Source organism: Schistocerca americana, chromosome 3 (assembly GCF_021461395.2).
Source record: "Schistocerca americana isolate TAMUIC-IGC-003095 chromosome 3, iqSchAmer2.1, whole genome shotgun sequence".
Classification (NCBI taxonomy): domain Eukaryota; kingdom Metazoa; phylum Arthropoda; class Insecta; order Orthoptera; family Acrididae; genus Schistocerca; species Schistocerca americana.
The window spans coordinates 7,428,573-7,572,751 of NC_060121.1; the positions used below are offsets into that span (position 1 = coordinate 7,428,573).

Below are 144,179 nucleotides of genomic sequence, written 5' to 3' on the forward strand. Positions count from 1 at the left end.
CAGTGAAGACAATGCTTACTTCCTTCACCGCCTTTCTGCAGTTCCTGTTTTGCTACCACATGACTCCTTGCTGGTTACTATGGATGCAACATCATTTTACAACATCCCCCATGCCCATGGCCTCACTTTCCAAACATCCTCCTGATACCAAACCCACCACCTCTTTCCAAATCCCCTTCCCCAAACACATCCTGACTCACAATTATTTCACTTTCAAAGACCAAGTCACAGGGTGAAATGCCTAAAGCTCGCACCACAAGTATGAAGTGCTATTGATTTGCGGCTTTGACTGAATGGATTGGTAGACAGGGACTCATTACTGTTACCCAATCAACAGATTGTAAAAATCCTTTCTTGTGCAGATGTACACTTTTTAAATGAAACTGTGCTTACTGACATTAACAAACTAAAAATATGGTAAATCAGAATGTCAGTGGGGTTTGTTGCAGGATTCTAGTACAGGTTGTCAATGAGATACAGTATTTTTAAAAGTTTCCACACCAATACTAGTTTGTGCCACTCAATCTGGGTAGTTGCTAGGTATGATGTTGTTTGCTTACAGTGTGTTTGTGTGTGTGTGTGGGTAGTTGCTAGGTATGATGTTGTTTGCTTACAGTGTGTTTGTGTGTGTGGGTAGTTGCTAGGCAACCTCTTCAACCAGTTATGTGGAAGTCATAGCCTAACTCTTAGCAACATAACAGATGAAACAAGTAGTTGATCCACATGTTACCTATTGCACAATCGCATGTGGAAATGGCATTAATCGGGCAAGTGTCCTATGCATTCTCCATTGATATAGGTGTATCCCTTTCTATAAAGAGCTGCATGGAATTGATCAAGAGAATTGTGTTAACTTCCATACATGGGCATTAAGACAGGATACTCCAGATGTATCATGTATCTTGTTTAGCGGTGAAGGAAATTTTAACAATCGTGGCCTGGTAAAGTGCTGAAATAAGCACAATTGGTCTGTTAACAATTGTCTTTGGCTGTGGCAGGTGGAATCTCAGCATCCTTGGAGTGTAAACGTGTGGTGTGAGGCAGTGAACCATCAGCTCATAGGCCCGTTTTTCTTAGAAAGAACACTGAATGCGCACAAGTATCACAGCCTCCTAACAAATCATCTTCCACGGATGCTAGAAGAGATTCCTCTGCAGACTAGGAGCAACTTGTGGTACCAATACGATGGCTGTACAACTCACAGTGCACGAAGTACAACATGGCTTCACAAACTGTTTACAAATCATTAGATTGGATGCAGAGGACCTGTATCTCGGTTGATCCATTCGCCAAATTTCATGCCTGGAGACTTTTTTTCTATGGGGAAAGCTGAAAGACTGTCTACAAGGGCATACCAACTACATCTGATGATATGCAATGATGTATTACTGCAGCCTGTCAGATCGTCCCTGCTGAAATACTGGTATGTGTGCAGCAGTCTTTCCATACCAGAATGGGAGCATATACTGGTGCTGCCAGTGGTCATTTTGAACACAGCCTGTGATGGTCAATTGTCTCATTACTGGTCACAATCCACATAACTAGTGTATGGACTTGGACTGTTCTTTGGTGTGTGCTACCGCAGCTAATGTACAAGTGTTGGTGTGGGAACTTTACAGCTAATGTACAAGTGTTGGCGTGGGACCTTTTCAAAATATGATATCTCATGAATGGCTCACACTAGACTCCTGCAACAAACACCGCTGATAGACTAATTTACCCTACTTTTAGTTAATACCGATAGGCATAGTTTCATTTAAAAAAGTTTATGTTTGCACAAAAAATGCACTTTCTAATATCACTACAACCTGTTGGTTGGTTACTAGCATAAGCCCCCAACTACCAATCCTTTCTGTGAAAACCACACATCAATAGCACTTTCCATTTCTGCAATGTTTGTGGTGCAGGTTTTAAGTGATTATCCCTGTATAAACAAATCTGTAGTACTGCCATGGGTACTCGCATGGTGCCATCCTATACCAGCTTTTATATTGGCCATCAGGAGAAGTCCTTTCTATCCTGTCAACACCTAAAACCCATTGTCTGATTCAGAGTAATTGAGACATTTTCATGATCTGGACTCATGGTACAGACTGCTTCTTCCATAACCTAAAAACCTACTCCCAAATCATCTTAACCTGATTATTCTCAACTCAATGCGCCATATCACTAGACATCGATATTCATAAATACATGTCAAGTGGACCAACCACCAACAGTACCTGCCTCCACTTTGACAGCCGTCACCCATTCCATGTCAAAACGGCTCTTCCATGCAGCCTTGTCACACGTGGACTCACTATCCCCAGTGGAAAGCAGGAGTTGTCTAAATATGGCAATAGCACTACCAGAGCCACAGTATCCTATCCGTCTCATTCATAAATAGATCTCCCGTGCCATCTCCTCATTTCACACCTGTAACCCTGCTAACCAGACAATGGTCAGCACTCATCTAATCACCCAGGCCTTGAAAAGCTCAACCACATCCTTCACTGGGGCTTTGGCTATCTCAGATGGGGTATACTGTATTCAAGATACTACCCTATTCCTGCAAAGTAATGTTCCACTGCCCACACAATCTAGAGAACATCCTTGTCCGCCCCTAATCCTGTGAGTGACCCAGGTGCAAGACCTGTCCCACAGATCCACCCACCACCTCTTACAGCAGTCCAGTCGCAGGAATCTCCCACCATATAAAAGGCACGATCATGTGCAAAAGCAACCTGTTAAAAATCAGCTATGCTGCAATTACCATACAATTTTCCATGTAGGGATGACAGGTAACCAACTGTTCACTCGCAGTAATGTCCAGCACCAAACTGTGGCAAACCACAGACTTGACATTGCAGTTGCCAAGAGGCTGTACACCACTTCAACAACTGCTTCACTAGACATACCATTTGGATATTCCCTTCCAGTGCAAGTTTCTCTGACCTACGCAGGTGGAAATTGTCTCTCCAGCACATCTAGTGCCATCCACCTGACCTAAACCTCTGCTAATTTGTTTCCCACTGTATCACTTCACCTTTTCCCTTCTCTCTTCTGTACCCACCAATCTTTTCCCATTCAGACAATGTACTGTCTTCTCCAATCACTCTGCCCCCCCCCTCACCCCCCCCCCCCAACCCCCCCACCACACCCCGTGCAGCTACTGCGGGTGTGTACATTTGGGTGTTTGTGTGGTTTCCAAACTAAACCATGTGCATTTTAGATATGTTAGATCCATATACTTTACCTGAAACTAATTCTCTGAGGTACTGAGACTACTGCTTCCTGGCTCTATTTTCAGCTAACACAGAAGTATTGTCTACAAACAAAAGTGTATGGGACAGGATATTTACCAGTGAATCATTCACACGGGACACCAAAAAGACTGTTGTGTGGCATGTAGACAACCCCCGAGATGGTCCACCAAGGCAGTGTGACTGCAGGAGCATACAGCAAAAACTCTACACAAAAGATGGTCCAGCACTTCTCAGAGCTTACAGTCAAAAATTATCAGGCAAGGTGTCCATATTATGCAAATTAACGTAGGATTAACAAGTGACAAATGCAGTTACCAAAGCAAATTAGATGATGAGCATGCCATCAGTATTATAGCTCTATAGGAAATGCATTTAGGTGATAATTCAGAAGCTACATGCAAGATTACGCAATATAAAGCAATATCAATACTCCTCTCAATTGTTAGGTGCTACCACAATAAATGAAAAAAGAAACAGCTCTTGGATTATGCTGGCTTAAGCTGTCAGAAAATTAGTGATGTAGAAGTAATTAGAATAAAACTCAAAGGCCTGGTTATTACATCAGTCCACAAATCACCTAACGGAAAGTGTCTGACACTAGTCTTACACACAGCAACTAGACAGCACGTATATGTTTAAGATTTTAATTCCAAAACACAACCCGGAGATACATAAATAGAGATAAACATAGAGAACCATTGTTCGAATGGATCAACACACAAGAAATTATCTAAGTTTGATGCCAAGGAATTTAAAACGTTTTGGGCAGGCAGATGGAAACTGATACAAAACCTTACCCATCCATCTTTTCCACTGATGAGAACAAATTACCACTGAATCACTCAATAGTGGGTACTGAAACATTTTTCAAGGAGTGTACATTGGCTCACAAAAGTTATCATTGGTGCTGAAATATCAGTTACAAAATACATTGATAAACCCACATGGAAATTTGAAAAAGCTAACTCGATACAATACACCCAGGAAGTGGCGTCGAGTATGCAAGCAGTAGTAAATCGTGCCGTAGACAATCGTATTACATTTAGTTTAAAGTGCATAGTCTGCCAAAACAGTATTCATAGCGGTATTTGTTTGTGCTCTTTTTCACATATATGGATCCATCTATCGTGTATGAACAACAGAAAAGTGATAAATCCGAATTGTGTATGTGGCTTTGTTAAGTGCAGTGGTCGAAAAAGTGCAGTCAAGACGTATAATGCTGGTACTGAAGAACTCATCTCTGATGTGCTGAAAGAAGAACTCGCAATAGCTAAAAAATATATGAATGACATCGAATCGTTAATTAATTCTTTGAATGTCGATTTTAATCCTTTTGTGAAAAATGTACAAAGTGAAAACTACAACACTCTCAAAGAAACCGTTACTGAAATTCAAAGTGCTCCAATATCTGCTATAGTTACGAAAAACTCGTTTGCGCCCATTGCACAAGAGAAACACCGACAAATGAAATTATTGAGAGAAGACGAGACAAAACCAAAAGTTTATATCTTTGCAGACAGCCATGGACGAGATTTAGCCACTATTCTTACGAATATGCAATCTAAATTTTCCGTTACTGCCACAGTAAAACCCGGGGCTCCTTTCCAGCAAATAATTAAAGATTTAAGCCCTCAACCAAACGATGTTTGTGTAATTATTGCTGGAGCTAACGATGTTTATAAAAATGAGTCGAAAAATGCAATCACAGCATTGCGAAATGCACTGGAAAGAATCTCGCCAAGAAAAACAATCATCGTTAGCATCCCATATAGACATGACCTAATAAACAGTTCATGTGTAAATAATGAAATCAAATTCACAAACAGAATGTTTCAAAAGGTATGCAAAGCATTCAAGGACGTGAAGTTTTTGGACAGTAATTCCGAAGAGAGAAACCATTTTACTCGGCATGGAATGCACAGGAACTGGCTAGGAAAACGTGTACTCGCTAAAGCATTATTAGCAGAAACATTCAAACTATTTGAAAACACCACTCCTCCAATCATTCTAAAAGCACCTGTGCCCATTGAAACTGTACCATTGGAAGAAACACATACAGTGTCATCAAAATACTCCTTCAAACCTAATGGAACAGCTGAAGGGAAGACTTCATATGCAGCAGCACCTGTATGTGAATCAACACAAACAGGTCTTTTATACAAAAGCAAGACAGCACCAGCAGTTACAACTCAAGTGGGAAACGTTAGTCCACCGCCAACTTGTGAAGCAGCAGCATTTAAGGAGGAAGAACAGTCATCAATAGCAGAAACAGCAACACCAACCCCCACAGGATCAAGTGTACAAGCCGACAGTGTAGAAACCTCACCAACAGGAGATCCACCCTCTATGGCAAAAAGGAGCACAGTAGTGACTGCAGCTGCTCCACATAGGATGTGCCTGAGATCAAGAAAGTCCTCAGCTGCAAATGGGGATTTTTTATGGTACTGGGGCAGAAGGGGGAAGGTTCCAATCAGAATGTAAGTAATGTAGTTAATAACAACAAATGTGGGTGTTACCAGCACAACAGCTCCCTCTTCCCTGCAGAAAACTGTTCCTGTAATACTGGTATGTCAAAAGTAATAAAACTCAGTCCTAGCAATGGTAACACCACAACTAATCATGTAATTAAAAATGAGCTCAAAATTTTTCACCAAAATATTCAAAGCCTGCTCTGTAAGTTAGACCAATTTATTGTAAATATTGATGAACCAACAGGCGCAAATTGTGCTCATATTCTCTGTCTGACAGAACACCATATCACTTTTGGCATTGAAATGCTCAATATACCAAATTATGGTTTAGCTACCTCATTTTGTAGAAAGCATATGTGCAAAGGTGGGGCAGTTATTTATGTGAAAAACAGCCTGTCCTTTGATACAATAGATGTAGAGAAATATTGTGTAGAGAAAGACTTTGAGGCATGTGTCACAGAAATAGTAGAAGGTAACAAGAAACTGGTAATCGTAGCAGTATACAGGGCTCCATCTGGTAATTTTAAAGTATTCATGAAACAATTAGATTCTGTGCTATTGTATCTCACAAGAAAAAATAGGGACATTATAGTGACTGGAGATTTTAATATAGATTTCCTAGGAAGCTCATCTTCTAAGACAGAGTTTGCAAACTTAATGCATACCTACAACCTTGTCTCCACTGTCAGTTTTCCCACAAGAACCACTGCCACTTCCAGCACTCTAATAGACAATATCTTTGTAGATATGAGTAAAACTAATCGCATCAAAGTTGAAAAAGTCATAAATGGACTCTCTGATCATGATGGGCAAATACTCACAATTGACAACTTTAATACAAATCAGAACAAAGCTAGTGCACAGTGGAAAACCATTAGAAACATGAATGAGGAAAATATCCAAAAATTCAAATTATGCATTCGGGAGACTGACTGGAGGTATGTTTATCTTGCAAATGATGTTAATACAAAATATAATTTATTTACTGATGAATTATCAGATATATTTGAAAATGTCTTTCCAAAAAAGGTCTGTAGACTACAGAACAGGCAATCAAGCAAAAAACCATGGCTCACCAAGGGCATAAAAATATCATGCCAGAGAAAAAGGGAACTGTATATAATATCTAGACAATCCAATAATCCCCTGCAGATGAAATATTATAGGACATACTGCAAAATCTTAACTAAAGTCATTAAAAAATCTAAAAGTATGTGCATGCAATCTAAAATTAACTGTTCAAACAATAAAGTCAGAACGATTTGGAATGTAATAAAGAGGGAAACAGGTACTTCACCATCTGACAATGAAAAATCTGCTGTCCTAAAAATTAACGATTTGGAAATAACTGATAGTAAACAGATAGCAGACACATTTAACAACCACTTTCTAAGTGTCACCTCTCAAATAGGTTCAGTGGTGACCTAAGAGAAGCTTTAGATATTCTGAAACTTAACCTCCCACAATGTTTTAATGATATAAATGTAACACCCATAACTGTTAATGAAATAAAAAAAATAATTCACTCATTGAAAAGTAAAGGGTCTTCAGGTATAGATAACATCTCTAATAAACTGTTGAAAGCCTGCAGTAATGATGTAAGTGTAGTACTTGCTCACATTTGCAACATGTCTCTTTATGAGGGAGTTGTTCCAGAGAGAATGAAATATGCCACTGTGAGACCTCTTTTCAAGTCTGGCGATGCTACAGATGTAAAAAATTATCGTCCTGTCTCTCTCTTAACAACATTCTCAAAGGTTCTTGAAAAGGCAGTGTATAACAGGATTGTGGCACATCTTGATAAACTTAATATTATTAACCACAGACAGTCTGGTTTTCAAAAAGGGGTTTCCACAGAGTGTGCCATATATTCACTCACAAATGATGTCTTGGAGTCTATTAATAGTAAGAAGTCACCAGTTAGTGTCTTCTGTGATATTTCCATGGCCTTTGATTGTGTAAACCACAAGATACTCTTGGAGAAGGTCTATCATTACGGAATCAAAGGGCCTATAGGTAACTGGCTAAAATCATATCTTCAAGACAGGAAACAAAAGGTGGTTCTACATGGCTGCAACAAAGGATCTCCTAATCTAGTGGATTCTGAATGGGGCAAAATTCAGCATGGAGTTCCCCAGGGATCTGTCCTTGGACCCTTGCTGTTTTTAATATATGTTAATGATTTACCCCTGTCCATTAGTAAAAATTGTGAATTCACAATGTTTGCTGATGATACAAGCATTGTCGTTGATGGTCAGTCTACTGCTGATATGGAGACTGATGTTAATGATATACTCAGAGAAGTTACAGCTTGGTTTTCAATTAATTCTCTTTCAGTTAATATTAAAAAAACTAATTTTATACAGTTCCACACAAAAATAAAACTCTAGAAAGTATAGTAATTGCTCATGACAACCAGGAACTAGAACAGGTGCAATCCACTAAATTCCTGGGGGTTCACATTGACAGTAGGCTCAACTGGGAACAGCATGTGTCCCTTACTCTAAAAAGGCTTTCATCAGCAACTTTTGCTCTAAGAATAATTACTCATTTTGGGGACATCAACATTTTAAAATCATCTTACTTTGGGTACTTTCACTCATTAATGAGTTACGGAATAATATTCTGGGGTAATTCACCAGCCTCAAAAAAAATCTTAAATGCTCAGAAGAGAGCAGTCAGAATCATGTGCGGGGTTCCTCCACGAACCTCATGTAGAAAACTTTTTATACAGTTAGGTATTCTGACCACAACATGTCAGTACATATACTCTCTGATGAATGTAGTTAATAAAGACTATGCTCAGTATGAAACAAATTGTTCATACTATAACTACAATACTATAGGTAAAGATGATCTACATGTTGAACTAAAAAATTTAACACTTGTACAGAAGGGAGTAAAGTATGCGGTTATAAAGACTTTTAATCCATTGCCTAATTATATTAAATGTACAATAGAAAATGAAACGCTGTTCAAAGGTATGTTAAAAAAATACCTGCTCGACCATCCACTGTACTCGTTAGATGAATTCTTTTCCAGAAGTAATGCCCTCCCTTAATAATAGATGTATTTAGTCTCTTAGTTATTAGATGGATGATACAATATTATGTTAATGTTATAGTGTTAATGTTATAGTTATAATGTTATGTTGAGAATTGCTATACTAGTTTAATGACAGCTTGTAATATCTATATCATTGAATTATATTACTATTCTGTAGCATTAATTGTATTTGTACAATTGTATTGACACGTTCCACATCCAGGCGAATCACTCGCATGTACGGATCTATGGAATACGCATATCAAATAAAAAATAAAAACAACCCGCACTGGACACCTCAAAAGGCAGAACATTGGGAATTATTGTAGATGTAGCTAAATGGAATATCTGAAGGGAGGTAACAAAATAATGTGTACTAGGATGGGACAAACCTGCCCAAGTCCTCTACAAAGGATACCAAGGGTCTAAATAATGTTTTGATAACATTTTGTATTTAAAAATATTTGTGTGTATAAATTGTTCATGTTGATGTAAATTTGACAATTTAAGAAATGGTCATGCTTAGGAACAATGTAAGAAATAGGTGTTATGTAAAAGCCAGTGTGCTTTTGTTTGAAACGAAAATAGCTGTGGGGAGTGGAAAAGGTGCGAAAGGCGAATTGGCATGCTACCTTGAGCAAGTGTGGGAAGTAAGTCACACAGTCTGTAGGCAGCAGTGATTGAGGTAACTCCTTTGTGGAGCAGAAGCTTTGCCTGCAAATTTTCATAAAAATGCCTTGGTTGAAGACTGCAAACAGCTTACAGCATAGCTGCGAGTTGTTGAGCTACTGTATGTAAAACTGAATGAAGCCAAGAAGAGAAATTGAGCCCATACAGCAAGAAACTTGCAGGCCATAGTGTGGGTAGTGTAGCCGTCATAACTGTTCGCCAAACCCAAGCCTATAGCCACCAGATAAGATTTTTTTCTATTTTTACCTTTGTACAGCATGAACCATTAATTTAAACTGTGATTTAATAATCATTCTTGAAATTTACGGAAACTGGCTCACCCTGTCATTTCATCCTAATCATACATCTGTATAGGGTTCCTTCCTGGTGTTTGATTGATCCGAGTGTCCTGTTTTACAGACTTATGAAGTGCCAAGTTAATATAAAGAGGAACCATTTAAATTGCTTTAGTGTAAATAATACAAATATTTTCTTAACTATTGCAAAGTGTTATAGTTTGCTTACATAAAATTCAATCAGAGTGAAGTGCCAAGTTAATATAAAGAGGCACCATTTAAATTGCTTTAGTGTAAATAATAAAAATGTTTTCTTAACTATTGCAAAGTGTTATAGTTTGCTTACATAAAATTCAATCAGAGTGAAGCCAAGTTACTAGAACCTGTTAGATGGCTATACAGAATTAGTTCAAAGAATAATAGCTTTTGAAAGTAAATTCCACCAAGAAAGAGGTTTTCTTTAAGTGAAATGTTCAGTTAAAAAGTGTGTGCTTTAGTGTCTAAGTATTTAAGTTTCTTGATTATGGAAAGTGCTTTTCTAAAGGTTGTTCCCCCCATCCCCGGCTAATTTTTTTTACCTTCCTTGAAGTTATCTACTGGGCTTTTTCTTTTTTTAAATCATAATGTATAAAGATGTAGCCCAAAATTGTTTAAGTGGGGTAATTTATTCGAAGAGCCAAACTAAACAGTAGCAAGAAAGTAGGCAAAATTCACATTTCTGCTTCTCCAATACTTCACTATTTCATTGCCAGGATAGGTTGGTGACCATTAAGTACATGTTTTAAACCACTAAATGAACTTGGAAATGAGTTGTCCTAGCTTCAGTATATTATTATTCATACTGTGTTTCTATCTAGCCACTGGGTAAGATCTTAGGAAAAGAAGTGAATAGTCCAATTTACTTATCCATTAGACGCAACACACGGTAAATCCTGTAAGAAGGATAACTCTATTGATTATCTTTTCCTATAAACAGGACTATCCGTCAACAGTGTATTTTATTTGGAAACTAAACTAAATTTTAGTAAGAGGGTTATACGTGGCAACATAGGGACAGGGTTTCTGTTATTTACATAAAAGCATACTAATATCATAATGGTAGTGTTACAAGGTCCTATTAATGTGTGGTCATCACATTTGTTAAATGTCTCACCACATTCCTATTGAAACTATTTACTCTTCTTGTAAATAACACCTATGACAAATTTATACAAATGTCCACTAAGACTTTGCTCGTCAACTTTCATTTAGGTAACAGCGATCTTTTAGATGTATTTAAATCAGTACTGTTAAGAAATACTGACTAGCTTTATTTTCAAGAATCTCAAGTTTAAGTTATACATACTGTTATCCTCCAATAAGAATCATTGGCCGATTCTTCATCTTTGACAGGTTCAGCATGCCTGCAATGCAAAACATTACCTTTTGTATTAACACATGAAATCCAATTTTTAAATTTAATAAATGCTTATACAAACATAAAGTTTCTTCAAAAAATGTATTTCTGACAACTTCCTGTCACAGATAATTTTCACTGAATGTTTCAACCCAGTTATATTGCTGATGAGAAGCAAATGTTGATCTTTTCCCTCTCTTCCTTCACCATCTCCTGTTTTGTTCACCTTGACATATTTCTACCAAAAAGACTACCCCAATGGATCCACTGCTTATATTTAACACACAGTAAATTCAGTGCAAATATTTCCTTAACACAGGATGTGCATTAACGAGCTTGAATTAATCAGAAAAATATAAACAGATACTAACCATTCCACAGCTCTTACAAAATACTTGCATTAAGTAATCATCAAAGCTACTTTTTGTACAGCAAGAGGACTAACAGTCAAAATGGTGCTACATGCTACAGGCAGTGCAATACAATTTATTTTACTCATTGCTACAACAATAAATGTACTTATAAAAATATTCAGACTTAGACTATAATCAAATACAGAGAGAGAAAATATTCTAACTAAAGAGATATAGCAGCCATAGGCAGAAACAAATAAAAAAAGTGATACTAATCTTAGCTTTGAGGACCAAAAGTTTCTTCATCTGGAAAATGTAAAAAGAGAAATGAGACTGTTCAAGAAATAAGGATGAAAATTTAGGATCTTGAGTCATGGAAGATGGATGGTTAAATGAATGAAAAAACTAGACTGGACATGATGAAATTCAGATGCGAAAGAGCAGCAGATGATGTAATTTTAAATGCTGAGAAATAAGATCTCTTCAAGAGGAGCCACCAAAAGGTCAAATAAGTGAAGAACAAGCTGAAAATACTGGTAAATGGGCTAAAATGCCGGCAAATAGATAAACGAAACAGAAAGATAGTGCTGAAGAACAGGCAACCAAACAACAACAACAACAACAACAATAACAATAACAGCACATTGTAGCAATATATAATAGCAGTCCCACAACATCTGGAGGAAGATTTTCCACTAACAGAACAATAAATTCATGAAGCCATCAAATCATTCCAAAACTTCAAAGCAACAAATGAAGACTCCACTACAGCAAAATTATTGAAATAGTCAGAACACACAAATGATCTACAACTGCTGTTTGAGAACATTTGGAAAGCTGAAGAGATTATTGAAAGCATTAATCCACAGCTATGAAAAAAAGGGGACACACAAAATGTCAACAATTGCAGAGATGCCTGACTTCTGCCAGTGGTATACAAAATATTATCAAAAATTCTCTGGACAGAGTTGTAGAAACTTTAGACAAATAACTGGGAGAATCTCAAGGAGCTCTAGAAAGGGAAGACCCTGCACAGAACAGATGTTTATTAGAAAATTGGTAATTCTCCACAGACTGTTAATCACCAAACCAATAATAGTATCACGTATTGGTTTCAAGAAAACATTTGATTTGGTAGGCAGAGAAATTATGGGTAAAATCATCAAAGAATTTTGTGTTAAAGCAAACATAATCCTCAAAACACTAGCAAATAGGGTGACTGAAGCTAAATTTATGGGAGAAGTATCTCAACCATTTGAAATAAAAACTGGTGTTAGACAAGGGGACAGTTTATCACCTTTACTGTAACACTACATTCTAGAAAAAATAGAAAGTTATTGGAATTTGGAGAAAAAAAATCACAAAATTGAACCAATAGTTTTAGGACGAAAAACAAATGGAATTAAGGTAAACTGCCTGGCTTCTGCAGATGATTCTGATATACTTTCAAAAAATCTGACAGACAGTTATTAAAAGAAATCTTTTGGAAGAAATAGCAAAGAGAGCTGGTCCCAAAATTTCAGCCGAAAAAACAACATTGATGACAATTTCAAACAATGCATCAACATTCTTAGAAAAACAAAAATGTAAAATAGCATTAGTAAGTAAATTTAAATATATTGGACAAACTGTACAACAAAATGGACTAGAAGAATTAACAGTAGATGCAAGAGTCAGCAAACTGGAGAGAGCAAATCGTTTGACAAAGGATATTTACAACAAGAAATGTACAACTAAAAAAAACAAATTTAAACACTATCCCACAGTGGTATGACCAGGATGTTTACATGGATGAGGATGCCTAATGATGAACTATAAGCTGGACAGAACAGAGGTTCCACAAAGGAGCATTATTAGAAAATAATGGTTGCAATACAAGCTACAGATGGCTGGAAAATGAGAAGTAATGAGGAGATATACAAACATTTTGAGAAAATATCAGAAGTAATGGCTAAAAGAAGATTAATCTTTTTTTAGAGACCTCTACTGAATGAGTAGTTCTGGAAGAAGGAATCAATGATAGCATGGATTACAGAAATAAGAAAGAAACAACATCAAACAATCAGAAATAGTAGAAAGAAACCTTTTTACAGATAACATACTGAATGTAAAAGGATCATCACCTCTCCAAGATCAAAATTAATTTCATCCCTCTCAATAAGACTGTGAAAACCGGAAATAAATTTCATAAATATGATACTGCGAAGCTCAAAATCAATCAAAACGTAATGGAACAATGCCACCAGTAACTGACAGTTGAATCTCATAAATGGGCAGACATTGCCTCCATGATCCAACAAGCAACTAATACTACAATCCTGACAGCTAAAAAGAGGAATCATACATGGTGGAATGAGGTTTGTGGTGAGGTGGTGGCCCAAACAGCAAGTGCATGGAAATAGTGGAACTCTACCAGGAGACCTGATGATTTTGATGTATTCCATGAAGTTCAAAAATATGCAGCCAGAACTCTACTGCATGAGAAACAGCAGTTAGAACAGATCGATCAGCGTTTCCAGATAAACAATGTCAGAGACTTCTATCAGACGTTCAAATCGAATTTGAAAGGATACCAAGCCCCTAGTTTTTGTTTTAGAGACGAAAATGGAAAGCTCAGTGTTGTGTACATAGTTCCGCGTATTCAGCGCGTACACAAATTTCCCACTAGAGTGCGCCCCGCTAAGCACAACAGCGCAGGCGCAGCACTCGTCCATCTCCCCACTACGAGATGGCGCTGCCATAGAGACGGACCAAATTCTGCTTCCGCCGATCCGCGTATTAATATGTAACGCAGCCAATGAGATTGCTGCTAACATAGAACACTTTCTCCTCGCGCATCACACTCACGCAGTGATACATGAACGTGCGAGGTATTATAACGGGTGTAAAGACCTTCGATCAGTCAGTCTGCATTTGTGTGCACCAGTCTGCATTAGTCTGTACCAGTCTGCATTAGTCTGTACCAGTCTGTATGAGTTCTACAATTGTCTGTGCCAGTCCATAGTCAAGATCCAGTCTGCGCCTAATAAGATTACCATATTCCTGTACATAGCCATGAAGATAAATGTATAGACACTTTTGTCAAGTATCCGAGATATATGTAAGAATAAGATTAACGTACCAATACCAAAGGAACTTCAGATTGTCAATTGTAAATAGCATCCAGAACCAAGTTAAATAATTTTTATATTTGTTATTATTTTAATAAATGTGTGTGAAAATTAATCAAGTTCTATTTAAAGTTGGTCACCATCAATCTGCTACTCTAAGTGTGCAAGTGGCATTTCTATCGTCTGACCTAATGGCAGAAGATAAACATGCCATGATAAGACCACGAGACATATTGCTGACACTCGCTTACTTCGTTAGAGCAACAAGTCAAATAATCTGATGGTGTGTGTACTGAAGGTCTTACAGTACGCACACAACACTCGGCCTGACCAACAAAGAGAACTGCAATATAATGTCTCGTTACTTTGAAAACCTACTTAATTGTGATGAACCGAAAGAAAGATTCCCTGTATGTGCCCCAATCCACAAACTACCCCTCATCTCCATCTGGTAAAGAGGAGACCAAAGAGATCATCAACAACTTTAAGAATAATAAGGCAGCTGGAGAGGATTCAATAGTGGTGGAACTACTGAAGCTGGCAAATAATGAAACTCTAGATATACTAGTCCAACTTTTTGAGGAGATCTGGAGAGCTGGGATGATACCAACTGAATGGCAGTCAGCTTTAATCCATCGTATACACAAAAAAGGTGATAAATAGAATGTCAATAACTATAAGGGTACCTCATTAGTATCTGTTCCATATAAGATTCTCTCCAAAGTGATACAGAATAGAATAGAAGATCATTGTAACCAACTGATTGGGGACTATCAAGCTGGTTTCCGAAAGGGCGATTCTTGCGCAGAACAGATCTTTAACCTGAAGAGCATGATCAGGTACAAAAAAAATTGGAAAAATAACTATGTGGTCATATTTGTTGATTTTCAGAAAGTATATGACTCCATCGACTGACAGGCAGTAATGAATATTTTGGAAAAGAAAGCTGATCAAACAAACTCTTACTAACACAGTGTCAAAAATTAAATTTATGGGTGAGGTATCTGAACCTTTTCAATTGTGCCTTGGAAAAGGTCATTCAAGAGTGGAGAAAGTTATTAGCCCAAGGAGAAACAAATGAAGAGTGGTTCAGACTTGGTCCTAAGAACAAAGGGGTGTGCATTGGCTGCTTAGATTTTGCGGCTGACCTAGCCATTTTTGCTAACAACATAGAGTCAGCAGTCAACAAGATAAATAGGCTGTCAGAAATTGCTGAAAAAAGTTAGACTCCAGATCTCTATTCAAAAGACAAAACATATGACGAACATCTGTGATGGACCTGAATGGATGATAACCAACCTGGGAAAAAATTGGATGAGTTAAGAATTTCAGGTATCTCGGTGAAGTCATCCACCTGGAGAATGGATTAAAAGAAGAAGCAATTGTCGGGATGAAGAAGTTAGACCAAGCATACCAACTGACAAAGAATACTTATAACAAAAAGTCTATGAGTATATGGGCCAAGTTCCAACATTATAATACAGTTGTAAAACCTGAGGGCTTATAAGCATCCAAATCTTTGACCACGAATAGACAAGGTAAGCTGAGCGGCTGGAAAAGCGTGAGTGTAGGATATTAAGGAAAATCCTAAGGTAATAGATGGGTCGATGGACAATGGCGAATGAGAGCAAATGAGGACTCGTGCAGCAAGACAGAACCTATCACAGCATCCATTACGAAGAAATGATTGTTATTTTATGGTATCTCATGAAAATGGACGGTGATCAACTAACAAAAAGAATATGGAGTTTCATCCCATCTAAGAAAACGAGGCCGAGATGGTTCAAAGAATGTGAAAAAGATCTTAAGCAGATTGGTATCTCAGAGAGAAATTCCTGAAAGGAACAAATTTAGAAGATTGGTGACCAACTACCAAGGTTTTAACATGGCATCAACATCCGAAAGACAGTGAGGACCATTATCTGAAGAGCATAAAAAGGCACTTCTTGCAGGGGCTCAGAAGATACTGGCAGGAAGTCAAAGCTGGAGCAAGAACAAGACCTGGACACTAGAGTGAAGTCGGTTGTTACCACGCAGTCCGTAGAGACTCACCTCAATAAAAAAAATAAGTAAATAAAAATAAAAGGCTTTCAATGCAGAAGAAATAGGGGATTGAGAACAACACGAATAGAATAAAGGGGGAAAAACATGAGGAGGAGATGGACGAGTACTGGAAAAAAAGGAGACGACAAGGGAAGAAGAAGAAGTGAAGTTATTACATGATGAGAGATGGTGATTGGATTTGATTTGATTCAGTTTTCATTACATACACCGAAAAAATGAGATGATTCTCGAGGGTGTGGAACATGTCAGAATGTATAACACAAAACATTTTAATATAATGAATACTACCCTGATCATTTGTCATGAGATTGTCAAAATAGGTGAATACAATACAATAAACTGGAAAAGCTAATATTTACAGAATTAATACGCTGTCAGAATGAAACATTGTTATGCACTATTAATAAATTTATCATACACAAAATACCTAATTTTGACTGTTGCAACCAAGTGCTGTCGAAACTTATATCTAACATATTTTTACTTAAGCTGGCCTTTCAGTCTCTGTTAGGATATTCATCTATAGTGTAGAAGGCATTGCCTATCAAAAAGTCATTCAAACTCTGTTTAAACTGTGCTTTATCTGAAACCAAGTTTTTAATGGTTGCTGGTAATTTATTGAAAATGTGTGTTCCTGAATATTGGACCCCCTTTTGGACCAACATAAGTGATTTTAGGTCTTTATGTAGATTTTTCTTATTCCTAGTATTGATAATATGTATTGAGCTACTTGTTGGAAATATAGATATATAACTTGCAACAAATTTCATTAAGGAGTAAGTATACTGAGAAGCAATGGTTGGAATTCAAAGTTCCTCGAATAGGTTCTACACGATGTTCTTCAAAGACTGGTCCCAGATACTCCATTGCACCATTCACCGAACCTGATAACCCCGAGCCGTCAGTAACAAAAATTAAGTCTTGCTTAAGAGATTTACAACACTACATGCACTTGTTACCAAAGTCTCATTTACTTTTAGAGCTATCTGTTCCACTTCCTTTTTGGCCCCACTTCTCTCTGTCTTCACTATATCTGAAACAGTTCTTATTTTGTTGCCCGATACAATTATCATTTTCTCTTAATAAAGCTACTTCGATTTCTGGATTACTTGATTCAATATTTTGCAGTATTCTTTGTAATGCATTACAATTCTAATATCAGAAACGTTCCTAGATAGTAGATACAGTCTCCTTTTTGCCCCACATGATATCTTTATTCCTTGTATAATCCATGGTTTATCTTTTGACTTCTGTGTGATCTGAGTTACCTTTAGGGGAAAACAATTTTCAAAAGAGGAGGTAACTTTATTAATAAATGCTTTGCATTTTCCATTTGAGTCAGGTAAACATCTCTCCAGTTCATGTCTTTGAGCAATTTCCTGAATTCCTCAATTTCTGGCTTATTTATTATCCTCCTGTACTCAGATTTAATATTTTTTTATCCTGACAAGTTTCAACATTTAACACAAGATGCTGCACGTCGTGATCAGATAGTCCATTTACTATTGGTTTTGTGATATGACGTTTTTCCCCTAGATTTGTTCATAAAGATATTATCAATAGCAGTCTCAGAGCATTTACATATCCTAGCTGCAAAGTTCACAATAGGAACTAAATTGAATGATAGTGTTAAAAACACCAGCAACCACTATTTCCCCTTCTTTTGTTTTTTACACAAGCTATTCCTTTCGCTTTGTGAAATGAAGCACTGCCTAGTTCCAAAACACAGGACTACTATGACAAGGTGAAATGTTCTCAGAATGCTACATGTATGATAGTAAATGTAATCAGCACTATAGTTGTTTTCTGAGTAGTTATGCTGTGTGTGTTTCATTCAATCAGATGAAATGGAATAAAATCATCAATTTATTTATTTGGGCTCTTTATCACCAAGATACATTCAATGTTGGTTGAGGTTTATCTTTTGAATTCACTCCAGTGTAGATTGTCAAAATTTTATCAGTTGTCAATGTACTTGTAACACAGTTTCCGAATTTACTCCCATCCAGGAAAGTATCGCACTCAAATTATTCTCAGAGACTGAGAGATGGCTGAAACCGAGAGCAGAAAGCTCTGACATATTTAGTGATTAATGGAATATATATCAGAAAGGCAGGTTAGACACTGTAGGAGAGGGAGTGTCCATTGTCTCTATTGAGGTCAAAGCTGATTGTGACAGTGAAGTTATCTGGTTGCGTATAACAAGTCTAGGTGAAATCACGTTAATTAATGGATAATCAGCCACCCAGTTCTGCTATGACAGTTTTGGAGCCATTCACAGAAAGTCTACAGACAGTAGCACATAAATACCTAGATCATGCAATACTAGTTGGAGGTGAATTTAGCCTACTGAGTATAGATGGTAGCCTATGGCTTCATTGCAGGGGGTGCAGTCAATCTTGTGAAGCACTTTTGAATGTGGTTTTCGAAAATTGTCTTGAGCACCTAGTTTGCCATGCCACATGCAATGGAAATATCTTAGACCTTGTAGTTACAAACAGGCCAGATATCATCAATGACTTCAGCATAGAGATGGGGATTAATAATCATGATAACATAATAACAACTAAGGTTACAAAAATTAATAAATCAGTCAAGAAGGCTAGGAAAATGTTCATGCCAGAAAGAGCAGATAAGCAGATGTTAGCATCTTACTTAGACAGAACTGACATCACTTAGTTCCATTAAGATGGACGTAGAGAGATTATGGTCAAAGCTTAAACAGATCGTGAATTGCACTCTCAACAAGTCCGTACCTAGTAAACGAATTAAGGATGCAAAAGAGCCACTGCGGTTTAACAATGAAATTTGGAAAATACTGAGGAAGGAAAAGCTACTGCACTCTTGGTTCAAAAGAGAATGCCAAATGGCAACAAGGAAAGGTTACTACCACTGTCATACCTCAGCAAAAGATCTGGCTGAGAAGCAGGGGAATTTATTGTCCTATGTAAAATCACTAAGTGAGTCAAAGAATTCCACCAAGTCACTTGACCAGTCTGGTGTGGCAGTAGGAGATAAATGTTTTAAATTTTGCATTTAAGAAATCATTCATGCAAGAGAATCATATAAACATACCGTCATTTGACAATAGCACAAAGACACCTAACAACAATCACCACAAGAGGCCAGCACTAGCACAAGTTGTTCACATGATATTCGTTGGACTGTTGCCTGTAAACCCGTCCCATGTCAGTGCTCTTGGAAGAGAGCTGTGGCAGTGACACGGCTCTGTTGTTGTTCCTGTGCAGTGATCTGCAAAGACGCGACGGTACGGGACGGGGGGTCGGGTCGAGATTCAAGCAGTGATTAAATACTTCATAAAGAAAGGTATGAAAGTGAAGGACATTCATGCCGATTTCCAGAAAACACCAGGGGACTCTGCTCCTTTGTCTTCAACTGTTGCCAAGTGGATAAATGAATTTCAATTTGGTCAGGAGAGCTTAGATGATGACCATCCATGAATAGGTCAGCCAAAACGTGTCACTACTCTAGAAATCATTGCAAAAGTCCGCATAATGATCAAGGAGGATCACCAATTTAGAGTGCATGAAATTGCTCACGCTTGCCAGATGTCATCTGAAAGGTATTCACAAGATGGGTGCCGCGACTCTTGACGCTGTGTCAAAAACGCATGAGAATGGACATATCACAACAATGTTTGGCCTGTTTTAGGAGAAACAAACAAGATCTTTTGTGCTGGTTTGTGACCACGAGGAAACTTTGGTTTACTACTATACCCCAGAGACAAAGCAACAATCAAGGCAGTGGAAACATGCTGAATCTCCGCCGCCAAACTCCTTCAGCGGTGAAGGATATGGCGTCAGTGTTCTGGGATGCGCCACCAAATTCCTTCAGCGGGGAAGAGCATGGCATCAGTGTTCTGGGATGAGAAGGGGATTCTGTTTGTACATTATCTCCCCACTGGGCAAACAATTACTGGAGAATACTATGCTAACCTTCTGGACAAATTGCAACAAATGATATGCGAAAAAGGCCAGGTTTAATAAGGAAGAAAGTCGTCTAGCATCAAGCAAATGCACGCTCGCATGCATGTACCATCGCCATGGTAAAATTACACAAACTAAGGTATGAATTGTTGCCACACGTGCCTCTTCCCTAAACTTAAAATTTTTCTTTGTGGATGAAGATTCACTTAAATGAAGAATTGATAGCCTGAGTTGACAACTATTTTATAGGCCTGGAGGAAAATCATTGTCGAGATGGGATCGAGGTATTGGAACACTGTTGGACCAAGTGAATTAATCTACAAGCAGGGTACATTGAAAAACAAAAAAGTTTCAGTGACATAAGTACATTTTTTCTACTCTGTTTCAAGAACTTTTCAAACCACCCTCGTAAGCATCCCCGACGCCTGAAATAATTAAAAACAAATAAGTCGCCAGTTGCAGATGGAATCTCAATTTGGTTTTACAAAGAGTGCTATATGGCACTGGACCCTCACTTAGCTTGTATTTATTGTGAATCTCTCACCCAGCAGAAAGACCTAGCAACTGGGGAAAAAAATACAGAGGCGTCTCCTGTATATACGAAGGGCGAAAGAACAGACCCGCGAAATTACAGACCAATACCCGTAACATCAGTTTGCTGCAGAATTATTGAACATATTCTGGGTTTGAATCTAATCAGTTTCATAGAGACCAATAAGTTTATGTCCACAAATCAGTACAAAGCATCGCTCATGGGCAACTCAGCATGCCCTTTTGTCATACGACGTCTGTTCAAAAAATTCCAAAACTTTGTCCACAAAATTTTCTATGCTTATCTTTTAATTACTATGGATTGTCTCCTTCGAAATACTCTCCTCCACAATTGATACACTGCTCCCAATATCATTTCCACTTCCAGGAGCAGTCTTGACACACCTCTTGCTGGGTCGCATAAAGTGCCGTCTGCGAATTTTCTTTTATCTCATCTACCATTGCAAAACTTCATCCTTTTCAACTTTGGAAATAAAAAGAAGTCTGCAGGGGTCATACTATTCTCGCAAGGAACATCTCATTCTCATTTGTGAGATCCAAAAGTTTTTTTGGTCTTGACTCATGAGCCGTGGAATGAACTTGGCGGCAACACAATGCATTCCAAGATGCTGTGTCATTTCATAACATGATCCAATTGAAATGTTACATTCTTCTACAATCTCTCAGACAGTGTATCTTCGACTGCCACACACAATTTCTTTGACGTTCCTGACACAAGCGTCATCAGGGGACATCTAAGAGCGTCCTGAACAAGGATTATTTTTGACTTTTGTAAAGCCATTTTAAAACGTGTGAATAATACATAACACCAAGTATGGCTTAAGCACTCATCGCTATAGGCTCCCTGCATCATTTGGTGTGTCTGTGTAAAGGTTTTCTTGAGTTTCACGCAAAATTTAATGCAGATGCATTGCTCCTCTAACTTTGCCATCACAAAATTCACAAACCCAGATTCCATATTTCTTGATTTCCGAGAAGCATTTGACATAGTGCCTCACTGCAGACTTTTAACAAAGGTACAAGCACATGGAATAGGTTCCCAGACATGTGAGTGGCTCAAAGACTTCTGAAGTAATAGAACCCACTACATTATCCCGACGGTGAGTGTCCATCAGTGACTAGGGTATCATTAGGATCATTCCAGGGATGTGTGATAGGAGCGCTATTACTCATATTTTCTATGTGCATAACTGATCTGATGGACAAAGTGGACAGTAATCTGTGGTTGTTTGCTGATGATGTTGTGGTGTATGGAAGGTGTCATCGTTGAGTGATTTAGGAGGATAAAAGATGACTTGGGCAAAGTTCCCAGTTGGTGTGATAAATGACAGCTAACCCTAAATGTAGAAAAATATAAGTTACTGCAGATGAGTTGGAAAAACTAATCCATAATGCCAGAATCCAGCATTAGTAGTGTCATGAATGAAGTCACATTGTTTCAATATCTGGACATAACGTTGCAATGTGATATGAAATGGAACAAACTTGTGAGGGTCATGGTAGGGAGGGCGAATAATCATCTTTCGTTTGTTGGGTGGATTTTACTACAGTGTGGCTCAGCTGTGATGGACATCACATATAGGATGCTAGTGTCTGGGATCCACAAGGGGTCGAATTAAAGCAGACATTGGGGTAATTCAGAGGCAGGATACTAGATTTGTTAACAGTAGGTCGAAACAACAACATACAAGTATTATGGAGATGTTTCTGGAACTCAAATGGGAATCCCTGGAGGGATTTTGAGGAACACTGTGCTGACTGCAGAACAATTCTGATTGCACCAACATACATTATGCGTAAGGACCACGAAGATAAGAGACGACAAATTAGGACTCATAGAGAGGCATATAGACATTCACTTTTTCCTCAATCGATTGGCAGATGGAACGGAAAAGGAACTGACTACAGTTGAAATAAAATTACTTGATAGTTGGCACTTCAAACGCCAATAAGAGTAGTCAGCGTCACACTTGAACTGTCTGCTGTTGCCAAACTCCACCAAAATTGGCCAGTCACTTCCAATTCCTGGTTCAGCATTCTTTCTTGATGTATTTGTATCCCGAATTACGAGCCCGACACTTTTATTATGTATTTCATGACACGCGATAGCTACACCAAAAACAACACACATTAACAATGCTAATGAAAGACACACATTTCATTCATAGCACTAACCAAACACTACCGAATAACTCAGCACAAGGTGTAATTCAGTATCATACATATAGTTATCATATTCACAGAGATCATCTTACATTAGATAAGCTTTTCACTACATTGTGTGAAACTGAAATTTTTAAGGTTGCAGTTCATAGTTGCAACTGGGTCACTACATTCACATATATAAATACTTCATGCAGTGCTGTGGCATAGCACAATGGTTGGCAGATTAATCTAATGTGTAGCATGTCGTAGGTTTGAATCTCATCAATGTAGCAAAATTTTTATTTCTAAATCTAACCAAAAGAGTGTGATTATTATTTTCATTCAATTAATTGGTTTAAATGTATTTTTTTATTTTTAATACTTTGCTGCATCATTTTTCATCATTGTTTTGACTGTTCTATTTGGTCTTATTTTTCTTCCTGTCACTATTTCTTCATTTGGAATCTGCCTCAGTCATCTATAATCCACGAACAAGTGCCCACATGGACTGTTCACTGGTTTCTAACATGGCAGCATGTGCAGCTAGAGTAAGGATAGTTACAGGTAACAAATGAAACGGAGAAATTTTAATTTGCTTTCAGCCCTGAAATTGAGTTTATGTTGTCTTGAGTTTACCCTTAAGCGTTAGCTTTAATCGCCATGAACAAAGCGATCATGATATTAGTACTGCTGCAGACTGTTGACCACAATTTTCTCGGCTGGGTTAGGACGCAAGTTTACAGTCAGGGATACAAAACGGGTCGTCTTCCCCAGTTCAGTCACTGGTCACTTTAAATCAATAGTCGACAGAGTATCCAACATTTCTGACATACCTTGCACCAGCCACTAGAAAAATTGCTCTGTGTTAAACGTTTAACATAATTTGTGAAGTGAGCCGCTTGTTTGTTGTCACCTGTAACCAAACGGTAGCTGGTAGCCAATGTGGCAACATTGTTGCGGCAAGTGATTGATGTCAACTATCAAGTAATTTTATTCAGACTATTGTAGTGAGACAGGGTACCTTCTGCCATGCACCATATGGTGGCTAGTGGAGTATGTATGTAGATGTGGAATCAGTCTTTCCTTCTCATCCCATCTGGAAAGTCTCCCCTGATCTGCAGTTCTGGGTAACTTTCTCAAAATCTACAATTTTTCCTAGACCTATCCTTCACCCCTCTTCCTTCCACTTCAACCCTTCTGCCTGAAGAATGAGCTACTGGCTCTGAAAGCTTGCCTAATTATAATCTTCTTTTATGTGTGTGTTCTGCCGCCACTTAGCAAGTAGATTGTTTATCTATCCAATTCAATTATCATGTAACCAAAAGCTGCATTTAACACATCAAGTCTCTTTTACCAATCACTTTTAATATGTCCTACAGAATGTACTGTCTATCCTGTCCTTTTTTGAGATTACTGTTTTGTTGTACTTTTCTACAGGCATCATCTTACTTATTAGGAGTCAGTTCCTTCATGTTGTTGTTGTTGTGGTCTTCAGTCCTGAGACTGGTTTGATGCAGCTCTCCATGCTACTCTATCCTGTGCAAGCTTCTTCATCTCCCAGTACCTACTGCAACCTACATCCTTCTGAATCTGCTTAGTGTATTCATCTCTTGGTCTCCCTCTACGATTTTTACCCTCCACGCTGCCCTCCAATGCTAAATTTGTGATCCCTTGATGTCTCAAAACATGTCCTACCAACCGATCTCTTCTTCTAGTCAAGTTGTAGAGCTGCATGTACTCGGGAAAAATTACGGCTGTAGTTTCCCCTTGCTTTCAGCCGTTCGCAGTACCAGCACAGCAAGGCCGTTTTGGTTAATGTTACAAGGCCAGATCAGTCAATCATCCAGACTGTTGCCCCTGCAACTACTGAAAAGGCTGCTGCCCCTCTTCAGGAACCACATGTTTGTCTGGCCTCTCAACAGATACCCCTCCGTTGTGGTTGCACCTACGGTACGGCCATCTGTCTCGCTGAGGCACGCAAGCCTCCCCACCAATGGCAAGGTCCATGGTTCATGGGGGGAGTTCCTTCATAGTCAACAGTTAAGGAATGGGTGGCTGAATTCATATGTAGCATATGTCTCTGTAAGATGACTCATGAACAACTTCCTAGAATTACAATCAAATATGAAAATGCTGAGAAAGAACACAGTGTGATATTGCAAGATCAGTAATTAAAAAGATGTGCAAAACATTTGATGCCGTGGCCATACCAGAAAGTGAGTGGCATGTCTGTTGAAGCCTGACTACAACCTAATGTGAAAAACAATTTGGGACAATCTGACACACAACTGATTCTATACACCAATCTGTTCCCGTGGATGAAATGAAACAGCAGTTGCACAAAAATAGCCAAGGTGACTTAATCGGAGAGAAAGAGTGGTCATTGTTTTCTAGGATGCAAAAGGGATTTCTATTTTAGATTAGCTTGCAAGACTGAAACAATACCTCACAAATACAATGCAAGTATTCTGACTCAACTGGATGAAAAAATATGGAGCCAAGACCCAGGGGGAAAAAAAAAGTTTATTGTCAGTGAAATGCATATGGTCACAAAGGCACTTTCACAATAGGAAAACTGGGAGTTTCAAGTGTGAAGTCTTCAAATATCTATTCCATTCTCCAATTTTTTCACATTCTGACTTTAGCTTCTTCTTCTTTTCTTTTTGTATGAATGATTCACTTAAGACTACATGCGTCACAGCTCAAAACCGTTTTGTGAGTCAACAACTGGATATGTTTTCACTGCTCTGTCTCTTGTAACTCCGTTGGACATGGAGGTAGCAAATGAGGATGTAGGATGTCCATGACATACTGCTGTGCTGTCAGAGTGACCTGAAGTCATATCCGATGCTGCCCCACACGCCCTCTCCCTATGTCGTTGTCATACTCACTGACAACTGTCATCGCGGGTCTTGCAGAATGTCTCACTGCTGGTCACATGACAGGTGCAGGTGTGAAAGGGTTACAATGTGCTCGGCGTACATTACAGCAATTCTCCCATGGGCTCGTCAGACACGGTAAACCGGAAGCTTGCTGACAAGCACACCACCCTTACGTTCCCAAGCAGTCCAACATGGGGCCACTACCACATCTGAATGACTCACAAATCTGCATATTGCATAATTCAATCAGCCTGGCAAATGGAGACACCCAATTAGGCCCCTTCAAATTTTGTTGCGTGCTGATAATGCTGACTCACAGAAGTACAGGGCATCTGTGTCCTTCACAGGGATCACTCAACATCTTACACTCTTCACATCTCTTATAGCTCCTACCATTCTTGGTAACAATCCGAGACACAAACAAAGCTAATGCAATCTGGTGGCCTTTGTATCCATTTCAGAGAGTTGCGGCTCTCATAATTTACCACTGGTATGCACAGTCGTGAAACTACGTTGCTTCAGGGAGCTTCCCTTTTTTTTCTTCAAGCTGTTTAGTTCTTTGAATCCATTTTTCTTGTAGCTCAGAATAATTATTTTATTGTGTAGCAAACTTACAGACTAGCATTCTGGTCTGAGCTGTCGGAGTTGGCGGTCATGTGTGTGTGAGGTGTGCTTGCTTGTGTGAATGAATGGTATGTATTTCTATTTCTTTTTCTGATGAAGGTTGTGGCCAAAAGCTTATGTGTAAGTGTCTTAACTGTGCCTGTCTGCATTTTAACGTGCCATCTTTATGGTAATTAGCACTCTATCTTTTCCTACACTGCTGATATTCCAACCTGGAGTTTCCATTGTTTGAACTTACGGTCTACTGTTTTATGTTGCAGTGCACTTCTACAAGTATAATACACAAATGTTGCCTTAGGAAAGAGTCACAATAACATCCATGTCTACCTTTTGCTATTTTTTATGAAATAGCACATCACACTCGAAATTTAACTTAGCCAATGAAATAAGTTTGAAGATTTATTGTGTGTAAGAGACACGAGGGCCCACTGTGTGGGAAATGTGGGAAGTTCTGTGCAGAGATGGAGTTATCCACAGACGCAGTAAGTCTTGGGAGCTATACGGGTGTTTAAACATCGCCACCTGCTGGGATGAGGGGCCACTTACTCTGAGGTGGCGCTGTGCCAGCAACGAGCTCGACCGAGCAACCAGCTGCTTCTCTGTGCAGAGATATAAAATTTATCGATTTTGGACATCTTTTGACAATCTGTCACATGGAGAACAATGTTTACTCTGGCAATTTTAACACTAATCTAGTGTTCTGCAACATATTAATGTGAAATGTTGTCTATGATGTTGAAGCGTGTAAGTTAAACTGATATCTGAGAATTTGTTGTTTTTGTGGCATTATCTGGAAAATGGCCTCTCTTGCAGCTCCAAGCATAAATGTCAAGTGAAGAAGAATAATTAGCACAGCACACTGGAACCGAGTAGGGATCCGGTTTACTGCTCGGCCACTAAATTAGCATATCGTGAGTACACCAGAAGAGACGCTGTACACACTTGCATATACTACATACACAAGTACAAGCATCGATCAAGCTACTGCGAAACTGCACTCTGTGTGACTCATCACTACATCAGAATACTGTAAATGTGGTGATTCCAATTTCTTAAGGTCTCTTCCTGTTTGTTTTCATCAGTAGGATCTTATTTTTCAAGTATGTGGGAATCCAATGAGCTGCCTGTTTGGATACATTCTTTCTGTATGTCCCACAAGTTGGATTCCTTGGAGACACATTGTAACAAGAGCTTTTAGGAATTTGCCTGGAGATTTCACACTGGGTTCTGTGTGATGTATCCCATCCTTTATTCTTGGACCTAAGATTTTTACTACAATTTTACATTCTTCTAATTCAGTTTGCTGTTTTCATGTCTTGTGTTGGACAAAGAGTCTCTCTCATGCATAAAGAAATTCTAATTTGATCACTGTTGTACAATGTTAGATTTTAGAGTTCCAGGAAAAATACTTTTAGTTAACTAAGAGACAGTTTGTACTTTCTGAAGTCTGGATTCTATGGCCTTCTTTTCATTATGATGTTCAGTGGTCTTTTTCACCAAATTATTTAAACTATTTAACACCGAATACTATGTCATTGCCTATATAAGTTCACCCAGTGCCATTTTGGTATCAGCCAAGAATTTTTTCTCCAGGTGAAATTAGTAGTCCAATTTTCCTAGCTTGCTCCCTTAATATTTCAAATTGCTTTAGCATATCAGTGATGTTTTTGTCAATTAGTATTATGTCATCGGTATAGGTTACACAATATAATTCTATCTTTAAGTTTACGTTCTAGTCAGTGTAATAGTGCACCTGCTCTTCTCCATTATCTTACAATTTTCTTAGGGGCATAGTTGAATAGCAATGTGATATGCCATCCCATTTTCATATTCTTATGTCTGTCTTAAATTACACTGCTTGAAAAAAAGTGAGACACTCAGAAGGTGGGGAGAAAACAAATTGAAACATAGCTAATTTAGAGGGTATGTGATGTTATTTCAGTGATAACAAAACAGAGTCAAATTTACACAGAACTTATCAGTTTGAGCCCACTTATCAATACAGCAATGCACCCTGTCTGGCCTGGACAGTGCGGGAGGATGTCGTAAAGCTGCTGCATACCCTCCTGAGAAAGGTGATCCACAACTGTTGTAACTGGACATTGCAATCATGGATGCAGGCAGTGGGATGGAGTTGATGTCCATGTTGGTCCCATAATGTTATATCGGGGACAGATATGGGGATTTTGCTGGCCACAGGAGTATATCAACATCACACAGACAATTTAAAGAGACACATACTACATGTGGACAAGCACCGGCCTGTTGAAAAATAGCACCACAATACTATTACACACTGCTGTACCATCAGAGTTCCCACGGCCATTACAAGCCGTGACCTGAAGTCATACCCAATGGCTCCCCACACCATGGGACTCCTTTGTGACCCCCCCCCCCCCCCCAAATGTGGAAGAATGGGACCTCTCCCCATCTCCCCGGGTCACTGTCAAACTTCTCCACGATAGTCATTTGGAGCAGTGCAGGACTGGGACTCATCAGTGAACATAATGTGACGCCATTCATTAGCAGTCCATACTTCTTGATCATGGCACCATTTCACATGCAGTCATTTGCTTGGGTGTTAATGGCAGCCTATGCGCAGGACGGCAATTCCATAGTCTGGCTGCTCCTAGCTGTATGACACAGCATGTTGCAAGGAGACTATTACAGTGAACTCCTGTTTATCCGAAATGATCAGGACGGTGGTCAGTTCCGATAACGAAAATTCCAGATAAATCGAAGTCCCCCTGTTTTCACATGTGAACCCTCCAAATTGCGTCAATATTGCGAAATACGATCGTAAAACGTGCGTAGGGTATGTAAAACAGTACTGATATGGTTGCAAATAACCCTACACTTTTTTACTGAAAAAATTGTGTTGACATGTTAAAAAGGCACCAAACTATGATTGAAAACTCAAAGTTTTTAAATGCTGTATAACAAAGCTCGTTTATTTTGCATTCTTACAGAAAAAATCTCCCTTATTTGGCAGCAGGAAAAAACAGGAGTTTTATTTTTATTACCTACTCTTTTGAATAAAAAATAAACTACTGAACAAAATTATGAAACAAATCTAGAGATTACTCAAAGGAACGAAAAGTCTGTCCAGAGGAACTTTCAAAAAAAAAAAAAAAAAAAAAAAAAAACTTTTTAAGTTATGGACATAGAAGTTCTAGGATGCTTCATTAGAGTTTATTTTTTGGTAACGAAGTCACGAATGCCTTTTTTTCTTTTTTTTTTTGCTTGAGAAACTATTGCTGCAACAATACATCTCCAACGTTGAAATCAAACTATTTCAAGATAAATCGTCTCCGCCTGTTGGCTGATGTACTCCAGGGCAGTTTGGATCACTTCGTAACAGAATGTGTGAGGAATATTTTTCTCTGATTCATCATCAGAAACATAGTCTTCTAACACTTTATGATCGGTCACATGAAAAAATGCCATTTTCCATCCACTCTTCAATGTCTTCGAAGTGTGTGTCTTTACAACCAGATTCTCCAGTAAATTCACCAAAATTATGTCAGCTTGAGTTTCGGTGTTGTCTCCTCCTTCCCACCACTTAGGTTGCCTTACGATCTAAGAGTTTTTTCCAAGACCTAACAAGAGGAACTGGAGGAATTAGATTCCAAGCTTCAGCAATCAATGAATGACACTTAAAACAACAATTTTTTTAAGAGCTTCCACAAAATCATCTGCAGCATCAATCACACCTATTAAGTATTCCAGCATCTTGTGTCTGTAATGTTTTTCCATCGCCTCAAGAATACCTTGGTCCATCGGTTGACATAGAGATGTGACATTTTGTGGAAGAAATACAACTTTGATATCCCCATCTTGCAGATCACCTGGGTGAGAAGGAGCATTGTCCACAAGAAGTAGCGCTTTTCAAGGAAGTCCTTTTCCTTCCATGTAATTTACTACAGCTGAAACAAACTCTGCCTGGAACCACTCTCTGAAGATGGCACGGCACTGTTCATACATGCCTTAAGACTGATTCGTGTACCTCAGTGGGAAAGCTGGTTGGTTGGTGTCTAAATGCTCTTGGTGTTTTGGATTTGCCAATTAAAGTAAGACACAGTTTATGATTGCCAGTGGCATTACTGCAAGCGAGGACAGTAAATCTTTCTTTGATTTTTTTGTATCTGGAAGCCATTTCTTCTTCTTTAGAGGCAAGGGTTTTCGTTGGCAGCATTTTGTAATTCAACCCAGTTTCATCACATTTGTAAAGTTGATTGTCAGTATAACCTCCTTTGTCAATGATTGTGTGCAGTTTCTTCTTAAAATCAGCATAGCAGCTTCATCCCCAGATAATGATTTGGCACTGATGGCAATTTCATGGATGCCATGTTGCTTCTTGAAATGATCCTGCCAGCCATTACTTCCGAGGAATTCTTGCTTCTTTCCTTCTATCAGCTCATTAGCTCATTTTGACAAATTAGAGGACCTGAAACTGACACACCTTTGGCTCTTATTTATTCGTGCCACAAAAATAATGCCTCTTCTAACTGAGGATGTGCACCTTTTCTCATTGTTTTTCAAGATTTCACTGCGCTGCCCAATGCTTGGATGGAACAAAAATTTTTCAATTCCTGATCGATTTGTCTTCCGATCAGTAATTGTACTCCTACTCTGCAGCAACTTTTGTGGGTGGCTCACCAGCATCAATTCTCTGCAAAGTGTGATGATCTTTTTCCAACAAGATCACATTCATTTTATGTTACGTGCCCGTAGTCACGTTCAGTGTTCTTTTTACAGACACTCGACTGAGTCCTTTATGGTTTTTGGCCCCTTTTATCTCTGGACACTTTAAGGCACATAGTGGGAGCACAAAACCTCAAATCAGAAACACACAAATGCACAACTTGACAACACTCGAGATGCACTAGACAAACTTTTGATTTTTGAAACCAGGCTGTGGCAGCCATCAAATGAAAGCATTCGATACATCTATGCCATTTCCTCTGTTCTACCCAAGCCCACGTGGCAACACAACAGGGTGTTGTACGTTCACTGTTAAACACTCAGCTTTGATGTACCGACAACAAGTGGAAAGTGTTAGGTGGCGCACTCTAATTGTCAGTTTCGACAGGCCTACGTTGCGCTCCATAGAACAATACTGTATGTACTGTACTTCCAAGGAGTTCCAATAGATGGCAGTGGCATGAAACCATGCAATACGAATAAGAAACGCACTAGAGCTTCAACCAACACACGCACGAATTGACGATACTTGGACTTTTGACACACACCAGTGCACTGATTAGCAGTAGATTGCCAAAAAACACCAGCAAATGCTTGGCTCCAGGTGCACGCAAATTGAAACTTGTCAAGTGTCAATCTAGCTAGCCAAAAGTGTAGCTGCACGAGAGTTTACTGTACTTGTTCTCAGATGGCAGTCACAGACGTGAACAGGTTACAATGTACTCAGTACACTACACAGTGATGCTCCCTTGTAGTGGTCTGATGTAGTCAACTGGAACATTGATGATGAGTAAGCCCTTACTTTCCAACATCAGGCCACTGTCTGATCCAAATACTCCAAAAATACAGATGTTGCAAGGTTTAACCAGGGGACCAAATGGACATCCACAATGAGGTTTCTTTCAAACTCTCATCAGATAATGCTGTCTCACACCAATATGCAGCACCTTCATATCCTCCAGAGTGATGATTCAACATCTGACGCTATTCACATCCCTCATATACCACACGATGCTTGCTAAACAGCAATAAAAAAAAAGAACACTAATGAATAATGAAGGAAAAGACAGACTGTTACTTACCATAAAGAAGATACCTTAGGCTGCAGATGGGAAGAATTAAAAGACACTTACATAAAGCTTTCAGCCACAGCCTTCATCAGTAAGTAGTAATCTGTCTTTTCCAACATTGTTGATATTCCTACTGGAGTTTCCATTGTTTCAAGGACACTGATGCTTTTCTGTGAGTGTTTGCTTTATGATGTTTTCTGCATTTTAGCTTTTTTTTAAAAAAAGAAAAAAAAAGAAAGAAAGAAAGAAAAAAAAAAGATTTGTTGCTGGAAAACTTCTGAAGTCCAATAAAGGAGTTACAACAGCCATATATGGTTATCTGGTGGACCTTGCAGAACCAAATTCTAGGGCTGAAATATACTGTTGACCAATGGGCATTAATCAGAATGAATACTAAATAAAAATTTAAATCCAAGTTTACACAAAAAACACAGGTTCTATCACTGTTGCTTTTCATTCTATTTTGCTCTTATGTTTGCTATGACTTGTTAAGCAGAAATTTTCTTTCTATCTACAGAGTTACATTTGCTGTAATGTATCTTACCTCCATGTTGTTTCTTCTTTCTTCTCACTGCTGCCCCAATCATGGCAAGCAAGTCATCTTCACTGCATTTGCTTCGTATTGCATCTCTGAAACAACAGTTAAAACACCCGTTAAACAGTACCAGGCAATTACCACACAGTGAAATGTTGGTACACTAAAAAGGAAGAAAAACTTTGCAGAAATCTTCAACAGTAATCTTGTAGTCTGCAGTAGGCAACAGCAGGATAACAAACCCACTGGACAAGAATGGGAAAGTCATGATAGAAGTTACTTTTATTTTTATAAATAAACAGGTATCTTACACAAATGCTTAAGAGTATACATAGGATCTCGGGCTGAAGAGGTGGAGCAGAAACTGACATTAGTTTTGTTGAAGAGGGAGTACTGGAACACAGCACAATTTCTTGCAAAATGAAGCCAAATTTATTGATAAACTCTTAATTAATTGCCAAGCTCACTAATGTGACCATTTTATAACAGGTACTTACTGCTTGGAGTATATGTGACTTTTCAGGCTTGCCTAATAGATCTGTTGCAAAAACACTTTGGGTTTCCCACCAGATAACATTATGCAAGTCCCTCCCTCAATATTTCAGTGACACAGCGTTTTGGCATCTTCAGGTGGTGGTGATTTCCACCATCACTGCTGCAAGATGCAACTGGCAATTTCCACGTGACAGCTTTGAAATTTATCATGTGGATGACTATGACCATCATATTTAGAATTCAGAGGATTTCATAGAATACCTGAAGATGCTTAAACTAGAACTTTCAGATCTTTTAGTTAGCTCAAATGTTATATCATTACTTACAAAAGTGCCCCTGCAGCCCTCATTAGAGGTTATTAGCAGCAAGTTTGAGAAAGAAATTGTGATGCTGTTTAAACATGTGCATACCTCATCCTATTTCTTATGTAACACCAACTACTTTAATCAAGTGGACAGTGTTCCCATGGGAGATCCTCTATTTCCCTTAGTAAATATCCAACATTCCTCCTTCTGGCAGAATGCTGAAGAGACATTTGTGGTGTGGCCCACATAATACAGACACTACCTATGTCCCTGCAGCATTTGCACTCGCCCCATCTGAATATTCAGTTCACTGTGGAAGTACAAAAAGATAGCAGCTTACCATTCCTGGATGTCACGGTTAGAAGAAAAGCTGACATAGCACTGGGGCTTAGTCTCTACTGCAAACTGATACACGCAGAGTTATATTTGAGGTCCAAAAGTTGCCGTCACCCTGCACAATGTGGTAGTGTCTTACACTCCCTGGCACATAGAGCACACGTGATTTCAGATACCGACAGTCTGCCTGGTGAACTGTAACACCTAAGAACAGTGTTCCAGCAGAATGTTTATTCTTGTAAACAGATTTGCAATGTGTTCTGAGCAAAGCAAGTTCAGTGTAGGGATGTAAATGAAGATACTTAGACAAGCACTGCAAATGGCTTTCTTGCCATATTTCAGTGGCATGTTTTCAAAATTAAAAGAATCGCTAAGAGAAACAGAATCAAGTGTGTTTTTCGTCTACCAGCAAAACTAAGGAATTGTTTGTGTTCAGTTAAAGACAATCTTGACCTTAGAAAACACAGATCATATATAAGATCTGATGCCATTATGGGAAACCTTATATAGGGCAGACACCTCACATTGTGCAAGAACACTGTGTTCAACAGCGCTGACAAAAATGCCACCCAGTAAATTAATGGTAGCAGAGCACTGCCTGAATACAGGGCACCACACGTTTCCCAAGAGGACTGAAATTTTATCCTCAGCATCATCACTCTAGGACTGTGTTTTTAAGAATGAGGCATGTATCCATATGGTGGGCAATCTTACCAACAGGAATATGGAATTTTGACTAAGCACTGCCCAGAATCCAGCACTGACTGCCATGAAATTAAAACAGTAGAAACCAGATCCTCCGATGTATGACCTGATGCAGTACCTTGCAGAGAGTTAATTCAGCTCTTAACCACACTAGTGTCCAGAAGTGCAGTCATTGCCCACAACACATAAGCAGAAGGCTACTATGAATGGCATTTACATCCAACTGGGAGTGCCTGTCCACACATTGGTACTCCTGCTTCTAGCCTGACAAATTTCAATTCTGCTGTGCGAATATCACCAGCCACATCTTGCAGCAGTGATGACAGGACCCACCACTACCTGAAGATGACGAACAGTTGTGTTGGTGAAATATTGTGAGGCTTGGACAAAGTTATTCAGTGGCAAATCTGAGAAGATTTGTATACATTATTTTTCTGTGACGCAGGTAATGTGCAGCAAAATGTGATAACTTTCTGCATTTTCCTTTTTGTACATTTCAAAATACCCCAAAAATTGGTGAGAAACACTGAACATATGACATAACCAGATGACACACCCCACAGCATGTGCAGCAGTCGGGGTTGAGTGTAAATGAATGATTGAGCAGTGCAATACATTCATTTGAGCAAACAGAGCAAATTTCGAAAACATTTTGTAAATATGATCTGTTGTAAATGTAGATGTTAAAAATTATTGTCCCTGCTGTAATCAAGCAAAAGCAGTTCTGATTTTGTGTTTATTGCTTCTGTCCCTTCTCTTGTTAGTAAAGAAAACATAGGTCATTTAATGGCGATGATGCTATTCTGAAGTTTATACTCATCTACTTGTTATGCAATATGGTAGGTTTTCATTGTACTGTACTTTGCAAGAAATCAAGGAAACTGCAAGACCGGTAAATAAAATAATAAACTTCTATATATAAAAATAAAGATGAGGTGACTTACCGAACGAAAGTGCTGGCAGGTCGATAGACACACAAACAAACACAAACATACACACAAAATTCAAGCTTTCGCAACAAACTGTTGCCTCATCAGGAAAGAGGGAAGGAGAGGGGAAGACGAAAGGAAGTGGGTTACAAGGGAGAGGGTAAGGAGTCATTCCAATCCCGGGAGTGGAAAGACTTACCTTAAGGGGAAAAAAGGACAGGTATACACTCGCACACACGCACATATCCATCCACACATAAAGACACAAGCAGACATATATATATCTGCTTGTGTCTGTATGTGTGGATGGATATGTGCGTGTGTGCGAGTGTATACCTGTCCTTTTTCCCCTAAGGTAAGTCTTTCCGCTCCCGGGATTGGAATTTTACTATCATTACTTTTTTTTTTTTTTTTTTTTTTTTTTTTTTTTACTTGTACCACACATATTCCACACGGTTCATGCTCACTCCTTCAATGATACTGCCCATCCTTCTCTAGTGTGTGAGTTGTCCAGTTGTCCATGCTTTCCTGCGTGTTTGTTGGTTTAAACACCCTTGTTTCAAAAGAGAGTGACAGCTTAGATACAGTCTTGTCAACATTTTGTATTTTTATTTAGCAATTATTGTTTGAGCCTTATAGGTGAATGTCACAAGATATTGTCAACCACTGCATTCACTAGATGGGAATGGGGTTCATGGGGTTCATTTTTTAAGTTGCTGTTATCTTTTTCATCCTATCTTGGACTAGCTTTTCCATACTCCCACTCTATTTTACGTAGCCAAACAGTTATCTGCCCTTGCAAACTTGCTCCTTTACTACCAAGTCAACTAATACTGGGCAGCATAACAGAAGTTCCAATATCCAGTCTTTCACCACAGTTCACCTACACACACCTTTCACTCACTGATTTTCTTTTTTCAATGTCATAAATATTTTGCTTTCACAGGCTGCTGTGCTTTGAACATAAAATTGTAGGAACATCTGCCTCACATGTCTTTTTTTTTTTTTTTTAATTAAAGAATATGTTCCTTGCTTATTCCTATTTGCTTCTGATACATTTCCATTCTCACTTTTATTTTGTTTTGATCCATTTCTTTTTTCTTTGATAGACAAGTCAAACAACAATGGCAATATGTTGCAGCCCCCTGTGTTTCACCCTACTTACTATGAACTTACTTTTCTTAGCTTCCAATTTTATTAGTCATTTGGTTTTTAAGATACTTAAATTAATTGTTTGACCCTGTATTTTTATATCATATTTTACCTTCGGTTGATAAAGGATTTCTGGTATGCTCACAACGAGAGAGCTGATTCTTCACACCCCTCACCCCCCTTACCATGTCCTGAAACAAACTTATCGCCAAGTCTTAGTCTAGTCATCAATTTAAAAGTGTCAGTTGTTGGTCCCATTGTCTAATAATTTGTACATTTATACACATGAAGTTCCAATTTTTATTTGGAACATATAGACTCTGATAATCATGAATCACAGTTCAAATGGCTCTGGGCACTATGGGACTTAACATCTGAGCCAAGGCAGGATTCAAACCTGCGACCGTAGCAGTCGCGCAGTTCTGGACTGAAGCACCTAGAACCGCTCGGCAACGGTGGCTGGCGAATCATAGTTACCATCACATGGACAGAAATACTATGTTAACTTTAATATAACACAGGGACATAGCCAAAAATGTCTTTACATAATTTCCAGTTCTGATTACTTTCCTTTAATTTAATCTCACAAATAGGTTAGTGTAACATGATGTTGACAGAGGCAAATTATATATACTCACAAATTATTTAGCTAGAGGTATCTGGTTTGTATGTCTGGGAGGGAGGAGGGTGCAAGCTGAAAACTTCAAGAAAAGATTACTCATTTCATACCTGCTGGATTTAACTGCAGTTTATCTCTTCCATATACCAACCACATACCTAATGTGCATGGCAAACAGTTTGAAAGTATTATTCTATACTCAGCATTTGGAACTATCAGTTCCTTCATGAGAGAGGAAAGAGGGATAAGTTTCTGAAGGTCTCAAAGGTCACTCGGACTCCATGACTAATGTGAGGACAAGAGGAACGAATGTGTCTATAAGAAGTTTTGGAATTTCACCTCCTGAAGGTAAAATACTGATCAGTCTGTCAGTCTTCTAGTAATTTTATGGTTTCCTCGCATGAAGTTTCACTTGGACATGATTATTCTATGTTTCATCACTCACCTGAGAGATATCTCTGAATACCCAAAGAGACACACCTCCAAATTGCCATCAGCTGTTATCTGTAAACGGTTGCACGTGCCACAGAAGTGTTCACTCATTGAGGTAATAAATCCCACACGTCCCTTGAAGCCCGGGACATGGTATGCCTGCAAAAAGAAATTGTAAGAAAATAGCTACTGCTGTTGTGTAAATACTATAAATGTGTTGCTCACCAAGTGGAGGAAGGAGAAAATGTGCATTAAGGGGAGTTTGAACGCCCTATCCTGACAATGTTAAATTTGGTGACTTAACTTCCCCGTATTTCAGGAACAACTGTAGCCATTGACAAGAAACTTTTACAGGACATTAAACTATATGTTCTGAGTCTTACAATAATTGCATTTCAGCCACTGCTTTTGGAAATGCAATTTTTTAATTACACAGTTAAAATTTTGTGTACTTTTTTGTATGTTATTCTAAATAATTTTATTTATGCATAATATTATGTTCTTCTTTTAGTTCAGAAGACTCAGAATACGTATGTTATTACTCCCTGAAAATTTTAATTCGCTACTCGAAGTAGTTTCTGAGATTTAGGGAAAAATGCAAGAGAAAATCTAAATTTTCAAGAAGAGTTTTTAAAGTTTTAATAGACTGTAACTCAATATATGCTTAACATTTTATTTTTAGTCACTCAGAAGCACCCTGCACCATACTGTATATCATCCTCTTGATCTTTTTTAAGTTTTTTTTGTTTTCTTCTTTCTGGACTCCGTAGTGGCCAACTGTGCTGCATACTCTGCTTTACCAGTGCAAACCTTGTCCATCCCTTCAAATTCTCTGATGCAGTTTGCTCCAGAATTAATTCCCATATGTTGTAGCACTTTCACGCTACCAATGTTGCCATCATTAAAAGCAATAACAGCATGACTCACCCCCACTTTAGTGTCTTCATTACAAGAAAAACATTTTTTGGTCTACATCTACATCTACATCCATACTCCTCAAGCCACCTGACGGTGTAGGCTACCTTGAGTACCTCTATTAGTTCTCCCTTCTATTCCAGTCTCGTATTGTTCGTGGAAAGAAGGATTGTTGGTATGCCTATGTGTGGGCTCTAATCTCTCTCATTTTATCCTCATCGTCTCTTCGCGAGATATACGTAGGAGGGAGCAATATACTGCTTGACTCCTCGGTGAAGGTATGTTCTCGAAACTTCAACAAATGCCCGTACAGAGCTACTGAGTGTCTCTCCCGCAGAGTCTTCCACTGGAGTTTATCTAACATCTCCGTAATGCTTTCATGATTACTAAATGATCCTATAACGAAGCATGCTGCTCTCTGTTGGATCTTCTCTATCTCTTCTATCAACCCTATCTGGTACGGATCCCACACTGCTGAGCAGTATTCAAACAGTGGGCGAACAAGTGTACTGTAACCTAATTCCTTTGTTTTCGGATTGCATTTCCTTGGGATTCTTCCAATGAACCTCAGTCTGGCATCTGATTTACCGACGATCAACTTTATATGATCATTCCATTTTAAATCACTCCTAATGCATACTCCCAGATTATTTATGGAATTAACTGCTTCCAATTGCTGACCTGTTAAATTGTAGCTAAATGATATGGGATCTTTCTTTCTATGTATTCGCAGCACATTACACTTGTCTACATTGAGATTCAATTGCCATTCCCTGCACCATGCATCAATTCGCTGCAGATCATCCTGCATTTCAGTACAATTTACCATTGTTGCAACCTCTTGATATACCACAGCATCATCCGCAAAAAGCCTCAGTGAACTTCCGATTTCATTCACAAGGTCATTTATGTATATTGTGAATAGCAACAGTCCTACGACACTCCCCTGCAGTACACCTGAAATTACTCTTACTTCGGAAGACTTCTCTCCATTGAGAATGACATGCTGCATTCTGTTATCTAGCAACTCTTCAATCCAATCACATAATTGGTCTGACAGTCCATATGCTCTTAAATTGTTCATTAAACGATTGTGGGGAACTGTATCGAACGCCTTGCGGAAGTCAAGAAACACAGCATCTACCTGGGAACCCGTGTCTAAGGCCCTCTGAGTCTCGTGGACGAATAGCGCGAGCTGGGTTTCACACGATTGTCTTTTTCGAAACCCATGCTGATTCCTACAGAGTAGATTTCTAGTTTACAGAAAAGTCATAATACTCGAACATAATACATGTTCTAAAATTCTACAACTGATCGACGTTAGAGATATAGGTCTATAGTTCTGCACATATGTTCGACGTCCCTTCTTGAAAACGGGGATGACCTGTGCCCTTTTCCAATTCTTTGGAACGCTACGATCTTGTAGAGACCTACGGTACACTGCTGCAATAATGGGGGCAAGTTCCTTCGCATACTCTGTGTAATATTGAACTGGTATCCCATCAGGTCCAGCGGCCTTTCCTCTTTTGAGTGATTTTAATTGTTTCTCTATCCCTCTGTCATCTATTTCAATATCTACCATTTTGTCATCTGTGCGACAATCTAGAGAAGGAACTACAGTGCAGTCTTCCTCTGTGAAACAGCTTTGGAAAAAGACATTTAGTATTTCGGCCTTTAGTCCATCATCCTCTGTTTCAGTACCTTTTTGGTCACAGAGTGTCTGGACATTTTGTTCTGATTCACCTACCGCTTTGACATAGGAGCAAAATTTCTTAGGATTTTCTGCCAAGTCAGTACATAGAACTTTACTTTCGAATTCATTTAACGCCTCTCGCATGGCCCTCCTCACATTACATTTCGCTTTGCGTAATTTTTGTTTGTCTGCAAGGTGTTGGCTATGTTTATGTTTGCTGTGAAGTTCCCTTTGCTTCCGCAGCAGTTTTCTAACTCGGTTGTTGTACCACGCTGGCTCTTTTCCATCTCTTACGATCTTGCTTGGCACATACTCATCCGACGCATATTGTACGATGGTTTTGAACTTTGTCCACTGATCCTCAACACTATCTGTACTTAAAACAAAACTTTTGTGTTGAGCCGTCAGGTACTCTGAAATCTGATTTTTGTCACTTTTGCTAACCAGAAAAATCTTCGTACCTTTTTTAATATTTCTATTTACGGCTGAAATCATCGATGCAGTAACCGCTTTATGATCACTGATTCCCTGTTCTGCGTTAACTGTTTCAAATAGTTCAGGTCTGTTTGTCACTAGAAGGTCTAATATGTTATCGCCACGAGTCGGTTCTCTGTTTAACTGCTCAAGGTAGTTTTCAGATAAAGCTCTTAAAAAATTTCACTGGATTCTTTGTCCCTGCCACCCGTTATGAAAGTTTGAGTCTCCCAGTCTATATCCGGCAAATTAAAATCTCCACCCAGAACTATAACATGTTGGGCAAATCTACTTGAATTTTTTTCCAAATTATCCTTCAGGTGCTCAGCCACAACAGCTGCTGAGCCAGGGGGCCTATAGAGACATCCCATTACCATGTCTGAGCCTGCTTTAACCGTGACCTTCACCCAAATTATTTCACATTTCGGATCTCCGTCAATTTCCTTCGATACTATTGCACTTCTTATTGCTTTAAACATGCCTCCCCCTTCACTGTCCAGCCTGTCTCTGCGGTATACACTCCAATCTGAGTTTAGAATTTCATTACTGTTTACATCTGGTTTCAGCCAACTTTCTGTCCCTAGTACAATGTGGGCATTGTGACCGCTTATTAATGAGAGCAGTTCTGGGACCTTTCTATAGACGCTCCTGCAGTTTACTATTAGCACATTAATATTGTTATTCCCTGTTGCATTTTGTCTACTCCTACCTTGCCGCATCTCAGGAGGTGTCTTGTCGGGCCTAGGGAGGGAATTCTCTAACCTAAAAAACCCACATGTGCACTCCACATATACTCCGCTACCCTTGTAGCCACTTCCTGCATGTAGTGCATGTGTGACCTATTCAGGGGGACCCTACATTTCTCCACCTGATAGTGGAGGTCGAGAAATTTGCACCCCAGATCTCCGCAGAATCGTCTGAGTCCCTGGTTTAAGCCTTCCACTCGGCTCCAAACCAGAGGATCACTATCGGTTCTGGGAACGATACTACAAATAGCTAGCTCAGATTCCACCCCGCGAGGCTTTCCGCCTTCACCAACTCCGCTAACCGCCTGAACGAACTGAGGATGACCTCTGAACCCAGACGGCAGGAGTCATTGGTGCCGACATGAGCAACAATTTGCAGTCGGGTGCACCCAGTGCTCTCTATCACTGCCGGCGCGGTCTCCTCCACATCTCGGATGAGACCCCCGGCAAGCAGACAGAGTGAACACTGACCTTCTTCCCCGACCTTTCCGCTATTTCCCTAAGCGGCTCCATCACCCGCCTAACGTTGGAGCTCCCAATAACTAATAAACCCCTCCCCCCATGTGCCTGCTCGGACCTTGCTGAAGGAGTGGCCACATGTCCACTCACAGGCAGAACGGGCGATGCCACACGGCCAGCCTCCACACTGACCCTCCACCTCGTGCGCCGCGAACGCCGCTGAACCCGCCACTCCCCTTGGGAAGAGGGGGCACAACCGCGCCCGGTATCCGCAAAGATGTGTCGACAGCAGGGTCAGTGGGTGAAGCATGTAACACCTGGGGTGTACCATGCAACGCACCAGACTCACCACTGCCTGAAGACGGCTAACCGCGGCCATCAACACGTTCAGCTGTTTGCGAACAGTGGCCAGCTCCTCCTGTGTCCGTACACAGCAGTCTCACATCCTATCCATCTTAAGAAATCAATTTACTGTAGAGAGTTAATCAACTTATAACTAGACTGCTAATTCACTAAAGGCGGCTGATAGTTGACTAAACTGTGGTTACTAGACACTTCCTGTAGAAAACAATGAAAATAGCACTACCTGTCTCTGGACTGTATTGAAAACAAACACTAGCACTACTGGCACTATGGCTGACTAAACGGACTTTCTCTGACTGTATTCAAAACAAACACAAAATCTATGGAACACTATTACTAGCACTCGACAATTAAAGCTTCCTAAAAGCAAAAACACACGGAAGAAGAAGTTACAAGTAAGAAAAATAGAGTTAATACTTAAATCAGCATAGCTCGCTGCACAGCAGACGTGACGCAGACGGCAGTTACGACGACACTGACGCTATAAGATTATTGAACGACTCATTGGGATTTTGAGTCTGACAATGCAGACACTTCTTCAATAATTCAGGATTGCCAGGTCTCTGTAAACAGGTTTTATGATATCCACAACTGCTGCTGGGATATAATGTTTATGGCTGTATGACCTGTTTGAGTACTGGGCATTGCGGTAATTGCACCATGAACCAGATCCAGGAGGGCATGACCAACACATTCCAGTTCTGTGATAAGCTTCTCACCATAAGGCTGAGTGGCTACTACACTGTTATATGCATTTGAGTCTGCACAACCTAAGAACTTAGTGTAACACACTCCCCTTTAGTTTACAGATCGATTATAAATTTCAACAGCTGCACAGGCCTCCGTACGACTAGTTGTCCTTCATAATTTCTGTCACAGATATGCCCTTCTTCATTCCCTGATTTATACTTATAAGAATGTTTGGTTAAAATCTGGAAATCTATTAGCTTTCCAGTATCCACCACTGGTCACTGTAGCAACAGAATTCTTAGAACTTCAGCTGCGGTTCTACCAAGTGCCCCAAAAGCTACTGATATGTCAATCATACCATCGTTTATTTCAGCAGCTTCATTTGCAGCACCCTTAATTGACTCACATGCAGTGGATTTCACAGCAGCTCCAATAAATCCTGCATACTTGTCCATTTTACAAAGTGGGCGTGGCATATACATCACGACACACATTGTTTCTGCTGCAGTGTGTCCTTTGCCAATAGCTCTCAATCCATAAAACCACCTAACATTTATTTCAAAATAATTATCTTTACACTTATCAGAACTCCAAAATGAATGAGTATATTTACAACTGGTAGAATTAATGATAAGTTTCCTGGCTAGTCCATTTGATACCTCAATGTCTTCATGTAAACTAACTGGCTCTCCACATACATACAGCACACACATTCACATAACACCCCTGTTACGATGTGTAGATGTATCAGAATATAACCTAACCTACCATTTACATGAGTTTTGTTTTGAGATAACTGTGTTATCACTATGTTTTATTTTAATCTTCGAAGCACTAATGGGAGTTTCTCTAGATACTCATGAGTTTGCGAGTATTTCATTGTCTGTAACTTCACACACCACATGCTGAACACAATGTTTCTCTTTATTCAAAAATTTATTACCATGAAACCCACATTTCTTAAAAACACTTCATTTTGGAGTCATACTTTTTGAGAGATTTACCAGTCTATTCGTCACTATTCCTCAGAAAAATGTTAGCACTTCAATATACAAAGCATGTTTATACTATGAAAAGATACGATACTATTTTTGACAGTGCTACCAATACAAACACATAATTTAACCTTTATAACACAGCAATCCACAGCTTTCTACAGGGTGGTCCATTGATAGTGACCGGGCCAAATATCTCACATAATAAGCATCAAATGAAAAAACTACAAAGAACGAAATTCGTCTAGCTTGAAGGGAGAAACCAGATGGCGCTATGGTTGGCCTGGTAGATGGCACTGCCATGGGTCAAACTCATATCAACTGCATTTTTTTAAAATAGGAACCCCCATTTTTTATTACATATTCATGTAGTACGTAAAGAAATATGAATGTTTTAGCTGGACCACTTTTTTCGCTTTGTGATAGATGGGGCTGTAATAGTCAAAAATGGTTCAAATGGCTCTGAGCACTATGGGACTTAACTTCTGAGGTCATCAGTCCCCTAGAACTTAGAACTACTTAAATCTAACTAACCTAAGGACATCACACACATCCATGCCCGAGGCAGGATCGAACCTGCGACCGTAGCGGTCGCGCGTTTCCAGACTGTAGCGCCTAGCACTGCTCGGCCACTCCAGCCAGCTGCTGTAATAGTCACAAACATATAAGTATGTGGTATCACATAACATTCCGCCAGTGTGGACGGTATTTGCTTCGTGATACATTACCTGTGTTAAAATGGACCGTTTACCAATTGCGGAAAAGGTCGATATCGTGTTGATGTATGGCTATTGTGATCAAAATGCCCAAGGGGCGTGTGCTATGTATGCTGCTTGGTATCCTGGACGATATCATTGAAGTGTCCAGACCATTCGCCGGATAGTTACATTATTTAAGGAAACAGGAAGTGTCCAGCCACATGTGAAACATCAACCACGACCTGCAACAAATGATGATGCCCTAGTAGGTGTTTTAGCTGCTGGGGCAGCTAATCCACACATCAGTAGCAGACAAAAAGCGTGAGAATTGGGAATCTCAAAAACGTCGGTGTTTAGAATGCTACATCAACATCGATTGCACCCGTACCATATTTCTATGCACCAGGAATTGCATGGCGATGACTTTAAACGTCATGTACAGTTCTGCCACTGGGCACAAGAGAAATTACAGGACGATGAAAGATTTTTTGCATGCATTCTATTTAGCGATGAGGCATCATTCACCAACAGCGGTAACCTAAACCGCCATAATATGCACTATTGGGCAACAGAAAATCTATGATGGCAGCAACAAGTGGAACAGCAGCGACCTAGGCAGGTTAATGTATGGTGTGGCATTAAGGGAGGAAGGATAATTGGCCCCCATTTTATCGATGGCAATCTAAATGGTGCAATGTATGCTGATTTCCTGCATAATGTTCAACCAATGTTACTACTACATGTTTCACTGCATGACAGAATGGCGATGTACTTCCAACATGATGGATGTCCGGCAAATAGTTTGCGTGCGGTTGAAGCAGTATTGAATAGCATATTTCATGACAGGTGGATTGGTTGTCAAAGCACCATACCATGGCCCGCACGTTCACCGGATCCGACGTCCCCGGATTTCTTTCTGTGGGGAAAGTTGAAGGATATTTGCTATCGTGATCCACCGACAATGCCTGACAACATGCGTCAGTGCATTGTCAATGCATGTGCGAACATTACGGAAGGCGAACTACTCACTGTTGAGAGGAATGTCGTTACACGTATTGCCAAAGGCATTGAGGTTGACAGACATCATTTTGAGCATTTATTGCATTAATGTCGTATTCACAGGTAATCACGCCGTAACAGCATGCGTTCTCAGAAATGATAAGTTCACAAAGGTACATGTATCACATATGGAACAACACAAATAAAATGTTCAAATGTACCTACGTTCTGTATTTTAATTTAAAAAACCTTCCTGTTACCAACTGTTCGTCTAAAATTATGAGACATATGTTTGTGACTATTACAGCGCCATCTATCACAAAGCGAAAAAAGTGGTCCAACTAAAACGTTCACATTTCTTTACGTATTACATGAATATGCAATAAAAAATGGGGTTCCTATTTAAAAAAACACAGTTGATATCAGTTTGAGCTATGGCAGCGCCTTATAGCAGGCCAACCATTGCGCCAGCTGGTTTCCCCCTTCGAGCTAGACAAATTTCGTTCTTTGTAGTTTTCTCGTTTGACACTTATTTCGTGAGATATATGGCCCGGTCACGATCAATGGACTACCCTGTATATAAAAAATTACCGATTTTATTAGGTCTTGAAGTAATGCGTGTAAAAATTTTAACATTTTCAACTAGTGTAGATTATATTTTAGAAAATAAAATAAAATACTTCCCACGCAAGTTTATAAGTAATATACATATCATTTTATTTGGAAAATTGCAAATTTTATAATCAGGTAAAAACCCGAAAAAGAGAAAAAGAATGTTTTCCCCTTCTAACTCCCCTTAAAGTTATGGAAATGTGCAAGCTTTCGGAGCCAGTGGCTTCTTCTTCTGGCAGAAACAATAAGGGGACGGAAAAGGGAAGAAAGAAAAGGATTGTCAAGGTTTAGGATATGGGGAGAGTTGTAGAAAAGCTGCAGAGAAACCCAGGCCAGGACAGACTTACTGAATGGGAAGCAGATGTGAAGTATTATTGTGATTGGTAGTAAGTCATAAACATTAAATTATTTTCAATGTATGTTCATATGTAATACTGCACGTACCTTTGAGGTATCATTGGGCCCATTGGGCAGAGGATCAAAATTAGGCCACTGCTTTCTAATTATTTGGACCATTTCACTAAATGAGACCATCTTCCCATCATTCCATTTGTTGCCGCTGAAAGGCATGTACTCGATAAATCTTACATCAACATTTTTCTCTTTTGTTAACTCCACAAAACTGCACACTTCATCTTCATTAAAACCTCGCATTACAACACAATTTATCTGTGGAAGAAAGACACCATTAAAAACTTGGTATCAGATAAAGCATGGTTTAAACAGAGTTTGAAAGACTTTTTGATAGGTAACTCATCCTACTCAATAGATGAATATCTTAACAGTGGCTGTTAGGCCAGCTTAAATAAGAATGTCTGTTAGATTTCAGTTCTGAGAGCACTTTGTCATAACAGTCAAGATTATGTACTTTTTGTTTGATAAATTTATTAATAGTGCATAACAATGTTTCAGTCTGACAGCGTATCAATTCTGAAAATATTAGCTGTTCCAGTTTGTATTGTATTCACCTAGTTTGACAATCTCCTGACAAATGATCAGGGTATTCAAATGTTTTATATTTTTTATGTTATACTTTCTGGCATGTTACTCACCCATGAGAATCGTCTCATGTTTTGGGTCTTGGAACAAAAGCTGAATCTAATCTAATCTAACCTACAAAATAATGGTTCTACAAGTCTGTTGTTATATTTGTATACCTCACTGATTCTGTTAAATTAATCTTTTTCTCTCTTTTTAGAGAATGTCTGAATTTATCTTAGCATGCCAAGCTGTTAACCTTCTTAACAATTTATGAAAATTAAACTACATACATCTCCAATCTTTTTCCCCACTCCAACGCACACATCTTTTGCTGAAAGTGTTATTTTAACAATTACATGAAACTGTGCTGCCATTTGTGAAACAAAGTTGAAAGTGTTCTCAAGATAAAAGGTCTTCAGAAAAGGAGCATTTAGTATCTGTGCAGGTGGTAATACTGACAGCCATCATATAAACAAGCCCAAATGGTAGAACATCCTGCTTTACACATACACGCAATGGCAGAAAAAAGGAAAAGAGCACACCTTTCATTCAAGCATTGAATATATAAACTGATGAGACAAAACACTATGACCTCCTGTTTGATAATGTGTTTGTCCACTGTTGGAACACAATACAGCAGTGATTTTGTGTGGGACAAGTTCAACAAATTTCAGGTATGTTCCCAGCATTATGTGAGGTATGTTCCCAGCATTATGCAGCACCGCATGTCTAAGCACAGGTCATGTAATTCCCATAAATTGGAGATCAGTGGTTTCTGGGTGCAGAACTGGTATCTGATAGCATCGCAGATGTATTCCATCAGATTCAGAAGGGGTGAATTTGATTCTGGCCTCGTGACACTGAAAGTCATATTGTTGAAACATGTCACCTTCATTAGGGACAGGGTGCGGACAGTGCACAATAATGTTCACACAGAACAAAGCTGTTATGGAGCCTTCAGTTACTACCACAGGACCCATAGAAGACCAGGTGAATGTCCTCCATAGCATAATATTGCTCCCACTGGCCTAAGTCTGTAGCAAAGTGCACCTTTCAAGCACCAATTCACTCTGTTGACAGTGTATGTGCACAAAACCGTCAAGTAGGTGTAATGCGAAACTCGAATGATTCAACCAGATGACACATTTCTATTGATTCACTGCCCAATCTCAATGCTCCTGAGCCACAGAAATTGTAATTCAACTGTGTTGTCAACATGGGAACATACAGGGGTTGTCTGCAGCAGAGCCCTATGTTTAACAATGTGCAATGAATGGTGTGCTCTGAAATACTCGTGCTTCCACCAGCACTGTGTCATCAGACGTGCCACAGAAATTAGCTTCCTCAGCCGAATGTCATCTTTTTCAAAGGAACCATCCCAGCATTTGTCTTAAATCATTTAGGGAAATCAAGGAAAACCCAAATTTTGATGGCCCGATGGGATTCGGGTCCGATGTCCTCTGGAAGCCAAGTCCACTGTCTGACCACTGTGGTGGCATGACCTAGTCTTAATTAAGCCAGAAAATCCTGGGAAATGCTGACATACTTATTGATTTAAGATATAACAATTTAAAACAATCCTCTCATGAATTTCACTACAATTTTCCGCTCTTTTGAAAAAAAATTTCTTTTGACTGTTTTGATGTTGTTTAGTATGTTTAAATAATGATGGCAGTCTCTATAAAAGGGCAGTTTGACTTTTAAGTTTAGTTATACTGTTTTAAACTACATCCTTCATCTATTTGTCCACCCAGAAGTGCTATAGGATATAACTTGAAGACTATGGTGAGGTGGTGGGGGACAGTCATGTGTTGAGAAGGAGGTGCTGCCAGAAATGAAGTGTGTGAGGTGACGTTATTGACACTGCATACAGGGAGAATAAAAATACTCTATTCCATATTCATTTACAATCTACGTCTGGCCCCCATATGGTTTTACTTTTCTCCAATAAGAAAAAAGAAATTGTCAGTAACTGTCTTTATAAGGTCTTAAAAGGAAACAAACAATAGAAATCTAGGCTGGAGTAATGACCATATTATAAAAAAGATACATTGCTATTCACTGTATACAGGAGATGTTAGGTCACAGACAAGCACAACAAAAAGACTACTAAACACGTAAGCTTTCCATCAGAAAGACTTCTTCCAAAGTGGACAAAAAACACACATACACACACACACACACACACACACACACACACACACACACACCCAACCGTTGTTTCTCCCATGATGCACAGTTGCTCCCAGTCTGGCCCTAGCAGCCGGAGACAGTGGTCATGTATGTGTGATCTGCATTTGCGCGCATGTGTGTGCGTGTGCGTGCAAGTGTGTGTGTGTGTGTGTGTGTGTGTGTGTGTGTGTGTGTGTGTGTGTGTGTGTGTGTGAGGGAAAGGGGGGGGGTTTGCACCAAAAGCTTACGCGTTTAATAATAGGTGGTGTTCCTTCCCCCCCCCCCCCCCCTGCCAGCAACACATTTACACTATACAGTGAGTGCCAATCTATCCTTTTCATAATACTGTCGTTACCACCTTGCCAAGAGGCATATTGTGGAGTAATCCGAAGGGCTCTACTAATTTGTACAAGAGGAAGGAGAGCACAATCTCAATGTAAGTTTTTAGAAAACTGGTATGTGCATTACTTCTGCAAACCTTTCAGAACGGATACGGTATGCACTTCATTCAGCAAGATGAGTAATAAACAATATTAGCAATACTGCATCAAACTTGTTCACTTTCATCTTTGGATTAAACATTCGATTTCAGAGAGTACAGAATTTGGCAGAATCAAATTTTGGGGATATGTGGAACTGGGACAATGGCATATTTTTTACCCATTCAACAAACTAAGCACTGCTGATTGCTACTTTTATTGTGTCTGGTGCTGCAATGCATATATGAAACTATAAGTGCAGCATCTATGATGGAATAAAATGTTATACAAATGAAACAAACAGGCACAGTGAAATAGAGTAGTATGGCTCATCATTTCGGTCTCACAGATTAGCAGGTGTTGACTTGAAATATAATACTTAAGAAGTTGAATCCAAAGGAGAGGATGTACCGTATTTACTCAAATCTAAGCCGCACTTTTTTTCTGGTTTTTGTAATCCAAAAAACCGCATGCGGCTTGGAATCGAGTGCAAAGCAAGTGGAAGTTCTGAAAAATGTCAGTAGGTGCTGAAACAACTAATTTCTGCCGTCGAATATATGTAGCGCTACACAGGCATGCTTCATAGGCACAAAGATAAATACTGGCGCCAAAACCTCTGCGTCAGTAAATAAATTAAAAAAAAATGGTGGAAGACAATTTTCATACATTATCCAACGAAGTAAATACAAATTCCGTATTGTTCATCTTCGAATGTAGCAGAACTTCAATGTATTACGAAAATCCGACCGGCAAGACTGTTTGGGATGTTTGTCAATATGGCCAACTCAATGTTCCGAATTTTTTCCTACCTGTGAGAAGAGACGGTTGCTAATAGGAACCTGATGAAATGTGAATCACATGCAGTATTCTCTTCATCATAAGAGTAATACGAATATAAACATTTTGCCACGTATTCTTTCGTGTTTGCTGCTATCTTATTTAAATCCTGTCTGCCTAATAAACTACGAAACTAGAGTGAGACAACAGCAAACGCGGAAAAATATAGATATCATCCCATATTTATATTTGTATTATTCTTATGCCTAATAGTGATACAGTCAGAAATGAAGCACGGCAATTGACTAGATTTTTAAATCGAAGATGACTAATTTCAGTGCAGAATGTAATGTACTAACGAGGTGCCTGCAAAGATTTTCAAACGGAGAAAAATTTTCGCTAAACTCCCGTTCAGAATATCTTCTATCGTACGCTGTCTATTATTTGGTTCTTGTTGATCATTCTCAAAGAAAGCAGGAGTGTAGGTAACAGTAAATAGCAGTCTCTTGCCATTGTTTCGCTAACGAAGTACGCGAAAGAGGAAGGGTACCCGTATAATACGGACGGAACGCCTGACGCATAGTAATGGCTACCAGGTAAAGCTTAACTACTGAGCTTACGACTCGAACCAAACTACTGTAGCTGTATCGTCATTCATTTGACCTAAATTGTGTCTCATATTACAATGGACCGACTTTGTTTCGATTTGGAGGTGTGGCCTAAAACTTTTCTCTCCCCTTGAACTTCGAGTCTCAAATTTCAGGTGTGGCTTAGATTCGGAAATTTTTTTTTTTTCTTTCCTTTATTTCGAGTCTCATTTTTCAGGTTTGAGTGCGGCTTAGATTTGGGTAAATACGGTAGGTGGTATTTCAACTAATTCTGACTATGAAATAAAACAAAGTACAGCAGGGAGCTCTGACGAATCAAAGAGCAGCGATGAAGATTCTGATGAATAGTAAAGTATGAGTTAAGAAATAAGATGCTACTGAGATCGTAAATTTTTGTTGTGTTGATGAATCTGTTAACAAACATATTCAAAAATGCACTGAAACATTGGCACATGTAGTGTTGGGAGGTGATAAACTGTCATTACTGTTAGAGGAGCTACGTATTTCTTGCTGTTCTACTCCTAAATGACACTGTATCTGAAGGTATAGAATGAATCTTCACTGGCTAGAGAAATGGGTAACACAATTTTACAAGTCTCTGCTGTCATGTAATCTCTTCAGGGAAATCATGACTGTACTAAGATTCGGTTTGTGGTTCACAAGGTCAGAGTCATTAAGAAATGCAAGGCAGCTACCATGTCAGTCCTAGAAGAGAGAGACGTAGCAAACTGTCAAAGCATGTACAGTCCCGGTCCATATGTTTGTGGTGATGTACTAACCAAGTAATACTGTGTGTCAGGCAGCGCATTACTCAAGAACCATCATGGAAAAAGGTGGAGTGGTAATTTATGTAAAAAACAACATATTTTACAATGCATTAGATTTAAAGAGCCATTGTATAGAGCAACAAATTGAAGTATGTGGTGTTGAGATTACTGTAAATGACTTCACGGCTGTAGTGTTAGCACTGTATAGATCTCCCTCAGGGAATTTGAATGTATTTCTTAAGCACTTAGATTCTTTATTATCCATACTGTACTCAAAGTCCAAGAACTTGATAATTACTGGTGACTTTAATGTTGATTTCCTAAATGAGAGCAATAGTAAAGCTGATTTAGTACATTTAATGGAGTCTTATAATCTGATGACAATAGTAGATTTCCCAACTAGGGTTGCTGTTAACAGTAAAAGTCTAATAGATAATATATTTATAGATAAGTCTACATGGAATGAGATCATTGTACATCCAATCCTTGGCCTTTCTGATCATGGTGGTCAATTGCTTAGGCTCAATTACATCAGTGTGTGCAACAGTTCCGAGCATTCTTGGAAATCTTTTAGGATAATAAATGAACAGGGCCTTAAAAAATTCAGTGATAGCCTAAAAGAGATAGACTGGAGCTGAGTTGATAGGGAAACAGATGTAAACAAAAAGTACAATTCATTTTTAAATGAATTCATGTCTGTATTTGAGTCCATCTTTCCCAAAAAAAAGTAGTTAGAAATAGTCATATAGGCAATGCCAAGAAGTCTTGGATCACTACAGGGATAACAACATCTTGTAGAACAAAAAGGATGTTATACAGTTCTCTCAGGACTTGTAATGATCCAAAGAAATGACAACACTACAAACTTTACTGTAGCATTCTCAAGAAGGTTATAAATAAATCTAAAAGTATGTGCATAAAATCAGAAATTGAAAGCTCAGAAAATAAAATTAAAACTATAAGGAATGTAATAAAGAGGGAAACTGGCAGGACAACAGGGAACATGTCTCAGGTAGAGATTAAAACAGGGGACAGTATCATAAAGAAACCTGAGTTGGTTGCAGAAATATTTAATAACCACTTTTTGAGAGCAGCAGAGAAGACAAGCTGTAATGGTTCTATGGAAGAATCATTGTCCCTCCTACAGAAAGCTATTAGCAACAGAATCCCACAGTTATCCTTATCTCCATTTACTGTAAGCGAAGTCATAAGAGTAATTAGATCATTAAAAAACAAAAATTCTGCTGGTGTGGACAATATTTCTAGTAAAATACTGAAACACTGTTATAAATTTGTTAGTCCCGCCTTATGCAACATATACAATGCATCCCTACAAGATGGGATTGTCCCTGACAGACTTAAGTTGGCTGTAGTGATTCCTCTCTTTAAAAAAGGGGATAAAAGCATTGTTACAAACTATCGCCCAATATCCCTATTAACTACCTTCTCGAAAATTCTAGAAAAACTCATGCACAGGAGGATTGTAGACCATCTCAAATTCCATAGTATCTTAAGCAAAAATCAGTTTGGTTTTCGTGCCGGTCTTTGTACTGAACAGGCAATATTCTCTTTCAGCAACCAAGTTTTGGAAGCCATTAACAAAAAAATGTCTCCAGTGGGTATTTTTTGCGATCTTACGAAAGCCTTTGACTGTGTAAACCACCAAATTCTTTGGAAAAAGGCAGAATACTATGGTTTAGGTGGTACTGTTGGCTAGTGGCTACAATCATATCTACAGGATCAGAAGCAGACTGTAATGCTAAATGGCTCTTCTGGAGAACCTGCCTCGTCTGAATGGGGCATGATAACGTGTGGTGTGCCTCAAGGCTCCGTTTTGGGCCCACTGATTTTCCTCATCTTTATTAATGATCTTCCTCTTTGTTCTGAGACAAACAGCAAATTTACCCTGTTTGCCGATGATACCACAATTCTAATTGACGATTTGACTGATCATGATCTTGAAAAAACTAAAACTACTGTTTTTAATGACATCTTAAATTGTTTCTCCTCAAATGGTCTCTCACTCAATGCAGATAAAACTCATTATATGAGGTTCCATACATCACAAAGTAATCCCAATGAAATTGACATAAAATGTAGAGATCAACCAATACAGAAAGTTGAAGAAACAAAATTCCTGGGTGCTTACATAGACAGTAAATGTAATTGGTCAGTTCACATTCTTCATCTATGTAAAAAACTTAGCTCGGCAACATTTTCACTACGGGTAATTTCTTCAGTGGCTGAAGTAGACACTATTAAGGTTGCCTACTTTGGCTACTTCCACTCATTGATGTCATATGCTATCATATTCTGGGGGAACCAACCACTTGCAAAACAAGTTTTCACCATCCAAAAAAAAAGCAATCAGAATAACGTGTGGGGTTAATCAAAGACACTCTTGCAGGCACTTGTTTCGGAAGATAGGTATCCTAACAACTGCCTCACAGTATATTTTTTCCTTGCTGACCTTTGTGTGCAAAAATTATTCCATCTACCAAGACAACAGTAAATTCCATGGTTATAACACCAGAAACAAAAACAATCTACATTTAGAAATGAAACGTCTCACTCTGGTACAAAAAGGAGTTTACTACTCCAGCATTAAGCTGTTCAATGCTCTACCACTACATATCAAATGTGTTCATACAGAACTGCCAAAATTTAAACGAGTTCTCAAAGATTACCTGACAGAGAAATCTTATTATACTGTGGATGAATACCTGAAAGAAAATGTATACCATCACTAAACTTATTGTGTCTAGAAGTAGTTCAATTGATTTTATTGTGCATTTGGGAATTAGGTCACTTTTTGTAACAACAGATTGGCTATACATGTATTTACTCTTGTAGGCCTAATATCTGATTTAACTTTGTGCTCTTGCCTTTAACCTTTATTTGAAACTCCTTTTTCTGTCAAATGGTTGTTATGTTATCTAGCTGATATTGTATCTGTTACTGTATTTATAGTATGTCTTACTTAAACTATGTACAATTTGCCATTGAATTGCCCTTGTATAGTTTAAATTGAAACCTGTACAATTTGACACGTTCCATATCCTTGTGATTGACTCACTAACTGGATCTATGGAACAAGAAATAAATAAATAAATAAATAAATACTGAAGTGTGATCCAAGTCGCACAAATATGGCTTTAATAATAACCTCCGAACAATGTGCCTCTAAGGACTCAACAAGACACAGAACACTGATGTGCACATTACAAACTAGAATCACACAGAGAATCAGTCAGCACTGTTCCACACTAATATATGTGCGAGTCACCAGCAGATGGCACGGCAGGGACCGCACGGCACGCTTGGCTCCCAGAGACGGCCTCCAGCAGCCAGCCTGCAATGATCAGTAGGTGACCAATTTAAAGACGCATGTACGGCAACACCACTCTCGGTGCACTCACACTGACATGTACTAGTAGCACGATACAGCAGTGATGAGTAGTAGTACCCCTCCTGTCTTGTGCGCCTTTTATCTGGCTCTACAATTTACTTTCCTAGACCCACACAAATGCCTGATCCTCCTAATTCAATTTGCTCTGCAGACTATTTAAAACTTTTAAAGAAAAAGGAGCCACAATTGCACTTTGTGTGCCAGTTACTTTCCAATACATTGGCACCAGCTGATCTTATTTAAGAATACTCAACTTTCGTAGCCATACTTACAGCACATCCTTTGCTTCCTGGCCTAAATCCAAGTTAACTCCCAGCCCCCCCCCCCCCCCACACACACACACCCCTCTCTCCCCCCTCGCAAATCAGCTAGTTGTGTGCTGTTATCTCACGTCACACCCTAGTCTATGAGTGCCCAGCTGTCTGGCACCTGACCCCTCTACCTGCACCCCTAGCTAGCCCACAGATGGCTCCCCACTCTCCCACGAGCCACTAAATGCTTCCCTCCAAACCCCTCCCATCTCTCTCCATCTCTCACATTGCCTCAACCCACCCCATCCTACCTCACTCTAAAGCCCCACCTCACTCCAGAACACTCACCATGGGCCAGTAAAGAGCTGGCAGTCGAGCGACCACAGCATAAGGAGACATGCATGCGCATGTGAGAGAGTGTGTGTGTGTGTGTGTGTGTGTGTGTGTGTGTGTGTGTGTGTGTGTGTGTGGGCGCGCGCACATGTTTTCCCTACAGCTAGAAAAAGAAAGTGCATTCTGGAAGCTCGCCAAGTAACGTACCTTTTAGTTTGGAAGGTAGAAGACGAGGTACTGGTGGAAGTAAAGCTGTGAGGATGGGTCGTGAGTCGTGCAAGGATAGCTCAGCACTTGCCCACGAAAGGCAAAGGTCCCAAGTTTGACTCTTGGTCCGGCACACAGTTTTAATCTGCCAGGAAGTTTCATATCAGTGCACACTCCACTGCACGGTGAAAATCTCATTCTACATACCTTTTGTTCGTGTGCCTATCGATGAGACAGTGCCTATGCCTTTTGGTGAGCCATCTCCTTTATTCCTAAATAATTCGTAATTTTCAACAGAAACTTTCTGTACCTTATTGTTGCATCCTACATTACAATATGCAATTTCCACAATATGTGGTCATCTGTGAATATAATGGGGGTAACAACTGTAGGAGACCAAAAACTGACTGCAGTAAGCAAGTTCAAGTTATTGTACGCTGCAGTAGTTACCCAGAGGTGAAGAGGGTCACAGAGGATAAGCTAGCATGGGCAACTCCATGAAACCAATCTTCAGATGGAAGATCACAACAATAAAAACATTTCATTCAGCATACAACAGGCTCCAAACAGCATACACAACCTGTATGCTCAGAAACACAGAAAATCATATTGGTTCCATCAGCAGGAAACTTCAGCCCGTAATTGTTATGGAACACTGCGGCGATTTTGTTCATTAATAAAACCCAAAACTGGGGAGTAATAAGAGAGTATTGTTGTAACTTCTTATCAACCTGGTTACCAAAATACATATTAAGAAGACTGGTAAAGTGTTATTTTGAAGGGGTCACTCCAAAGCGCCACGAAAGTATTTGAGCAATGTATAAAATTAGAGAATCAGTGCACAATATTGAAAGCCTATCTACATTATCTATATCTGCATGACTAGTCTGTAATTCACAATTAATTGCTGGCAGAGGGTTCAGAGAACCACCCTCAACCTATTTATCTACCATTCCACTCCCCTACAGCATTTGAGGAAAACCAAACACTTCAATATTTCCGTACAAGCTCTGATTTCTCTTATTTTATTACAATGATCATTTCTCCCTATGTAAGAGGGCTCTAACAAAATATTTTCACATTCGGAGGAGAAAATTGATGATTGAAATTTTAAGAACCTGCTCCAGCAAAATGCTTTTGCTTTAATGACTGCCACCCCAATTCACATGCGATATCTGTGGCATGCACTTTCCTGTTTCCCAATAATACAAAATGAGCTGCCCTTCTTTGAACTTTTAAATGATGTCCTTTGTCAGTCCTATCTGGTAAGGATCTCACACCATGCAGAATACTCCAAAAGAGGACAGACAAGTATAGTTGTAGATAGTCTCTTTAGTAATCCTAACCTTCTAAATGTTTTACTATTAAATCACAGTCTTTTGTTTGCTTTCCCACCGCGTTATCTATGTGGGAATTCCAATTTAAGTTATTTGTAAATGTAATTCCTAAGTATTCAATAGACTTCACAGCCTTTAGATCTGCGTGAATTATCATGTAACCAAAATTTAGTAGATGCCTTCTACTACTCATGCGGATGACATAACAATTTTTATTATTTAAGGTCAGTTACCACTTTTTGCATCATATGGATAGGTAGCCTAAATCATTTTGCAGTTCGTTTTGATCATCTGATCACTTTACAAGACAGTAAATGATATGCAAGACTGTAAATGATATCATCATCTAAGAGGACTGCTCAGATTCTCTCTTAAATTGTTAATGTAGATCGGCAACAGCAGGTGGTCTATAACACTTCCTTGAGGAATGTCAGATATCACTTTTGTTTTACTTGACGATTTTCCATCAATTACTATGAACTGTGACCTTTCTGACAGGAAACCACACATCCAGTTGCACAACTGAGACAATACACCATAGGCACACAATATGATTAGAAAATACTTGTGAGGAACTGTTTCAAAAAGTCTTCTGGAAATCTACAAATATGGAATCAATTTGAGAGCCCCAGTCGACAGCACTTATTACTTTGTGTGACTAAAGAGCTAGCTGTGTTTTAAAAGGTCAATATTTCTGAATCTATCTTGGCTATTTATCAATGAATCATTATCTTTGAGATAATTCATAATATTCAAACACAATATATGTTCCAAAATCCTAATGCAAATCAACATTAGTGATATGAGTCTGTTATTTAGTAGATTACTCCTCTTTTCTTTCTTGAGCATTGGTGTGACCTGAGCAACTTTTCAGTCTCTAGGTATGGATCTTTATCAAATGAGTGGCTATATGTTGTTGTTGTGGTCTTCAGTCCTGAGACTGGTTTGATGCAGCTCTCCATGCTACTCTATCCAGTGCAAGCTTCTTCATCTCCCAGTACCTACTGCAACCTACATCCTTCTGAATCTGCTTAGTGTATTCATCTCTTGGTCTCCCCCTACCATTTTTACCCTCCACGCTGCCCTCCAATACTAAATTGGTGATCCCTTGATACCTCAGAACATGTCCTACCAACCGATCCCTTCTTCTGGTCAAGTTGTGCCACAAACTTCTTTTCTCCCCAATCCTATTCAATACTTCCTCATTAGTTATGTGATCTACCCATCTAATCTTTAGCATTCTTCTGTAGCACCACATTTCGAAAGCTTCTATTCTCTTCTTGTCCAAACTATTTACCATCCATGTTTCACTTCCATACATGGCTACACTCCATACAAATACTTTCAGAAATGACTTCCTGACACTTACATCTATGCTCGATGTTAACAAATTTCTCTTCTTCAGAAACGCTTTCCTTGCCATTGCCAGTCTACATTTTATATCCTCTCTACTTCGACCAACATCAGTTATTTTGCTCCCCAAATAGCAAAACTCCTTTACTACTTTAAGTGTCTCATTTCCTAACCTAATTCCCTCAGCATCACCTTACTTCATTCGACTACATTCCATTACACTCGTTTTGCTTTTGTTGATGTTCATCTTATATCCTCCCTTCAAGACACCATCCATTCCGTTCATCTGCTCTTCCAAGTCCTTTGCTGTCTCTGACAGAATTACAATGTCATCGGCGAACCTCAACGTTTTTATTTCTTCTCCATGGATTTTAATACCTACTCCGAATTTTTCTTTTATTTCTTTTACTGCTTGCTCAATATACAGATCGAATATCATCGGGGAGAGGCTATAACCCTGTCTTACTCCCTTCCCAACCACTGCTTCCCTTTCATGTCCCTCGACTCTTATAACTGCCATTTGGTTTCTGTACAAATTGTAAATAGCCTTTCGCTCCCTGTATTTTACCCCTGCCACCTTTAGAATTTGAAAGAGAGTATTCCAGTCAACATTGTTAAAAGATTTCCCTAAGTCTACAAATGCTAGAAACGTAGGTTTGCCTTTCCTTAATCTTTCTTCCAAGATAAGTCGTAAGGTCAGTAATGCCTCACATGTTCCAGTATTTCTACGGAATCCCAACTGATCTTCCCTGAGGTCGGCTTCTACTAGTTTTTCCATTCGTCTGTAAAGAATTCGTGTTAGTATTTTGCAGCTGTGGCTTATTAAACTGATTGTTCGGTAATTTTCACATCTGTCAACACCTGCTTTCTTTGGGATTGGAATTATTATATTCTTCTTGAAGTCTGATGGTATTTCGCCTGTTTCATACATCTTGCTCACCAGATGGTAGAGTTTTGTCTGGACTGGCTCTCCCAAGGCCGTCAGTAGTTCCAATGGAATGTTGTCTACTCCAGGGGCCTTGTTTCGACTCAGGTCTTTCAGTGCTCTGTCAAACTCTTCACGCAGTATTGTATCTCCCATTTCATCTTCATCTACATCCTCTTCCATTTCCATAATATTGTCCTCAAGTGTATCGCCCTTGTATAGACCCTCTATATACTCCTTCCACCTTTCTGCTTTCCCTTCTTTGCTTAGAACTGGGTTTCCATCTGAGCTCTTGATGTTCATGCAAGTGGTTCTCTTATCTCCAAAGGTCTCTCTAATTTTCCTGTAGGCAGTACCTATCTTACCCCTAGTGAGATAAGCCTCTACATCCCTACATTTGTCCTCTAGCCCTCCCTGCTTAGCCATTTTGCACTTCCTGTCGATCTCATTTTTGAGACATTTGTATTCCTTTTTGCCTGCTTCATTTACTGCATTTTTATATTTTCTCCTTTCATCAATTAAATTCAATATTTCTTCTGTTACCCAAGGATTTCTACTAGCCCTCGTCTTTTTACGTACTTGATCCTCTGCTGCCTTCACTACTTCATCCATCAAAGCTACCCATTATTCTTCTACTGCATTTCTTTCCCCCATTCCTGTCAATTGTTCCCTTATGCTCTCCCTGAAACTCTGTACAACCTCTGATTCTTTCAGTTTATCCAGGTCCCATCTCCTTAAATTCCCACCTTTTTGCAGTTTCTTCAGTTTTAATCTACAGGTCATAACCAATAGATTGTGGTCAGAGTCCACATCTGCCCCTGGAAATGTCTTACAATTTAAAACCTGGTTCCTAAATCTCTGTCTTACCATTATATAATCTATCTGATACCTTTTAGAATCTCCAGGGCTATATATGATTTCTAATGGAGCTATTGTATCAGCATTCTCTGAAAGAAACATAACTGCTTTATGACACTGAGGAGAGCTACTACTAAGTTACTCACAGTTGCAGTTGTTCTTGATTTGAATACTGCAATAATAACTTTGTTGTCTTTGGTGAAGAAATTTCAGAAATCCGTGTTTAGTAACCCTGCTTTAGTAGCACTGTCATCAGTAATATTACCACAGCTATTGCGCAGTGAAGGTATTGGTTGTGTCTTGCCATTGGTGTACTACACATGCAACCAGAACCTCTTTGGATTTTCTTCCAGATTTCAAAACGAAGTTTCACTATGGGAACTATTAAACACATCTTGCACTGAAACCCACCCTAAGTTTCGAGCTTCAGTAAAACATCGCTAATCTTGGAGATTTTGCATTCTTTTAAATTTTGACATGCTTTTTTTCATTGCTTCTGCAGCTGAGTTTTGACATATTTTGTGCACCACCCTTTTAATTTATTTGGTATCCTTTCAATTTATTTGGTATATATCTCTTAATTGATGTTGATACTATTTCTCTGAATTTAAGCCATGTCTGGTCTACACTTACAAAGTCAGGCTTGAAGGAGTAGAGACTAAGTAGAGACCATCTCCTTGGAAGGCATCAAGTTAATTTTTATATGCTTTCTCATTAAATGCCCTATTGTGTAGGGCTGAAAATTAATAGGGATAAGGTAAACAGAATGTGCAAAGTAAGTGGAAATTACTCGTCTCTTCCCCGATTACAGTGCAATAGAAGATAATACAAGATGTTGACAGATTGCCATATCTCGGTAGCTTTATATGTAATAATGAGGTCACAGATGCAGAAATCACCAGCAGAACTGGAAAATCAGTCCATATGGCAATTAGGTCTGTAATATGCCAACAAAGCTTTGACTGCACTCCTTTATCGTTTATATGTGTGAGACTTGGAAAATGTCAGTAAAATCAGCACACAGTCTCCATGTTTTTCACCAACAATGCTAGAGATGAATTCTGAAGATGTTAACCCAACCAAGTTACAAACGATGAAGTGCTGAGAATAAGAGGTCTACACAGCCTGCACAAACTTAATGTTGAAAGAAGACTGAGGATTGCAGGTTATGTTCTACGCATGTAAGGTGGAAGAATCCCAAAATCAACACTGTTGTTGAAATCAATGGACAGATACAGATGTACAGGAAGACCTTTTAACACCTGGAACTTTTGCAATGAATCTTCAATCCATGGACACAAACTTGGAGGAAGGTGAGAACTTGGCAGCTGATCAAGTGAACTAGTGGAAACCAGTTCCTTGTATGGTACACAGCAAATCTGAGTAAGTTAGTAAGTAAGTAAGTAAGTAAAGTACAACTGGGGATTTTGCAAAACTGTTGGATGATCGATATTATTGTCTAGATTTGACACTGTTGGACTTCTACCTTTTCCTTGATTTGTATTCTTCAAATTGTGAGTTTTACGAGAAAGCTGATAGATACTTACCAATCAACCTTCCCTGACACGAACTGACATTGTCTCTTTATAAATTCTACTGTGCTAACAATTATCTACTGAGAATCCTCGACTAGGTCTCCACAGCTCAAATGAGCCAGTTTCTTTTAAATTTCTGTCTTTGGCTATAATTGTCTTCCAAGTATGGTGACACAACATCCTGTCATGAAACTTTTGCCTTTACACTTGTTTACTTTTCTGGACACTGCCTTTTTCTGCACTGTGCACTAAATACACTATGTGAGTAATGTCCAATCTCCAACAACCAATCATGAACTGTAAACAGCTGTAAACTCTACCAGGGCACATAACAAACAATTAACATTTGTGTTTTAGTGTTCTAAGCTGTGAGGTCATCAGCGGACAAATAATTTAGTACCTATTCCTGGACAGCCAGAGTGGCCGTGTGGTTCTAGGCGCTACAGTCTGGAACCGAATGACCGCTACGTTCACAGGTTCGAATCCTGCCTCGGGCATGGATGTGTGTGATGTCCTTAGGTTTAATTAGTTCTAAGTTCTAGGCGACTGATGACCTCAGAAGTTAAGTCGCATAGTGCTCAGAGCCATTTGAACCTATTCCTGACGTGCTGTTGTTTGGAACAACAACTGACATGATCCAAAATATTACTTTCTTTTATTATAGCTTCACTTTTATTTTGTCTAATGATTACTAATTTCAGTATCAAATTCCATCATCAAGCCACTATATGATCAGAAAGCATAGTGTATCGTTAAAATATTGTTTAATAAACAGATTACCATTATATCATCATTCCTTAAAGTAATGTCCAAAGTGGAAGGACAGATGATTAATTTTGAGTATATACTAAAGTCAGAGTACTGAACCGGATATGAAAGAAGGAAAACCAGAAGGGCAGTGAGAGACGGGTGCCTTCTATCACCTTACTTCCTTAATATGTTCATCTAGGAAGTAATAACAACAACAAAGAAAAGATGACCAGAATCAAAAGGTAATTTCTGGAATACGCCATGGAAATGTGATAGGACCATTACATTTACAATGTATATAAATGATCCAGTAGAAAGTGTCAGAGGCTCCTTAATATTGTTCACAGGTACTACACTTGTCCATCAGAAAGTAGCAATGACAGAAGACAGTATCAATTTGCACAATGACCTGCAGAGGATTGGTGAATGATGTAGGCTCTGGCAGTTGACCCTGCACATAAATAAATGTAACATATCACACACACACACACACACACACACACACACACACACAGGAAAAGAAATCCAATACTGTACAACTACACTATTAATGACAAATTGCTGGAAACAGAATCTACCATAAAATATCTAGAAGTAACTATCCAGAGCAACCTTAAAGGGGAATGACTACATAAAACAGCAATAGAAAAGCAGATGCCAGACTAAGATTCACAGGAAGAATCTTAAGTGAATGTAAATTACCCCTGTGTCCTTACCCAGTAAGACTGACAGAAGAGAGAAAGAAGATCCAATGAAATGCGGAGTGTTTTGTCACAGGATCATTTAGTCGCTGTGAGATCATTACAGAGATGCTCAGCAACTCCAGTGGTAGATGCCATAAGAGAGCAGTTGTGCATCACGGAAAGATTTACTACCCAAATTTCGAGAGAGTAGTTTCCGAGAAGAGTCTGACAACATAATAATTTCTCTCATATACAATTCACGAAATGATCACGAGAAGAAAATTTGAGAAGTTAGAGATAATACAGAAGTGTACTGACAGTCATTCTTCCCAAGCACTGTTCACAAGTGGAACAAGGCAGAGGGGATCAGTTAGTGGCATGAGACGTACCCCCTGCCACACACAGTTAGGTGGTTTTTGGAGCATGATGTCGATATGGAAACTTAATTGCATGCATATACACTGCAGATTGATGACATCACAATAGTAAATCAGAGTAGGAACTAAATAAAATGTTTCAGGCCTTAAATCAAGAAGTGGTAAAACTAAAGCTAAAAATGAATACAAAGAAGACAAAAGTTATGGCTACAGACAAGAAAGGAGGAGGAGGTAGGACTGATACAAGAACAGGCAATGAGCAACTCAAGAAAGGAACTGAAATTCAATATCTCAGTAGCATTTTGCAAGAAAACAATCAATATTTCAAGGCATTCAAGAAAAGAATAGCACAGGTGAAGAGTTCCTTCCAAAATAAGAAGAAGCTGCAACTGAATAAACATATCAGCTTCCACATTAAGAAAATATTTGTAAAGACCTTTGTGTGGAGTGTTCTGACACACAGATGCAAAATCTGTACATTAGAAAAGCCAAAGGAAGATCGCCTCAGACCTGCTGAAATGTGGTTCTGGAGGAGAAGTACAAGAACTATCTGCATTGACAGAAAAATTAAAGGAAATAGGAGAGAAGAAAGAACCACTGAAAGTTATAGGCCAGGGCAAAGCAAAATACACTGGACACTTAACTGGAGACGATAATCTTTTAAAAAACATTTCTGAAGGCAAGATCGTAGGTAAGAAAACAAGGGGATGACTGAGAACATCCTACTTAAACAATATGATCAATGAATGGGATTTTCTTCACACATGGAGATGAAGACAACTGCTGAAGAGAGGAAGCTGTGGCTGCAGAGACAAGGTTTAACCTTTTGGAAGAGTAAGGACAAACTAATACAAAATATGAGTCTGCATGGTAGCTACATATGGAATAAATGACAAGTTCTTGTGTGCAGTCATCAAGTCACTTACCTCAGTAGGTGTCTTATCTACTAAAAGTAAAGGTCACTGTTGTGCTTTCAATAGATGTGAACTGCACCCTGAAAATGGTATGTCTAGTTTGCAGTTGTACAGAAGCTTTTTATTTTGCAAAATGGTTCAAATGGCTCTAAGCACTATGGGACTTAACATCTGAGGTCATCAGTCCCCCAGACTTAGAACTACTTAAAACTAACTAACCTAAGGACATCCCTGCCTGAGGCAGGATTCGAACCCGCGACCATAGCAGCAGCACGGTTCTGGACTGAAGTGCCTAGAACCGCTCGGCCACAGTGGTCAGCTTTTATTTTGCACAGAAATGTTTGATAATAAGATGAACTGATGCTGGCACTTGCTACTGAAACCAGTAGTACTTAGACACAACAAAAATGTGACTACAGAATTAAGAATAATTTTTCCAAACAATCGAGTATTTTTACCAAAACAACACCACAATAGTGGAAACTTATTTTAAACTAAAGACACAAAAGAAAAAAAGAGAAACTGTAAAGATCTTGAGTCTCATAAGACTCTCTTGGGAGGAAAATATAAGATTTTTAATTGGTAAACTTGCAAGGCATCCTTTTTATGTTGTATAAACTACGAAACTGTTAGCATCGTCAGCTAAAATTTACTTCTTCTGTCTTAATATACCTTCCTTCACTTACAGCTGCAGTGTGGAGACAGCGGTGAGGGTGGGAGCGGGGATGGGGGCGAGGGTGTGGGCATACTGCTTTAAAATGGTGATTCTTGTATTGATATTCTTAACAGCAGATTTATATATTTTGTTTATGAAAGTCTGCATGCGATGACAGCTGCACTAGTAATACCTTCACAGGGTCGTATTCAAGTTGCAAGGCTAGATCTATGCCAACCATGACACGCTCCCAGCCTTTCCTCCTCGTGATCTGGTTGTAGCGTTGGGACTGCAGGGTGTCTAAGCTGATGTTCAGACCGTCAAGCCCTGCCCTCTGCAAGGCAACCAGCTGTCTTGTCAACATGAGGCCATCGGTTGTCATTAAGACACTTTCGAGATCTTTTATTTCCTTCAAGGCACCCATGAAACAGCAAATTATTCTAAAGAAACTGAAACAAATAATTTGTAACATTGCTGCTGCATATGAAACAAAACTCCAGTTGATAAATTGAAAATACAAATTCCTCAAAAGTTAACTGTACATTTGCCCTAATACAAAGAGATAAGAAGGGTTAATAAACTGAATTGAAGAATGCAAGTTAAGATAGCAATGAAAAAATAATTAGAGGCATAAGATCACCTACTGCAACAGGGAAATGGGAATCAATATGAACCATTACCCAGCTACTGTCAACTGATTCCATGTCTCCATGCACACTGTATAAACCACTGTGGGTTTGTCCGACAAAGTACATTGTTGTACCACACATTATGGTTTTTCCCCATTCAATGCTCATGTGGAGTGTGGGAAGAATGATTCTTTAAATGGTTCTGTGCATGCTGTAATTAATCTTGCCTTCATGGTCCCTATAGGAGTGATACATATGCGGTTATTGTATAATCCCTAAATACCTCACTTAATACAGGTTCCTGAAATTTCATAAATTAGGTTTTGTCATATATTTGGCGTCTATCTTCACTTGTCTGGCATTTCCAATTTTTAGTAGCTTCTTGATGCTCTCCCATGCATCAAATAAATCTATGATCAATCATGCTACACTATTTTGTATACATTCAATGTCTGCCATTAGCCTTATTTGTTATGGGTCATACTTAAGCAATATTCTAGAATGGGCCACACAAGTATTTTGTAAGCAATGTCCTCTATAGACTGATTGCATTTTCCAGTATCTTACCAATGAATTGAAGTCTGCATTCTGCTTTGCCTACAAGTGAGTCTATATCACCATTTCATTTCATCCAGATATTTGTATGAGTTGACCAATTAAAACTGTGATTATTTGATAATGTAGTCATACAATACTGTCTTTTTTTTGTTTTGTGATGTGCTCCAATTTACATTTCTGAAAACTTAAACTCAGTTGCCTATCTTTGGACCAAATTGAAATGTTATGATCTGACTCAAATTTGTGCAGATTTTTTTCAGGCAATAATTCATTATAGACAACTCTATCATCCAGGAAAAGTATGAGGTTCCTTATAATATCGTCTTCCAGAACATTAAGGTACAACATAAATGTAATGGTATAAATTACTATAACTGTATAAATAAGTTTATAAGTGTGTAAAATACATTGAACTATTTGTTACAACAAAATATTGTACCGGTATACTCAGCAAGATGTTAAATCAGCAGATAGCTACATTTTATGTTCAACATTTTGTGTACAGCATATATGCTGGAAAGGATTTATACCCAAATTAAATAAATCTGAAGAAATGGTAGTGTGTGTCTGGAAAAAAAATCCGTAAAAACTCAAACAGTCCAATTTGCTATTATGTCACTGTTACTGAAATATAATACAAAGTAACTGAATTCGATGAACATTCTCAGAGTGCAATATGCCTCAGAGTGAAATGCACAGTAATGTCAACATTATTTTTTAGGCTATGTTTGTGAAAATGGATGAAAGCAAACCACACATTTTGTTCTCAATCTGCGGAAGCATTATGCACTGTGAAACACTGTACTGCTGTTATACATAAAAGCTGTCTCATTGCCAACATCTTTCCCCTGCTGGCTGTTCTACACTTCTCATAACTAATTCAACACGTTGTAAGATATTTTATGCTGTATGACACCACAGTCCAATCTGGTTAGGATAGCATAAAAATAATATATGAATTTCAGTATTGAAACTGGAAAAGCAGAACAGCTCTCATCACACTGGATATCAAATCGAGGTTGGATTACAGCCATGGGTACATCATTTCATGCTACTCAACTGAATGTCATATGTCAGAGTTCTTCAACTGTAGTGGCTGGCGACTGGTGGCTGGCGACTGGTGGCATACCCATCTCTTGGCATCCTGTGAACAGACGTTCTCCACAGGTGACAGATTTGAAGAAAATGCTGGATGCGGCAACAGTGGAACACTCTCTGTATTGAGGTAGCTCAGTACAGCTCAGGTGATGTGTAGTCTTGCATTATCTAGTTAAAAGATAACATCAAAGAAAGACTTGTAAGGGATAGAACAATTTATCAGCTTCCTGAACATCCTTCCAACAGCGAGGAAAACAAAATAAACAAGAAAGAAGAACAAAAATACAACGCTGCTGACATTCCTAATTTAAACTAGAGGTATGTGATGCTGTAAATATGATTCCCAATTACCAAATTGTGAATACGCCCGATTTAAAAATTTATCACCATAATGTGCAATCCCTGCGTAATAAGATCGATGAAATTAACGTTCTATTAACACATGAACTTAATGATATCTCAGTGTTATGCATTTCTGAGCACTGGCTTAACCCAGAATTAATCCAGAATACTAAAATAAACAAATTTGTCTTGGCTGCTTACTACTGCAGGAAAAACAGCAAACAGTGTGGGGTAGCAATTTACACAAAGGATAATGTAGATTTTATTACACTACCTGACTTAACTAGGGCAAATGTCGAAAAGGATTATGAAATTGCAGCTATAAAAATTACTCAGTTCAACCTGGTTATTGCTACAGTTTACCGATCACCGTCTGGGAATTTTGAACTTTTCTTAAACAAAATGGAGTCATTGCTAAATAAAGTAAATAAAATGGATTGTGAATTTATAATCTGTGGTGACTTCAATATTGACTTCCTCACGAATAGTGGAAATAGGGAGACCATTTTGAACCTTGCAACGTCCTTCAATTTAAAGGCTGAAGTAAAAGCAGTTACCCGAGTATCAGAAACTTGTCAAACAGCTCTTGATCAGTTTCTAGTAAATAAGAGTTTACACAACACCTCACTAAAAATTTTCAATGCAGGTTTTAGTGATCATCTTGCTCAAATATTAAGCATAAAAGTACAAGGCAGTATTATTAACAACATGTCTTTTAGAACAGCATATCGAAGCTATAATCAGCATAATGTGAACTACTTCAACAACTTATTACACAAAGAAAAATGGCTAGGAGTGTACAAAATGAATGATATAAATGAAAAATTCGACACTTTCATTGATACATTAACCCATTTCTTTGAACTTGCATTCCCACTGAAAACATTAACCATACGGGGAAACTCTAGAACAAACAGCTGGATCACAAAGGGAATAAGGGTTTCATGCCAGAAGAGAAGACTACTTCATGAAATATGTAACTCGAAAAATTCCTCACCTGTAGTACGCGCATACTACAAAAAATACTCCAAAATATTAAGAAAAGTAATAAAAGCAGCAAAAATAATGCATAATGATGAAATCATTTATAATTCAGCTAATAAATCAAAGGCTATGTGGAGTGTTATAAAAAAAGAATGTGGAGAATACAGACAACCTTGGAAAAATATAACACTATCACATAAAAATAAAAAAGTAACAAACCCCTTAGAAGTAGCTAACACATTTAACAACTTTTTCACAGGTGTTGCTGAAAATATGTTACAATCAAACTTTAAGAGCATCCAGGCAAATGAATATAAAATAAGTACATGTAGAGGATCAATGTACATCGGTTCTGTTTCACAAGATGAAGTAGCTAAAGCAATAAAAGGACTAAAAAATTCCAAATCGGCAGGTATTGATGGTATACCTGCAACAGTGTTAAAGGAGAGCGCATCAAACCTAACTGAAGTACTCACACATTTATGCGACTGCTCACTTCAGGCAGGCACTTGCCCTGATGTGTTAAAAACATCAAAAGTTATTCCTGTATATAAAAAAGGGGATAAAGACAATGTAAATAACTACAGACCCATCACAATTTCCTCCTGCATCTCTAAAGTACTGGAAAAAGTTATGTATGAGAAACTTATGAAATTTATAAATAAAAACAGCATCCTATGTAATGAACAACATGGATTCAGAAATAAGAGGTCAACGACAACTGCTGTCTATGAGTGCATCAATTTCATCCTAAACCTGATGGACAAAAAACAGGAAACAATAGCAGTCTTTATTGACTTGTCAAAAGCTTTTGACATGGTGGACCATAAAATTCCGCTATCAAAGCTAGAAAGATATGGTATTCGAGGTCTGTCCAACAAGTGGATCAGTTCCTTCCTGACAAATCGTATGCAGGCAGTGTGCGTCAAGCACACAAATATTGAACTAAAAACTGTATCTAATCACTTATCTGACTATAAACAAATAAAATGTGGTGTACCCCAAGGATCCGTATTGGGACCCCTTCTGTTTCTTCTGTACATAAATGATCTAAGCTTAAATATTGATGCACACAAATCAATCATATTTGCAGATGACACCACGATTCTACTAAAAGGAGACGACGATGAACAGTTACAGCAGACAGTAAACACAGTCACGAAACAACTTAGCAGCTGGGCACAGAGTAATCGGCTTGTAATAAACAGTAAGAAAACCGTTGCTCTAAAATTCCACAATGTTCCTAACAAGGACATGTTTATCCCATCAGTCTCTATCAATGACGAACCAGTTGGTAACAGTACTGAAACCAAATTCTTAGGACTTTGGCTGCAGAGTAACATCAGATGGAACAAGCATATTGAATGTCTCAATGCAGAACTGACCAAAACACGTTATCTTCTTTGTTCATTAAAATCATGCTGTAGTGAGAAAACAGTATTGAATGCATATCATGCGTACTTTCATTCTCGTCTTAGATATGGGGTCACCTTCTGGGGAAACTCTAAAATAGCTAATAGCACTTTTAAACTACAAAAAAAGGGCCATTAGAATCTTGTTTGGGTGCAAGCCTAGAGACTCTTGTAAACCCCTGTTTAAGAAATCTGGTATTCTCCCATTACCGTGTGTATACATTATGGAAACCCTTTTGTTCTTTAAATTAAATGTAATAGGCAAGGACCAGAGGCTAAAAAAAACTGTGATATACATGAGCACTTTACCAGACAAAACAGGAACTTACATATGACTCAAATCAGCATAGCACTGTGCCAAAAAGGTACTTTTCACATGGGAGTTAAGCTTTATAACAAACTTCCTGAAAACATAAAAGCTATCACTGAGGTCAATACATTTGGAAAATCTCTAAAGTCATATTTACAGCATCACTGCTTTTATTCCATTGAAGAATATTTAAATTTATGAAATGTGTTATATAAATACTTGTGTGTAAAGTGTATTATTGTAAGCTTAAATATGTATGCTTTGAAATTACTTTCAGCCTGTATATTTATAACTTGACTTGTCCAATGTCTTATGCATAAGCTGCTATGTAGACAACAGGACCAATAAAATACAATCTACAATCACGGAGCCCTTGAAAATAGGGCACAGCGATAGGCCTTAACAAAACACAAATGCAATGACTGCTGTCCAAATTACTGGATATGTGAACCAGAAGTTGTGACATGTATCCAGTTGCACCCCATACCATCACATCACATGCTGGACCCGCATGAGAATGACAGGTACAATCTGGCCAGGTCTGTTGGCATCAGAGCCTCCAAACACAAGTACATCAATTGTGACGATGTTGCAGAACCGAGACTTGTCTGACACGATGACACAGTGCCATTCCTGTGTCTGGCATTGTTGTCAGTTGCACCGCTGTCAGTTCACCTCTCTCTAGAGCTGCATTAAGGGCTTGACAGTCTGTGCTGCTCCAGATGCCATCACATTGTCTGTGTGGATATCTGTCTCACTGTATACAAGCCCACTTCCTGACTAAATGTACACAACTTCACTGCAGGATCACGTACGCATGAGCGAACACTTGTCTGCCCTCTCAGGTGCTAGTTGGGTGGCACTACTGAGGCCCTGCAAGGCATTTAGCATGGCCCTCCTGAACCTACCAATTCTATGTTGGCACAAAATGAGATTCTGAGCAATGCAAGCAGCAATATAGTGAAACAATAAACCAGAGTCTCAGCAGACCATGAGCCTGCCACTGCCAAATCTGGAATGCTGATAAACATTTCTCCTTCTTCCATTATGCTTAACACGGTCTTCGTGTAAACAACCAACACTGAAATAGAATTTCTGAATGAGAAACCCGCTCCATAAGCTTTTCTTGCATGCAGAATATGCATGGGAGTGCTGAAAAGTAATGCCTCTGAATTTTTTATTCTGTTCTCAATATCGGTCGAGGTATGACACGTCACGCATATTACTTGGTCAACTTTCCCACTTCACTGACTCATGGCACACCCACCTCCCGCAAACAGATGGAGTCGGAATAGGCAGCCCACTCTGACCAGAGATTGTGAATATGCTTACGGTGCACTTCGAGGAAGAGGCCCTGATGTCATCCAAATGGAAATCCATCTTCTTCTTCTTCTTCTTCTGTTATGTGGATAACACACTTGTCATCTGGCCTCATGGAAGAGACAAACTTCTTGACTTCTTTGTACATCTGAACTCCACACGCCACAAAATCAAATTCACTATGGAGACCAAAGAAGAAGGAAGACTACCATAGCTGGACATCATAGTCAGGAGAATAATGGACAGCACCCTGTGCCACAGCGTGTATCTGACTCTATAAAAAACATAAACTCAGTTCTCCCTATGGCACTGTGAATAATTTCAATAACAAAAAGTGAGATGAATGTTGCAGCTTACAATTAATTTCCACTTTGGCTTTGTATTCAAGATCAGTCTTACCTGAGAGTGCAACATTACATCTTTAGTTAATTTAATTATATGTTCATTAGATTTTGGTTATAAGGCACGTTTTGCTGCCTAATGTTTCATCTCCAAATACTGGAAATAATCCATGGAGGAGAAGGTATTGACGCAGTGCTTAAACCAAACTGAAGACCACAACTGCAGCCATACTCAAGCAAATTGCTATGCAGTAGTTTCAGTGAATTTGACAATGATGTGGCTGCTTTCATAGTGGCCCAGTCATATTGTGGGGTACGGAATGCCAGTGACAGGGCTGGAATTGTAGGTGACAGATGGGTTTTTGGCAAAGCCTTGTATCAATACCTCCTTAATTATTGAGCTGAAAAACTGTAAAAAACATTCATGCAGTAAAATCACACAAAAAAATTTCCTATTTCTGCAGGTATTGTGCCTTCTGTTTCTTTTTCATTACAAAAACATATTGATTCAAGTTTATAAAGTCACAACTATGTCACTGTGATTTGTGTAACACACATTCTGGAACATGTTCCAGGAATGTCATGAAACAGACAGCTTTAAATAATTACTCTAGCTCATCTTTCAAGACTTGCATGCCAACAACAACACCATCTATCCAATCTGTTTTTATTTCACTTTCATGTAAAGCTTTCTCCACAAAGGATATCATCTGCCATGTAGGTAGTGCAAGAGGAAATTCCACACTAACATTTGGGTAATCAAGTGGATTCTGTGTCTTGTCAGAACCAAGTACAATCAACCCAATTTCATCTTTACCACTGGTAAATATCTGGAAACATATTAAATGGTAAAAATAAGTTTTGTTTATAACAAGTTGTATACCAATAAAAACATCACACACAGATACTCTTTATAAAATTATTTAATTGGATAGATAAAAAATCTACTCACCAAGCAGTGGCAGAACACACACATAAAAGACTGTTGTGATAGGCAAGCGTTTGGAGCCAGTGACTCCTTCTTCAGGCTGAAGGGTTGCAGGGGAAGCAAGAAGGATGAAGGAAAAGGACTGAAGAGGTCTAAGAAAAGGGGTAGATTTTGGGAAAGTCACCCAGAACCATGGGTCATGGGTGACTTACCGTACAGGATGAGAAGGAAAGACTAATTGTTGGGGACTGCATCGGGCAAAATTCGGAAACCTGAGAGCTTAAAGGTGGAAGACAGGGTAATATGCAAGACACAGATTACTACTAAAACTGTATATGGTTAATAAGAGTGAGAAGGTAAGTGTATTGTATGCAACAGTTGTGGGAGGGGGCAGTGAAAATAGACGGGAAAGACAATGAAAGATGTAGAAAGCTAAAACGGAGTGAAGCAAAGAGTAATTACAGTGAAGAAAAGCTGAGACAGGAGAAATTAACGTAAATTAAGGCGAGGTGGGTGGTGAGAACCAAGGACACGTTGTAGTGCTAGTTCCCACCTGCGGAGTTCTGAGAAACTGGTGTCTGGCGGAAGAATCCAGGTGGCATGTGTGGTGAAACAAGTGCCGAGGTCACGTATGCCATGTTGTAGAGCATGCTCTGCAACAGGATATTGTGAGTTTCCAGTATATACACTATGCCTATGCCCACTTATCCTAACTGATAATTTGGTGGTAGTCATGCAGATGTAGAAAGCTGAACAGTGTTTACATAATAGCTGGTATATGACATGTGTCGTTTCTATTTTTCGCCTAATCCGAAGTTGTGGGTGACTTTTCCAAAATCTACACCTTTTCCTGGAACTCTCCAGGCCTTTTCCTTTACCCTTCTTCCTTCCCCTTCAACGCTTCTGTCTGGAGGAGCCACTGGCTCCGAAAGCTTGCCAATCACAAATAATTTATTGTTTTTGTTGTTATAGTTACTCTTTATAACCTACTTAAAATACATCACGTACCCTCCTCTCCACAATTCTTCGAACACATAGTTTTGCCTTTTGCAAAAAATCACTGCGTTTCTGTATAACATACTTGGAGTCAAAGTGTCCAACATCTATTACAATTATAAACAGAAGAAAGAAAGTCATTGTATTTATTGGCAGTATTACGCAATCAAATATTTTGAAAGAGTTCCAGTGGTATAAATTTACAAAATCTTACAAATAAATATATACGTTTATTCTTTAAATCAATTCTTAGCAATAACATAATAGTATAAATTGCAGAATCAATATAGCCAATTTTAATGTAATGACTGCAATGCAAATACAATATAACAGCGGTAAGTTATAACAAATGAGAGAGAGAGAGAGAGAGAGAGAGAGAGAGAGAGAGAGAAAGAGAGGCATTTAGACAATGTTTCATTACAGTGTGAAACTTATTAGAATTAAAATGAAGCCATAGTGAATTATTACATTCCAAAACTAATAATTATTGTGTTCTTTCACCCCAAAATAATACATTCATTAGGCAATGTATACTTTTAATTTCAGAAATTTTTACAGCTCTGAACTTCACTGCTTCGATGAATTTATTACATGTGTCAATGAATGAGGGTTGATAACACTGATTTAGTCATTCAATTGTTCGTCATGTGATATTCGCAATGTTCTTAATAACTTCTTATGTAAAGTTCTATCATCAAAAAGATAATCTACGTAAGTTTTAAAAGTCGCGAATCTTTAAACAACAACTTGAAAATGGGTATATCAGTATTTTGTATACATTCTAGCATTGCTAGATTTACTTTTAAATTTTAAAGTATATGAGCAGATTGAGCGACTTTCCATCCAGAAAATTTGCTGTTGGCAAGACCACACTACAAAGAAAAATGGTCTTTCCGGAGTCAAATGCTAAAAAATTCATAAATACCAGCATTGTAAGTGATACAAACAGGTATTAAGCACCAGGCATAAATATCATTCTGCTTGACGAGAAAAAAAGTAGGTAGATGAAAGAGTAAATTGGGCGCAAGGATTGAACATAAACTAACCCAAATTGCACAAAAAAAAAACATGAGGGTCACTGCTCAAGAACTGAGAACTGCCCCCCCCCCCCCTTTCTTTTACAGGCTTGTTTCACATTTCAGATGAGACCATGTCCCCCTTATGTGAAGAAAATAGCCAATATGTAAAGAGAATTACAGATAAAGAGTTTTCTAGAATGAGATTTTCACTCTGCAGCATAGTGTGCACTGATATGAAACTTCCTGGCAGATTAAAACTGTGTGCTTGACCAAGACTCAAACTTGGTGATCGTAGCCCCAGACCTGTGTTGCCGTTTTGGGAGGTAGATCTCATATCTGGAAAGAGGAGATGACAGTTGGGGTACTATGGGTGAGCAGCTGCCATCAATTTTTGATGGTGCAGAACCCACAATAGTGGAACTGCTGCCTAGTCCAAAGGCACCTGTTACCAGTCTTACCTCACAATAGTGTATCGAATCCAGACGTAATGTCGAAGCTGATAAAAAGTCATATGAGAGATTCCTGTAATCTAGGTGTGACTGCACCAATGCTGCATACAGCCATATCAAAGTAGAGTGGACCACACCGCTGAGGCATAGAAGAGCATTCAGGTGCGACCTACATGTCTGCTTTAGTTGGCAAAGACGAGGAAGCCATGTCAACTAGGCATCAAAGACCAGTCCTAAAAAACACAATGACAGAAATGCATAACGTAGGTCATGGCAGCCAAAAAATGGATGCTATGAGTGAAAGCCCAGGATTGTGCTTGGTGTATTGCTCCCTGCATTCTGCCTCCAGCAATAGCCGTCGCGGACGAACAAAAATGATGGGGACAAAATATGTCATGCAGCTGCCGCCAGATCATTGATAGCCACAAAAAGGAGAGTGACACTCAAAACAGAACCTTGTGCAAGCCCCTTCTCCTGCAGGGGGGGGATGCTACAGGAGGCACCAACCTGTACCCAAAAAGTGTGACATGGAAGAAAGTTCTGGATAAAAATCAGGAGTGGGCCATGGAGGCCCCACTCCTTTAAGGTGGCAAGGACGTTATGGCACCATGTGGTATCATAAGATATACATGCATATCAATGAAAACTGCAACAAGGAACTGATGCTGAGCAAAAGCTGTTCAGATAGCACACTTCAAGTGGACTAAATTATCTTCAGTAGAGCGCCCTTGGCGAAAAGCACCCTGGATCGAAGCCAAAAGATCCGGGGATTCAAGGACACAATACAGCCTTCAACTAACCATATGTTCAAGTAACTTGCAGGACACTGAGTAAACAATCTGGACGACAGCTGTCCGTTTGAAGAGGCAATTTATGTGATTTCAAAATTGGAATAACGGCATTTTCTCGCTACTGGGAAGAGAATTCTGCATTGCCCCAGGGATGGTTAAAGAAAGGCCAGGTACACTGACGGAAAAATTTGCAACACCAAAAAATAATTAATGTAGAGTAATGAAATACCAGGAATATATTTGTTGAGACAACGTATGTAAAGTGATTAACGTTGCAGGATCAATGGGAGTGTGAGACAAGCCACTGCAAATGTAAATGCAAATGCTGGTACGCTATTGTACACGTGTCATGTGTCAGTTTATGGGATGGAGTTCCATGCCTGTTGCACTTGGTTGGCCAATATAAGGACAGTTAATGATGTTTGTGGATGGGTTGAAGCTGTCATCAGATGATGTCCAATACGTGCTCGATGGGAGGTAGAGCTGGTTATCGAGCAAGCCAAGGCAATATGTTGACACACTATAGCATGTTGGCTTACAACAGCAGTATGTGAGCAAGTGTTATCCTGTAGGAAAACACCTCCTGGAATGCTGTTTGTGAATGGCAGCACAACAGGTCAAATAACCAGACGGACATACAAATTTGCAGTCAGCGTTCGTGGGATTCATACAGACAGTTTTGTCAGTGGAAAAGCGAAAGCCATTGTTGATGCTCCACGAGTAAAGACAATCAAGACATTGCTGAAGATGCCACTAAGTGAGACAGATTCATAGAGAATTGCAATAGAAGGCAAAATCGTCAAAAAAAAAGAGAGCCGGAGATGCCCAGTGGGAGACAGCCCATTATAGGGTTTATGGTGATAGCAAAGAGAATGACACTCAGAATGGAACCCTGAGACACACCATTTTCCTGGATAAAGGTGTCCGACAAGGCAGACCCTTCATGCACCTAGAAAACTCGGTCTTTTAAAAATGTCTGAAGGAAACAGGGTAGGTGGCCACGGAAGCCCCACATGTGAAGAGTATGGACGTTACTAGCTCTCTAGCAGGTGTCATAGGCCTTTTCCAAATCGAAAAACACAGCGACAATCTGGGATTTCTGCAGAAAACCATTCATGACATGGGTGGGCAAAATAATGAGATGGTCCACTGCAGAATGCCCTGTTGAAAGCCACACTGTGCATTCATCAAAAGTTTTGAGACTCGAGCCACCATATCATCCGGGCATAAATCATATGTCCCATCACCTTGAGAACACACTGGTAAGAGAGATGGAGTGGTAGCTAGAAGGAAGAGTATGTGTGTGTGTGTGTGTGTCAGAGAGAGAGAGAGAGAGAGAGAGAGAGAGAGAGAGAGAGAGAGTTAATTTCGGCAAGAGCTAGATTTCCATCAATAATCTGAGTTGAAGCTGCTGTTGTGGTCTTCATCCAACTACTGCTTTGGTGCAACTCACCAGCCTATTCCTGCCTTTGTAAGCCTCTTCATCTCTGCATAGTATTTCAACCTAAATCCACTTAGAATGGTGAACCACCATTCAGAGAATAACTTTTTAACAACACAGTTTGACTTCTGTAAAGGCTTCTATACTGAGAATCCAACATAATATCTCACAAATTCAATTCCAGTAGAATTAAATAGTGGAAATTATCCCCTCTGTCATCTTGCCAAAGCCTTTGACTGTTTAGATTAAAAAATTCTGAGAGGGGAAGCTAAAATAGTATGGCATTAAAAGTCTTCCCCTTGCATGGATTGAGTTGTACTTTAACTACAGAAAATGGAAGGTCACATTAACAAATGATAAGACAGGAATAAGATTAAACTCAGAAAGGGAGAACATAAAATATGGTGTGGCACACAGTGTTTGCTGCCAAGTCCACAAAAATGATTTACTTGGGGCACTGGAGGGCTTTGGAAAAACTCTAATGTTTGCAGTGTCACAAACTTATTGATACAAGATCTAAACTCATCCATACCAGAAACATCCAGGATAATAACAGAACAGGCTTGTATAGATCCACAGGTACCAGCTTAATGCCTAAAAACTTGTATTGTGCAGTTCTAAAGAAATAAAAGCAACTTACAGATACGAATATCAAAAGTAGGGATAAATGGGCAATTAGGCTCCCGTGTTCTAAGTTCCTGGGAATGCAGATACCAATCACGTGTGAGACCAGCATGTGGGTCAGTTAACCGAGAAGCTCAGTTCCGCCCATTTTGTGCTTAGAAATCTCTTACTGTATCAAACTGGACAAAGGATTGCTAACACACTTTCACTCAGTTTACTCATATGGCTTAATCTTCTGAGGTACTTCAGCTAAGCGGAAAAAAATTATTTATTCTACATCTTGAAAAAGCTTCTTCAGGGACCCATGGATTCTCACACTTACATGCCTATAGAAGTTATATTCCCTAATGGTATATGTGATTAATAACAAGATTTAGTTTAAGATGAACTCAGCAATTCAGAACTGCAATACTAGAAGCAAAAATAATTTCCATATATAAAAACCTAAAATCAGGTTTGCCACAAGTTTCTCCAAGTGAAATTCCCTGATATTTCTCTGATTCCACAGACACGTTTTAGAATTTTTCCCCGACAAATTTTGAGGTCTCAAGGGGAGGTAAAGACATAAGTCGACAAAAGAATGTAAGGGCTTTGTATTTCTCCCCCATTTTGTTTTAGGGCGCAAAAACAACTAGGGTCATATGTGTCCATGCCAAAACTGTGAACCACAAAGATGAAGAGAGGAGTTAAAAATGATTACATGTCAACGTTTAATGACGGAAGATAGGACAGCTAGAAACAGGGACGTGGAGAAAGGTCTATGAAGTACGCAATAGTGAAATGGAGGCCCAGAACTAAAAATTAAATGGCCTTCACTATATTGCTACAACTGATAAAAAGTAAAACAGAGTCGACAGCCCACGCATTGTTCACTAAAATGGCCAATAACTCAGATGGCAAACCCAAAAGGGAATGTAAACTCTAAAAAAAAAAAGGGCATCCCCTCAGGAAACGGCAGACAGTTAAAAGTTGGGTGCAATGTGCACAAAGTAGTAGGGGAGCACCACTTAACAAATGGTGATGGCTAAAAAGGCAGTGCCCAATATGCAACCTAGTTAAAATGACCTCCTCGCCACAGGAGGACTGAGAGGAGGTTGTCCAAGCCACTGGGAGAGGCTTAATAACCCAGAGCTTATTCCTATGAATGGAGGACCAGTGGCGATGCCAAAGTGACACCACCTCTTGACAGAAAGTAACAAGAGATCATCAGAGGGAATGCAAGAATTATTGGGCTGAAGTACGAGGAATGCAGCTTTGGCAGCAGTGTCAGCAACCTCTTGGACCGATATGACCTGGAACACACATAAACATCACAGTGGCTCCATAAAAAGTGAGCAAGTGGAAGCTTTCCTGGAACCGGTGCACTAAGGGATGGACAGTCTACACTGCACAGAGGCTTTGAAGGGTGCCAAGAGAGTCTGAGCAGTGACACAGTGAAAAGAGTATGTCAGCAGATGTACTCGATGATCTGATACAGGGTGAAGAGCTCTGCTGTAAATACTGAGCAATGTGCCGGACGTCAGTACCAAAAAATGTTGGTTGACGTTGAAGGCACACCCGACACCATGGTCAGTCCAAGAGCCATCAGTGTACACAAAGATACTACTGCAAAATTCCATGCATAGGTCGTGAAACTGAAGGCAATAGACCGAGCCTGGTGCAGTGTCTTTAGAAAGTGAATGAAGGTCAAGGTGAAGATGGGCTGCCGCACGAAGCCAAGATGGTGAAGGGTTCACACCCATCGAAAAAGCTGCAGGGAGCATGAAGTGGGAGGACCAAGATAGTTTTGTATAAAGCAGGAGCCTCAGGAATTTTGTAGTTTCAATGAATGGAAGAGCAACAGGCCCAAGATGTAAAAATGGTGGGAGAAACCAGCTGTGCTGCCAGAAATTCATACAAATGTTTTTGTCAGTAGAAAAACTTAAGCCACTGTCCATGCTCCATAAGTAAAGACGATCAAGACATTGCTGAAGACACCACTCAATGAGACAGGTTCATGAAGAGCAGCAGTAGATAGCAAAATTATCAACAAAAAGAGAGCCGGAGATGCCCGGCAAGAGACAGGCCATTGTAGGGTTAATGGCGACAGCAAAGACGACGACACTCAGGACAGAACCATGAGGTACACCATTTTCCTGGATAAAGGTGTCCGAGGAGGCAGACCCCATACGTACATCGAAAACTCGTCTTTTAAAAATTCCTCAAGGAGATGGCGCAGTTGGCCACATGTGTAGAGAGTACAAACGATACCAGTCCTCCAACAAATGTCGTAGGCTTTCTCCAAATTGAGAAACAAAGCCAGTCTGGGATTTCCACAGAAAACCATTCATGACATGGGTAAACAAAGTGGGTGATAGCCAGAAGGAAGTTGTTTGTCCTTACCGGGCTTAGGTGTGGGTATGACAGTGCCTTCACAACAGTGGCTGGAAAACATGCCCTCTGCCCAGGTCCGGTTGTATGTATTAAGCAAAAAGTGCTTGCCCACAAGAGAAAGGTGCTGCAACACTTGAAAGTTAACAGTGTCTGGTCCAGGGCGGAGGATTGAGATGAAGTGAGAGCGTGGTCTAGCATCCTCATAGTAAAGGCAGCACAGTAACACTCAGGATTCTGAGAAGAGATGTTATTGCCCGAGTCTTCTCTGCTCATCTCCTATAGAGGTAGGCAGGATGATAGTGGGAGGAGCTCAAAATTTCTGCAAAATGGCGACCCAAGGTGTTGGAGATAGCAATAGGGTACACGATGATATTGTCTGCTACTGTCAGGGTGAAAATTGGGGAATGGATCTTGCTCCCAGAGAACCGTCGGAGGTTGGTGCACACGATGGAAGAGGGGGGTGAAACTGTTAAAAGAACTAGTGAATGAAGTTCAGCTGCCTGTTTGGTTATCCCAAAGAATGCGAATTACATCACAGCAGGCTTCAGTCCACCAAAGGACTGGGACACAGCATGGTAAAGAGGAAGTGTGAGGAATGGAATGTTCTGCGACGGTAAGGATAATGTTTGTAAGAAATTCCACCTGGTCATGACAACTGCGGAAATCGTGTTCGTTGAAGGTCGCCAGGGAGGAGTAAAGTCTCCAGTCAGCCTTAGTCAGCTGCCATTTCGATGTGCACGGAGGTGGGGTAGGAGTTAGCAAATGGATAGCACACAGGAAATGGTCGCTCGAGTAGGTGTCAGAAAGAACGGACCGTTCAAGATGATGTGCAGGACAGGCAGTGAAGAAGGAAAGATCCAAATGGGAATAGGTGTGTGACGAGTCTGAAAGCAACATGGGTGCTTCTGTGCTAAAGAAGAAAAGGTTAAGTTGATTAAGAATGGCAGAGAAGAGGGCACCTCTCAGATAGGTTCTGGAAGAGCCCCAAATGGGATGGTGTGCATTAAAGTCCCCAAGCAGCAGAAATCAGCAAGGAAGCTGTCCAATAAGCTGGAGGAAGTCGAACCTGGTGACATCGAATGACGGAGGGATGTAAATGGTAGAAAGGGAAAAGCTCAAGTGAGGAAGGAATAGACAAACTGCAACAGCTTGATGACAGGTAGTCAGGGAGATGGATGGGTTGACTATGAATGTCATCCCATAAGAGCAGCATGACTCCCCCAAGAGACAGAATGCCAACCTCGAGCGGAAGGTCAAAACAGACCAGGAAGAAATGTGAAAGCTCAAAGCAGTCGTGAGGATGAATTTTGTTTCCTGAAGGCAGAGTACAAGTAGAAGCTGCAATTCTAAAAGCAGTCATAAATCCTCTTTGTTGGATCAAAGGCTGCAAAAGTTCCATTGGAGGACAGTCACGATGAGGACAATAGGAAGGGGTGTCACCTCGGCAGCTGCCGAGTGCCAGTCTGCGAAAACTCACTGCTACAGGGCACAGAGGCAAGAGGATCCTGCTCCATGTGGTCCTACAGAAGTGTCGGCTTTCTTCTGCTGTCGACATGAGGAATCCAGGGCACAAGAAAGGTTGGTGGGGCACACTGGCGAAATGGTGGCTGGCCAGGAGAAGGTATCACATGGCGACACCGTCAAAGAGGATCTTTGGGTCAGCGAAACAGAAGACCATTTGCCTTTGTTGGACTTTTTCGAGCCTTTCCAGTTGGCAGCGGGAGACTCATGTCTTGATTGGATGGAGGGATGTAGCAAGTCTTCAAGGGAGTCTTCCTTCTGTCCTTTCCGGCCTGCCGGTTGTGTAGCTGGTGAGTTGCACAAATACTCTGAGAATCAACGCTAATGAGGATAGTAGCAACTCACGGTAAAGATGATTGCTGAGCCACATCCAGGCATGTAAAAAAGACAATAACATTCTCACAACTAAACTTCCGCCATACCCTTTGTCAGAAAACAAGAGCACACAGATATTCAGACAGTCACCCAGACACAACTCATGTATATGTGATCACCACCTCTGGCTGCTGCGTCAACAATCTCTGAGAATCAGATTCAAATAACCACTCCTCCTGCCTCCCTGTCTCTTGTCGATAGCTGCTAGGCTAGTGGCAAGAAGTGGTGGTGGTACTGATTGCAATTCGAGGGGAGTGGTATAAAGGGGAGAAGCAGTAAGAATAAGGGAGTACGGAAGTTACGCACGTACTCAGCTGCACCCAGCCAGTGATGACACATGACATCTCAGTAAACAAACCATTTCATCTACTGAGACAAAAACAAGATTTTTCCAGTGCTCTTTTCAAAATTCCCTGATACATTTGAAATTCCCTGATTTCCAGAACATGTGGCAAACCTGGAAATACACATGATTGATGTGCCATAATAATATTTATTTCATATTAATAACCATCTAAGCTGTATTATTACACATTTATTGTGTTATGACCAGATTTGTTCACTAAACATATTCAGGTGGCCTACATGTGTAAAGTCATGACACAAATGGGCAATTTGAAGATGTTCAATCAGTGAAACCAACTGCAACATGATAAATATGTAATAACACATATAATCATTAATATTGGTCTCAGCTGTGGTGCTCAGCATGATCAAAGTCATTTATTTTACAGTTCGTTATGAATCAGATTTTGGCTTTTTTGGACATCATCAGAAATTGTCTGAGGATGACACAGAATGCCAAAAGCTGGTTTATAACTGACTATAAAACAAATACTATTGTGGAAAATCAATGATGTGAATTTAAGCATTAATATATCTATGTTCCCTCAAGTACCAATGGCATATTTCCATGTAGACTGTGCACCTCTCCGTACGGTTCAGATTACAGCTTTATATTCTGCTAGAAAAGTGTAACAGTATGACAAGAGACAGACAGGCAAACAAAAATCCCCAAATCCTTAAAAATGAAGTAAAAAAATACCCCATGAGACAAGGTGTCCATAATTTATAAGAATACCTGGGCTCCAGAACGTAAATTCTGCATACTAATACTATTATATAGATCCTGACTTTACCCATATATAGAGAGCTGACAGTAGTCTGCGTCCCATTACATGAATGTTTTGTTTGAAGTATTATATAAAAATAGCAGCTAAATAGTATAGGACGAGCAGTGGATATTTTCAAAATCTCTGTTTTACCCCTGACATAACAAATCTACAAGTAATTTCATAATTATCAATTCGAGCAGAGTAGCACTAGCCATAATTTGTTGTTAGCATATTTTACAGACATAGGCAGCAGGGGATTACCAAAAGTTCTTGTTCTCTTATTTGCTTTAACCCGTGGCATCTTCAAGATGGTGACACTCCTATTTCAAGCGTTTTCAATATGGAGACCACGACATCTATCACTACACCCATGAACAAACATAAACAGGCCCTAACAAGTGGAATATTTAACACCAGAAATAAAGTGAAACTAATGGGGGAACCGCTCGAAGTAGGGGTTTTGGGCAGTGTCAATCACCACACACAACAATAAGGATGATGACACCATTCCAAAATAAATATCAAACCAAAAATTATGCACACAAAATCCTCAACAAACCCTCAACAATCATCCCACCCCAAAACTGCGAATAACAGCTATTGGTATCATACATTTTGCCTGAACTAAACAGCTCCAATGAAGACAGTGATACTAGAAACCCACACATACACTGAAACTTTCACTTGGTCTATACGGCTCAAACATAGCCAGAGATACCATGAAACCAGACACAAAAACCTGGTACTGCAAATTTCACTTGACCTATATAGCTCAACCAAGGTGCACAATACTACCAACTGCCACAAATCAACAACACCAGACCACACTCCATAAAACCCACCGATATAAGCAAATAAATACCCCCAAAAAATAATACCAAATTAATCAAACATAAATTACCTCAATGAACCGTAAACAAATCCACTACATTACAAAAAGGTAAAAGGTCTTACCAACCACAGTTTCCCCCCCTCCACTCTCTCTCTCTCTCTCTCTCTCTCTCTCTCTCTCTCTCTCACACACACACACACACACACACACACACACACACACACACACACACCTAAGCACCACTTACCAAACAACTGATGCCCATCCCATACATACATACATACACACACACACACATCAAAAAACGTTTTGCATCCCCTCGGTTCCTGAACCTGTGCAGAAATTTGCAATAGAGATCAACATCGTTTCCGCCCTTTCTATTGATCATGAAAACCACACAGTGCATGTTGTACCACCATACAGCGAGACTCTCAGAGGTGTTGGTCCAGACTGCTGTACACACGGGTACCTCTGATACCCAGTAGCACGTCCTCTTGGATTGATGCATGCCTGTGTTCGTCGTGCCATACTATCCACAAGTTCATCAAGGCACTGTCAGTCCTGATTGTCCCACTCCTCAACGGCGATTCGGCGTAGATCCCTCAGAGTGGTTGGCAAGTCACATGCCCATAAACAGCCCTTTTCAATCTATCCCAGGCATGGTCGATAGGGTTCATGTCTGGAGAACATGCTGGCCACTGTAGTCGAGTGATGTAATTATCTTGAAGGAAGTCATTCACAAGATGTGCACAATGGGGATGCGAAATGTCATCCACAAAGACGAATGCCTCGCCAATATGTTGCCAATATGACTGCACTATTGGTCGGAGGATGGCATTCATAAAACTTTGAACATAGCTGCTAAGGTTCAGTGCCCGTGTCAGAATTATATTAGAACAAATAAGCCCTCGGTCACAAATATTAAGTCAAAATTGACCAGGTTTCGATGCTACTATGAGCGTCGTCTTCAGAATTAGCCTGACTGTTCTAAAACATATTAGGTATATAATACATTCATAAAATTAAAGTTTGTACTTCATCTTTTCCAGTCAGTACAAACTTTAATTTTATTAATGTATTATATACATAATATGTTCTAGAACAGTTAGTGTAATTCTGAAGACGACGCTCATAGTAGCATCGAAACCTGGTCAATTTTGACTTAATATTTGTGACCGAGGGCTTATTTGTTCTAATATAAGGATGGTATTCACTTATAGCACAGCTGTCATGGTGCCTACCATGACCACCAACAGTGTGCATCAGCCCCCCATAATCCCACCCAAAACAGCAGGGAACCTCCACCTTGCTTCACTCATTTGACAGTGTGTCTAAGAGTTCAACGTGACCGGGTTGCCTCCAAACACATCTCTGACAATCGTCGGAAGGCATATGTGACACTCATTGGTGCAGAGAACGTGATGCCAATCCTGAGCAGTCCAATTCAGCTTGTTATTGGGTTCATCTGTACCGTGCTGCACGGTGTTGCAGTTGCAAAGATGGACCTCGCCATGGATGTGTGGAGTGAAACTGCACATAATGCAGCCCATTGCACACAGTTTGAGTCGTAATGTGATGTAAGGTGGCTGCATGAAAAGCATTATTCGACACAGCGGCATTGCCGTCAGGATTCCTCAGAGCCATAATCCGTTGGTAGCGTCACCCACTGCAGTAGTAGCCCTCGGGTGGCCTGAGCAAGGTATGTCACTGACAGTTCCTGTCTCTCTGTTTCTCCTCCATGTCCGAACAACATTGCCATGGTTCACTCCACGATGCCTGGACACTACCCTTGTTGAGAGCCCTTCTTGGCACAGTGTAATAATGCAGATGTAATCGAACTGCAGTATTGATCATCTAGGCATTGTTGAACTACAGACAACATGCCCTGGATTCCTCATGTCGACAGCAGAAGAAAGCCGACACTTCTGTAGGACCTCATGGAGCAGGATCCTCTTGCCTCTGTGCCCTGTAGCAGCGAGTTTTCGCAGACTGGCACTCGGCAGCTGCCGAGGTGACACCCCTTCCTATTGTCCTCGTCGTGACTGTCCTCCAATGGAACTTTTGCAGCCTTTGATCCAACAAAGAGGATTTATGACTGCTTTTAGAATCGCAGCTTCTATTTGTACTCTGTCTTCAGGAAACAAAATTCATCCTCACGACTGCTTTGAGCTTTCACATTTCTTCCTGGTCTGTTTTGACCTTCCGCTCGAGGTTGGAATTCTGTCTCATGGGGGAGTCATGCTGCTCTTATGGGATGACATTCATAGTCAACCCATCCATCTCCCTGACTACCTGTCATCAAGCTGTTGCAGTTTGTCTTTTCCTTCCTCACTTGAGCTTTTCCCTTTCTACCATTTACATCCCTCCGTCATTCGATGTCACCAGGTTCGACTTCCTCCAGCTTATTGGACAGCTTCCTCGCCGATTTCTGCTGCTTGGGGACTTTAATGCACACCATCACATTTGGGGCTCTTCCAGAACCTATCCGAGAGGTGCCCCCTTCGCTGCCATTCTTAATCAACTTAACTTTTTCTTCTTTAGCACAGAAGCACCCATGTTGCTTTCAGACTCGTCACACACCTATTCCCATTTGGACCTTTCCTTCTTCACTGCCCGTCCTGCACATAATCTTGAACGGTCCGTTCTTTCTGACACCTACTCGAGCGACCATTTCCTGTGTGCTATACATTTGCTAACTCCTACCCCACCTCCGTGCACATCGAAATGGCAGCTCACTAAGGCTGACTGGAGACTTTACTCCTCCCTGGTGACCTTCAACGAACACGATTTCCGCAGTTGTCATGACCAGGTGGAATTTCTTACAAACATTATCCTTACCGTCGCAGAACATTCCATTCCTCACACTTCCTCTTTACCATGCTGTGTCCCAGTCCTTTGGTGGACTGAAGCCAGCTGCAATGCAATTCGCATTCTTCGGGATAACCAAAAAGGCAGCTGAACTTCACTCACTAGTTCTTTTAACAGTTTCACCCCCCTCTTCCATCGTGTGCACCAACCTCCGACGGTTCTCTGGGAGCAAGAGCCATTCCCCAATTTTCGACCTGACAGTAGCAGACACTATCATCGTGTACCCTATTGCTATCTCCAACACCTTGGGTCGCCATTTTGCAGAAATTTTGAGCTCCTCCCACAATCGTCCTGCCTACCTCTATTGGAAATGAGCAGAGAAGACTCGAACAATGCCTTTCTCTTCTCAGAATCGTGAGTGTTACTGTGCTGCCTTTACTATGAGGAAGCTAGATCATGCTCTCACTTCATCTCAATCCTCCGCCCTGGACCAGACACTGTTAACTTTCAAAAGTTGCAGCACCTTTCTCTTGTGGGCAAACACTTTTTGCTTAATACGTACAACCGGATCTGGGCAGAGGACATGTTTCCCAGCCACTGTCGTGAAGCCACTGTCATACCCACACCTAAGCCCGGTAAGGACAAACAACTTCCTTCTGGCTATCACCCACTTTGTTTACCCATGTCATGAATGGTTTTCTGTGGAAATCCCAGACTGGCTGTGTTTTTCAATTTGGAGAAAGCCTATGACATGTCCATCCCTTAGTGCACCCGTTCCAGGAAAGCTTCCACTTGCTCACTTTTTATGGAGCCACTGTGATGTTTATGTGTGTTCCAGGTCATATCGGTCCAAGAGGTTGCTGACACTGCTGCCAAAGCTGCATTCCTCGTACTTCAGCCCAATAATTCTTGCATTCCCTCTGATGATCTCTTGTTGCTTTCTGTCAGGAGGTGGTGTCACTTTGGCATCGCCACTGGTCCTCCATTCATAGGAATAAACTCTGGGTTATTATGCCTCTCCCAGTGGCTTGGACAACCTCCTCTCAGTCCTCCTGCGGCAAGGAGGTCATTTTAACTAGGTTGCATATTGGGCACTGCTTTTTTAGCCATCACCATTTGTTAAGTGGTGCTCCCCTACTACTTTGTGCACATTGCACCCAACTTTTAACTGTCTGCCGTTTCCTGAAGGGATGCCCTTTTTTTTTTACCGTTTACATTCCCGTTTGGGTTTGCCATCTGAGTTATTGGCCATTTTAGTGAACAATCCGTGGGCTGTCGACCGTGTTTTACTTTTTATCAGTTGTAGCAATATAGTGAAGGCCATTTAATTTTTAGTTCTGGGCCTCCATTTCCCTATTGCGTACTTCATAGAGCTTTCTCCACGTCCCTGTTTGTAGCTGTCCTATCTTCTGTCATTAAACGTTGACATGTAATCATTTTTAACTCCTCATTTCATCTTTGTGTTTCACAGTTTTGGCATGGACACATATGACCCTAGTTGTTTTTGCGCCCTAAAACAAAATGGGGGAGAAATACAAAGCCCTTACATTCCTTTGTCGACTTATGTCTTTACCTCCCTTTGAGACCTCAAAATTTGTCGGGGAAAAATTCTAAAACGTGTCTGTGGAATCAGAGAAATATCAGGGAATTTCACTTGGAGAAACTTGTGGCAACCCTGATTTTAGGTTTTTATATATGGAAATTATTTTTGCTTCTAGTATTGCAGTTCTGAATTGCTGAGTTCATCTTAAACTAACTCTTGTTATTAATCACAAATACCACTAGGGAATATAACTTCTATAGGCATGTAAGTGTGAGAAACCATGGGTCCCTGAGGAAGCTTTTTCAAGATGTAGAATAAATATTTTTTTCCGCTTAGCTGAAGTACCTCAGAAGATTATGCCATATGAGTAAACTGAGTGAAAGTGTGTTAGCAATCCTTTGTCCAGTTTGATACAATAAGAGATTTCTAAGCACAAAATGGGCAGAACTGAGCTTCTCGGTTAACTGACTCACATGCTGGCCTCACATGTCAGTGGTATCTGCATTTCCAGGAACTTAGAACACGGGAGCCTAGTTACCCATTTATCCCTACTTTTGATATTCGTATCTGTAAGTCACTTTTATTTCTTTAGAACTGCACAATACAAGTTTTTAGGCATTAAGCTGGTATCTGTTGATCAGTACAAGCCTGTTCTGTTATTCTCCTGGATGTTTCTGGTATGGATGAGTTTAGATCTTGCATCAATAAGTTTGTGACACTGCAAAACATTAGAGTTTTTCCAAAGCCCTCCAGTGCCCCAAGTAAATCATTTTTGTGGACTTGGCAGCAAACACTGTGTGCCACACCATATTTTATGTTCTCCCTTTTTGAGTTTAATCTTATTCCTGTCTTATCATTTGTTAATGTGACCTTCCATTTTCTGTAGTTAAAGTACAACTCAATCCATGCAAGGGGAAGACTTTTAATGCCATACTTTTTTTGCTCCCCCTCACAGAATTTTTTAATCTAAACAGTCAAAGGCTTTGGCAAGATGACAGAGGGGATAATTTCCACTATTTAATTCAACTGGAATTGAATTTGTGAGACATTATGTTGGATTCTCAGTATAGAAGCCTTTACAGAAGTCAAACTGTGTTGTTAAAGAGTTATTCTCTGAATGGTGGTTCACCATTCTAAGTGGATTTAGGTTGAAATACTATGCAGAGATGAAGAGGCTTACAAAGGCTGGAATAGGCTGGTGAGATGCACCAAAGCAGTAGTTGGATGAAGACCACAACAGCAGACTTCAACTCAGTTTATTGATGGAAATCCAGCTCTTGCTGAAATTAGCTCTCTCTCTCTCTCTGACAAACACACACACACACACACACACACACACACACACACACACAAAAACACACACACACACACACTCTTCCTACTAGCTACCACTCCATCTCTCTTACCAGTGTGTTCGCAAGGTGATGGGACATATGATTCACGCCCGGATGATATGGTGGCTCGAGTCTCACAATTTTTGATGAATGCACAGTGTGGCTTTCAACAGGGCATTCTGCAGTGGACCGTCTCATTATTTTGCCCACCCATGTCATGAATGGTTTTCTGCAGAAATCCCAGATTGTCGCTGTGTTTTTCGATTTGGAAAAGGCCTATGACACCTGCTAGAGAGCTAGTACCCTCCATACTCTTCACATGTGGAGCTTCCGTGGCCACCTACCCTGTTTCCTTCAGACATTTTTGAAAGACCGAGTTTTCGAGGTGCATGAAGGGTCTGCCTTGTCGGACACCTTTATCCAGGAAAATGGTGTGTCTCAGGGTTCCATTCTGAGTGTCATTCTCTTTGCTATTACCATAAACCCTATAATGGCCTGTCTCCCACTGGGCATCTCCGGCTCCCTTTTTTTTGACGATTTTGCCTTCTATTGCAATTCTCTATGAACTTGTCTCACTTAGTGGCAACTTCAGCAATGTCTTGCAGTGGCTTATCTCACACTCACATTGATCCTGCAACATTAATCACTTTACATACGTTGTCTCAACAAATATATTCCTGGTATTTCATTACTCTACATTAATTACTTTTTGGTGTTGCAAATTTTTCCATCAGTGTACCTGGCCTTTCTTTAACCATCCCTGGTGCAATGCAGAATTCTCTTCCCAGTAGCGAGAAAATGCTGTTATTCCAATTTTGAAATCAGATAAATTGCCTCTTCAAACGGACAGCTGTCGTCCAGCTTGTTTACTCAGTGTCCTGCAAGTTACTTGAACATATGGTTAGTCGAAGGCTGTATTGTGTCCTTGAATCCCCGGATCTTTTGGCTTCGATCCAGGGTGCTTTTCGCCAAGGGCGCTCTACTGAAGATAATTTAGTCCACTTGAAGTTTGCTATCTGAACAGCTTTTGCTCAGCATCAGTTCCTTGTTGCAGTTTTCATTGATCTGCGTGTATATCTTATGATACCACATGGTGCCATAATGTCCTTGCCACCTTAAAGGAGTGGGGCCTCCATGGCCCACTCCCGATTTTTATCCAGAACTTTCTTCCATGTCACACTTTTTGGGTACAGGTTGGTGCCTCCTGTAGCATCTCCCCCTGCAGGAGAAGGGGCTTGCACAAGGTTCTGTTTTGAGTGTCACTCTCCTTTTTGTGGCTATCAATGATCTAGCGGCAGCTGCATGACATATGGTGTCCCCATCGTTTTTGTTCATCCGTGATGGCTATTGCTGGAGGCAGAATGCAGGGAGCAATACACCAAGCACAATCCTGGGCTTTCACTCATAGCATCCATTTTTTGGCTGCCATGACCTACGTTATGCATTTCTGTCATTGTGTTTTTTAGGACTGGTCTTTGATGCCTAGTTGACATGGCTTCCCCGTCTTTGCCAACTAAAGCAGACATGTAGGTCGCACCTGAATGCTCTTCTATGCCTCAGCGGTGTGGTCCACTCTACTTTGATATGGCTGTATGCAGCATTGGTGCAGTCACACCTAGATTACAGGAATCTCTCATATGACTTTTTATCAGCTTCGACATTACTTCTGGATTCGATACACTATTGTGGGGTAAGACTGGTAATAGGTGCCTTTGGACTAGGCAGCAGTTCCACTATTGTGGGTTCTGCACCATCAAAAATTGATGGCAGCTGCTCGCCCATAGTATCCTAACTGTCATCACCTCTTTCCAGATACAAGATCTACCTCCCAAAACGGCAACACAGGTCTGGGGTTACGATCACCAAGTTTGAGTCTTGGTCCAGCACACAGTTTTAATCTGCCAGGAAGTTTCATATCAGTGCACACTATGCTGCAGAGGGAAAATCTCATTCTAGAAAACTCTTTATCTGTAATTCTCTTTACATATTGGCTATTTTCTTCACATATGGGGGACATGGTCTCATCTGAAATGTGAAACAAGCCTGTAAAAGAAAGGGGGGGGGGGGCAGTTCTCAGTTCTTGAGCAGTGACCCTCTTTTTTTTTTTTTTTTTAACCTTTGCAGTTTATGTTCAATCCTTGCACCCAATTTACTCTTTCATCTACCTACTTTTTTTCTCATCAAGCAGAACGATATTTATGCCCGTTGCTTAATACCTGTTTGTATCACTTACAATGCTGGTATTTATGAATTTTTTAGCATTTGACTCCGGAAAGACCATTTTTCTTTGTAGTGAGGTCTTGCCAACAGTAAATTTTCTGGATGGAAAGTCGCTCAATCTGCTCATATACTTTAAAATTTAAAAGTAAATCTAGCAATGCTAGAATGTATACAAAATACTGATACACCCATTTTCAAGTTGTTGTTTAAAGATTCGCAACTTTTAAAACTTATGTAGATTATCTTTTTGATGATAGAACTTTACATAAGAAGTTATTAAGAACATTGCGAATATCACATGACGAACAATTGAATGACTAAAGCAGTGTTATCAACCCTCATTCATTGACACATGTAATAAATTCATCGAAGCAGTGAAGTTCAGAGCTGTAAAAATTTCTGAAATTAAAAGTATATATTACCTAATGAATGTATTATTTTGGGGTGAAAGAACACAATAATTATTATTTTTGGAATGTAATAATTCACTATGGCTTCATTTTAATTCTAATAAGTTTCACACTGTAATGAAACATTGTCTAAATGCCTCTCTCTCTCACTCTCTCTCTCTCTCACTCTCTCTCTCTCATTTGTTATAACTTACCACTGTTATATTGTATATGTATTGCAGTCATTACATTAAAATTGGCTATATTGATTCTGCAATTTATACTATTATGTTATTGCTAAGAATTGATTTAAAGAATAAACGTATATATTTATTTGTAAGGTTTTGTAAATTTATACCACTGGAACTCTTTCAAAATATTTGATTGCGTAATACTGCCAATAAATACAATGACTTTCTTTCTTCTGTTTATAATTGTAATAGATGTTGGACACTTTGACTCCAAGTATGTTATACAGAAACGCAGTGATTTTTTGCAAAAGGCAAAACTATGTGTTCGAAGAATTGTGGAGAGGAGGGTACGTGATGTATTTGAAGTAGGTTATAAAGAGTAACTATAACAACAAAAACAATAAATTAATTGTGATTGGCAAGCTTTCGGAGCCAGTGGCTCCTCCAGACAGAAGCGTTGAAGGGGAAGGAAGAAGGGTAAAGGAAAAGGCCTGGAGAGTTCCAGGAAAAGGTGTAGATTTTGGAAAAGTCACCCAGAACTTCGGATTAGGCGAAAAATAGAAACGACACATGTCATATACCAGCTATTATGTAAACACTGTTCAGCTTTCTACATCTGCATGACTACCACCAAATTATCAGTTAGGATAAGTGGGCATAGGCATAGTGTATATACTGGAAACTCACAATATCCTGTTGCAGAGCATGCTCTACAACATGGCATACGTGACCTCGGCACTTGTTCCACCACACATGCCACACATGCTTTCTACATCTTTCATTGACTTTCCCGTCTATTTTCACTGCCCCCTCCCACAACTGTTGCATACAATACACTTACCTTCTCACTCTTATTAACCATATACAGTTTTAGTAGTAATCTCTGTCTTGCATATTACCCTGTCTTCCACCTTTAAGCTCTCAGGTTTCCGAATCTTGCCCGATGCAGTCCCCAACAATTAGTCTTTCCTTCTCATCCTGTACGGTAAGTCACCCATGACCCATGGTTCTGGGTAACTTTCTCAAAATCTACCCCTTTTCTTAGACCTCTCCAGTCCTTTTCCTTCACCCTTCTTGCTTCCCCTGCAACCCTTCAGCCAGAAGAAGGAGTCACTGGCTCCAAACGCTTGCCTATCACAACAGTCTTTTATGTGTGTATTCTGCCACTGCTTGGTGAGTAGATTTTTTATCTATCCAATTAAATAATTTTATAAAGAGTATCTGTGTGTGATGTTTTTATTGGTATACAACTTGTTATAAACAAAACTTATTTTTACCATTTAATATGTTTCCAGATATTTACCAGTGGTAAAGATGAAATTGGGTTGATTGTACTTGGTTCTGACAAGACACAGAATCCACTTGATTACCCAAATGTTAGTGTGGAATTTCCTCTTGCACTGCCTACATGGCAGATGATATCCTTTGTGGAGAAATCTTTACATGAAAGTAAAATAAAAACAGATTGGATAGATGGTGTTGTTGTTGGCATGCAAGTCTTGAAAGATGAGCTAGAGTAAGTATTTAAAGCTGTCTGTTTCATGACATTCCTGGAACATGTTCTAGAATGTGTGTTACACAAATCACAGTGACATAGTTGTGACTTTATAAACATGAATCAATATGTTTTTGTAATGAAAAAGAACCAGAAGGCACAATACCTGCAGAAATAGGAAATTTTTTTGTGTGATTTTACTGTATGAATGTTTTTTACAGTTTTTCAGCTCAATAATTAAGGAGGTATTGATACAAGGCTTTGCCAAAAATCCATGTGTCACCTACAATTCCAGCCCTGTCACTGGCATTCCCTACCCCACAATATGACTGGGCCACCATGAAAGCAGCCACATCATTGTCAAATTCACTGAAACTACTGCATAGCAATTTACTTGAGTATGGCTGCTGTTGTGGTCTTCAGTTTGGTTTAAGCACTGCGGCAATACCTTCTCTTGATAGCACTCGGAGGTCATGATCTGCGACAGTTTTTACAAATGGCAAGAGAACTTTTCCTCTAGTTGCTTGTTTTTCAGTGACAGATGCAAATATTTTAGAATGTAGTGCCTTATGTATATCTGTTAGAATAGCCACAAGGTCTGAAAGTTATTTTCAAATGATTGAGCTCTTCTACAGAGTATTGAAATTCACAGATTCTTCCAACCCGGTCCACCAATGTCTTACATACTCCTCTTCCTCCATGGATTGTTTCCAGCATTTGGAGATGAAACATTAGGCACCAAAACGTGCCTTATAACCAAAATCTAATGAACATATAATTAAATTAACCAAAGATGTAATGTTGCACTCTCAGGTAAGACTGATCTTGAATGCAAAGCCACAGAGGAAATTAAATATCCGCTGCAACATTCATCTCACTTTTTGTTATTGAAATTATTCACAGTGCCATAGGGAGAACTGAGTTTATGTGTTTTATAGAGTCAGATACACACTGTGGCACAGGGTGCTGTCCGTTATTCTCCTGACTATGATGTCCAGGAATGGTAGTCTTCCTTCTTCTTTGGTCTCCATAGTGAATTTGATTTTGTGACGTGTGGAGTTCAGATGTACAAAGAAGTCAAGAAGTTTGTCTCTTCCATGAGGCCAGATGACAAGTGTGTTATCCACATAACAGAAGAAGAAGAAGAAGAAGAAGAAGAAGAAGAAGATGGATTTCCATTTGCATGACATCAGGGCCTCTTCCTCGAAGTGCACCGTCAACATATTCACAATCTCTGGTCAGAGTGGGCTGCCTATTGCGACTCCATCTGTTTGCAGGAGGGGGGTGTGCCACGAGTCAGTGAAGTGGGAAAGCTGACCAAGTAATATGTGTGACGTGTCATACCTCGACCGATATTGAGAACAGAATAAAAAATTCAGAGGCATTACTTTTCAGCACTCCCATGCATATTCTGTATGCAAGAAAAGCATATGGAGCAGGTTTCTCATTCAGAAATTCTATTTCAGTGTTGGTTGTTTACACGAAGACCGTGTTAAGCATAATGGAAGAAGGAGAAATGTTTATCAGCATTCCAGATTTGGCAGTGGCAGGCTCATGGTCTGCTGAGAATCTGGTTTATTGTTTCACTATATTGCTGCTTGCATTGCTCAGAATCTCATTTTGTGCGAACATAGAATTGGTAGGTTCAGGAGGGCCATGCTAAATGCCTTGCAGGGCCTCAGTAGTGCCACCCAACTAGCACCTGAGAGGGCAGACAAGTGTTCGCTCATGCGTACGTGATCCTGCAGTGAAGTTGTGTACATTTAGTCAGGAAGTGGGCTTGTATACAGTGAGACAAGTATCCACACAGACAATGTGATGGCATCTGGAGCAGCACAGACTGTCAAGCCCTTAATGCAGCTCTAGAGAGAGGTGAACTGACAGCGGTGCAACTGACAACAATGCCAGGCACAGGAATGGCACTGTGTCATCGTATCAGATGAGTCAAGGTTCTGCAACATCGTCACAATTGATGTACATGTGTGTGGAGGCTCTGATGCCAACAGACCTGGCCAGATTGTATCTGTCATTCTCATGTGAGTCCAGCACGTGATGTGATGGTATGGGGTGCAACTGGAATCATGTCACAACCTCTGGTTCACATAGCCAGTAATTTGGACAGCAGCCATTGAATTTGTGTTTTGTTAAGGCCTATCGCTGTGCCCTATTTTCGAGGGCTCCGTGATGTTATCTTTTAACAAGATAATGCAAGAATACACATCACCTGAGCTACCTCGATACAGAGAGTGTTCCACTGTTGCCGTATCCAGCATTTCCTTCAAATCTGTCACCTGTGGAGAACGTCTGTTCACAGGATGCCAAGAGATGGGTATGCCACCAGTCGCCAGCCACTACAGTTGATGAACTCTGACATATGACATACAGTTGAGTAGCATGAAATGATGTACCCATGGCTGTAATCCAACCTCGATTTGATATCCAGTGTGATGAGAGCTGTTCTGCTGTTCCAGTTTCAATACTGAAATTCATGTATTATTTTTATGTTATCCTAACCAGATTGGACTGTGGTGTCATACAGCATAAAATATCTTACAATGTGTTGAATCAGTGATGAGAAGTGTAGAACAGCCAGCAGGGGAAAGATGTTGGCAATGAGACAGCTTTTATGTATAACAGCAGTACAGTGTTTCACAGTGCATAATGCTTCCGCAGATTGAGAACAAAATGTGTGGTTTGCTTTCATCCATTTTCACAAACATAGCCTTGAAAAATAATGTTGACATTACTGTGCATTTCACTCTGAGGCATATTGCACTCTGAGAATGTTCATCGAATTCAGTTACTTTGTATTATATTTCAGTAACAGTGACATAATAGCAAATTGGACTGTATGAGTTTTTACGGATTTTTTTTCCAGATACACACTACCATTTCTTCAGATTTATTTAATTTGGGTATAAATCCTTTCCAGCATATATGCTGTACACAAAATGTTGAACATAAATAGTAGCTATCTGCTGATTTAACATCTTGCTGAGTATACCGGTACAATATTTTGTTGTAACAAATAGTTCAATGTATTTTACACACTTATAAACTTATTCATACAGTTATAGTAATTTATACCATTACATTTATGTTGTACCTTAATGTTCTGGAAGACGATATTATAAGGAACCTCATACTTTTCCTGGATGATAGAGTTGTCTATAATGAATTATTACCCGAAAAATATCTGCACAAATTTGAGTCAGATCATAACATCCAAAGATATGTAAATTGGAGCACATCACAAAACAAAAAAAAGACAGTATTGTATGACTACATTATCAAATAATCACAGTTTTAATTGGTCAACTCATTCAAATATCAGGATGAAATGAAATGGTGACATAGACTCACTTGTAGGCACAGCAGAATGCAGACTTCAATTCATTGGTAAGATACTGGAAAATGCAATCAGTCTATAGAGGACATTGCTTACAAAATACTTGTGTGGCCCATTCTAGAATATTGCTTAAGTATGACCCATAACAAATAAGGCTAATGGCAGACATTGAATGTATACAAAATAGTGTAGCATGATTGATCATAGATTTATTTGATGCATGGGAGAGCATCAAGAAGCTACTAAAAATTGGAAATGCCAGACAAGTGAAGATAGACGCCAAATATATGACAAAACCTAACTTATGAAATTTCAGGAACCTGTATTAAGTGAGGTATTTAGGGATTATACAATAACCGCATATGTATCACTCCTATAGGGACCATGAAGGCAAGATTAATTACAGCATGCACAGAACCATTTAAAGAATCATTCTTCCCACACTCCACATGAGCATTGAATGGGGAAAAACCGTAATGTGTGGTACAACAATGTACTGCGGTAGCACACACCAAAGAACAGTCCAAGTCCATACACTAGTTATGTGGATTGTGACCAGTAATGAGACAATTGACCATCACAGGCTGTGTTCAAAATGAGCACTGGCAGCACCAGTATATGCTCCCATTCTGGTATGGAAAGACTGCTGCACACAAACCAGTATTTCAGCAGGGAAAATCCGACAGGCTGCAGTAATACATCATTGCATATCATCAGATGTAGTTGGTATGCCCTTGTAGACAGTCTTTCAGCTTTCCCCATAGAAAAAAAGTCTGCAGGCATGAAATTTGGCGAATGGATCAACCGAGATACAGGTCCTCTACATCCAATCTAATGATTTGTAAACAGTTTGTGAAGCCATGTTGTACTTTGTGCACTGTGGGTTGTACAGCCATCGTATTGGTACCACAAGTTGCTCCTAGTCTGCAGAGGAATCTCTTCTAGCATCCGTGGAAGATGATTTGTTAGGAGGCTGTGATACTTGTGCGCATCCAGTGTTCTTTCTAAGAAAAACGGGCCTATGAGCTGATGGTTCACTGCCCCACACCACACGTTTACACTCCAAGGATGCTGACATTCCACCTGCCACAGCCAAAGAGAATTTTTAACAGACCAATTGTGCTTATTTCAGCACTTTACCAGGCCACGATTGTTAATATTTCCTTCACCACTAAACAAGATACATGATACATCTGGAGTATCCTGTCTTAATGCCCATGTATGGAAGTTAACACAATTCTCTTGATCAATTCCATGCATCTCTTTATAGAAAGGGATAAACCTATATCAATGGAGAATGCATAGGACACTTGCCCGATTAATGCCATTTCCACATGCGATTGTGCAAGAGGTAACATGTAGATCAACTACTTGTTCCATCTGTTATGTTGCTAAGAGTTAGGCTATGACTTCCACATAACTGGTTGAAGAGGTTGATAACATCATACCTAGCAACTACTGTATCTCATTGACAACTTGTACTAGAATCCTGCAACAAACCCCACTGACATTCTGATTTACCATATTTTTAGTTTGTTAATGTCAGTAAGCACAGTTTCATTTAAAAAGTGTACATCTGCACAAGAAAGGATTTTTACAATCTGTTGATTGGGTAACAATAATGAGTCCCTGACAACCAATCCATTCTGTCAAAGCCGCAAATCAATAGCACTTCATACTTGTGGTGCGAGCTTTAGGCATTTCACCCTGTGACTTGGTCTTCAAAAGTGAAATAATTGTGGGTCAGGATGTGATTGGGTAGGGGGATTAGGAAAGAGGTGGTGGGTTTGGTATCAGGAGGATGTTTGGAAAGTGAGGCCACGGGCATGGGGGATGTTGTAAAATGATGTTGCATCCATAGTAACCAGCAAGGAGTCATGTGGTAGCAAAACAGGAAATGCAGAAAGGCGGTGAAGGAAGTGAGCATTGTCTTCACTGTAGGATGGGAGGTTACAGACAATGGTTTGCATGTGATGTTCAGTGGGAGGATTGTACCCAGCCACAGTTGGACAACTGGAGAGACCTGTGTAGTTGGGTTTGTGTAGTTTGGCGAATAGGTAAAAAGGAAGGAGTGGTGTGAGGAGGGAGATAGATCCAGGAGTCAGGTTATGGGATGGACTTAAGGTCTTGGAGAGCTGCTGGAGTCTTGTTGGAATTCAAGGATGTGATCATGGTTGTAAGGTTTGTATGCAGAGGTGTTAGAAAGTTGGTGAAGACTCTCAGCCACATAGTCACTATGATTCATGAACACTGTGATGAAGCTTTTATCTGTAGGGAAGATGATAAGGCACGGATTGATTTTCAGGATATGGGTAGGTGTGTGTTACATAGGAGTGATGTTGGTCTCACTAGGGAGAATTTAGGAAAGGAAAGTAAGGCCGGGTTAGAAGTGACGAATTCCTGAAAGATAACCAAGAGATGACTGGCTGGAATGGGAGGTTCAGGGTGGGAGGGAGGCTGGAACTGTTTTAAGCAAGGTTCTATGTGAGGTTTTTGTTGGCTGTTATTAGTGGGATGCATCATCATCATCATTTAAGACTGATTATGCCTTTCCGCATTCAGTCTGGAGCATAGTCTTGATCTATTTCAACAGTTTTTATACCCCTTCCCTTCCAACACACACACACTAGCCACCAAGGAAGAGCCTACAGCTTTGATTCAACCCCCCCCCCCCCCCCCCCTCTTCCAGTCATACCCTCATACCTCTCTAATGCACATTGAAGAAATTTCAGCTGCAGAGATTAGGTAAGGAAAGAAGGTCCTTTACAAGTCCAGCACACTTGAATTTAGGTTTTGGGCTAAAGGTGAGGCCTTTAGAAAGTACCAAGACTTCTGCAGGGCTAAGAGTTGTGGCAGAAAGGTTGACAACAGTTTTACAGGATTGGTGCTTAGGATGTATATATCTCGTGGAGGATGGAGGAATTCCTAGTGATTGTGGAAGATGGAGTAATGAACAAAGCATAGTTAGGGAGGTATGAGGGTATGACTGGGGGGAGGTTGAATCAAAGCTGTAGGCTCTTCCTTGGTGGCTTGTGTGTGTGTGTGTGTGTGTGTGTTGGAAGGGAAGGGGTATAAAAACTGTAGAAATAGATCAAGACTTCACGACAACTAGCAGGTTTAAATGGGTGGGTGTTGTAATAGATATGTAGAGGTGGAGGTGATGAGGCTTGCACAGGATAGATTAGTATTGAGAGCTGCAGCAAACCAATCTTCAGACTACCACAGCAACAACAAGAAGGTCATAAGATGGAAACAATTTTGCGTCGTAGTATCTCCCTCTGTTTCCACTCCATGTAGTTTTCACTTGTGGTAATGTGGCGTGTGTACAGAGATTTATCGGGTGTTGTTATTTTTTATTGGACTGTATTAACAGGATTTATCAAGAGTGGTGATAACATCAATTTGTGACAATCAATCTTTGTCATGTGCAATCTATAATACTGTTGTTCCATTTGTAATAAACAATTTCTTTGATGCTGTTTTCCCAAATAAGCCTAAATTTTACTGTTATTCACATGGACAGAGGCAGAGTAAGACATGGGAGATAACTTCAGCTGATCTTCGAAGATCAATTTCTTGAGACAGAGACAGTGTCATTATTATTATTGTTATTCTTTACTTCCTCAGACGTTAAGTCTGGTTAAAAATGGAAAGTGACATGGACCTTGATAAAGCGTCACTTCCTTTCAACTGTATGGTATGTGTTATATTGCATTTAGGAACTTTCGGGTAATTGAACATGTATCAATAATTACTGATTTCTGTAGTTGTATATATATGTTTGGATGTAGCTGTATTGCATTGATGTACTGGTGGATATAGTGTGGTATGACTCCTGTAGTTGATAGTATAATTGGTATAATGTCAACTTTATCCTGATGCCACATATCCTTGACTTCCTCAGCCAGTTGGATGTATTTTTCAATTTTTCTCCTGTTTTCTTCTGTATATTTGTTGTATTGGATATTGATATTTCGATTAGTTGTGTTAATTTCTTCTTTTTATTGGTGAGTATGATGTCAGGTTTGTTATGTGGTGTTGTTTTATCTGTTATAATGGTTCTGTTCCAGTATAATTTGTATTCATCATTCTCCAGTACATTTTGTGGTGCATACTTGTATGTGGGACTGTGTTGTTTTATAACTTTATGTTGTAAGGCAAGCTGTTGATGTATTATTTTTGCTACAATGTCATGTCTTCTGGGGTATTCTGTATTTGCTAGTATTGTACATCCGCTTGAGATGTGATCTACTGTTTCTATTTGTTGTTTGCAAAGTCTGCATTTATCTGTTGTGGTATTGGGATCTTTAATAATATGCTTGCTGTAATATCTGGTGTTTTTTGTTTGATCCTGTATTGCAATCTCGAATCCTTCCATCTCACTGTATATATTGCCTTTTCTTAGCCATGTGTTGGATGCGTCTTGATCGATGTGTGGCTGTGTTAAATGATACGGGTGCTTGCCATGTAGTGTTTTCTTTTTCCAATTTATTTTCTTCGTGTCTGTTGATGTTATGTGATCTAAGGGGTTGTAGAAGTGGTTATGAAATTGCAGTGGTGTAGCCGATGTATTTATATGAGTGATTGCTTTGTGTATTTTGATAGTTTCTGCTCGTTCTATAAAGAATTTTCTTAAATTGTCTACCTGTCCATAATGCAGGTTTTTTATGTCGATAAATCCCCTTCCTCCTTCCTTTCTGCTTAATGTGAATCTTTCTGTTGCTGAATGTATGTGATGTATTCTATATTTGTGGCATTGTGATCGTGTAAGTGTATTGAGCGCTTCTAGGTCTGTGTTACTCCATTTCACTACTCTAAATGAGTAGGTCAATATTGGTATGGCATAAGTATTTATATCTTTTGTCTTGTTTCTTGCTGTCAATTCTGTTTTCAGTATTTTTGTTAGTCTTTGTCTATATTTTTCTTTTAGTTCTTCTTTAATATTTGTATTATCTATTCCTATTTTTTGTCTGTATCCTAGATATTTATAGGCATCTGTTTTTTCATTCGCTTCTATGCAGTCGCTGTGGTTATGCAGTATGTAATCTTCTTGTTTAGTGTGTTTTCCCTTGACTATGCTATTTTTCTTACATTTGTCTGTTCCAAAAGCCATATTTATATCATTGCTGAATACTTCTGTAATCTTTAGTAATTGGTTGAGTTCTTGATTTGTTGCTGCCAGTAGTTTTAGATCATCCATGTATAGCAAATGTGTGATTTTGTGTGGGTATGTTCCAGTAATATTGTATCCACAATTTGTATTATTTAGGATGTTGGATAGTGGGTTCAGGGCAAGGCAGAACCGGATAGGACTTAATGAGTCTCCTTGGTATATTCCACGCTTAATCTGTATTGGCTGTGATGTGATATTATTTGAATTTGTTTGGATATTGAGTGTGGTTTTCCAATTTTCCATTACTACGTTCAGGAACTGTATCAATTTAGGATCTACTTTGTATATTTCCAATATTTGTAGTAACCATGAGTGGAGTACACTATCAAAAGCTTTTTGGTAATCAATGTATGCGTAGTGTAGCGACCTTTGTTTAGTTTTAGCTTGATATGTCACCTCTGCATCTATTATCAGTTGCTCTTTACATCCTCGTGCTCCTTTGCAACAGCCTTTTTGTTCTTCATTTATAATTTTGTTCTGTGTTGTATGTGTCATTAATTTCTGTGTAATGACTGAAGTTAATATTTTGTATATTGTTGGTAGGCATGTTATGGGGCGATATTTTGCTGTGTTTGCTTGATCTTTAGGTTTCAGACAAGTTATTCCACGTGTAAGTGTATCAGGGAATGTGTATGGGTCTGCAATGTAACTGTTAAATAATTTAGTTAGATGTGAATGTGTTGAGGTGAACTTCTTTAGCCAGAAATTTGCTATTTTATCTTTTCCAGGGGCTTTCCAATTGTGAGTAGAATTAATTGCTTGGGTGACTTCATGTTGCAAAATTATCACTTCAGGCATTTGTGGTATCATCTTGTATGTGTCTGTTTCTGCTTGTATCCACCGTGCATGCCTGTTATGTTGTACCGGGTTTGACCATATGTTGCTCCAGAAGTGTTCCATGTCTGTTATGTTTGGTGGATTGTCTATTTTAATGTGTTTGTTATCTATTGTCTGGTAAAATTTCTTTTGGTTTGTGTTGAATGTTTGGTTTTGTTTCCTTCTATTTTCACTTTTTTTGTATCTTCTGAGTCGTTTGGCTAATGCTTGTAATTTCTGCTTCTTTTCGTCTAATTGCTCTGTCGCTTCTTGTTGTGAGATTTTACTCAACCTTTTTCGTTTTCTTTCCGAGATTTCATTTCTTATAAATTGTGTTAGCTGTCTGATGTCTTTTCTCAGTTTTTCTATTTTGATCTGTAGCCTGTGTTGCCATGCTGGTTTTGTGGGTTTCTTCTGTGTGTTTGTTGGTTCTGATCTCTGCCTAGTGTGTATATTTAGTGTAGTGAGTGCTCCTATATAAACCAGTAGTTGTAACTCTTCCATAGTTGTGTTTTCATTTATTTTGTTGTGTATGATTGTGTTGATAGTTTTTAACGTTGTTTCGACTTGTGGGTTATTTGGCGGTCTTTGCAAGAATGGTCTAATGTCTGTATTTGTGTCTTTGTATTGTATATATGTCAGCTGAAAGTTTTCTTCTATATCTAACATGTGTGTCACTTCATGTTCTATTTGTGCTTGTTCTGGTGGCTGTCTTAAGATTTCGTTTTCCTCTGATTGTTTAATTGATGCGTGTTGTTCTTTGTTTGTTTGCTCTGGGATGTTTGAGTCCATTATTGTATTTTCTTCTTCTTCTGATTGCACATTATTTTGTTCCAGTATTTTTTGTACTTGTTGTTTGATGTTTTCTAAAGTACAACAAATATTATTATTATTATATTGAATTATTGTTAATTAATACCCCCTTTAGGAGAGCAGTAAAGCACCATCAATTTTCAAGGTTTTTTTCTGTCTCTTTCATTTGTCTTTCAAAAACTTCTCATATATTCATTGTGATTCTTCTTCCTCTCTTCTGTACCGTTCTTCCCCGTTTCCTTCTTTCAATATCTGCTGAAATTTCTGTTTTCCAGTTATTTACTCTGTATTTTTTCCTGTCTGTGATGTCTTCTGCGGAGATGTTTAGTTTCTTGAGGTCCTCCACGGTTTCCTATACCCAGTTGGTTTTCACTTTATTAGTCATAACTATATTAAAAATATTCTTGGTAAGTCTGTTTTTGTGCATAATTTGTATGTGTCTCTAGAACTTTGTCCTTCTTTACCTGGTGTTGTTTTTAATCCTCTGTTTGTATTTGTACAGTTCTTTTGTCAATATGTTTATCCAGATCCCCTCTCTCTGAACTGGCCTGTAGATCTTTCCTTCTGTTTTTCCATCTCTTTGATTTTTGTTCTTCCCTTCATGGCTGTTGTTCTGAGGTGTACAAGGCCTGTGGTAACTACTGTACTACAGTGTCTTAATTTGGCATTGATGGAAAAACTTCTTTTGTTATAATTGTTCCATATAAGTCTGAATACCTTATGTAGTTTTGTGATTCTTTTTTCATTGGATGTTGAGTTCAGTCCCATTTTCTGTGTAATCTCTTCCAGGCACTGGAAACTTTCTTCATGTGATATCGTTCCATACTTTGTTACTAGTGGGTGTCTGTCTCTTCACATTGTGTCAATGTACAAGTTTTTTTCATGTAAGATTTGTAGTCCCGTTTTGACTGAGATTTGATAAATAGTTTGTAGAGCTTTTTTGTCTTCTTTTCTGTTATTTGTTATGATGGCTATATCACCAGCAAAGGCCAGACATTTTATCTACATGTGCATATATATTCCGCAAGCCATGGTGTGGTGTGTGACATGATCTGACTACACGTAGAGTGCAGTCTTTGTTTGGCACGGCACTTGAAGGGCGACGGTTCAGTCTTCACCCATCTGTCTCCTTTGTCCCATGTCCTGATTATTTTCTCCTCATGCCTCACTCCTGTCTTTACTTTGAACGGTTCATAGATCTCTCCCATGAACTTCACTTTCGATATTGCATTTTTCATGTCATATTAACATCAAAGATAATGATAATGTGCAAGAATAATGTAAGGCTAGCATCTTTTTAGTCACATGTTTCTGCTGATACAGCTTATATTGTACACCTGGCAATACAATGTCAATTTTGTTCTGATGACAACACATGTCACCTGGGAATAGTAGATGTACTGGCAATGGTTTCAGTGTCATCCGCCAACAGATAGTGTAATGGCATAGCTATCAGAGTGCTATATGTGTCTACCCTTTAATAGGAAATGCTCACAGCCAGTGTGATGCAGACATGTGAAGCAAGCAGGCAACCATGCCAGGAAGGCACACTTGTGATTCTTATAGCCAACGAGTGAGTTTAAAAAGTGGTCAAATTGTGGGCTTCCGAGTGGCAGGATGGTCCTTTCGGGGGAATTGCCACACAAGTTGGATGTGCTGCGTCAGTTATGCAACATTGCTAGTATCAGTAGTCACGTGAACATTCTCACACACGTAGTCGAGGTTCTGGACATCCACACAGCACAGATGCTCACTAGGATTGTTGTACTGAAAGGGCAGCAGTTGCAGATCGTACGGCTACCACAGCACAGATAAAAGGTCTTGTGAGCCCCAGATGTGTCAACACAAACTGTTGCGAAGCAGTTATTGCCAGTTGCGTTACGGACGTGCACACATCTATCCCGTCTTCCAATCGTGCCTCAGCACTGACATGCATGGCTCGAGTGGTGCCATCAGAGGATCTCTTTGAGGATGGCATGGCACGCCATGGTCGTAAGTGATGAAAGCAGATTCTGCTCCCACACAAGTGATGGTCGTATCAGCAAATGACATAAATCTGGTGAGCACTCTCTTGTAGAGTGCATTCGTCCAAGATACAGTGGCCCCACCCCAGGCCTTATGGTCTGGGGTGCGATAAACTACAACTCTCATTCGTCTGTTGTGTTTCTGCACTTGGTACATGCAGAATGATGTTACACCCGTTATTTTTGCATTCTTGCAACTGGAAGGTAATGTACTGTTCCAACAGTACAGTGCTGACCCACACGCTGCCCACGAATCTCAGTGTTCTCCGAAAGATGAGCAGTGACTTCCTGGGCCAGCATGTTCTACGAGTTTGTCTCAAACCGAGCACATGTGGGAACATGGGATGAGAAGTGACTCGTGCAACTTGTCAACCAACAACTCTTACATAACTATGTGAACAGATTGAGCATGTGTGACATAATTTATCTCAGGACAGTATTTGCCATCTGTACTATCGACTGCATGCCACAGTCAGTGCCTGCATTGTCACCAGTGAGGGCTACACCACATACTAATGTGTGTGTTTTAGCACGGGTCGATACATGCTAGCTGAGAAGCATTTGCAGTATTGATCTGTAAATGTGATCATTTCATGTACTCCATATGCACTGTTACAACATTAAATCTGGAGTGAATTTTCTTCTGGCAGTGGGCACAGACTTTTACCTCACAACTTTGATACATTTTACTTTTTCTTTTTCTTAGTCTTTATCCCCTGCTATCACAGTCTCAGCGTGTTAATGTGGATTTGGTAGTATTAGTGGTAAATTGTGGCCAGATGCCCTTTCCGTGCCACCTCCCCCCCCCCCCCCCCCCCCTTCCAACCCACACCAGGATGAAAGTTATGTACCCTGTATCTGTATGTATCTAATATTATCGTGTGTGAAAGTGTGAGAATGTTTTCAAAATGTTTGAGGATCATGTAACTGATGTGGGGTGTGCATACCAGTCTGCTATTCATCTAGTCGGATGTGGACAACAGCCTAAAAACTATGTCCACACTGGCTCTAGCTGCATGCTAACGTTGGCATCTACCCAGGAGTATTACAATTTCGATAGAGTACAGTAGAATTTTAATGATTTATACAATACTTTTATGTCATGAATTTTAGAAAATTGATTGAAGATGTCTTTCTGTTGTTGTTTAATTTATGATATAGCCGCAACAGAAAATCCAACAGAATATGTTAATTATTCTGGTCTTGTTCATTTCCGTATTTGTTCTGTGTTAAAGTAATTGTTCAGATGCATACAACATAGAAGTTAAAGTAAGGTCTATGATGGCAGGCAGTGACTGGGCTGTTGTCCTGACAGCAGGTAGGGTGCAGCCTTTGTTCACCGTGGCACTAGGAGGGAGAGGGTTATGGCCTATCACCCCAGCTTCCTTTTACCCCTGGGAAATATCCCCAGGAGTCATCTGATAACAGGTTGGCGTCACCTGGGGCCACCCTGCAGTCACTGGAACAAGGAAAAATCCCCACCTTTTATGTTTTATTGGGAATTGAGCCCAGGACCCACTGATTGGAGTCTAGTGCGCTACCCACTAGACAACCACAACCACCGTGCTTATGGGATATGAAATGTCTGCATCTATATGACTACTCTGCATTTCACAGCTCAGTGCCTGACAGAGGATTTATCAAACCACTTTCATACTTTTTCTCCACCGTTCCACTCTTGAACAATGTGTGGGGAAAAGGAACACTTTAATTGCTCTGTGTGATCTCTGATTTGTTGTGTTTTATTATAACGATCATATTTCCCTATGAAGGTGAGTGCTATGAAAATGAAAATGTTTTTGCATTTGGAGGATGAAGTTGGAGACTGGAATTTTGTGAAAAGATCTTGCCACAGCAAAAAAGTATTTCTTATTGTGATTACCATCTCAACTTGCATATCATGTCCGTGACTCTCTCTCTCCTAATATTTTACAATAATACAGACTGAGCTGCCCTCATTTTGACTTTGATTTCCTCCATCATTCGTATCCCATGGTGTACTTGTGCATTGTCATCTTGTAACACAACCAATGATCATCCAAACGTCGACTATATGACAGGACAGTAGGTTCGAGGATCCTATCATCACATTGCACAGCCCTCAAATAGCCTCATTCGAAATGAGATGTGTCAGACACCTGTATACCATACTGGCCCAAAATATGACCGATCCATCTGCCTGCTAAACTTAAAAGACTGGACTGCAGGTCTGAAACTCATTTTTCACTGGAGCGGACACAAATGAACAAGAATTCTCTGTGGCTCTGAACAGTAGCTGAGCACAAGCAGACACCATTCTGTTGCATTTGGTTAGCATTCACAGGTGTTCACTCGTGTTCTGCCCATTATCAGTCTTTCGATGAACTGTCAAACGAAGTCTCCATTATCTCTGCATTGGTGAGAGCAGGAGAGAAAGAGCTAAATTCTGGTGTTTCATCAGTGAACTTTTGTCTTCAACTCAAGATCTTTGAGCAGCATAATGGTCTGAAGAGAATGTAATGTTTCTGATAACAGAATAGATGCTCGTGAATTCCAAGATGTCTACACCATAAATGCCAAATAAAAAGAAATACAATTGACAGAGAGTTTCCGAGGTACTGGGAACATGAGAAAGATGATAATTGCAATAGACACTTTCATCAGCCAGGAATGGAGTGAATAAGCACGTGCTTCGTATTTATTTTTATTAAAAAAGAACAGCACAACAAAGTTCCTTGAAAGTAAACATGTACAAAAATGTATCTATCAAGCTGATTAAAATTATGTACATACCCCACACGAGCTTTGTATTTGTTTTTATTAAAAAAGAACAGCACAACAAAGTTCCTTGAAAGTAAACATGTACAAAAATGTATCTATCGTGCTGATTAAAATTACGTACATACCCCACAAGCCACCTTAGTAATTTCTTGTCCTGTTCCACTGACAAATAGTGCTAGGAAAAACGACAGTCTATATGCCTCTGTACAAGCCCTAATTTCTCTTGTCTTTGTGGCCTTTAAATGAATTGTAAATTGGTGGCTGTAGGATCGTCCTGCAGTCAGCTTCAAGTACGAGGTACCTAAATAGTTTAATAGTGTTTTGTGAAAAGAATATCATCTTCCCTCCAGGGGTTACTATTTGAGTTCATGAAGCATCTCTATAATACTTATGTGCTGGTCAAACTTACTGGTGATAAATCTCTGAATTGGTTCAATGTCTTCCTTTAATCCAATGCCATGCAGATCCCAAACACTCAAGCAATGCTAAAGAATGGGTCACACTAGTGTTGTGTCCTTTACAGATAAGCTACACTTTCCTAAAATTCTTGCAATAAACCAGTTTGGCCATTTGCCTTCCCTACAACCAAATTTGCTTGTTTCATGTCTTACTGCTTTGCAACATTGTGCCTAGGTATTTAATTGACATGACTGTCAAGCAGCATACTACTGATGCTGTATTCAAACATCATGGGATTTTTTTTCCTTCTCATCTGCATTAAGCTACATTTTTTTTTATATTTACAATAAGCTTCCATTCATCTCACCAATCACAAATTTTGTCTAAGTCATCTTATATCCTCCTATAGTCACTCAATGGCGACATTTGCTCATACACAATAGCGTCATCAGCAAACAGCCTCATAGTGCTGGCCACGTTGGCTGTCAGATCCTTAATGTACACTTATTAGCCAAAACATTATGACCACTGCCCACTGCGAGTTGGATGCTGCCTGGTGGCATTGCGGGCATATGATGCGGTAACAAAAATATGTAAATAGAGCAGACACAGATGGGGGCTCACTTTAGGGAAGATATGGGCTGCAAATGGGGAAATCAGTTGAGATAAGTGATTATGATAAATGGCAGATTATTATTATGCTGAGCCTGTGACACACATCTCAAAAGCAGCAATGCTGGTCAAATGTTCATGTGCTATCTATCACTAGGTGCTAAATGGTTAGACATCCATGACGCTTCACAGTACTTGGGGTTTGAGGGCATGTCTGTCTGCAATGTAGGATAGACGGTGATTTGTAGCAACTCTGCTGAAAGAGCACAATGCTGGTGCACGCACAAGTGTTCCATAGCACACTGTTCATTGTAAATTCTGGAACACGGAGCTCCACAGCAGACCACTCCTACATGTTCACATGTCTACCCAACAACATCATCAGTTGTGATTGCAATGGGCACAGGACCATTCAGATTAAACCATCAATCAATGGAATTGTTGGCTCTTTGCTACACCAGGTTGATAGGTGTCAACACAAAAACCATCATTGAGGAGAATGGCGGCTCCAAATGTGCAGCACACCACGGATGCCGGCTGGTGGGAGCAGCATTATGCTTGGGAGACATTCTCCTGCACTTGCATGTAGTAATCGAAGACATGCCGACAGCTGTGAATCACCTATGTCCCTTCATGCTTGATGTCTTCCCCGACAGCGATGTCATCTTTCAGCAGTGTAAATGTCTGTGTCTCAGAGCCAGAATCATGCTACAGAGGTTTGAAAAGCATTATAGTGACGTCACATTGATGTTTTGGTGGCCAAATTTGCCTGATGTAAACCTAAAGAACCCATCTGGATCACTATCGAGCATCATTACCACGTATGCAAATCAGTGAAATGTTATTTACGTGAATTACAAGACCTGTGTGCAGACACCTAATGCTTCATACCTCCTCAAACCTAACAACAAGCCGTCTGATCCCTCATACGCAAAATCAGTGATGTATTTTGTCCCAAAGATGGACAAACAAGCTATTAAGCAGGTCATAATGTCTTGGACCACCAGTCTATACAGGATGTTACAAAAAGATTCCTCACACGCAAAGAAAGAAAATATGTTATGTGGATGTGTCCGAAAACGCTTACTTTCCATGTTAGAGCGTATTTTATTACTTTTCTTCAAATCACATTAATCATGGAATGGAAACACACAGCAACAGAATGTATCAGCATGACTTCAAACACTTTGTTACAGGAAATGTTCAAAATGTCCTCCGTTAGCGAGGATACATGCATCCACCCTCCATCGCACAGAATCCCTGATGCGCTGATGCAGCCCTGGAGAATGGCGTATTGTATCACAGCCGTCCACAATATGAGCACGAAGAGTCTCTACATTTGGTACCGGGGTTGCGTAGACAAGAGCATTCAAATGCCCCCATAAATGAAAGTCAAGAGGGTTGAGGTCGGGAGAGTGTGGAGGCCATGGAATTGGTATGCCTCTACCAATCCATCAGTCACCAAATCTGTTGTTGAGAAGCATACGAACACTTCGACTGAAATGTGCAGGAGCTCCATCGTGCATGAACCACATGTTGTGTTGTACTTGTAAAGCAACATGTTCTAGCTGCACAGGTATGAAATCATGATAACAAGCTCCATAGAGCGTAGGTGGAAGAACATGGGGACCAATCAACACATCACCAACAATGCCTGCCCAAACGTTCACAGAAAATATGTGTCGATAACGTGATTGCACAATTGCGTGCGGATTCTCGTCAGCCCATTCATGTTGACTGTGAAAATTTACAATTTCATTACGTTGGAATGAAGCCTCATCTGTAAAGAGAACATTTGCACTGTAATGAGGATTGACACAATGTTGGAGAACCATTCGCAGAAGTGTACCCGTGGAGGCCAATCAGCTGCTGATAGTGCCTGCACACGCTGTACATGGTACGGAAACAACTGGTTCTCCCGTAGCACTCTCCATACAGTGACGTGGCCTACGTTACCTTGTACAGCAGCAACTTCTCTGATGCTGACATCAGGGTTATCGTCAACTGCACGAAGAATTGCCTCGTCCATTGCAGGTGTTCTCGTCGTTCTAGGTCTTCCCCAGTCGCTTAGTCGTAGGCTGGAATGTTCCGTGCTCCCTAAGATGCCGATCAATTTCTTCGAACGTCTTGCTGTCGGGACACCTTCGTTCTGTAAATTTGTCTCGATACAAACGTACCACGCCATGGCTATTGCCCCGTGCTAATCCATACATCAAATGGGCATCTGCCAACTCTGCATTTGTAAACATTGCACTGACTGCAAAACCACGTTCCTGACGAACACTAACCTGTTGATGCTACGTATTGATGTGCTTGATGCTATTACTGTAGAGCAATGAGACGCATGTCAACACAAGCACCGAAGTAAACATTACCTTCCTTCAATTGGGCCAACTGGCGGTGAATCGAGGAAGTACAGTACATACTGACGAAACTAAAACGAGCTCTAACATGGAAATTAAGCATTTCTGGACACATGTCCACATAACGTATTTTCTTTATTTGTGTGTGAGGAATGTTTCCTGAAAGTTTGGCCGTACCTTTTTGTAACACCCTGTATAGAGAATGAGAGTGGTCCTATCATACTTCCCCGAGGCACTCCTGAGAATAACCCCAATACCCCTGCCTCTGATGAACACTCACCATCAAGGACGACATTCTGGCTTCTACTACACAAGAAGCCATCTCGAGCCATTCACATATCTTGAAACCTAATCTGTAATTTCAGACCTTCATCAACAGTCTGCAGTGGCGCACTGTGGCAAACACTTTCTGGAAATAACAATGTGGAATCTGCCTGTTCCCTTCATCCGTGATTTGCAGGATATCTTGTGAGAAAGGGGCAAGTCAAGTTTCACACGAACGATGATTTCTAAATCTGTGCTGATTTGTGAACAGAAGCTTTTCTGTCTCGTGGAAATCAAAGTGAAAATACATTCAAGAATTCTGCAGCAAACCAATGTTAAGGATATTGGTTTGTAATGTTGTGGGTCCATTTTTTTACTCTTCTTATATACAGGAATTACCGTGCTTTTTCCAATTGCTTAGGACTTTGTATTAAGCAGGAAATTACAATAAATGCATGCTAAGAACAGGACCTATGCCATAGTGCACTATTTGTCGAGAGACCCATTGCTGAAATTTTGACATTATGTTGGCTAGACAGTAGGCTGGAGGATTCAGTTCTGATACTGCACAGCTCTCAAATTATACTTACTAGTTATTAGAGGCATTTGATATCCATAGGTGACACCGGACCAAAACCAGGCTGACTCATCTATGTGCTGAATCTGTGGGTCTTCACACTTCAGACATGCATTGGTACCTGGTCATTTCCGCACCCTTCTACAAGGATCATCAGGTATCAAAGAAATGCTTCACTTATTGTGAAAGGAATACAATACCACTGATCCAAGTTCCGCTGGAGGACACCCTGTATCACCACTAGTAATTTCCTTTCCTGTTGTACCACAAACAGAGTGAGGGCAAAATGACTTGTCTATATGCCTCTGAATCAGCCCTAATCTCACTAAACTTGTCTTCATGGCCCTTACATGGAATGTACATTAGTTGCAGTAGATTGTTCTGCAGTCAGCGTCAACAGCCATTTCTCTAAATTTTCTCACTAGTGCACCTTAAAAAGAATGTCGCTTTCCATCCATCGGTTTCCATGTACACCATGATTCTTTGTGCACTACATTGCCCGGGGGTTTGTACTGTAGTACATAATGGACACGTAGAGACCCCACTGAATGGGTCGAGATGGTTGTGTACCGTGTGAGTCAACACAGCTCTCCCCATTAGCTGCAAAAAAAGTCACAGTGCAGTTACATTAATTTCCCGAGGTACTACCTGTCAGCTATAATTTGAAGTTAGCAGTCGTCAGTTGTTGTTGGCTCTGAGCAACCTCTGTAGTGCCGATTTTTAACATTTTGTTACTGCAAAGGCTGTGGAATGTTCATATGACGTCGCTGTAGTGTTTGCCAATTGTGTGGTAACTTTCCATGCTGACAAACATTCTTACTGTAAAGTAACAATGCTTGGGCAGTCTTTAAGCGTTAACGCTTTAATCCCTTTGCAAAGTGAAATTTTTTGGTGTTATATTGGACATGTGATCAGTTTGTTTATTTATTTATTTTTGTAATTTTATTTTGTGGTTTAGGACAAAAACTGTAGTGGTAGTGTATTTCTCCTAAAGCCCTTTTGTGAGCTGCTATTTCCCACTGTGAAAATGAGGCAATTTTTTTTCCAACTACACAGGTGACGATAGTAGTGATCAGACAACAAACAAAAACTATTTGTTGTAGCAATTTTTATGCATCTGGTACAGTGTACTATCACAAGATACCAGGTACATCTACAGATGGTAATATATATTCCCAAAAGCTTCGTAAAACCACTAAGTGGTTGGCAAGTATGCTTCCCGAGATTCACAAAAGACATAATTGTGTAATACCGTGTTTACTCGAATCTAAGCTGCACTTTCTTCCGGTTTTTGTAATTAAAAACACCGCCTGTGGCTTAGAATCAAGTGCAAAGTAAGCGGAAGTTCTGAAAAATGTTGGTAGGTGCCGCCACAACTAACTTCTGCCATCGAATATTTGTAGCACTACACAGGCATGCTTTGCAGGCACAAAGATAAATACTGGCGCCAAAAACTCAGCGTCAGTAAACAAATTAAAAAAAAATGGGGGTGGGGGGGGTGGAAGACGAGCTTTTTTCTCTGCCCCAAGTTTCGACCACTGCATTTTCATACTTTATCCAATGAAGTAAATACAAATTCCGTACTCTTCATCTCCGAATGTTGCAGCCTTTCAATGTACTACGAAAATCCAACTGGAAGAGTGTTTGGGATGTTTGTCAATATGGCCAAGTCTACGTTCTGAATTTTTGTCCCACCTGTGACAAGAGATGGTTTTTAATAGCAACTTTTATGAATTGTGAATCACATGCAGTATTCTCTTCACCATAAGAATAATTCGAATGTAAACATTTTGCCATGTATTCCTACGTGTTTCCTGCTATCTCATTTAAATCCTGTCTTCCTAATAAACTACAAAACTAGAGAGAGACAACAGCAAACGCAGAAGAATATATATATCATGTCATGTTTATATTCGTATTATTCCTATGCTGAATAGTGATACAGTCGGAAATGAAGCATGGCAACTGACTAGATTTTTAAACCTAAGATGGATCTAATTTCTGTGCAGAATGTAATGCACTAAAGAGGCGTCTGCAAAAATTTTCAAACGGACAAAATTTTTCGCTAAACTTTCGTTTGTAACATCTATCATATGCAGTCTATTATATGGTTCTTGTTGATCATTATCAAAGAATGTGGCAGTGTAAGTAACAACAAATAGCAGTCTCTTCCCATTGTTTTGCTGATGAGACGATTCCTCTCTTTTTTTTTTTTTTAATTGTAAGCGGCGGTAGCGTGCGCAAAAGCAAGCCATCCCGCGAGCGGTGACAGGCTGTAAACACGCATAATCAGAATGCGACAAACAGTGCATGGCACAGTATGATAATGCATTTTGAGCTTAGACTGACGGAAACACCTATAACAGAGAGAACGGCACTTATCAGATCAAAGAAAAATAAGCAATCAATTCAAACCAGACGAAGCACGTGAAAAAGGCTCTCTAGTATAAATACGGACAGAGAGCCTGACACATAGCAATGACTACGTGGTAAAGCTTAACTGCTAAGTTTACCACACGCACCAAACTACTGTAGCTGTATCATCATTCATTCGACCTAAATTGTCTCATATTACAATGGACCAACTTTGTTTCGGTTTGGAGATGTGGTCTAAAACGTTTCTCCCCCTTGAATTTCGAGGCACAAATTTCAAGTGCGGCTTAGATTCCAGAAAATTTTTTTTCCTTGATTTCTAGTCTCATTTTTCAGGTGCGGCTTAGATTCCAGTGCGGCTTAGATTCGGGTAAATACAGTAAGCGTACTTCCCAAACCATTTTGAGAAACTATTTTGATGGAAAGCATATTTTCCAAGAGCCATTAAAACACTGTTATTTGGTGGGCTGTATACTTCTCACAGCCCTAAAAGCCATGTTTCATAACAAAAAGAAAGTAAACTGGTGCAGCGGACTATCACTGGATGCCAGGAGCATGCAGAAGTGGTTCAATGTATTCCCATAAATGCAGTAAAGAAACACAGCTACTGCTAAGTATATCTCTCATGAAAAGTATAAGCCTTAAGTGACTCTTTGCAGCAGGTCGACAGACTGTACAGCCCACATGAGTCACACTGTCCCATTAACGAATGGAGACACAGTGCACTCTGCTAAAGTAAATGAGAGTGCAGGTTCGCTTTCACCTACATTACACAGTCAGTTGTACTTAGTGATTTCTGGTAGACAAAAGAATATTGAGAAAGGAGAAATGAAGGAAGATAAGTGTTTAATGTCCCATAAACATTGAGGTCTTTAGTGTCTGAGCACAAACTCTGATTGTTTCAAGGATGGGAAGGCTATTTATTGTGCCCTTTCAGAGAAACCATCTCGGCATTTGCCTATACTGATTTAGAGAAAGCTCAGGAAACCCAAGTCTGGGTGGACTAGATGGAGCTGTAGAGAGCAAAAACTGTAGAGGAAAACAGAGACTGGAATACATCCAGCAGATAATTGAGGCTGTAGGTCGAAAGGGCTACTCTGAGATGAACAGGTTGCCACAGGAGAGTAATGCATGGACTTTAACTGTTAGTCGCCCTGAATGTGAGTCCAGTGAGCTCACCACTGTGCCACCTTGCTCGATATATTGTGAGAGAAGTTCCTGATTTAACCATTTCACAGGATGTGGGAAGTGTACTTACCATCAACTGTATTTCTTTACTGTATTCCTGAGAACACATCATACGAGCTCTGTATGCACCTGGCACCTGATGTTAGTTTGCTGCACCAGCTGAACTCTCTGTCTGTTATGAAATGTAGCTTTTAATTGTCATTAAGTGTCACTTGTTCCTTTCAGAAGCAGTTGCAACTATATGTGCCACCAAATAATGTTGTTCTGAAGGCCACTGGGAAGTATGCTTATTACCAAAGTAATTTTTCCATGATACAAGGGGAATATACTTACCACAAAATTAATTTCTTTTTTGGACAGCGGAAAGGATCCTTACCACCAACTGACCATACTTACCACTAATTTAGTTGTTTTACTATGCTCTTGGGAAAATGTTGTACCTCCTCTGGATGTGGTTGACCTTTTGTGATAATATGCTAAACAACTGGTGTCTGTTTGTCATGACATCAGTGCTTTTGTCACTTGTTACAACAGAACACATTGTTTCATTCTGCAATATATGCTATTGTGACTTGTCTCAGCTCGTTTCTTTACGTAGTGTTGAATGAAGTTTCTAGGATTGTAAAATAGATAGTCAAATAAAAACAGAAAATTCCTTTTTTTCACATGTAGTAGTAACTCATAACAGCTTACTAAAGACAGTGGGAAGTATACTTACCACTATAGTTTTCTGCTCCTAAATCACAAAAATAAAATAATCAAAAATGAAATGTAGTTGACACTTCTAAAATGATACCAAAACAATTAACTTTACAGGGCTGCTGCCCTTTATGCTGTCAATGCCACGTTGGGACCAGTACAGTAGTTTCTGTTCCGTGGAGAATCAACCGTACCTGCACATAGGCTATTACTAAGGTGGAATCACCACTTCAAAAGGCATTCCAAAGCTGCTGCCAGCTTCCCTCTGTGGAGTAAACCATCTGCCATTCCTGTCTGCTCCTAGAGAATATGTTGCATGGCTAAATATGGTTTCTGTTAGAAAGTGTTTGTGCGTTGTGTATCTGAGGTGGGACAGGTAGGTAAATTCACATATCCAGGTAAATTATTGGTGGACTGGCTAATAAAACATTTTTTACTTTAATTTTGAATATTTGGGGATTTCCAGATTGCTCCTAATGTCGGCTGGCAGATGTTAAAAGGGTGTTGCACCTGAATATAAAACAGTTTTCTTAACCCTAAGCTTCAATGCATATTCTCTATGGAAATTATTTATATTGTGATTGTTATGGTTGCAAACTTTGCAATTAATGCTAAATTCTCTCTTGTCCATTTGAGCAGCTCAGAGGTCAGCATATCTTGCTGCTATGTGGAGGACCCAGGTCCAATTCGTGGTAATGCCTTTTTCTTTAAAGGGCGAAGCTACTCCACACCCACACTGACATGGTGACCATCACCAAAGTTCTACCATCACCTCCGTTTGCTTTGTTACAATTGAGAAGTGCACAGGATGTGGGGTCATGATGTTGTCCGTAGGATTACCCACTAATACAGGTACTTTGAGGCGATAGAAGTGGTCAAGAAGTGAGCAGAACGTAGCAGTTTTAAGGGCAGAGGGAGAAAAGTGCCGAGGCAAGCACCAAAGGAAAAGAACTTCTGCAATAGTCTGGACAGATAGTAAGAGCAATAGCAGTTTCTTTCTGTCTGCAAGGGTGAGGTTGTCGTTAGTTTTGGGTATCGTGCGATGCTCAATACCACTGTCGCAGCTTAAAACACTCTTTACGAGTGTCAGTCCTATTGAGGAGGGGTACTCCTGGGCTGTGCACCTGAGTGTCTCCTGGGCCACCTGCAGCATCTGTACTTGTAACATGCCAAGGTCATTATACAAGTGGTCAATTGGCCATAAAGAGGTTTGGTTGGATATGTTTATATTTAGTGTGCAATACTGCTTTCCCGTATTGCCAGTTCGTCAGCTAGATATTTGCAGCTGGCAATGCCATTTAGTTTTGCTGTAATGCAGGGATTCACCAGTGTTTATTTTGTCTGTGAGCTTGTGCTGTCCACAGGTGATTAATTGTCCCTAGATAGAAGTGTTTTTCAGCAGTTGTGTTTTCACCCATGGTTGTGGTCGTAGTTTCCCAGGTTAAGAATGAAGTGATTGTCAGAGTGTCTCAAGTTCCTGTACAGTCGTGTGGTGAGTTTTTTGAATATCTGTGTGTGAGTCTCAAGGCAGTATTCTCTGTGAAGGTCGACAGTGTGTGTGTGGACTGTGGTGCACTTCGTTCTGTATCACCTGTAGGCAGCACAGGCGGTCAGAGCCACGTAACCCCAGACTGCAGCTGCATGTATCATCATGGGTCTAATCAGTATCATGTACACGGACCTCGATACCCTCCTATTCAGTGTGCTTTACCTGCTGAGCTTAGAGTAACACTGTTTGAGCCTTGCATTTGCTCAGTTGGCCTGTCACTGAAGTGTTTGACTTTCACACTGAAACGTATCGGGCGTGTGTGTAGTGTTATTCGTCTGCAGTCTTAATGTGGGGTCCTGCCCACTCATCTCGTATAGGGTGCCTAAAGGATGCTGCATTCCCAAAATGCTATACAACAATTCAAGCAAACAACATTAATAGTTTTTATTACAAATAAGAAGCTTGACAATGCTTAACCTGGAATTTACAATGGTGTCGCAAGCAATAGGCGACATGCAGTATAAATCAGAGTCCTTTGCTATATACAATGTTCGTGCAAGTTTGACACACAGTTTGTGGATCACTAATAACTGTTATTGTAGCATTCTGCGCTAGGCCTGTCCGTATACTGTCCTAATCCTGTCCAAATACTGAGTGGCCGAGGCTGGCAGGAGCGGCACTTAAATTCTCTTGGTCTAGGGGCCTGCTCCCGTCGTGGTGTGGTCCTTGCCAATGGGCTATTGGCTGCCTTCTTTGCTCTTGCGATCTTAATTTTCATTCCAGAGCTTGTGGGTATGCCAGAACACTTAATGTTTGTGCAGTTGTTATGGCTTGTCAATGAACAGAACTGCTTCACACTTGTCAGCATTTGCTTTAACACACTGTCATTCCAGCTAGGCAGTTTTGCTTGCAGTTGCGAATTATGCCTGATGGTTTCCAGTCTTGCACTAGGATAGTAGTGTCATCTGCGTAGATGGTTGCCATTGTGTTTTGTTCAGTTGGAAAGTCATTGACGTAGAGATTAAACAAGAGGGGCCCTTGGATGCTGCCTTGGGGTACTCCCACTTGTATACTGTGTTGTGTTGACTGTTTGCCCTGAACGTCGGTGTTGAAGCTTCTGTGGGTGCGATATGAGTGTGTAAGATGTATGAGCTCGTCGGAGAGACTAGCAGTGCAGAGTTTGCGAATGAGACGATTGTGCTGTAGATGACTGAGGACCGGGAACAGCGCTCCTGTAGCTTTGTTGGTGTTGGGGGTGTGTGTAATATGTTCTACTACGCGGAGGAGTTGTTGTGTTGTGGAGTGGTGATTGCTGAATCCAAATTGCTCCAGTCTCAGCGAGTCATTGGTGTTGCAGTGCATAGTAAGATGTTTGAGAATCATCTTCTCAACAATCTTATTTAGGGAGCTCAGCAGGCTGATGGCTCCGTAATTTTGTGGTAGGGAGTGGTATTTCCCTGGCTTCCTGAACATCAGGACAGGGAAGTGTTGATGTTGTAGAATGGTATTCGTCATATGTGTGAGATGCTCTATAGCTTTATTCATGAACTCCTGGGTGACACGGTTTTGAAAGTGATTGGGACCAGGAGCTTTTCTAGCTGTTTTGTGCTTAATAACCTGTGTAATTTCATGTGTAGCAGTATGTATTGTTACACTGCACTTGGGCTGGGTTACAAGCCATGTAACCTCCTGGTCCATTTCAAGTAGCAGTGCTGGATTGGAAGGAGCCAGATTCAGTGTGAATGATGTTGCTAGTGTTCTGGTCATCAGCTCATGCTTCTCCTCCATGGAGTATGCTGGTCTGTAAGGTATTTGTAAACTTGGTGTGTAGTATTTCTTCTTGGTGGAGTGGACAGCTATTTGCCACACTCCAGGTCATGTGGTGTGCAGCCCTGCGAGTGTATTGTCCCAGTTTGTGGTTTTAAAAGTTTTAACTTAGCCCGTATGATCTCCTGGAGCCTGCTAATATTCTGTTTGTACAGCCAGTATCTCCCGAGATGATCTCTCATTGACATCGGCCCCTGTATTTCTGGGAGCAGGGCCATTGAGCATTCTTGTGGTATAAGTACTGTAATGGTACCTGCTATTGCATCCTGAACTGCGGTGGTAAGGGCTTTGACAGCTTCAACAAGTTTCCTGCTTTGTGTAATTTTGGGAATTTGTGGGGTACGACTTTTCAAGCATTTCCTTGAACAATGCCCAGTTCACATGCTTGTAGCTCAGTATCCTGTGAGATTCATCATACTGCTGTGTTTCTTCCGAGTAAAGTACTACAGGTGTTTGGTGAGGCCAAATCATGTAACTAAAGGATGTTCTGAAATTCCCGCTTTTTTCCATGCAGTTGCTTCTTGTGATAATCAGAGGCTGATTTTGACTAGTTAGAAATACTGCCAACTCCCCAATGAAATGTTGGTTGTGGTCAGATTTATATGTAGCGTAGCTAGAGTATGGGTTGCTCCAGAGTGGTTAATTTTGTTTTACCTTGTACGGAAGCAACAAAGAGCGTCCAGTGGAGTTAAATACCCTTGGCAGCAGAAATAAGTTTCACATGAAGTACACACAGCCTATCCTGTCTCAAACGCTTGACAGCTACACAGCGAACATTATTCAAATGTAGATGGCAGCTGTACCTTGAAAGTAAGCGTACCTCATGAGTATATCAGCAGTACATCTTCTGACATGCTTGATGTGAATGTGAACATAGAATAATAGTTAAAAACAACTATAGAATTGGTCAGCAGAATCACCATTTGAGGTTCCGTAAACGTCCCCATTGGTTGTTTTCATGTCAGGTCTCCAGGTGGAACACATCGTCATCTGGTCACAATACTACGGCTGTGAGCCGTCGCACTATCAGCCGGAACACAAATATCCATCGACCGTGGGTCCACCGCGCGTGCGCGAACACAACTGCCCTCTAGCGACAGGCACAACAGCGCACAGGTGGTGAAAACTCGTGGGAACAATAGATATAAAAAACTGACAGTTTCTGATGACCGAAACAGGGACCATTGTGTTTCTTAACATCAAACAGAACAAGGTTCTAATTGTTAGTTAAAGGGTACCTCTTATCTCAATTCAGAGTATTGTTAGATAGCGGCATTCCAATGGCTTCTTCCACTACACAGTCCCAATACAGCGACGCAGGGTCAACCACTTGTCTCATCGTACAACATTTCATATTTTTCAGTAAGACAATGTTCAGACACTCAGATTTTTCTGGCTGAATTAAATGTGCGTGCCGATCGTGCTTCACGCAACGATACTGGAGCGTACGAATAGTTCGTCCAATACAGGCTTTCCCGCAACTGCGGGAATTGTGTAGATCCCGGGCTTTCTCGAACCAAAGTTATCCTTCACTAAGCCCAGCAGAGCTGTGGTCTCAGGCGGTGGACGGAAAATACTTTTAATATCAAACTTCTTTAAACTTTTTCCTGTTTCTGAAGATATGCTCCCCGCAAAATGTAGGAATTCCGCAGATTTGCTTGTATCTTCTGTTAGTTCCCGCGAATGTCCAGTCTCCAGTTCTTGCGTCAAACTGTCTGCATCTCAGATAGCGTAAACCCTTTTCACCAATGTAAGTAGGACCTCGTTGCGTTGGTAGGATTGATAACTGCCTGATGGATAAAGATATCTGTTCGTATGCGTGTGCTTCAGATAAACTGTCCTAATGTCCCATCACCCCTCCTGTGGACCAAGACACCTAAAAACGGATGTTCGCCGTCCTCTTTGACTTCCATAATGAACTCCATATTGGGATGCACACAATTAAAATGATACAGAAAACGATCCAGAACATCCCTCCCAAATGGCCATCCCATAAACGTATGGTCGACGTATCTCCATGAACAAGTTGGTTTAAAGAACCATGTTGCAATGTCCTCAATCTTCCACAAATTGGCGACCACGGGGGATAATGGACTCCCAATAGCCACTCAGTTTGTTTAAAACTTTTGTCATTAAGTAAAAAAATACATCAACGTCAACACATGGCGACAAAGCTTGTTGTTTCTTCGTCCAATTTTTCACAAATTAACTGCAAAGAATCCTCAAGAGGAACTTTGGAAAACAGAGACGCAACATCAAAACTAAAGAGCCAATTCTTGGGATTGAGACTCAGAAGTCATATGTTGAATAAAAACCAGAGAATTGGAAATAAGATTATAGCAATTTCCGACAGGGGGACTGAGCATGGACGCTAGATACTTAGCCAACTTATAAGTAGGAGTGCCCAAATTTCTAACAAAAAGCCGAAGAGAAAGTACTTCCTGTCTACCTTAGGCAAACCGTATAATCTTGGCTGGACTGCAGAACCAGGTCGACGTTTTTCCCAGAACTTCATCAGATAATGAAGTCTCTTTTAATGACTGGAAGAGTCTTGAGAGTCTTGGGTTTTATACGGTGAGTTGGATAGTTCTGCAATCTTTGGTATGCCAAGTGTGCAAGAGAGAGATAAATTTTAAGCACATAATTGTCCCGCAAAAGAAGAACCGTTGAACTGGCCTTGTCCGCTGGAGGAATTACGAAATCTTCTCTGAAGGACCGGATTGCGGCTCTTTAAAGCGAGATGTTACCTCGCGGGGGTGGCACCTGACACAGCTGAGACACCTCTTACCTAACCTCATCAGCTAGATGGTCGGGAAGCCTGGACACGACTTGTTCAATGGCAGAAATGTATTCCGTAATTGGAACATCACTGGGTGTATGGGTAAAATTGAATTCCTGTTCCAATACTGCAGGCATAGCATCGTTCACTCTTTCGTTGTGAGACTGATCACATGTCGACGGGTGTTATCAGTGTAGACTGCGAAGAAAACCGTTGAATTTTCGAAGATTTCCTACTGACGGCGTTTGCCTACACCCAGTCTGATATTGCCCAGGACGAACTGTCGACCCAATTCCAGGATGCAGCGGAAGCAGCGCTGAAACTGCCAAATGCAGATAAAATAAATCTTTGGATATGAAATCCAGTTGTGCGCGTATAAAACTATTGCGCTCCCTTAGTAAGGCAAAACCAGCACGCTTCTTAATGGTGTTGGCCATTCTTGTCTCAATGTAATCAACAATTCTGGCAAATTTAGGTATTAAAACTTCATTCCAGCATCTCAGCCAAAAAGCGAGGTTGCTCAGTAATTTCCCCTTCTTACGAAGTTCATGAAATACCCTTGAAAGTTGAAACGTCCCCTCACCGTAGAGGATCTTCATGTGATTCCGTAATCTCTGCCGGCGTAATAATTGGTTGTATTCATGTCGGGGCTCCAGATTCAAAACATCATCTGATCTGGCTGGAGAGCCGACATGAATACCCATAATCACGTATCAAAGGCCAATGATGCAAACAAAATGGTATTCGTCTCTTCGGTTTGGAGTGATCATGTGTACATGCGTGAACTCGAGTACACAAGTTATGTGACTAGAAGTGAGACAGGGTCATACAGCGTATAAATTCTCAACCATGCAGTTGAGAAAGATCCAAACAACATTTCAACCTCAATATTCACAATTTTCCATCGTGTTTAGCCTAGGATTATTGTTTGCCCTCAGATAAACCAAAAGTAAAGAAACACATAGTATAGGATGTTATGTTGTCCATACTGCAAATGAAATAAATCTTTGGATATGAAATCCAGTTGTCTGCTGTTAAAGTCTCAGCAAGCCTTAACAGGTAAAGTTCAGACATTTTGTTAAGGTCACGATGTCCAGAAACGAAAGGGCTGTTCTTAAAATTTCGGACAGTTGTCAGACAGGTATACACGGTGCTAAGTCGGAACTGTCCATTACCGCAACTAATTTCCAGCTGTATGAGGGGGCGAAAGAAGCAACACAAGGTACTTTGTTTCAGCAGTGTTCCGAAACGACAGGCAAATGATGTATTTATTATAACGAATGAAACATTGCACAAATAACTGACAGGACACTCAATATTTAGTCTGTCATGAATTACATGCGGGACACATCCAGAAATTAGTGAGAATTCTTAAATGGATGAAGTTTATCGCAGACGCTCATGGTGGGGAGGGAGGGGGGGGGGTTGGTGGCAAGTGCAACTCCTTGCTGTCTGTCCCCTGACGTCCCCCTCCTCCCTCCCCCCCCCCCCCCCCCCCACTTCTGTAGCCTATGACTAAGTATAAATCTACGAAGTGCGACACACTATGAATTAAATTTCAAAATAGGATATAAAAAAGTTTGCTCAAATGCGATTGCACAGATTAGAAATGGAATTCCTGAAAAACCACCCATGCTTTCTGAAAACCGGGGAAAGTGTTTTAACAATATAGCTATGCTACTATCTGGGGAAAATCGAACGCATTTCTCGCAGTTACAGTGGAAAATTTACTCACAGAACATCCAGTAATATGCAGGCAGCACTGTGTGGTGGAAAAATTTCATAATTCACACAGTACTTACATGAAACTAAGTTTATTACTGTCTGCCAGCACTGAATCAGAAAAAAAGATGGTTCAGCACTAATCTTGATAACCACAGAGAATACATGCAACTATCTAAATATGTTCCTGAGCTGTCCAGAATGCTGTGTTCCAATAACAGGTACATGGCTGTCCGGACCTCACTGCTGCTCCGTCCCAACACACGACGACCCGGAAATACTAGCGGTCGCTCTAAAGATAGTACGACAGTCCTCTTATCGATAAGCGCCGCTGGTGCCACTCACGGGCAGGCAAGCCAGCAACTTAGTGACGCCAGTAAATCTAATAAGAAACAGGACGGCAGTACCGCAAAGACAAGATGTTAAGCAATAAATGGCACTAACACGAGCCGCGCACGGCTCAATCAGGGTATGGTATAATGCAGGACAATATAATTACATGGTTTTCAGTGTATGTAGTATTGCGATCTTCGATTTGCTTCCTTACTTTATACCACTTTATAAAGTAATAACGTAGTCCCGAAACGTGTTCTGGTTATTATATCACACATTTAACAATTGACGCGAAACATTGTCAGTACTGATTCATGAACCAGTTGTACGTTGCTTGACAATACATATACAAGCTTAGAATTTAGGACCTTAGCCACAGTCTTCCCACGTGGTATTGCTTCAGTTTATCCTGGTGTACAGCTGTGTATCCAAAGTACTGTCTGTTTTTTTAATTCATCTGTCTTTCGACTGGTTTGGAGTCCTACATCGCTTCCTATCTTCTGCACTACTTTTCATCTCTACAGGGTGTCCCCGAAATGTTGCGACAAAATTCAAAGAGTTGTAGAGGGTGTCTTGAGGAACAAATGGAGGATAGGAGTACGTGTCTAGAAATTTCATCCAACGAAGCTACAGAACGTCGAAGTCATAGAAGCCTATGTCTGCCACTTGGGGACCCTTTCGGCAGCAAATTCACATTGTACACTGACGAAATGTAAGAGGAACGCCTCGCAATGTTATTTCTTATTCAGTGATCGCAACTGATTGCCATGATCGCCATTGGAGAGGATGGAGCTAGCTGCTGCGTAGACAGGCCTTGTCTCCAATGAATGCGATGTTCTGTTGCCTTGGTGGATGACTGTTTCGGACACGGGTTTCCATCTGTAGTTTATTTTTCTCCTGTATTTTAGAGGGTTCCAGGAGAAAAATAAACTGCGGGTGGATACTCGTGTCAGAAACCGCCACCAACCGAAGCACCAGAGCATCGTATTCATAGGAAACAAAGCCGTTCTAAGCAGCAGCTAGCTCCACCTTCTCCACTGAAGGTCGTGGTAATCAGTCGATCAGTGAATAAACAAACAACATTAAGAGACTTTCTGCCTACCGTCCTTCAGCGTGCAAAGTCACGTTTGCTGCCAGCGCCTATAACATCGGCGCGCTCTAGCGTCGTTGAACGACGTTCCCCAACACGGGTTTCTACCCGCAACGTATTCCTCAAGATACCATCTACAACCCCTCGAAGTCTGTTTCAACGTATCTAGAACACCAAGTTTATAATTTCTTTGTACTAGGACGCGTGTTCTAGTATCTGTCTACACCTACATTACTTTTTTCCATTTCTAATTCCTTCCAGCGCAAAATTAATTTTAGCGGCCTGCGTGGCAAATGTTCCATTAACGTGACCATTCTACTGGTAAGGCTTTCCCATAGATTTAATATAGGGCCTATTTGTTTTTTCAAAATGGTTCAAATGGCTCTGAGCACTATGCGCCTTAACATCTGAGGTCATCAGTCCCCTAGAACTTAGAACTACTTAAACCTAACTAACCTAAGGACATCACACACATCCATGCCCGAGGCAGGATTCGAACCTGCGACTGTAGCGGTCGCGCGGTTCCCGACTGTAGCGCCTAGAACCGCTCGGCCACTGCGGCCGGCTGTTTTTTCAGTACCTCCTTGTTTCGTATCTCGTCTCTCTACTTTACTACCTTCTTCGATAGTACCTCATCTGAAAGGATCAAATTCTCCCCAACTTCTGATCGTTTGAAGTGGCGTAGTGATGAAGGTAAGGGTCTCGTACTGGGGAGGACGGTGGATTCAAATACTCGCCCCACACTGAGATCAGATTTTCGTGGCTTCCCTGAACCACTTCAGGTCACTGCATGGATAGATCCTTTGAAAAGCATACACCGATTTCCCTTCACACATCTCAGTTTATGCACAGTCTCTAGTCATGATGATGCTGAAAGGAAGCCAAATCTTCGGTCCTTCTAATTTATACTTCTCAAATTTTCGCTTGGTATATATTTCAGTTCCACACAATGATATGCTCCAGAACTTTCTTCAGGTATGCCACATCCACTTGACGAATCCACCCCTGCAAGAGCTGTCATCTGCAGAGAGGAGTGAGAGTGTTTGTCATACCAGGAACATAAGAATACAACCCTGTGAAAATGGCTGCTGTCATCCTGGAAGACGGGAGGGTCCACAGCATACCCATATCAAAATGTAGAGGGGTAATGCTTAATTACAGATAATGTAGAGATGAACATCGTGGTTTATTTTCATGGCAATGAATGGTCGCAAGTCACGGTGCGAAAACTGCCCCAAAACATCACAGAACCACCTCCGGCCTGATCCACAACTTCCACTCTTCAGTATGGCATGATTGCACTCCAGTAAACTACTGCCCAGATACTATGTTGTTTGTCCAATTAAAGACGTCCAACTCCACATGCCGCTGAGAGCAATGACCTTTTGCGAAGTACCTCGTTTCGAAAGTCCATGGCATGCAGTTCCATTCGCAACGTTGGTTCGCTGGAAACTTGTTGCATTCTTTCAGTCCTGGATCCTTCCGGTGGAAGAGGTGAGAAAGTAAGAAACTGAGAGCCCCCCCCCCCCCCCATTAGGATCCTACTGTGGATCCGTGTCTGCATTGAATGACTGCAGCAATTTCTGTCGGGTTGGAAAAATATTGTCATTGGCGAGGTGTGACATCCGTCACTAGTCACTGTCGGTTAGGGTGTTTTAACAATGGCTGCTCTTAACATGTGTTACATGACTGTGAGTGGTCCACCATTCCTTGTAGACAATCCACAATGATACACCAATCAACCTCTTCATCTCAGAAGAACAATGTCCTCAATTATTTGGTGCATATATTCCAATCTCTGTTTTCACCTACAGTTTTTACCTTCTACAGCTCCCTCTGGTACCATCCAAGTTACTGCCTAATGTCTTAACACATGTACATGTCCTATTACCTCGTCAACCTATCTTACAGTGCAAATTTCGGATAATTGAGTGGCACATACACAGAATTTCATTGTAAAGAGGCACTGTCCTGAATTAGGTCAACAGTGGAGTGTCACACAACCGTCTGGTATCAGTTCTACGTGACTTAGAGCGATCCAAAGCATTCGCTGTGAGCAGCAATTCCTTGTCATGTTTGAAACCGATTGTATCTGGTAGTGTATGACAATTGTCTCTGGTCCATGTCAGCTAAAGTCTTCTTACTAGTGTTGCTCCTACGCCGTACTACATGGCTGCGAGAGATCTACCATTACTGTCTTGATACATCAACAAATCGGTGGACTGCACTCACGATCTGATCACAGGAGAGTCCAAACACGATTACTACTAACTGCAATCCTGTCACTTCTCCATGTAGAGCCTTCTTACTGCGGTGTTCCTTATAACTGACTGGCACATAAACCATCTCATCAAAAGTATCTGGACACCGCTATGTGATGCGGAATTGGCGACTATATGTCACGAGAGGTAGACTCGACAGGGTAACTGGAGGTGGGAGCCATTGTCTTATTAGCAGAGAAACAGTACTGTAAAATGGGTTGTTCACGAGGGCTCGGTGATCTCGAACGTAGTGACTGGATGTCACCAGAGTAACAAATCCATCAGGGTCATTTCAGACGTTCTAAAGCTGCCCAAGTCGTCTGCTAGCGATGGGAGTGTGCAGTGGAAGTGGAGAGGAAACTTAACAGCTAAACCTAGATGAAGCAGACATCATGTACTGACGGACAGGACCTCCAACCCTAGCAGACGGTGGTTGTAAGAAACCGCAAAAAATGAGTGGAAGGGATCACTCGTGTGTTCCAAAGTACTACCAGTAGTCCAGCTAGCACAATGAATGAGAGTTAAATGGAATGGAGTACGATGGTCACGCAGCTTCTGTCAAGCCACAAATTTCTGTAATTAGTGCTAAGCAAAACATGGGTTGATGTAAAGAATGACGCCATTGGGCAGTGTATCACTGGAAAGGGGTGATTTGAAGTGAGGAACCACGCTACATACTTTGGAAATCCAATGAAAGGGTTTGTAGAATGCCTGCCATCATGCGTAATTCCAACACAGAAGTACAGAAGAGATGATGTTACAATATGGGGCTGTTTATCGTGCTTAGGGTGTCGTTCCCTCATTGCACTTAGGAAAACTCTATATGCAGAAGTATATGAAGACATTTTGTGGAGCTTTAGGCTGCATTCAGCACAGGACGTTTTCGGAGACTATAATTGTTTCAGCGTGATAGTAAACCCTGTTGTGCGGCAGTATCTGTGGTTTGTGAATAACAATATTCCTGAAATGGACTATGCTGCCCAGTGTCCCGACCTGAACCCAATGAAACTCATTTGGGAAGTGTTAAAAGATCGACTTCGCTCCAGAATCCAACATCACTACCACCTCTGGTTTCAGCACTTGAAGAAGAACAGACTGTCATTCCCTCACTGACATTCATGCACCTCACTGGAAATGTCCCCAGCAGAATTCCAGCTATCATAAATTAAAGGGTGGTCATATCCCATGAGTAATAAAGGGACACACACACACACACACACACACACACACACACACACACACACACACACACACACACAGCCAACAGCCGACCCACCAGCCCTTCGCATGATCTCCGTTACAATTTCACCCAACCCCTCCCTCCCCCAATCACTCCACCCAAAAAATTATGTTATGTGTAGCGCTGCCCTGCCAGGCGACCAACAGAAGTTCATCTTTTGTCCCTGTAGTCACTCAGTAAAGTAGGTCGTAAAGTGTGTAGGCTGTACAGGAAATTGGTCGGTCGGTTGGTGTGTGTGCGCAGTGCCCTTTATGTCCATTACTAGATGCTGGACACTTTTGATCAGAAGGTGTACCCACCACTTGGCCGGCATGACATACTTCAGAGCGGTGGAGGGTAACATGACAGCTTGGCAGAAGTCCTACACAGGTTGTTGTTGTTGTGGTCTCCAGTCCTGAGACTGGTTTGATGCAGCTCTCCATGTTACTCTATCCTGTGCAAGCTTCTTCATCTCCCAATACCTACTGCAACCTACATCCTTCTGAATCTGCTTAGTGTATTCATCTCTTGGTCTCCCTCTACGATTTTTACCCTCCACGCTGCCCTCCAATGCTAGATTGGTGATCCCTCGATGCCTCAGAACATGTCCAACCGATCCCGTCTTCTAGTCAAGTTGTGCCACAAACTTCTCTTCTCCCCAATTCTATTCAAAACCTCCTCATTAGTTATGTGATCTACCCATCTAATCTTCAGCATTTTTCTGTAGCACCACATTTCGAAAGCTTATATTCTCTTCTTGTCTAAACTATTTATTGCCCACGTTTCACTTCCACACATGGCTACACTCCATACAAATACTTTCAGAAACGATTTCCTGACATTTAAATCTATACTTGATGTTAACAAATTTCTCTTCTTCAGAAACGATTTCCATGCCATTGCCAGTCTACATTTTATATCCTCTATACTTCGACCATCATCAGTTATTTTGCTCCCCAAATAGCAAAACTCCTTTACTACTTTAAGTGTCTCATTTCCTAATCCAATTCCCTCAGCATCACCCGACTTAATTCGACTACATTCCATTATCCTCGTTTTGCTTTTGTTGATGTTCATCTTATACCCTCTTTTCAAGATACTGTCCATTCCGTTCAACTGCTGTTCCAGGTCCTTTGCTGTCTCTGACAGAATTACAACAATATCGGCGAACCTCAAAGTTTTTATTTCTTCTCCATGGATTTTAATACCTACTCCAAACGTTTCCTTTGTTTCCTTTATTGCTTGCTCTGTATACAGATTGAATAACATTGGGGATAGGCTACAACCCTGTTTCACTCACTTCCCAACCACTGCTTCTCTTTCATACCCCTCGACTCTTATAAGTGCCATCTGCTTTCTGTACAAATTGTAAATAGCCTTTCGCTCCCTGTATTTTACCCCTGCCACCTTCAGAGCTCCAAAGCGACGAGTTGAGCTTTTTTGAGGGGGTGGCTGATATTTTGTCCTGTGAGATTGTCTGTAGTGACGGGTGCCGGCGATGTGCCCGCAGGGCCCGACGTGGGAGTGGAGCGGCGAGCTGCCGCATGTGGCGTAGACGATCCAGCACCAACACGCGATCCAGGGCGACGTGACGGAGCTGCAGCTGGCCGCTGTGCGCTGGACGTCCTACTGCCGGCAGGCGCTGTCTTCGCCGCTGGACACTCGCATCCTGCTGCGCCTGCTGCAGGACCTGGACACGCGCTGGCCACACGAGACGCTGTCCCGCGAGGAGGTAAGCGCTAAGCGGCCCGCGCGCGCCCGCATAGCTCGCCAGATACCGGAGGCCCATTTTCACTATCATATTCACATGTTGTCTAATTCGGCTCTGCTATTCCGATCAAATATCGGTTTTCCGAGCGTCAGTTGTTATACACCATGGTCGACCAAGTCGTGCAAAATTTCACTTTTGCACAATGTGCTGCTTCCAAGCGCTCCGAGGTTCGGTCTGTCTCATCACTGTTTGGTATGTCTCGCCTTTGCTCGGTCCCTCTCGGTATAGCGCCACATTTCATACAGCAGAGCGATGCGACACTTCCTTCCAGCATTTGATGAGGCTTCTTTTGATCGACACGGCTTTCTTCAGCTCGCCAGGGTCTTGGTGTCAGCACTGTTTATCCTTCGCTATTTGTTCGTGGTATAAAGGAAGTTGGTCCAGTGGTTATTCGCACAAAAACAGGCAGTCTAGTGATCTATCGTCACAAGATGTGGATGGGAACGAGAACAGAAGGTTGAAATTCTCCATATCCATTATGCAGTCGCAGTAATATATGAGTAGCAGAAATTTCCTATGGAACATTACACACCACTCAGATAGAATTTAAAGATTTAGTTGACGGGCTGGCCGGGGTGGTCGAGCGGTTCTAGGCACTACAGTCCGGAACCGCGGGACCGCTACGGTCGCAGGCTCGAATCCTGCCTCAGGCATGGATGTGTGTGATGTCCTTAGGTTAGTTAGGTTTAAGTAGTTCTAAGTTCTAGGGGACTGATGGCCTCAGAAGTTAAGTCCCATAGTGCTCACAGCCATTTGAACCATTTTTTTAGTTGACGAGGAAAGAACCAGAAATTACAAAGATTAGCAGACGAGATTCTGTGTTCTGTATATCAAAAAGCACTTTGTTTTAAATTAGCAGACGTAGCTGACGTGATGACATTGATGGATCAAGTAGCAAATATTCGGAAGTAGAATACATTACTATGCCGTCAGGTATAACTGTTTCAGTGAAACTGTACGAAGAGTATGGAGACTAATCCATTTCGCAGAAAAAGTTCCAGGACAGGCTTTTTTTTATTTCTGAGCTTGCAATACCAAAAGGGAACAAATGTTGCTTTCATGTTAATGTGTGTGTCCTCGAAATGACCTTGCACGTGTTTCCGTGAAACTCACTATGTGGCAAGGCTGTGCTTAGCAACACCCTGTCTGGATTCTTGGCGCATTAGTTTTGGTGGCACAATCGATGCTGATTCTGAGCAAAGAGTGAAAAATAAGATATGCGTTAAGCTGGGAAAACCCTAGTGAAATGTGGACGATGATTAAGCAACTGCAGCGAGGCCCTTTCAAGAATGCAACTGAAAGATAACTCCATCAAGATATCACATACATACGACAGCCTGTGACAAATGAGCTTACAAGCATAGAAGTTGAAAATTTCCCTGCTTTCTTTCAAGACCTCCAGAAACGTTGGTAACTGAAGTACAATTTTCCATATTTTTTTTAATCTGTCCTGTAACATTTCTGACAAAGGGAGTATATTCAGGATGAGTCATGCACGACGTAATACCCCTTTTATTTCGTGAATGATTTTAGATACCGAAGCTAGGTTTTGGGCCAATGATAGCACGCTAAGGGACACGTAATTTGGTGTGTAATACAGAATCTTCACTTTTGTATCGATCGTGATTATGAGGCAAGTATAATTTTTTAAAGAGAATGATATACTTTCTTAACGGCATCCGAAAGCGCATGAGAAGACGACTGCAGTGATACAATGCTTGTTAATTTTGTAGTAGAAACTCCTTGCAAAAGAATGAGAGAAATATTCTAAAACTGAGTCATCCGGAATCAGATATTACATTGTAAACATGGTCATGCCAGTCTACATCGTTGTATTAAGCTTTTCGACTGTTTACTTCTCTGTGCCCCAGAACTAACAAAACTGTGTTGTCTGTCAGCAGATCATTTATGATTCATAATTTCTTGCATGCTGACATGTACACCAATGTGCAAAAGTTAGACACGCTATTATGAGACGAATGTCAAGAAAATTCTGTGAAAATAGTAATGAAAAACTGCTCGAAAAACTGTAGTTGTTCCAACAAAAACCTGGAAAAGTACGTACAATTGAAACAGCTTTCCTTAGTCCCATCTGATACGCCAGAAACTAGCATATGCCATAGTCTCACAAAAAAAATCGTAGGTGTTTCTAGGTCGTATACAAAATGAGGTTTTATTTTAGTAGCGAAGGCGTGCCTTGCTGCATCGGCATATAACGGCTGAGTCTGGTCTGAGAGCTTGGTGTTATTTCACAGCAATGGCCTACTCTCGCCTCATTGCTTCCCAGTTTTAGTGCATTTCTCGGATTCTCTTGCGAAAGGCTTCAGTGTCAGTAATAAAAGCGCTATATCATCGCAACTGCCTTTCCAAGACCTACTGAATATAGTTATGAAAAGTATACATTTCCATTAAAAAAAATCATACTTGTATCAACATCTCGGTTGATGCCTGATATCAGGGCATTATCCATACAAAACAGTGCCCCTCAGGGTACTATCAATTGCACGAAACCTCGTTTCGATATCTGTAACCGTTCAGGAAATTAAAGGGGTGTCAGGTCTTTTGTAACTGGACTATATTATTTCAAAGTACGTTGGTTAAGTCAAGGGGCATGCCTGAAACGATTTTTCAAATTGAAACCCGCTATTGTTAAATTTATGAAAGAAAAATGAAAGGAGGAAAGAAAATTGGAACACCCAGGATGGGCTGAAGACTTTGCATTTTACGTGGATTTGACTGCACACTGCCCACAGTAAGATATTGCAAGGTGAGAAATAATCTATTTTGGATATGACGGGGATATGTTTAAAAAAATAGCATTGTGCGGGTGATAAATTATGAAAAAAAAAACACCGTCCATTTCCCTAAACTCACTGGTGTTAAAGAAAACATGAATTTGAACAAACTTCTGTCTCGTTAAAAGAATTACAGAAATAGTTTTCCAAACATTTGAGCGCACTGCCAGTTCTAAATTTCCTTGTGATCTCTTTTAGAGACCATTTTGCATTTCATTTTAAAGCGCCCCTGGGCAACTGCAGATGGAGCTTATCGATCTGCAACGTATTTCCCGTTTATAAGCCAAATCCATCTGTGTTGAAACTGTCCCAAAGCTCGACATTCCACGTCCATATAATGAGATTGCAAACGTGATAACAATGTTTTGATCAACATAAATGCATGAAAGACTGCTTTCGATTATGAAACTAAATAAGTCACGATTACGTGGCAGCCTGTGATGTAATGTAGAGCTGAATATAACACCAAATATGCAACGAACATTTTATGAAGGTTTGAAACTCGCAATTCAATGGTGTGTTCCTGTAAAAACCGTGTGCCAGTGCTGAAGAGTATCAAACATTAGTATCATCAGTGGACTTGAGTATCGACAAAGCATTCTACCACAGACGTGGTATGGAAAAGAATAAGGGCATTGGAGACTTACGTTGAATCCATTCAATTGCCTCAGAATGCTGACAGCGTGAGCTTGGTTCAACCACTGAAACATGTGGATTATGAGAGGAACAAATGCCTGGGCCATAAATGATGAACCTCCTCACCACAGTATCAATGGTTCCACTATGCACAAGCCTCAGCACACCATGTTCCAGCAAAGGGATGAACACTTTTATTGACTTTGGTAAACAAGTGAAACTGTAGCATATTCATGGACAGTTCAACTTAACAGCAGCATTAACAAACTCAAGTGCGCCTGCACCATATTTCATGTGAGGTGAGCACTCTGGACGATGCCGCAATAGCCGCAGTTAAATTCCAATAATCAAACTACAGACTCTGAATTCAAATGTGCCTGTTGATGCAACCTTTATTTATTCATTTATTATTTTGTAAATAGCGGTAGTAATAATGTGTAAAGTGTACATTAAACAAAATTAGATACAAACATTATGTAATGGCATGTTCTGAGAGTACATGAGGTAAACTTGGGCACAAATGAAGGTCTCAGTACAATGGCAGGCCAAGAGTTTAAAGCACAGAAAAGTTAAATGGTGTTAATGTACCACCACTGCATACTGACATCCAGCGACCAGTGATATGGATCACTCCAGTATACAATAAATGGGGAGGGGTAAGGGGTAAGGGGTGGCAAGGGAGGGGGGGGGTTGCAATTGTGTAGGTTCTTTAAATGACCTACACATATCAATAAAAAGTCGCACCATCCCCACGTGGCAGAGATATCATAGGGAGGTATGATTACATCTACGTTGACAGAAAATTTAAAAACAAAACTATCGATTTTTATGTACCTCTTTATGTATATATGTCTGCTTGTGTCTGTATATGTGCGGATGGATATGTGTGTGTGCGAGTGTATACCTGTCTCTTTCTCCCCCTAAGGTAAGTCTTTCCGCTCCCGGGATTGGAATGACTCCTTACCCTCTCCCTTAAAACCGACATCCTTTTGTCTTTCCCTCTCCTTCCCTCCTTCCTGATGAAGCAACTGTGGGTTGCAAAAGCTTGAATTTTGTGTGTGTGTTTGTTAGTGTGTCTATCAACATACCAACACTTTCGTTTGGTAAGTTACATCATCTTTGTTTATATATATACGAGGGCCGTTCAGAAAGTAACCTCCGGTTGATTTAAAAAAATACACCAAGTTAAATAAAAATATTTTAATATATACATCTTACAACTACATCTTTGCACTATTTTTCTACATAGTCTCCATAGCGATTGAGGCACTTATCGTATCTCTTCACAAGCTTTGAAATTCCTTCTGCATAAAAATCACCTGCTTGTGCCTGGAGCCTGCCTATCACCGCATCTTTGAGCTCTTCGTCGTCATCAAACCGCTGTGACCCGAGCCATTTCTTCAAATGCATGAAGAGGTGATAATCACTTGGCACCAGGTCTGGGCTGTAAGGTAGATGGTTGATAACGTCCCACTTGAAGGACTCAAGAAGGGCCGTTGTTCTGCGAGCAGAGTGAGGACGGGCGTTATCGTGCAAAAAAACGATACCGGAAGTCAGCATACCACGGCGTTTGTTCTGTATAGCCCGTCGTAACTTTTTTATTGTTTCACAGTACACGTCTTGATTAATGGTCGTACCACGTTCCATGAATTCAACCAACAACACCCCTTTGGCATCCCAAAACACCGTTGCCATCAGTTTTCTGGCAGAAAAAATCTTGCGAGGCTTTTCTTGGTTTGGTAGGTGAATTTGAATGTGCCCACATCTTTGACTGTTCATTTGTCTCAGGGTTCACGTACTTAATCCAGGTTTCGTCACCGGTCACGATTCTGTTTAACAATGGTTCTCCTTCGTCCTCATAACGTGACAGAAAGTCTAATGCAGAGGCCATTCTTTGAGTTTTGTGGTGGTCGGTAAGAATTTTGGGCACCCATCGTGCACAGAACTTACGGTAACCCAATCTTGCTGTCACTATCTCGTACAAGAGAGTCTTAGAAATCTGTGGAAAACCAGTAGACAACTCTGACATTGAGAAACGTCGATTTTCACGAACTTTTGCATCAACTGTCTGAACGAGTTCGTCAGTCACCAATGATGGTCAACCACTCCTCCCTTCATCATGAACGTTTTCTCGTCCACTTTTAAATAAACGTACCCATTCACGGACAACTCCTTCACTCATAACTCTTGGTCCGTACACGGCACAAAGCTCACGATGAATAGCTGCTGCAGAATATCCTTTGGCTGTAAAAAACCTTATGACAGCACGCACTTCACATTTGGCGGGGTTTTCTATTGCAGCACACATTTCAAACTGCCACAAAAACTAAACTAGCACAGGTACGGCGTTGACTCGACCACGGCTTGATGCCGACTGACCTGTTGAGTGCGTGAACGCACAGATGGCGTCGCTACTCCCCCCACAACCCGCACTGTGACCAATCGGAGGTTACTTTCTGAACCGCCCTCGTATATATATCTCGGTGTCTTGTTGGTCTTTTGAGCTGGTGCAATAAAGACGTATGTAATTGCACTCTACCAGTATTCTTTTAATTAAAAGTTACAATATGCAGAAGACACAAGTTTTCATTCTCGTACCTAGCTACACCTTATTTTCTACTTCCCAATGTGACAAGGGCTTGCATTTTTAAATGGACCTTTTTGGAGATGAAGTCAACCTGAAGAGAGAATAGCCGCCGCAGCCATGTTGTTGTACATCGTTGGGGAGAAAAGGTAAATACCACGACGCGCACCCAAACTAACAGGAATTAACATTTATTCAATGCCACAATGTTCTTAACGTGTACGCATCTATACCTGTGCGCATTTATGGACAAGTTTTAGTGCGGCTAAATGATAATTACTTCAGATCTGGACAATTCACATCATCTCTCCCCCCAACCACTATAATTTTAAAGAATTGTGATAAGTAATTCTTTTTTACACACAGTGATTTACATTCAACTACAGTAAAACACACACACACACACACACACACACACACACACACACACACACACACACAAAATATAAACTTACATTTTTTTTTTTAAATTCTATGTAGTAGAAGCAGTTGTCAATCAAGTATAGCAATTTTGGTTTCTGCTTGAAGTTAATCTGGTTGTTACTACATTTTTTACTAATAATATTGTTCAGTTTTTACTAAAATGATAAACACTGTAACCAATTTTGATGATTGTATCGTTAGACTATCATTTTTTTGAGCAAAATTGTACTTAAAAAGTCTTCACAAAGCCGCATCAGCTGTTTTCACCTTCTGCCGTCACAGAGGTTATAGCTGTGGAGCAACATACACAACATAGTCAGCTCATGTCTCGTGTAGACGACTAATGGAAAGAAATTACTAGCTGAAAAAATATGTACTCGCATCTCAAAGAAGAGTGAAGAAAAAAGTATAAGTGACAAACAAACGGGGATTAAGAAGTGCTTTAGACAAGTTACAAGCTGTGCCATCTGCCAAACAGTGTGGTTTAAACCGATTAGGTGAGAAACAAACAATCAAGTCATCAGCCAAACGAAAATTACGAAATGGTTTAAACTGAAGAGGTCAGATGTGGATGAAGCAAAACTTATACAAGCTCCAGAAGTTAACTAACCTACTGATTGCCACCAGAAAACAGAAGCCATACACAAGAAAGGTACTGAAAATTTTCAGGGTAAGTGCTGTATTAGAAATGCCATTGGATAAAGAATCAGAAACCATTTCCACTAAAGTTACTAAATACCCAGGGTTTGCTATCGTACACCATAATGTTCAGTCACTCACAAATAAAATTTCCATGTTGGAAGCACTACTCCAGTATGCACTAAATGTAGATACAATTTGCATTACTGAACACTGGCTATGAAATGTCGAAGTAAAATTAACCTCAATCTCAGGATATAGATTAGCAAGTCATTTTAGCCGAGAGTTTTCCAAACATGGTGGCTCTGCTATCTTTGTGAAAAAAACAAATAAAGTTCTGTGATGTCAGTAAAAGTTATATTGACCTGATTGATCATTATTACTGATTATTCAAAAGCCTACAAAAGAATCTATGGTAGAGTAGTCAAAGAGGCAAAAATTATGTGGAATGACAATTTGATAAGAAACTCATCTAACAAAATGAGATCCACGTGGAGAGTTATAAAGAAAGAAACTTGTAGTTCAGCTCCAAAGAAAAAGAATGTATCATTAACACTAGAAGACTCAAAAGTCACAGACTCAAATTTGATAGTGGAAAAATTCAGTGAATACTTCACTTCACTGGCTGAAGACCTCATTCAAGTACACTATCAAGGACCAGTCCCAAGTTTCTCCAGCAAGTCAGTGATCTTGACTGCTTCTATGTATGTTTATGAAACAAACCCCAATGAAATTATAAGTAAAATTAAATCATTAAGCAATAAAATGTCAAGTGGTCTTGATGAAGTACCTGATTTCATATTAAAAACATGTGCTCACCACATAGAAAACCCCTTGGCAAAAATTTTCAACCTCTCTTTAAAAACTGGTGTATTTCCAGATGTTTTTAAAATAGCAAAAGTTACACCAATGCTAAAAAAAAGGGTCTTTGGAAAAAAATATCAAACTACCGACCTGTGTCACTGTTAAGTTTCTACTTAAAAATTCTAGAAAAACTCTTCTATGACAGGCTTCTAAGTTTCATAAATAAATATGCACCACTTACAGTACAACAACACGGTTTTAGAAAGTCTAAATCTACACAGACACCAATTTTCGAATTCTTAGACTGCATTTTAAAATCCCTTGATCAACATAAATTAGCTGCAGGTATTTTTCTAGATCTATCAAAAGCCTTTGATATCCTGGACCATAACATTCTGCTCGAAAAATTAGAAAGACGAGGAGTAAGAGGTGTAGCACATAGCTGGTTGTTTTCATACCTAAAAAACTGCAGGCAGAAAGTATCACTTCAGTATGAATTCAACAAAATTAATAAAATAAGAAACAACTCCTTACTTTCTAGCGAATTAACAATAAAACTTGGTGTACTGCAGGGCTCAATCTTAGGTCCATTACTCTTCTTGATTTATGTGGATGGCTTAGTTGAATATACGAGTCCCACAAAAACCATCCTGTTTGCCGATGACACCAGCATATTGCTCACTGGATCCAATCCAGAAACTTTGCAGTCCACAGCAAAAAGTTCTATGGAAAGACTTTCTGAGTGGTTCACAAAAAAACAAACTCATTATAAATACAGAAAAAACTGTGTGTGTCGATTTTCATTTAATTCCTCCAACTAATCAAATGTCTATTCAAGCACAATTAAAAAATGATACCCTAGAAAATGTAAGTGTCACAAAATTTTTGGGTCTATTGGTTCAGCAGGACTTAAAGTGGGGCACACATATAAATAACTTGTCTAGAAAACTATAATCTGTGTGCTATGGCCTAAGAATTTTAAAGGCTACAACAAGCAAAACAACAGTACTGCAGGCATACTATGCACAGTTCCACTCACTAGTCCAATATGGGATCGTTTTCTGGGGATACTCAATTCATAGTATAAAGGTTTTTAGAATGCAACAAGGGCTCTAAGAATAGTTTGTGGCCTTAAAAAGATGGACTCCTGTAAATCCCATTTTACTGAGCTTAGTGTTCTAAATGTTCCAAGTTTATTCATTTATGAAACTGTCTTGTTCACTAGGGACTACCTCCTGAAAACAAGCAAACTGCTACAGAACAAAAATGTACACAACTATGGTACCAGAGGGAAATCAAATATACATCAAAAATATCACAGAACAACCACCTATTAGAGGAGCATAATTAACATTGGTGTAATACTACGTAATAAGATAACAGAGGAAATAAAAAATGCTACTCATCCAATATTTAAAGCTAAACTAAAGGCATTTCTAATAAAGCACTGTTTCTATTCTGCCAGAGAATTTCTGAATACGTAACAAAATTAATTGTAATAGGTACCTATTTTTAATTTGCCTACTATTTTGCTTATACTACGTATTATTGTAACTTATATTTGACCTGTCCAATATCAATTGTACAATTTGTGCTGTATGATAAAACTGGACCAATAAAAAATCAAATCAAATCAAATCAGATTTTAAAATTTGTTGTTCCACTCACATATTTGAACACATCATCAGTTTTACTTGCTATCTGAGGCAATGTAGGAAGGGTCTCACCCGGATGTAGATGAATGTAGGTTGAAGCAGAATATTAGCTTAAAGGAAAAAACAGGTTGGGATTAAATTAGAATAGGAAAAGAAGAATTCTGCTTCTAGGTAGCAGTCATGGGAGGGGTGTAGGCCAGCGGCTTCAGGACGAATTAGGCGCAGGGTAATAGGTCACAAGTTTTGTGAAACCATGTGCTAGCCTTAGCCAGGTGACAGCAAACTTAGGTCAGTTATGCAGGAACTCTGAGAAGGAACATCAGGTTATTATAATTGGAGGAGCAGGAGACAGCCTGGCTATGAATCCAAGATAAATCATTAGGAGTGACCTGGATAAAACAGGAGCAGAAAATGGGAACACAAATGTGGGGTTTGTGGAGCTCTTTCTATGCCATGATCGGCTCTGGATAAACACTGCTATAAGGCACGACTGGACAGGATGCCCCAGACACCGGCAAAATCTCATGTAAGTGTTGTTCCAGTTGATGCTATTGGTAAGTGGGAATACACCTGCACCTAAATATGAAGGGGAAAGACAAGGTCGCTTCTCTATTAGTAGATACTGTAAGGAGGGCCACAGTTACACATGGGACGATCGCTGTGGTTAATGGGACCAGGCAAACAGGTTCTTTAGATTAAAGCCAAAGTCCAGACAGACAACAATCAAGAAAAATAGTACAAATGAAGCCATATGTACAGCAAATAGAGATAAAGCTATGGGTACTATCAACTTACTTCACCAAAATATCAGGGAAACAAAAAATAAAGTAGATGAGCTATTAGTGTGTTTAGATGATCTCAAAAATAAGAATGTGATTGATATACTTTGTCTGTCTGAACACCATGTAACTGTGGGGATGGAAAGTGTCAGTACAAATGGGTATAATTCAGCATCTTACACTTGCAGATCTAGCATGGATAAAGGAGGAATTGCCATTTACACAAAACAAGGGTACAAATACAGAACTGTAGAAGTAAGCAAATTTTGTGTTGATCAGCACTCTGAAGTTTGTGCATGTGAACTACAGCTAGCTAGTGTATGTTGATATTAGCAACAATGCACAGGTCCCCATTAGGAGAATGGGAGCTATTCATAAAAAACGTTTGACTTCCTATTATGCTGTCCGTCAGACAGAAAGAAGAAGTTA

At 40.1% G+C, this 144,179-nt stretch overlaps 1 protein-coding gene across 1 annotated transcript; it reads right to left on the minus strand.

Moving 5' to 3' along the window:
• Positions 1–11,073: 11,073 nt before the first annotated feature.
• LOC124605161 (molybdenum cofactor biosynthesis protein 1-like) lies at positions 11,074–75,155 on the minus strand. Its single transcript, XM_047136642.1, has 7 exons — positions 75,027–75,155; positions 73,700–73,920; positions 66,290–66,545; positions 47,170–47,394; positions 38,095–38,240; positions 33,118–33,203; positions 11,074–11,129 (listed from the first exon to the last, which is right to left on the minus strand). Exons 1-7 carry the CDS (start codon positions 75,153–75,155, stop codon positions 11,074–11,076), a joined length of 1,119 nt encoding a protein of 372 aa, XP_046992598.1.
• Between the last annotated feature and the right edge of the window lie 69,024 nt (positions 75,156–144,179).

What these genes read in the sequence shown, in the direction of transcription:
- LOC124605161 (XM_047136642.1), bottom strand. Translation starts at nt 75,155, where the DNA reads ATGACTTTCTTTCTTCTGTTTATAATTGTAATAGATGTTGGACACTTT. An exon ending in TTGAATACGACCCTGTGAAG is followed by an intron (nt 47,395 to 66,289) that starts GTATTACTAGTG and finishes TTTCTTCCACAG; the next exon opens with ATAAATTGTGTTGTAATGCG. An exon ending in TATTCAGAGATATCTCTCAG is followed by an intron (nt 33,204 to 38,094) that starts GTGAGTGATGAA and finishes CTGTTGTTTCAG; the next exon opens with AGATGCAATACGAAGCAAAT.